The 114,319-nt window shown below is 44.5% G+C and overlaps 2 protein-coding genes and 2 long non-coding RNA genes across 5 annotated transcripts; 2 read left to right on the top strand and 2 right to left on the bottom strand.

Annotated features, from left to right (window-relative positions):
* Positions 1-6,252: 6,252 nt before the first annotated feature.
* Positions 6,253-38,411, top strand: GPI (glucose-6-phosphate isomerase). The gene is made up of 18 exons (XM_081203383.1): positions 6,253-6,477; positions 16,755-16,845; positions 17,937-18,005; positions 20,789-20,908; positions 22,016-22,099; positions 22,186-22,332; positions 24,188-24,259; positions 27,036-27,080; positions 27,985-28,038; positions 30,294-30,354; positions 30,806-30,849; positions 31,580-31,732; positions 32,422-32,551; positions 33,752-33,828; positions 35,404-35,532; positions 36,708-36,783; positions 36,885-36,951; positions 37,851-38,411. Exons 1-18 carry the CDS (start codon positions 6,359-6,361, stop codon positions 37,972-37,974), a joined length of 1,662 nt encoding a protein of 553 aa, XP_081059509.1. The 5' UTR covers positions 6,253-6,358; the 3' UTR covers positions 37,975-38,411.
* On the bottom strand, positions 20,927-45,045 carry LOC308592140. The gene is made up of 3 exons (XR_014010393.1): positions 44,614-45,045; positions 26,451-26,634; positions 20,927-21,002 (listed from the first exon to the last, which is right to left on the bottom strand). It is a non-coding gene; the product is annotated as an uncharacterized lncRNA (long non-coding RNA).
* A 5,394-nt stretch (positions 45,046-50,439) lies between these two features.
* On the bottom strand, positions 50,440-107,191 carry WTIP (WT1 interacting protein). Of its 2 annotated transcripts, XM_081203382.1 has the most exons (8): positions 105,606-107,191; positions 85,489-85,590; positions 71,484-71,551; positions 59,565-59,627; positions 58,857-58,987; positions 57,218-57,269; positions 55,706-55,774; positions 50,440-55,088 (listed from the first exon to the last, which is right to left on the bottom strand). In XM_081203382.1, the coding sequence occupies exons 1-8, from the start codon at positions 106,726-106,728 to the stop codon at positions 54,936-54,938; spliced, it is 1,761 nt and encodes a 586-aa protein (XP_081059508.1). In that variant the 5' UTR covers positions 106,729-107,191; the 3' UTR covers positions 50,440-54,935. The 2 variants fall into 2 exon arrangements, 1 of the variants encoding a protein (XP_081059508.1); XR_014010385.1 differs by lacking the exon at positions 50,440-55,088 and having other exon boundaries at positions 71,480-71,551.
* On the top strand, positions 68,426-76,308 carry LOC308592141. The gene is made up of 4 exons (XR_014010394.1): positions 68,426-70,103; positions 72,755-72,815; positions 73,342-73,442; positions 75,983-76,308. It is a non-coding gene; the product is annotated as an uncharacterized lncRNA (long non-coding RNA).
* Positions 107,192-114,319: the final 7,128 nt, after the last annotated feature.

The raw sequence follows: 114,319 nt of genomic DNA, 5'->3' as shown, positions 1-114,319 counted from the left end.
GCATATCAACAACTCACAAATTCACACACTTTGCATGGAAACACACCAAACTCTCACACTCCTGCCCTCTCATGCACTCAAATGCAGACACACACACATAGCTCTCTCTCTTGCATGTGCACGCTCTCGCCACCTGTGAAGTATGCAATCGGTTAAGAGTAAAATACATATTTTCTCCCTGCTCGCTGCCTCCAATCACATTGCTGCAATGAGAAGGTACACACCTGCTAAAGATACTTGCTACCAAATGGTGGACTTAATTAGAGACCCAGCAAGACAATTAAATAATTCAGCATTGCAAAGGGGCCACATGTGCCTTGCATGCAAAAGGCCCTGGGTTCAATCCCGCGGGCAGCATCCCCTGGTGGGGTTGTGAATGTTCCCTGCCTGAAACTCTGGAGAGCTTCTGCCAGTCAGTGTAGACATGGCTGGGCTAGATGGACCAGTGGTCTGACTCAGTATACGGCAGCTTCCTGTGTTCCTAACACAATCACACATTGTTGCTGTACAATCTCTATGCCTGTTAGAAATATGGTGGTGGTAATTCAGTGCATTATGTCTAGGGTGGTACTTTGATTGTGGTGGTCTGAATCCCAAGTGACCTTCCTTCCTTCCCATGTTAGCCAGATCAGGGTGCAGACATGGGATGTATTTGTACTAAAGAAGAAAAATGTCCTGAACACATGTATTGTTCTCACTTTGTAAGACACGGTGATTCAGATGTTTCGAGTCTTGGTTATTTTGCTGGTTTCCATCATGAAACCATTAGCAGAAAGGAAGTCTTTTGCAAAACCACAAAAATGCAGTTTCCAACCTGATGTGTCTGGGAAAGTAATTTGCATGAGTTTTGAACTTCAGGAGGAGCCAAGTGCATTCTGTTTGGCTGACTGAGACATGGTTGCATTTTATTAAATGCCAGCAGCGGTCTTGATGCTGTTTGGGACGTGACAGGAGCATGGAAAACTCGTGGCCCCAAATATGCCACTTGAGAGAGACAGTGCTTCCTGGACCCAATACAAGAGCATCGTTGCCCCACCTCGCACTCCCTTGCTGCATCAAAATGATGTTCCCAGTAAGCCTCTACTTATCACACTCCTCCTAAGTTCAGGAAGCCCTTTCTCCATTCCCCTCGGCCAGAGAGAGAGGAGAGAGGCTTTGTTGGTGGCATGTGAGTCCTGGAAATGTTAGGCCCATGGGTGTGGCCAAGCGGGGCAGGGAGGGGCAGCTGCCCCCCAAACAATAAAAATGCATAGCTAACTGAGGTTCTGCTCCCCACTTGCTACACCCATGGTTAGGCCCCAAGAGTGCATGCTGTTTGTCTGGCCTCTCTATGGCACTTCTTAATTGCCACTTTGGCAGAGAACTGTAGCTCAGTGGTAGAGCCCGTTTTGCATGCAGAATGTCCTGGGTTCAATTCCCATCGTCTCCAGGTAGGAGCTGTCTGAAAACCCTAGAGAACTACTGCCAGTATGGAGCTAGCTGAACCAAGGTCAGAAGCTAGATAAAGCAGCTTCTGATGTTCCTATGATGTGTTCTTTTATCCTTGGGGGCTTTTAATGTACCGACTTAGAGAAGCCTTCCACTACCTGGTGCCTCCATCATCCCCAGCCAACATGGCCATTGTCTCGTTGCATATGTGTTTGCCGTTTGGGCCCTGATACCCAGTTAGTTTGCTGTTAGGAAACAGTACAAGTGTGGCTGCCAGTACCCCAGCCTCCTGGTGCTCATCTTGCAAATCGTTTGGGACCAGGTTATTAGGAGGACCCTCAGCAGAGCTGGCCTGTCCACGAGGCAGGATGAGACACTCACCTCAGGAAACAGATTTGCCTGTTGTCGCACACCTCCTACTCCCTGGGCTGCTTTGGGCAGTGTGTGTGCAGGCAGGTGGTGGACGGTGGCATTTTCAGTTTGGCCTAGGGTGGTGCAATGTCCTAGCCCAGCCCTGACCCTCAGCCAGACCTAGAGGCCTCAAGGCCTTCCCCAACCCCATAATGACTCTTTGAGAGTAACAAAAGGCAAGAGGCAGATTCTGATCTATGCTGGGATGGGCTATGGCAGCTCCAAGGTCTTGCAGAGCATAATAATGTCAATGGGCATATGTTAGACCTGGTTGCCTCAAAGCCATTAGGCGCCCACATGCAGCCCATGGCCCTTCATAGACTCCAGTAACACCCCCCCCCAAATCATTATTAGTATTATTAATTATTTTCTAATCAGACTTGAGTTACAACTACTGTATATTGTTTTAATTGTGGAAATTAAAAATCTTACCTGTTTAGCCACCTGTGTGCTGAAACCTGTACAGAACATAAAACTGAATATTTATTCAGAAGGCTTACACCATTAGACAGGCTGCATTGTCTGCATTAGACAGACAAGATTATGATATGCGGAGAACATGTACAAAACAGAATTTGCACGTTGGAGTTTTTTTGTATTGATACAAAGTCTGCACTGGCATCTGCTGGCCAAAACAGAATGTTGCATGCAGCAAATTCTGCACCTGTAAAATCCTCGCACCAACCACGTCATGCAATGTTGCTACCCTGATGTCACTTAATAATAGTAAAAATGGTATACATAGAGAGGGAGGGAGGGGGAAAATACTACCCATTATGTGTGCAGCTGTGGCATGCATTATGCTTATTTCCCCCATTTTTTTATTGAAGTAAAGCAAATAAAACCCTGATGTCACTTAATCACAGTAAAATTGCAGGGGGGATGGGGGGAGTCGGCGTCCCTGCACTGTGAGTCTCATGTTTGTAAAATAAATTAGTTTTTTTTAAAAAAAATGCTTCTTTTTAATGGCTCGACAAATTATTGTTTTTAAAATGCCCCCCCATTACTGCTAAAGCCACTTTCTTCTTCTTCTTCCTCCTCCTCCTCGGTATTTTCATAAAATAGCTTTGATTCCACGTATCACATACCTGACTGGCAATGAAGGGCTGCATTCAATTAAAATTAATGGACCTAGGTTAGTCATGCTCATTCACTTATCTACTCATGAATCGGACTAGCTACAGCCCAATAGGTGGAATTCAGTGTCCTGCTAATACAGTACCACCATCCCATCAGCACAAGCATTTCTGCTTGCCAAATGGATCAATCTCTCCCCGTGCCACAAACTGTTCTGGGAGTTTTCAGTACACCCCACCTCCACCACTGCAGCCATTGGAGGGCGCAGGAGAAGAAGGCAGAAAGCCCCATTGTGCCAGAATGACTTGTTGCCCTGGCTCCCACTAGCATAACTGTTTAGTTGATTCCTGCCCTCTGAGCAGTCTATATTCCAGACTGAAGTTACTGTTGTGAAATCATCTTATCAAATGCAAAGAGAGATCCCTCATTGGGGAGGTAGCTACAATCGCTCTCTGCATGCTCACGCCATTTACTTATGAGGCTCATAATTCTGAATCATGTCTCAATTTTAACTCCTTAGGGCACAATATTGCCGGCACCCTTACACGAATAAAATAAATAAACACCTGTTCTACCATAATTCAAAAGTATTTGACATCTATGATCATTTTACAATAATCTTTGAATTTTCATTCATGTTGGGCCTTTAAATAAAGTTTGTTTTTGGATCAAGGGGAGTGTTTTCTTTTTACTTCTCTCTGTATAGTTAATTAGAAACAAAAAAGTGCTGTTTAATAATACAGTGGTACCTCGGGTTACATACGCTTCAGGTTACAGACTCCACTAACCCAGAAATATTACCTTGGGTTAAGAACTTTGCTTCAGGATGAGAACAGAAATCGTGCAGCGACAGTGCAACGGCAGCAGGAGGCCTCATTAGCTAAAGTGGTGCTTCAGGTTAAGAACAGTTTCAGGTTAAGAACGGACCTCCGGAACGAATTAAGTACTTAACCTGAGGTACCACTGTATTCTGGTAAAAAGGAAAAATAAAGAAAAGGCTTGTTAGTAATGAACTCATTCTTATGCATTTAGCTCTGTCATTTTTTTTTACATAGTCACATTTATTTAGGAAAACAAATAGGGACCCCCAAAAGAGTTGTGCAGAAGGCCCCATGGGCCATAAATCTGTCGCTGTTTTAGTGGGAATCTAAAGATTACAAGCCTTTCTTTTGCTTCATTCTGAGTCAAGCCACCACCTAGGTAAATCTGGGACCTCATTGTGGATACCCAGGTTACCCACACATGAGATGTAGCAAACAGCAGTATGTATTGGAATAAAGAAACAAAAATAACAGCACACATATACCATGATGTTCAAAACTCCCCACTACCTCCTAATGTCTAGATGTGTAAATGCAAGTCCACATCCTCTGGTCTTCACTCACAGGTAACTCCAGGAGACAGTCCTTTACTTGGATAAGCACACTTTGCTTTACAGTACAGTGGTACCTTGGGTTAAGTAATTAATTCGTTCTGGAGGTCCGTACTTAACCTGAAACTGTGCTTAACCTGAAGCACCACTTTAGCTAATGGGCCTCCTGCTGCTGCTGCACTGCCGGAGCACAATTTCTGTTCTCATCCTGAAGCAAAGTTCTTAAACCGAGGTACTATTTCTGGGTTAGTGGAGTCTGTAACCTGAAGTGTATGTAACCTGAAGTGTATGTAATTTGAGGTACCACTGGTACTTGCCAAGATACAAGAATTGAGGGTGTTGCAGTAAAGCAGATCCAGCAGGTGGCAGCAAACAGGTTTCCATGACACTTGATTTTCACAGTTTGTCATAAGAACTTGAGAAGAGTCCTGCTGAATGAGACCAAAGGGTCCTGTTTTAACAGTGGCCAACCAGATGCTTATGGGAAACGCACAAGCGGGACCTGAGAGCAACTCCACCAGGCCGGTGGGATCCATGTGTGCATGTGTGTGTATTCAGCAATACAGTATGTCATTGATGCAATAATAGTGCATTAGTGATGGATTTATACTGGACTGTCCACACATCATTCTGTTTATTAGTTGTCCTGCAATGCTTCCCTATGTTCCCATCTGGAGGAACACTCTTGCACTGCAGCACAAAAAAGTAAAAAATATGGAACATTTGTGGCACTAACTTATTATTATTAATGTCATTTCTTTACCACTTTATATTTTTTAGGAAAAAAATAATCTCAAGGCAGTTCACAATCTACATTAAAACTTCAAATAAAACAATCCAGAATAAAACATTACTGAAGAAAGTCAAATCTAAACATTCAAAGCAAGCTAATTAACAGGAAACTAAAATACTATCTTAAAGATTTCAAATTAAAACATTACAAAGGAGGTCAACTGCAAAGGGGGTCAACTACAGAATGCACATCTAAGATAGTAAAGTGTACAACAAGCTTATCTTAAACATTTCAAGAGAAAATATTACTAAATGAAGTCAAATATAAAATGCACATTTAAAACAGCATAATTAGCAAGAGAACAAAATATTATAATAAAAATAGAACATCTCTGCTGCTGTTGCTGCCAATCCTGCCAATGGTGGTTTATGGCGGCCGGCGGCTGTGGAAGCTCAGGCTTGATGACCTGGGTCTGCACTAAGAGACAGCCAAGGTGGTCTCTGACCTCTTCAGCAGCCTGTCAGGGCCCCACCCTACCAGGACAGGGGGGAAAGGGCCAGTAAGGCCGGGAGCATGTTTTTCGGGAGTCACAGCCTGGAAAATGCAGAATTTCAGCAGGAAATTTCAGGGCATGCACTGATTGGAAACGAAGGCGTGTGCCCACCCTGAAACCTTTCCCTAGTAGGAAGCGATCTCTAGTTCCTCTTTACTTAATACCTAGGAACCTGTGTGTTTTGTTGAAGACTGGAGCAGATTTGGCTAGGGGTGGGTGGGTGCGTAGCTGTAGAATGTGACTGTATGTATTTTTGTGTGCGTATTTTTGGAGCAACTCCTGCAGAGATGCCACCAGGCTGGTGGTCAAGCTTCCCCCTGCCCACCTGCTCCAACTACCCTGAGAATCACTGTTATTTTATTTAATATATATATGCGCTGCTCTTCAGACAAAACATCAGAGTGGTTTACAACACTTGTACCTAAAAACCATACGTTAAAAAGTTAAAATCAGAAATCAGCCACTGGGGAAGGATGTCTTCTGGACTGCCAGCGACTCGCCCCTTCCCCGTGGAGGCAGGCAGGCAGGTGGAGTTGCCCGGGTGGGCACTCCATCAGAGACGCGCCCGGCAGCCTCCTCTTCTCCCGAAGGCGGGGCCTCCTCGGCCGGCTCGCCACGGGGCGGAGCCTGCTGGGCAGGGGGCCGGTCCGCCCGCCCTCCGCGCCTCCTGCTCAAAAGCGCCTGCTCCGCCCGCCTCGCCTCCTCCTGCTCCGCCTCCGCTTCCCTCTCCGTGCCCGCATCTCCCGCTCGCTAAGCCGCCACCGCCGCTCCGCCACTCGGCATCATGGCTCTCTCCGCCGACGCCGCCTTCCAGAAACTGGCCGCCTGGCACAAGGCCCACGGCGCCCAGCTCGTCCTCCGACAGCTCTTCCAGGCCGACCCGGAGCGCTTCAGCAAGTTCAGGTCGGTCCCGCGAACGCGCACGCGGCGGGGCCCGACGGGCGGGCTGCTGCTGCTCCTCTCTGGCCGCGCCGGGACTTGTCTCTCGACGGCCATCGCGGGGCAGGGGCACCTGCGATGGCCGGGCAGCTCCGCCTGCGAAGCGGCGGCTTGCAAGCGGGCCCCGAGTCGCAGGACGCGCTGCAAAAGCAGCTCCGGGCTCGCCTGATCTTCTGTAGCCCCGAGGCAGGACGGGCGCGCCGTCGGGGCCGCTCCGGTGGCCGCCCGCCTGCTTGCCCTTGACTCCTCCTTGCAACGCGCTACGTGCGGACAGGCACAGCCGCGGCTGCCGGCAGAGCGAGAGGGGCATTGTGGGCCGTTCGCGCGGGAGGCTTCTCTTGCTGAGTCACGGCGAGCCGCCTCGCCTCTTCCTCCACCAACCCCGGGGAGGCCAGGCCTAGGGGGGCACTGCCCCACCGACCTCGGCTAGCCCCCCACCCACCTGCTTGCCCGGTTGCCTTTTTGCTTACTTAACAACCAGCCATAGGGCTGGCTTTGCCTGCCCCATTACTCCGCCTCAGAGGCGCCCGAATGGAGCTGAGCAAAGAGCAGGTTGGGGACAGAGTCTAGAATCGTTAAGTATTGGCACTTGATGCTGGTCTCCCTAACTCCTGCCCCACTGCTCCAACCCCCATTATAATGCACGGAGGGGAAGTGGGGAACGGGACGTGTCATTCATTGCCCGTCGTCTGTGCTATAGCTTGACTCGTGCAACAGATTCATTCAGCATCTCAAACGGCTCTCTGCTCTGCACGTGGACCTTTCGGATCTTTCTCACCTGCTCCAGATTGTTGCTCAGAATTGGGCTCCTCCACCTTTTCCATACTGAGGAGCCAGGAGCTGGAATGATGATGGATGACATTGAAGGGAAGTGGGGCTGGGGAAGCGATGAGCATTGCCATAAAAAAATAATTCCAGGTTACAGCTATTATTTTGTCCAGCTCTCAATAATAAAAGACAGCTAAGAAATTTGGTTCTAAACAAATTGTGACAAATCACCTTAAGATTTTTTGGTGTGGCTCTGAAAGAATCCACTTTGTGATTTAGTAATTACTCGAAACTTAAGATCCTGCAGCACCAGATTTTGCAGGTTGGTATGGAAAGAATAGAAACTGATTGGTGAACTACTTGGCTTCATTTCAAATTGTTATGTGTTTGACTTATGGGCAAAGTAAGTCACCCCCCCCCCCCTTGAGCAATCAAGTCTTAGTCAGAAAAAGGCCTTCAGCCAGATAACCTCCTCTAGATCTTTTGGACTGCAACTCCCATCGGCCCCAGCCAGGACACCTATTTGATACCAGTGCTGATGTGGGTTGTAGTCCAAAACAGTTGGAAAGGGCGCCAGGTTGGGGAAGGCTGCCGTACTTGCTCTCTGACAATTTACTGAAAAGGGTTGGACTTGGGACCTTTTGCATAGGAAGCATGGGCTCTCCATTGCTGAGCTGTGGCTGGTGTAACAGAAGACGGCTGCAGCACACAACCAAGGTTGCTTCACAATTTGTCCACAAATGAAGCCCAAGCTAGGAGACTGATTCTGTCATGTGCAAAATAAATGCAAAGGGAAACTTAGCAATTGGGGTTTTTTTGGAGTTGGGGAGTGGGTTGAAAACCAGAGTCAGTTGCATTGCCATAGTTTCCAAGCAACTAGAATTATTTCTAGTTTCCATTTCCTCTTTAAAAACAGGGAGCAAATTCTTGTCCATTGTCACCTTGTTTCAGCTTCTACTCCTTTATATACAGCACAATCCTATCTAAGCAAGCCCCATTACCAGGAAATGTTTTAGGAATGTGGCAGTAATAATGCTACCTGTGTACAAGTGGCAGACCATTAGATGACAATTTGCACATTGTGGAATCTGCCCTAAGTTTAGCCATATGGCTAAGGACAGTGAAATGATCAGTAAATGTTTTCTCTTGAGGTTGAATTTCTGCCTTTATATCTTGAGGACTAGGCGATGATTGTGCTTTAAAATGGAAATTAAGTGGTGTGACTCCTGGTTTCCATCTGATTGCTGCCTATTCCTGACATAGAGCATATATGAGTGCCTCATCTTTCTCTAATGTGGAAATTTTGCCTCCTTATCTGAGGGCACTTCCAGACTCCCTGTATTCAGGTGGGATTCAGTAGCATCCTGGCAAATATCAGGTTGTGGAAATAAAGCTGATTTGGATCTTTTGCACAACAAATAAGGGACTTCTTGCTATAAGAAAAGTGCGGAATGACACTTGTATTAACATTGTCCAGCCTCCTTCAGACAAATCCACAAATGACCCGCATTGTCTAATGCCCCTGCAAATATGGAAGGCAGCTCAATAAACAGGTCATCTGTGACCCCAGTGGCATCCAGAGGTCATGTTCCTTAATTTATAGCATATGGGAGGGGAGCCTGGTGCTCTTTCCCGCTTTCCTTTTCAGCTCTATGTACTTGTATGTGCTTCTGAAGTATCAGCCAAATTTTACTGGATCTGACATTTACCCAGATCCTTTGAAAAAGCAAAGACTGTGTGTGTGCGTGCACACTTTGTTTGTTTAATAATTTTTATTGGAGTTTTCAATGCAAGGTAAAGGTACCCCTGCCCGTACGGGCCAGTCATGACAGACTCTAGGGTTGTGCGCTCATCTCACTCTAGAGGCCGGGAGCCAGCGCTGTCCGCAGACACTTCTGGGTCACGTGGCCAGCGTGACAAGCTGCATCTGGCGAGCCAGCGCAGCACACGGAACGCCGTTTAACAACACAATAAAAGCTATAAAGAATGAAATACAAAGGCAGATTAAAAAGGCAAATAAAATCTGCACATAGAGGAATATTCCCAACCCCAGAGGTTCCATATTTCTTAGACGATTTCTCCACTTCATAAACAAAGAGGAACGAGGCTCAAACATCATGGTGCTAATATACATTGAAGTATAACAGGCAAATAAGCTTTATTTCTTTTTTTATAATTTTTTATTGGTTTTTCACAGTTTTTAAACACAAACAATACACAATACAAACAAACAAACACACAAACAAACATGTATAATTTCATATCCCTTTTTCTTAAACCTTACTTCGCCGACTTCCCCATACCTCCCCTTTCTACATCCCAATTTCCAAAATTATTTCAGCAAATCCTAACACTTAATTTTGTCAAATTTTCCCTTATTCTTTTCTTTTACTTAATCTTTTACAGCTGTAGTCTCCTTTTTTCCCCTTAAAACCACGACATTTTAGCATTCATTGATTTTACAATGTTTCTTAAGATAAACTTTAAATTTCTTCCAGTCTTCATCCGCCGTCTCTTTCCCCTGGTCACGGATTCTGCCAGTCATTAATAAGCTTTATTTCTTTCTACCTCTTGATTTATCGTGACACACATAGTCACAAGTACTATATTAGTAACACCAGTATAGATGGCCCTCCGTGTGTGCACATGCTTTTTGTCTCTCTGCAGAGAGGCTGATCCAGGTGAGGAGGGTGAAAAATGATGGAAGGGTGTGGGGTCAGTGACACTTGCTCAAAAAGCCAAATGTGTCCACAGGCCTAAGAAGGTAGGAGATCCCGGATCTAGATGAAGAGGCCTGATTAAATGAGCCTTTTGCCTCTGAATGGCTAGCTCTATCATGACCTAAGGATGCTTCACACATGACTGGCTGCATGGATATTGCTGTGCTGTTTGAAATTGCATTTACACCATTGCTTGCTTTTCTCCACGTGTGGATGCACTGAAATACATATGTCTGCATTGGTGTCACAGATGTACATATCATGCATGTGATAACTGGTATCATAGGCACCTCCTGCGATTGGCCTTTAATTCCCAGCCTCCATAATATAACGCTTTTGTAACTTAAAGCATCATCACTTCGTCTCTCACACATGAGGCAGCTTTCATATTAAACTTTTGTAAAATCTTAGCAGTAAAATGACTTGCAAATCAATATCTTGGTTACCCTGAGTGTGTTCATAATAAGTTTCATAAGGCTGGAATTTGTTGCAAGAGTTACCTAACAGTTTAAAAAGAAAGACCTTTGGGTAGGTTTTACAGTTGCACCAAAACGTTTGCCTCCTACTGGTCATTAGACAAGGGTAATTTTCTGATCTATACTGTTCTGTGAAACATAGTTTATTACATTCATTTCCCTCTTCTTCTTCTAGGAAGCTTAAGGTGTACAATATAGTTCTCCCCTCCAATCCTTTCAGCAACTCTGTGGAGTAGATTAGGGACTGAGAGTCAGTGACAGACCCAAGGTCACTCAGTGAGCTTCAGGACTTGGCAGGGCTTTGAACTCTAGCCTCCCAGGTAGTCCAGTACTCATAACCACAATCTGGGAATGTGCAATCCCATTCAAGGAAAATTTTGGGAACCACTGAACTGACGCAGTTTACTTAAAAATAATGGAAGGAAATAATTTCTTTTTAATGGCTGGTTGATTTTTCCCAGGCTCACCTATCCAGGGAACCTTTTGTTTAGTGGCCTGACTCCATTCCATTTCGTTCAGAGCACCTGAAGAGCAGATAGCGGGCAGACTGGCCATTATTCCTCCTATTGTAGAGTTCCCTGCAAAGTGAACACGTCTGAGCATCAGATCAATTTTTGATCTCTCATGTGACTGTTCTAAAGAAACAGCCCAACCACCCAGTGCCCCACATTGTTCCCTAATGCCTGCTTAATGGTAGCTAGAACGTTTGATTTCAGATGAGTTTCTTCATCTGTAAAATGGAAATATGGGTGATTTTTTGTGCCTCAGTTTTGCCGAGAGTAAGGAACTGTGATTGGGGTGGAGTCCTGTGGAAATTTTTTGAATCCTCATGAAATATTCTGCTGCAATAAATTGGTAGCAATTTAATGTAACATATTATTCAGCTGACATTTTATGCATGCCATATAACTTCTCTAGGTGCCAAAAGTAGTTAACAAAAATGCTTGATCAGGGACAAAACTCAATAAAGTGGACTTGGTGTTGCCTAAATGTTACACGTCAACAAAGTCGAAAACGTTTATTTTGATTTTTTTGGGGGGGGTTACTTGTAAATATTTTAAGGCAGGGCTAGTCAAAAGTGTAATTTACCTTCATTTAGATCTAAAAAGGAAAAAAAATACTGTCGGAATCTAGTAGCCTGTGATTCTGTGCCTTAAGAACACAAGAAGAGCCCTGGCAGGATCAGGCCAATGGCCCATCTAGTCCAGCATCCCGTTCTCACAGTGGCCACTGAGATGTTGGTGGGAAACTCTCAAGCAGAAGAGCATTCTCCCCTCCTGCAGTTTCCAGCAAGTGGTGTTCAGAAGCATTACTGCCTCTGATTGTGTAGGCAGAGCATGTCCATCAGGTTTACTAGCCCTTGGTAGCCTTCTAGTTGCCACTGGCTTGTTTTCTGCACGGGGTGAGGAGACTATAGCTATTTCCTGCAGACAAGCAGATGGGTGGTGAATTGTAATGGATTTAATCAGGTAACTGTTTGGTACCTGTTGGAAGCTTGAGTGCCAATGTGTATCATTCCATGTTGTAATAAAAAAATTCCTTCCAGTAGCACCTTAAAGACCAACTAAGTTAGTTCTTGGTATGAGCTTTCGTATGCATGCACACTTCTTCAGATACACTGAAACAGAAGTTGCCAGATCCTTCTATATAGTGAGACGGTGGGGAGGGGTATTACTCAGAAGGGTGGTGGGAATGGGATTGGCAGATAGCTGAGATGAGCCTGTTGACGACTCTTAACGACTGTAATAGGTCTTACAGGAAGACCTATTGTAAAGAAGACTGTTGAGTCGTCAACAGGCTCATCTCAGCTATCTGCCAATCTCCCATTCCCACCACCCTTCTGAGTAATACCCCTCCCCACCTTCTCACTATATAGAAGGATCTGGCAACTTCTGTTTTAGTGTATCTGAAGAAGTGTGCATGCACACGAAAGCTCATACCAAGAACTAACTTAGTTGGTCTTTAAGGTGCTACTGGAAGGAATTTTTTTATTTTGCCTATGGCAGACCAACACGGCTACCTATCTGTAACTGATTCCATGTTGTGTGAGTGCTTCATTCTGAGACACCCGTGGAGGCATTTCTCTCTTGCGAATTCTGGGGCCTTGTGTGCAATAATCCTGTTCATTGAAAGGTAGCAGGTGGGTCATGTTCTGCTTCCTGCCCATCCCAGTATTAAGATCACCTGGTTGTCTGGCTGGTTGCCCAGATTCTTGCAAAGACTAGATGGAGCTTTGTCTGGTCTGGAAGGGATCTGTGCTCTTGGGCGAGGTGGGCATTCATGGGATCTCTTAATGCAGATTTGTTATGTTAAAGAGGCTTTGAGTATGCATTCTTCCTTTTCAACTGTCACAACGCATCAGTGCACCGTGGGGATGATAGTAAAAATAGACTCTGCAAGGCTGAAATGAGCCCATCCCTGGAATTATTCTCAACTGCCTCCAGGGTGTGTGGTGTTTTTGGGGAATCAATAAAATGCTGCTGAACATCATGCAAGAAAGCTGGGCTGCTAAAGTGATATTGGTGGTTAGCTGAGCTAGAAACTTGCCTAGAAGCTGGAATAGCTTTATAGGATGCCCTGTCTTCAAGACACCTTCTGCAGCATTTGAGGCTTATATAGAGCAGTTGATACATTCTGGAATAATTGAAAAATAAACCAAAACAGTTTAATCTTCAAACCACACTGAACTGCTATCCCTTCTGGTGACCCATTAGTGCCAGTATAGGGCTTTTGTTTTAAGTCAGCTGCCTTCCCTAACCTGGTGGCCACCAAATGCTCCACATCCCAGCCATGATGGGAATTGTAATCCAAAACATCTGGAGGGCACTAGGTTAGGGAAGGATGGTTTGAGTGATGTCAACCTGCTGGTATTTCACATAATTTGTCACACCACTTAAAGAAACCTCCAAAGCTGTTTGCAACAAGAATAAAACAATAAAATAAGTAAAAATGGAAAAACAGTTACTGTTGAAAAATAATTTAAATCCATGAGAAGCTAAAAGTAGAGTCAAGCACATGTTAACATTCTAAATATCTGGGTAGGCTTGTCTAAACAAAGTGCGAAGCTGCCACACTAAAAGATTGATTTCCTCTTATATTCCACCTGTAGTTTACTTTTCTTAGCTGTGTGGGCATGCAGAACACACACATGCCCTAGGCGTCTCAAAGGCCTTGTTTGATATTCTAGCCTTTCTCTGCTTGCTTAAACTCATTGAAAAGCTAAGTCCCCATGGCCTGCCTTCAGGAAACAGCAACTACTGAAATGGCCTTACTCTTAATGGATACTAGTCTACAGAGAAAGCTTTTGGAGCAGGGACTTCCCAGAGCAACCTTCGTGCAGAGAGTGTGTTATGTTCCCCTGTTCCCAAACCCCATTTGCTCAAAATCAAAAATTTGTTTCTTTCCTATTTTGGACTTGCATTTAGTGGTTCACCAGAGGTAGGCCAGCATGATGGTGCTCTAGTTTTAGACAGAGACCATTTTCAATGTGCTGCTTCTCTTTTTCAGCATAGCAAGGATGTCCTAACAAAACGAAATTAATTGCACTTCCTTTTTCCTACCATCTATCACGGCCTTTCTAAATGGCTGTCATGAACTTTTAGCTGCTGACAGATGTGACCAGCTAAGCCGTCCTTGGGATTAGATACCACTGATTGTGGCTTCTTACATGGCACGCTTTTCTCTACTTTTTAACCATCGTTCGTTGTCTGTGTTGCACTCCTCAGAACAGTTGCAACACTGAAAACTTCACTATTCCACTATATGTTGGCAGTTCAGAATTCATCTTTCCACTGAGTTGATTGATGTCTTATTTTGATTGGCATTGTTTTTATTGTATGGCTTTATGTATTATTGTAAACTGCTTGTTAAAATACAGTTATACAATTTTTATTGTAAACCACATACATGCTATTCTGTGAAATTTTGTGTGTGTGTGTGTGTGTGTGAAAGATAAAAAAATAGACTATCACTTTAGACTGCAGGTGGAAATCATTTTTTAAAAAAAATGCTCTGTGATATGTAAACATTTTACTGTAAAAGCTAGAAAAATATTACAGGTTCCTAAGCACCCTGCTCAAGAGCATCATTTCTTGTACTGGGTCAGACTTACAGTCAGTCTAGCCTAGTCCTGTCAACTGATTGGCAGTAGCTGGCATGACATTCTACTTTTTTAGATAGGAGTGGGCAGAAGGTAGATCTCTGGCTGTTTTGCTATAGGCTTTCTGACTCCCAATTGTTTAGCAGTAGCAACCACAAACCAGTATTCCCCCACCTAAATCAGGCTGTTGACATAAATACGGCTAACCAGGATCAGACTGTTGTGTCGAGCGTCTGAACAAGTTCAGAAAAGGAATTCCTAAGTTCAGAACGTGCTTATTTAATTCTAACAGTGTGCCCTTTTTCATGTGACTCTGGTTGATAGATTTTGAGCGTTTTAATAAATTAGTAAATCCAACTGGCCTGGCATCTGGCTGTGTGTGTGTGTGTGTCTCCAAATGTCTGACATACAGCTTTATTCTAGCAACCTCTGCCACTGCTGCACACAACTCTGAAATAAGTTGTGCAGCTCCATTCATTTCAGTGCAAGCTCTGCAGAACTGAGATGGAGCTAAATAGTGGATTTTGAGCCCCATTAAAAGTAGCATGTGGGAGAAGGGACATGATCCACTGGGAAGCTGAAATAGGGCTTGTGAAAGAGGATGAACAGAAAGTTCTGTTCAGAGTGTGTGTCTAGGGGTGTGTGCCATTTGGACTTTTTTAGCTTGGTGTGGCAGAATCTTTCACTTCTCCTGGGCTCTCTCTGTGTGTGTAGGAAATTCCTGCAGTGGGTTGTGGCCCATATCCGAATGCACCATAAAGGTGTTTCTTACTTTCCCTCAAACTGTGGCGACAAGGGTTCTGGTCAGATCAGGGGAGGCAAAATATACACAAGAACTTGGCCCAAGTCTATGCTTCTGTGGACTCATGGCTGCTGCCTGCGTGACTCATCTCTTTCCACCTGAGTAGCTGCTCTGTATATTCTTGGATGCTGCACTGCAGGATGGGCGCTCAAGCAGAAGGTGCTCTGTCAAGGGAGGCTTCAGAAAACATCTTGGAGGTTCTGCAAAGCCAGCTGTGGAAATAAAACTGGGGCATCCTCTCCCTACCTGTGTTCCTGAATGGCCAGTGTCTTGCTTCCAGCCTGCCCCACTGAGAGTCAACTTTGCGTTTTCTTAATTAGCAATTCCTTCCCACCTCTGTATTGCAGCAATCCAAGGCTAGTGTTAGAATGTGGGGTTGTAGCTGTTGCCATTGGTGTTTTCCTGAGCTCTCTGGCTAGCTTTGAACACTGTAAATCTGCAAATGTGTGTACACACTGTGGGAAGGGCTAACTCTCTTATATTACTCTGAACTCTCCAGCCTCTGATGCAGTACGGGCATGTTTGGGCTGGCTGGCTAGCTAAGCCCACATATTTTGGAGACAGTTGAGGATTAGATTATACAACTCCCAAATAGGATTAGTATGTAAATAAGCAGAAGGGATGAACTCTTCTTTCTCCATGAATTACCTTTGCCTTAAAAATATAAACCCTACTATTCCACATGCTTCCTTCACAAATCATTATTTACATTACTTTATTAATTTATATCAGCCCTTTCTCCCAGTGCAGGGCCCAAGGTAGCTCACAGCATAAATAATAAAAGATGCAACTAAAAACCACACAAAATAAATATTAAAAAGCAATTAAAATCCATATATTCATGCATGTTTCTGTGCTGCGATTAGCATTAGATATGACTCTTCACCTGGGTGGGTGCGTTGATAAAAATAATCTTTTGGGAGGGGCACACACTACAGTTGCAGCTTCAAAGTCCAGAGTTGGACAATACTTTTATTAGGAACAACCGAAGTGTCACGAAATAGTGGCAAGCTTTTGAGTTTTTCGGAACTCTTCTTCAGGGAAGATGTTACAGAAGCAGAAAATGGAGAGAGTAGGAGAAATGAAAAGGTGCAAAAATTATGCTGGAACGAGCAGACTCTGTTGCAAAGTGGAAACTGCAGGTTGATGCCACACTTGATCTTACTCAGAAGCCCAAGAAGTGAGCTGAGGAAGTCTCTTGGTGCTCTTTGCCTTGAATGTTTATCATTCTCTTGTGACCTGGGGCATGTGAATACAAACAAGCAATGTTGGCTAATATCCAGTAAATCTTGTTTTTTAAAGTCACCCATGTGGTGGTGCAGTGTTTCTGAAAATGTTCACATAACATGATGGCTTGCTTTTAATTCTTTTGGCAGCTTGACCTTGAAGAGTGACCATGGGGATATCTTGGTGGACTATTCAAAGAACTTGGTTACAGAGGAAGTGATGAAGATGCTGATAGAACTGGTAATTCACCTTGAATACGAATCCTATTTATTTAGAGCTTCTGGTTACAGAAAGTCCAAAGCTGTTTACAGCATTGAAGCTGATATAGTAATATAATGTATTGAGAAAAACAAAATCTCGTTATTGCCCTAACCAAGAACATTAAAACTGGGTATGCAAATAAATGTTTTTAATAATCAGGGAAAGCGTAGTGCAGCTGGTAGTCTGCCACTTTCAATGTACATGAAGCTTTACAGAACACCTGAAGCAAACCAAGCTCCAGAACAACTGTGGACTCTTGCCCACAAATGTCTGTCAGTACAAGATAGTGTTTGTGAGCAAAGGTGTATTTCCAATTTCACATCATGGCCTTGGTTTGCTGTGGTTTCATAAAGCCCAGGATCTCCCTGCATGCTTACACAGAGCCCAGCTGCCCTGACAACAAATGTAAGGGGCAACCGTCTTGTCCCCGCGCTTGAAAACTGCAGTCCAGTTGGACGGGGGGCTTCACCAAATGTTATACCAAAGCTAATGCCCTCCAAATGCTTAGAATATCTGCTCCCATTAGCCCAGGCTTAACCAGTACTGATGGAAGGTGTAGTTCAAAAACATTTGGAGGGTTCCAGGTTGAAGGTGATTTGAAGCAACCTGGGCAAGCTTCCAGGGGCCACGTGCTAGGGGTGGGCTGGGCCAGGGGTGGGGAGGAATGGCAGAGCAGCGAGTGATTTTACACTTGTATAGACTACTTTGTACACACATTCACACACCCCTTTCTAGCTTCCATTCAAGTAAGCCAAGAGGGCATCCACAGAGTTGGAAGGACATATTCCAGACTTGAACTGGGGGGTGGGAGGAGCTGGGCCAGTAAGTGGTGTGGTTGTGAAAGAATTCAGGGGGCCTGGAGGGCCACATTTAGTCCTGGGGCTGAGGCTCTCCATTCCTGATTTAGAGGATCTTTTAGGAACAGGGAGAAGAATGACATTGTGTGTGTGTAAAAGGAAGCTACTGGCATACTGGAGGGGGTTAGCGAGGGAGGGGGTCATCTCTTAGGTGACTGGTGGATTTGGAAAGCTGATGGTCGTATTTACTAAAACATCAACTTTTACTTTCAGGCAAAATCAAGGGGCGTTGAGAAAGCAAGGGAGCAAATGTTCACTGGAGAAAAGATCAACTTCACTGAGGTATACCTACTTTTTATTTTTGTCTGTGGTTTCCTGCTCAGTAACAGGGAGGAGGTGTTTTCAGCACACAAAGCAGTTACCTTTGGACTTCTTTGGGTTTCAAGCAGCTGTATAGGGTTTCTGGAAAATAGAGTCAGAGAGTGTATGCTTGGGTTTTTGTGGTTTGGGGGGTATAAAGGCAATGATCTGGCCACCATCCTCTAGATATTTTGCTATGTAGTCCAAGGATTAAATATTAGACTGGTTTTCAGTTGCCAGATTCATGAATAAATTGTATAGTTTTTCCAATATATCTGGTTTGTTTTTGTGTTAGTTTTTTTAACTTCACATGAAGCTAAATGTGTGAATAGTCTCATTCTGTCAAAAAGTGTATTGCATCTCTATGGGGACATGCCTCTTCTATGATCTTGAACTGGTTTCATATCTTCTCTCCCCCTTTCTGGGCTAATAGTAGCCTTATAGTTGTTACAGATCAAGCTGACCTGATGTGAACAGGATGTGAAATGAACCAGGAAGTCCCTTATGGATCTCTGTCTTTGCTGATTGACCTTGGAGAAACCTCCTTTCTGACAGTCCCGCCATCACCTCCATGTGGATCTAAAATCCACAATATAATGCAGAGCTTGATAGAAGGATTGCTATCTCAGTAATTCCTGAATCAGCTCTGTATTTTATTGGTTATAATAACCCATAACATGAAGCGTGTTGCATACTGGGCACTAAGTATTATTCTCAACACACATTCTTTGCCACTGCAAAGCAGAAATGCTGCAAGTTTTTGTTGGAATTTTACGATTGCTTCACATTAAATGTTAAGGAACTTCTCTGAGATGTGTCAAGTGTGTAGAAGCCACTTCCTCTTCATGGCAACTGAAGCTCCCCTTCTGTGGTTTTGGTGTTCATTATTTTGGTGCACAATGCTATCTGAAGGATGACCTCTGTTGTGTACCAAGATTACCAGAAGCCCCTTCGCATGTCCATTTGCCCTGTGACACGCAGAACGCAAAAGTGAGGGGCATCCTGCCATTTTCCTCAGTGGCACCCAAGTAGTGCGTGTAATCGGGTGGAAAGAAAGGAGTGTTGCTTTTTGCAACGCTATTGGCCGTTTCTGCTTTTGTTGCTCTTCTGGAGCTGTTGCTGCAACAGAAAATTCCTGTGTTGGTAAATTGTGGTGATGTGTATGTGTTTAGATTTCCTTTTCATGTATTTGTAAGCTGCTGCAGGGACTTCGTGGTTGGGGGTGCAGTATACACATAACAAGTAAATCCTGCACCATCCACACACAGGGAACAGTGCAGGGGGGCTACCCACAGGGCTTGAGTGTAACTTGGTCCTCCGTGCCACTGCTGTGCCAGAGTGCTTTCCAGCATCACTCCTCCTGTCTTCCCTGCCCCCAGGTGGCAGAATAAATTTCTTCCCTAGGCTGGCCCTTAAGAGCATCAGAAGAGCCTGCAGCTGGATCAGGCCAGTGCATCAGAAGAGCCTGCAGCTGGATCAGGCCAGTGGTTCATCTAGCCCAGCATCCTGTGGCTGGATCATCTAGCCAAGCAACCTTGATTTCTTGTGTGTCCCTTCCTGTGGGTAGGGGGCTGCCATCACTTCCTCCCTCTCTGTCTGCTGTTGTTGAACATCAGATTGTTATAAATAAGTTTGTCATCGCTGTTTAGTAATAAGCCCCAGCTTAACGGCCTACCTGTGTTAGGGCAAGCTACTCACTAATTGAACATACATTCAAAGAAGCGGGTTTTGTATTCTAAAACACATACTTCCCAGACTCTGTAGTTTCTTTGAAAAGCAATACAAATAAAGAATTGTAGGAAGTAAACATGCAAGTCTCTGTCATAATTTTTGACCTTTAACAATAATTTCTACAGTCTGTTTCTTGCTCCCGTCATTCGCCAAATTGATTCTTGGCTGTTTAAAAATGTCTGTTTCCCTCACCCCTACTTCTGCCCAGTGAAGCCTTTTTGGAAACCCCAGACTACACTCTAGTCTGTGGCATCTGACCTAGTTGTGGTTGTTACTGCTTATTTTAGTTTTTACACACGCACACACACACACACACACACACACACTATTAAAAAAAGATCATTTATATCACCTGTATATTATTTGCATGTTTTATAGTACTTGATTTTTCATTATTTTACAGTTTTCAACTCCTTACTGTGAAACTGCTTTGAGAGATATAAAACAAGTGAATGCACAAGATGTTTGAGTGGCTGAGTGAAGGACAGGAGGGTCTTCTTGGTTCCAAAGGCAATCAGCAACTAGTGGTCTCATTTCCTTCTCCTGGCTGCTGCAATCTAAATTCCTCTGGTCCTCTTGGCCCAAGCACCTTTTGGTTTAGAAATGAGACTCAATGCCCAACATCCTTTGCCTGAGCGGCTCATATGTGCCACCAAACAGTACTTGTGAAGTTTCTGGAAACTGCAGGAGGGGAGAGTGTCATTGTGCTCAAATCCTGCTTGCAGGTTTTCCAAGGGCATCTGGTTGGCCACTCTGAGAACAGGATGCTGGACTAGATGGGCCACTGGCCTGATCCAGTAGCCAGACTCTTATGGTCATTGCAGAGTTCCCATTCACTGTGGTCTACCGGAAGAAGCAGTACCTAGTGGGTTGTGTCCCAAACTATAGAAGAAAACCAGCAGAAAGAGAACAGAAAATAGTTTGTCTTGCTCCTTCAGATCAGTGCCAATCAGTTCTGCTGAGATTCTTGGTTTTGGTAAGTAATTGTTGCTTGGCACTATCCATAACTGTCTTGTCCTCTCTTCTCGTTTTAGAACCGAGCTGTGCTCCATATTGCTTTGCGGAATCGCTCAAATACTCCAATATTAGTTGATGGCAAAGATGTAGTCCCAGAAGTGAACAAAGTTTTGGAGAAAATGAAGAATTTCTGCCAGGTATCCAAGTATTTGCTGGTTGTGCTCTGTGGATAAGGCAGGTATCATGTCGGCTGTCATGCGGACTAGTAGTCCCTCAGCTGTTTACATATTTCTGTTGGAACAAATCAATGTTCATTGTGTAGCAAAAATATTGTCTTCTATATAACATATATATAGGTATATATACTATATAACAGTGCTCTTCACTCTTGGTTGCCCAGCTGTTTTTGGATCCCAACTCCCATGATCCCTGATCATTGGATGGCCTATGGGAATGATGGGAGCTGTAGTACTGTCCTAAATAGCCCAGTTCTCTCTCTCTGCAAAATATTCCTTGCTGTAGACTCTTTGGCATGCTCTGTATGGTTGAGAGAACAACTTTTTTTATATAGATTCTAGTAATGTAGCAACCCTTCGTCATATACTGTATACACAAAACTCCATAGATTTAAATAACAAAGGTTGTATGAGATCACAGTCCATATAACTGGGCTTCGTATTCAGGATTGTGATCAGCGTTCCTGATCATCTGTTCCCCTCCAGATGTTTTAGACTACAACTCCCGTGAACCCCAGCCAACACTGCTTTGTAGTCCAAAACATCTGGAGGGGACCAAGGTTGGAAAACGCCACTTTAAATAGAATTGGAATGCTCTGCTATTTTTTATTTATTACAGTTACTTATATGCTGCCTTCTAGGGTACAATTCCTTCCAAGGCAGAAAACAAGTAGTATTAAATTTAATTTTTTAACTTTAAACAAACAATATTAACTTATTAAAAAGTCACCCAGCTCCTTCCCACAGGGCAGTTGGTAGATGGCCTGGTAAGTGGGAGAGGAATAACCCAGCTGACGTGGGTTGCAAGATGGTCTTCACCTGTTCCCCTCTTTCCTGGAAATCCTCCCCACTAAACTAAGCAAGTGGTCCACCAAGCAATTGAAATCTAACACCCAGTTCCTCACCATGTGTCCACACAGTAACCCTGTGTGGTAGGTTAGGCTGGGAGGCAATGATTGTCCCATCTTCATGGCTGAGTGGGGATTTAGTCTCCCAGGTCCTAGTCCTACATTCTAACCACTGGAATTACTGGAAAGCACTGTATAAAGGCCATCTTTGTACTTGCAGAAAGTTCGCAGCGGTGACTGGAAAGGCTACACGGGAAAAGCCATCACTGATGTGGTCAACGTTGGCATTGGCGGATCAGATTTGGTGAGCTGTTCTGCTGCGTGACTTCTCTTTGCAAAGGAAGCACTTGGTCTAAATGTTTAGCTGCTCTGACAGCCTTTTGTCTTTAGGGGCCCCTCATGGTGACAGAAGCCCTCAAGCCATATTCCAAGGGCGGTCCTCGTGTTTGGTTTGTCTCCAACATCGACGGTACCCACATGGCCAAAACCTTGGCTGAGCTGAACCCCGAGACTACACTCTTCATCATTGCATCCAAGGTACGTTGCAAGTCCTTTAATCCATCAGCAGCTCATGCTAAGTAGAGGATTAAATATGCAAAGGTGACCTCTCTAGACCAGGCTTACCCCAAGTCTGCCCTAGCATCATATGGCCTGGGGTTGATGGTAATCGTTGTCAAATTGTGGGCACCAGGTTGGGAAGGCTGCTGCACATTGCCTTTGCTCATGCCAGCCTTGGTGACTAGGCAGGGGAGCAGGTTTCCCTTGGTTTATTGAAGTATTTGTTAGTCAGTAGCTTTAGTTAAGCCTACTGGCTTTGGGCTTAGCTGAACTAGGAGAAAAATACAATAGATGATGCACTGATTTTTCAGATGCTTGGCTTTTTATGCAAGCTGTACTTTGCTAGGGTTCCTCAGTATTTTATCTGAGAAACCATAGAGTTGGAAGGGACCCAAAGGGTCATGCAGTCCAACCCCCTGCAATGCAAGAAAAGGCAGGCAAGAGTTTAGGAAGCTTAAGTGGGAAGAGAACTTCAACCTATAGGCTTTGTTTTGTGAATTGGAACTCCCCAGTTCCTCTGAATTTTGTTGTATGTTTATGCAATGGTTTATGTTTAATAATTTTTTTGATGCATTTAATATTGTATTGTGGGTTTTAAGTATTTATGCACACTACCCTGAAATCAGCTTTTGGGTAAAAGTGTGGTATAAGAATTATTGAAAAAGAAATAAATCCAGGTTTCCTGCCTGAATGCTGTTGAGAAGACTAGCATCTCATGGCTCTATTTGCCTGGATGCCTTTAGACAATTGGTTAGGTTTGGAAAGGGATGAATAGCATTTTTTTAAAAAGCTTGCTTTATAAACTAGTCTTTTGTTATATAATGAAAGAATTTTTTGGAGATGGATGGGAGAGGAGGAGGATGTGATGTTGGTCCTTAAAGCTACATTTTAATGGTTGAATAAACTCCAATAGAGCAGGGTGATACTGACGGAACTGCATGACTGGCCATGTCAACGTGTTTCATAAAGAGCGAAATATTTTTTTGCTGATGAGCAAATTGGGACAGTCTGGAAAATCAAGGGGAACAAAGGGCCCCATGTTTAGATCCACAGCAGATCAGTCAGAGCAATTATTGGCTTGAGTGATTTCAAATCTTCCTGCAAGTTTAAAATTAGCAATCAGAAGAAGGGCCCCATCAATCTGAATGTTCTCCAGTGCATGCCCTCTTTGTAATGAATGGGGCTTGCAAAGGTCGTTGTCCTGATGGCTATTACCCAAAGTGTGTGAGAGTTCTAAATGACTTTTAAATTCTCAAAAGGTAGTCATTGGGATTGTGTGTGCTGCAATTTTGAGGGGAAAGTGCAGATGTGATGGAATTCAGCTTCTTGAGAACATTAAGTAAAAAAGGCAAAGAAGTGCACAAGATGGTTTGTGTTGGTACTAGCAAGCTATGTAGCTGGCATTGCTTGGGAATTTGAAGAAACCAAAAAATTGGTAGAGTTTTTAAAGGTTCTGTCCGCCATCTTGTTTCAAAATGGCACCCAATTGGATCCAAACGTAAGATGAAAACCCACTTCTCAATCACAGGAATCATGCTAGATTTGGTTATGATATCTTTATCTGAATGTGGATGGGCGGACAAAAAACTTTTCAAAATACAGATCTAGAAATAATAACGTAGGTAAAGATAATACAAATAATTATATTTTATAAAGAAGTATGTAAGAACTAGAAACTGCTAAAATGTGTGAGCCAAGGCAGCTCTAGGTGTGCAGATGGGAGCACCTTGGACTTTGCCTGTAGTTTCCTCATTGTGCTTTCTGTTCCTTAAAAGTTGCCTAAGTGGCTTGTCTAAGTCTTTAACTGTTTTTCCCCTCTTCTCTTGGTGCACAGACTTTTACCACCCAAGAAACTATTACCAATGCTGAAACAGCCAAAGAGTGGTTCCTAAATGCTGCTAAAGATGTAAGTGAAAGTTCCTTGGTTATGTGCTCAGTTGTGTAAATAAATTAATCTGTAAAGGGGCAAATGACTAATGTAGATATAAAGGTAGCCCGGAAAGAGACAGGAGTCAGCTTCAGTAAACATTTCCTGCCTTGTCCCTTAGAAGCAAATTTTTACTTGTGGTTGGCAAGCCTTCCCCATCTCTAAAACATTTTTGGTGCAAGAGTGCTGGGTTCCGTTTCTGCTGTCTTACTTCCTGCTAGGAACTGCTACATGCTTTCACCCAGGTGGTCATAGAACTGTAGCTGGAATCCTCTACAAAAGTTCCAGCTGAAACTGTAAACTGGGAGCCAGTCTTCAGAATGTGTTTGCCCATCCTTCCTTCCTAGTTGGCATTTAGCTACGGTCCTCTGCACCAATACTAACCACAGTTACCTCCACAGCCATGGTTTGCAAATGCATCTCAAAGCATTGCCTCATAGTCTGGTTTATGAGAGAGCCAGGTGACTGTTGGTGGACATGACTGAATGTGGGGAAGGAATGGAGGGCAGGCAGTTTCCTGTGTCATGAGAAGGGAGCACATGCCCCTCAGGCAGACTCCAGGCCTGCAAATGTTGCAGGGAGAGCCTGTGTTCCATCTGCGCAGGCCTGAGGTGTCTTTAGCAGACTCCTCCCTGGGAAAGTTTTGGAGCAAGTTGGGCTGCAAGGAAACCTGAGAGTAAAGGCAAGCTAGCGAGTGCCCCTTTGATATTTGGCAACTCCCTTGCAGCCTGAAACTAGGTTGTACTTGAGACAGGACTTGGCCTTTTCAAAGGCAGATGCCTGAACTATGAATAAGTTCCCTGAAGTGGAGCCCTGCGTTCTCCAGCAACTTCTAAAAGGATGTGCTGCTTCTTTGCTATAACTATCTTTATCCAGATGGAGGGGCAGAGTTGCCTGTTTAATGGAGTCTAAAAAAGACACTGTGCAGACACTGAACTGCAGAAGAAGCTGGGGTTGAGAGGTTGTTAATTGCTGCATGGTATGGGGCAGTTAAACAGCCTTTTCATACTGGCACATGTTGCTCTTGCAAAATGCCTTCCCACCACCGTACAATTCTAAAAATGATGAAATCGCTAGGAAGAAACCAGGACACCCCCCAAAAAACCCCCAGCTCCAATAGGGTGGAATCTGGAGGGCCATAATCTGGGTTGGAATAATCATCATGGCAAGTAAGGCAGAAAGTTCAGGGCTAGATCCAGCACTTCTGGGGGACTGAAAGCGAGGCAAGCTCAGTGTGCAAGCAGTGGGTACACTACAGTAGGTACACTATAATATTTTTATTTATACTCCTCCCAGTATAAGCATACAAAACACACCAAACCATTTTGTGCTTTTTAAAACAAGTTTCCTGTTTCCTGCTTTGCAGGGGGTTGGACTCGATGGCCCTTGTGGTCTCTTCCAACTCTATGATTCTATGATTCTAAGTGTAACTATCTTCAACCCCTAAACTTGCTTTCTAGAGTGATAGAATACCATATACCACTGTTTAATTGATACAGTACACTGTTTAATGCCCAGGAGGGGATCCTTGGCATTGCTTGATGCTCTGCCACTGTGCCCAACAAGTCTGGTGGTGTTGCTGTTAAATGCCAGGTTGGTTTGATCCAACGCTGTGCTTTTGTAACCGGTGTATGAGCTGCAGCTGGTAAAAAGTACTCCTTGTGCTTATGCCATCACTGCATGGCGGTGAGCTGTAATGTCTTGAGGAGGAAGTTGGTTGTGCTCATTCCACAGACAAATTCATTTCTGCAGCAAGAACAGTTCCCTCCAGGTTTGCTGGAGTACAACCCACCCCCTCCAGCCCCCAGAGGTCAGGAGTGATGGGAGTTGTTGTCCAGAGACTTGGGGAGGGGGTATCATGTTGGGTACCCCTGCTATGTATAAACTGGAGCTCAAGTCTACTTTGTTGGGCAGTTAATAATAATATTTAAAGCAAGCTTAGCTACTCTGGAGAATAGTCAGCAAATGCTGTCCCAAGGGAATACATACCTGAGTTGATGTTTATCGCAGGATATTTATCTTAATTGAATATTTCTTAATTGAGGGAGTGGCTTTCATGTTGTGTTTTCAGAAACATTGACTTTCCTCAGCGTATTGATGTTCCTTGATAAGAAGCTCAGTAATGACTGACATGCTCTCCCTCCCAAAAGGCAGTTTGCCCACCTCCTACCTTATTTCCCTCCTGGCTGCACCTTTGGTGTTGGGAACGCTCTGAAGTGCAAACTCAGTTCATTAGTCCGGCTCTTGGTAACACTTGGCAGCCTGTCTGGCATCCCTTTGGACAAGGCCTATCGCGTAAAGCATAGCAGGAATCCTTTTGTAGGGTACAGGATATCATTGATTCCTGTGACAATCTGTAAAAACAAACGAACAGGCATAAAACCAATTTTTGTGGTAGCAACAGTTTTTAGTATGTTAGGTTTTAACCTCTTCTTTCACCTGGTGGTTTCAGTAACGTTTATTGTGGTAGTGACTTTAGGAATTAAGGACTTCCTTTTTTGAGACTGCTGGCTTTATGATGAGTTAAATTTTGTTGGTGTTTTTAAAACGATGTATGCTTTTGCTGAATAAAGGTTCCATGAAGGTAAAAAAACCCCAAACCTGATAGGATACCTATTTAGCCTTGGGTTGGGGAGGCGGAGCAGCAGTGGTGGTCTCTGAACTTTAGTTATGATTTCCAGGGCTGTCATGGCAGTTCAGAATATATTGATTGTTTTGTTACCCAACAATCTTCCTTCCTTCCTTTTCTTTCAAGCCTGCGGCTGTGGCCAAGCACTTTGCTGCCTTGTCTACCAACGGGGTGAGTATTTCAGTTTATAAGTTTCTGTAGTTTTTTGCCCTTCTAGAACAATTTAATAGCAGTGTTGGGATCAAAGTAATGTGATGCGGAGATCAGTGATGCCAAGTCTCCTGTTGCTTTTGTTGTTTTACAAAACAGCTGTTGCCTTAAAGATGTGGGAACATTTTGATGACTTTAGGTCTTCCCCTCCCGAGTTTGTAGCATATTTGAGGAAATTGCATGGCGGGAAGGAAAGAGTTAACCCCTCCCCTCCATTGCCATTCCTAAATCTCCCATGGCACTTCTGGTTTGGCCCACAGCTGAAAATATATGGTGGAAATAGAAAGCAATACTATTGGAATCTCTTGAAATATTCTACATACTGTGCTTAGTGAATTGATGCTACATGTGCTGGTTCTTAACTTGCCAAAATGGCACTCCTTGCTGAAGCGGGTGGGGTGTCCTAACAACACTCAGCAGCACCCTTAACAAACTACAGCTCCCAGAATTCTTTGGGGGATGTCATTGGCTGTTTAAAGTGGTATAATGCTTTAAGTGTATAGTGTGAATGTGGCCTTATTCTTCCTTCTCTTTAAGAAATACAGCCACAATAATATATTGGTTGCTCTGTCCCTATAGATGTAAATAGTGTTGCTCAGGCTTTTCCAAGAAAGCTCTGCTTTGATAAACATTCCTACTACGGCTTCTCAGCCACTGAATGTGTTTTGAATATGTATTTTCCCAACCCTAACTGGAGATGCCATTGAGGGTTGAACCCTGGGGCCTTCTGTATGCAAAGCAGCTCCGCCATTGAGCCACAGCCCTAGTAATTTTTGCAGGCTTCTCTGCCTAGCACCAATCTGATCTCTAACTGTTGCTTTCTCTATCTCTCTCTCTCTCCCCCCCCAACTTTCCCCCCTTTTAGCCTAAAGTTAAAGACTTTGGAATTGACACTCAGAACATGTTCGAGTTTTGGGACGTAAGTAAAACATGCTATGCAAGTCCATCATTGGACAATAGGACAGTGCTTCTCACTCTTCTAGAATTCAGGCTCCCCACAGACACATTTTCCTCCGGATACACAGGGAATCGTTGCATGCAGCCTACTTCTGCACCCAGGAACCTGTTGTGAGACAGCAAGGCTTCTGAATACCAGTTGCTGGAAGCAACACGGGGTGCTTGGCTCCTGCTTGTGGGCTTCCCAGAAGAGGCGTCCGGTTGACAACTGTGAGAATAGGAAGCTGGACTAAATGGGTTATCTGCCTGATCCAGACAGCTCTTCTTACATTCTTAGTTGTTTTTTTACTAAAACAACAAACCATTAATGCTCAAACATACATTAGCATGTACACAGACAGATACACACCAACGGATCAAAGTCTTCTCCTAAACATCCAGAGCCAGTGTGGTGTAGTGGTTAGGAGCGGTAGACTCGTAATCTGGGGAACCTGGTTCGCTTCCCTGCTCCTCCACATGCAGCTGCTGGGTGACCTTGGGCTAGTCACACTTCTCTGAAGTCTCTCAGCCCCACTCACCTCACAGAGTGTTTGTTTTGGGGAAGGAAGGGAAAGGAGAATGTTAGCCACTTTGAGACTCCTTCGGGTAGTGATAAAGCAGGATATCAAATACAAACTCTTCTTCTTCTTGTGTTAACCAAGTGGGGGAATGAAAGCTTCCATGATTTTGCCCAATCTTTAAAGCCATACAGGTTGGTAGGCATCACTGCCTCAGGACCTGATAATTCCTAGGAACTGTATATGCCTTCCAGGTGTGAACCTCCCTCCTCAGTTTGGGATAGAATTAAAGTCCGTTCCGCAGCAGCAGCGATGTGCTGACCCCCCTCCCCTTTGCTAATATTTGCAGTGCGGGGGAGCTTTGATGAAGGGCAGATTTTGGGGGTCACCACCATGAATACACTGCTGAAAGTCTGGCCTCTTTGGCTCTTTTGCTAAGGAACTTGTCAAAGGTCAGGCTAGGAGGCCTCTGAACACATTTCAGTCTAGACAGCTGCTGGGTAATAGGAGATAGTTTGCTGCTCCCAACTTCTGGACTTCATGAGTTATTATAAGCTGTGACATTTTGCCTGATGGGAGCCTACTGTATATAATCTAGGTCAGTAAAAAGGTCAAATGTCAGCCTTGCTTGAGATCTTGAAAGTGGTGGCAGGGGCTGAACTTCGATCTTTGAGCTTATCATAAACTGCCTGGCAGTGAAGAATCCAAAGTTCATGACCGTCCAAGGATTTGGCTGCACCTTTTCCTTACCTCATCCTCCTGCCATAGAAAGGTGTCCCTTTCCCACTTCCCATGTGCCAGATTCCTCCTTAAGGTGCCCAAGCTCAGGTGGCAAAGCTCTGCCCCAAATGCATACCCTGAGAGGGATGCATACCCTGGCGCTGGGAATGCCCACTTGATCCCTTTCATCTGGCGTCTCATTTTTCTCTAGTTTGGTGGGTCAAACTTCCCCTTATCCCTCTTTTCTAAGTCCTAAGAATCCAAAAGCTAGTGCTCATTCTACTCATAGTAGACCTATTGAAATTTGTTTGCATGACTAACGTGGGTGCATTAATTTCAGTGATCTGCTCTGAGTAGCTACAACCCACAGTATTTTGCTTTAAACATCTGTTTTGTGATTTCTGTTGTAATGGCCACTGGTGACAAACAATAACAGGCACTTTGGAACTCCTTGCCTCTTGATTTGAGGCAGGTGCCATCACTACAGTTTTCGGTGCCTGTTAAAACAACTTTGTTGAGGCAAACCTATGCAGACATTCAGAACTTGCATGTTTTATTTTTATTTTGCTACTTTTTGCATCTTTTGGAAATTTTTAATACCTGTTTTCTATCAATAACTAATGTTTTATTTTATAAAACATTATAATATATTACATCAAGCAGTATATATATTTAAAAATACTTGACTGACTTTTTCTGTAAACTCCTCCCCCCCAAGTGATATAGAGATGTTGTTACAGTGCCTGCTTTTGCCATGGATTCAATCTACAGCCACCTTTGCTCTCCAGACATTTGGGGCTAGAAAATCCCCCATCAGTGATGCTGGCTGTGGGGCTAAAGGAGAGTTGTAGTTCAAAATATCTGGAGAGCACCCAGTTGAAGTGAATTGGGGGTTCTGTGCTGGAGTGCTTTGCAGAGGAGTCCCTGGTGGTTTTTGCCTAGAATACCTTGATCTTCTCAAATGACTTTCCTCTCACCCTACCCTCTTTTCTGTTTGCAGTGGGTTGGTGGCCGTTATTCATTGTGGTCTGCCATTGGCCTCTCCATTGCTCTACATATTGGTACGTATCCAGAGTTCTTGGCATGATATCTTCTACTGCTACTATGCTGGGCTGATACCTTTGGTTTTGGGGGCTTAAAAAAAAAAAGATCAAGTACCTTTTAGAAAGCTAACTATTTTTTTTATTATTAAAAAAATTGAGTGGCTCATAACTTTACAGATAGCTGTTTCTGGTTCTCAAAACTAGAATAGAAATCTAATAAAAATGGGGGCAGGGAGCAGCCTTCTTCTCTTCTTTCCAAGTTGAATGCTGTGTTGACTCAGTAGGGTTAAATTGTACAAGCACGTTGGGTTCGGATCATCAAAATCCAAACCACAAACTGCTTTTGAGTTTGACAAACCTAGCAAGCAAACGAAACAACGAGGAATAGAATTTTGCAGTTGTGTGGTTTGCAAACAGGTGTTTCCACTTAATAATACTGGTGTTTGCTTTTTAAAAAATATCTATTTAGGTTACGATAACTTCGAGAAGCTGCTTGCTGGAGCCCATTGGATGGTGAGTATTTGGTTATTCTTCACAGATGATTGTGTCTGTGTCTCCACCTATTTGGTGACTTTAAACTAGGATTGGACAAAGTCATGGAGGAGAGGGCTATCAGTAGCTACTAGCCAATACTGATATGCTTTGCACCAGAAGCAGTAATGCTTTAGAACACCAGTCACTGGGAACCTCAGGAGGAGAAGAGTGCTGCTCTTGAACTCAGGTCCTTCAAGAGAGCTTTCCATGAAGACCTCAGAATGGCCACTATGAGAACAGGATGCTGGACTAGATGGGTCATCAGCCTGATCAGAAGGGCTCTTCTTACAATTTTAACCTGGTTGTTAGCTGGGGTTATGTAGGGCAAGCAAGAAACATCCCCCCCACCCCCAATTCTTAATCAGTCATCTCTCTGGCTTGGTAGATCACAAGCACTGGTCATACACAGTGAAAATCCATGCAACTCCCATTCACAGTTATAGGAACTGGTAGAAGCACCACTGGCTGAATGGGTTCTTATTTTCCAGTATGTTCAGAGGTTCTAGTATTATCCTCCCCTCTGCCCAGTGCACTGTTGGCTTTCACAAAGTAAAAACGTCTGCTTTCTACTGCTAGAAGCCAGCTCTGCATTGTTCTAAAGAAGCTGGAGTTTCATGAGTATGTTTGACATTGGGTCCAGGATGGCCCAAGTGTGCTGTAGGTTTGGTTTTTAGAACATGGGTGTGTTTTACATCCATTTCCCTAACAGGACAATCACTTCCGCACCACTCCTCTGGAGAAGAACGTGCCTGTGTTGCTGGCAATGCTAGGGGTCTGGTATATCAACTGCTTCGGGACTGAGACCCATGCGCTTCTGCCCTACGACCAGTACATGCACCGCTTTGCAGCATACTTCCAGCAGGTAAGGAGTTGTCGTCCTTGGAGTCATTCCCTTGTGCTCCTTATCGGTTGGTCTGCTCTCTGAATCCAGGCTTGCAATCTTAGGAGCGGAATGAGGATCTGTGAATGCGCATTGGGCACATTGGGTGCAGGGAAGCATCCACGTTAATTGCAGTCTGTGGGTAGTTCCACCAAATAAGAGTTGTGGCTTGCTGGGTCACAGGCTGCCAATGCTGCACGGAGTGCAGGCCACTGTCCAACCCTCCTGGTGGTGCACAATTAGCTGTGTGTGTCTCCTCTGTTCTGGCTAATTCTAGCACTATATATGGTTTCATTGCTGCTGTTTTACTGTATGTCTTTTATTGAAATGAGTTTTATTTCCTGATTTACACTTTTGCAAGTACTGTGTTACCTCAGGTTACATACGCTTCAGGTTACAGACTCCACTAACCCAGAAAAAGTACCTCAGGTTAAGAACTTTGCTTCAGGATGAAAACAGAAATCGTGCTCCGGTGGCGCAGTGGCAGCGGAAGGCCCCATTAGCTAAAGTGGTGCTTCAGGTTAAGAATAGTTTCAGGTTAAGAACAGACCTCCAGAACAAATTAAGTACTTAACCCGAGGTACCACTGTATCTTGGAGACTTCTAAAGTGACTAATAAATTGAATTGGTGGTGATTTATGTATTAAGTTTGAACCTCTGCTGTCATTTAGGGAGACATGGAATCCAATGGGAAATACATCACCAAGAAGGGCACTCGTGTGGATTACAATACTGGGCCAATTGTGTGGGGTGAGCCTGGAACCAATGGGCAGCACGCTTTCTATCAGCTGATCCATCAAGGTATGTTGAAAAGTGGATCCCATATTCTGAGCATTTTAGTAGAGCCAGTTATCCCAGACTTGGAAGGGGCCTTGGAGGCGGTGTCTCATCCAGGAAGGACAATATAGGACGACCAGGCAGGTGCCTGGCCAGGCTGCACCTAATAACTTTCACCAAAGGAGAGCAACCCACATATCCAGACAGCCTATGCCACTGTCAAACAACTTCTTCAGTGTTGTTGAGTTCCATGCCTGCTTTCCATAGTTAAACCTAGCTCAAGGTGGCTTACAACATCAAAAGGTAGGTGTGTGTGTGTGTGTGTACACACACACACACACACACACACACACACACACACACACAGTAGATTATGTAGTCATGATCAATAAATGAAAACATACTCAGCAGGTATACAATTAAACAATCCCCACATGAGTCGTAATAAGGTCTAACAATAAAAATACACAAGTATGAAACATCTCCAAAATTAAATCTTGACCCCCAACAAAAATCTGAGCACCAGCTTCTGTAGTAGGAGCCAGTCAGCCACATACACCCCCCCCCCCGTGGCCAGGTGGTAATAGACCAGTTAAAGCAGGGAGCAGGTCATATAGGACTCCGAGCAAAGATCGTCTTCTCGTGTTCAGCTGAAATCTGCAAATTCCACATATTTAAAATTCATCTGGGTGTTTTTGTTTTTTGGGGTTTTTTTTTGCTTACATCCCACATTTCGTTCAAGAAGCTCAAAGTGTCATGCACAGTTCTCCTCCCTCTCCCTGTATTACCCTCACAACAACCCTGTGAGGTAGGTTAGCCTGAGAGGGGGTTGACTGGCCCAAGGTGATGTAATGAGCTTCACAGCTTATTTGGGGATCGGAACCCTGGTCTCCCAGGTCCTGACCAGACTTTGTAACCTCCACCAGCATACCACATTGGTTCACGTTCTGTCCTTTGGCGTAGCAGAGAGCAAGTTGATGTATCTCAGGCACTTATTAATCTGACCACTGTAATAGTGCTCCAGTTTGATGTGAAGTAAGCATCTGCATGAGCCACTGTCAGTGTGTTACAGCAGCGGAGATGTCAGGTCACTTAAAAATAAAGCAGCAAATTAGAACTAGTTTCCTACGGTTAGCCTTGTCGAACAAGTTTTCTTAATGAAACCTAACTGCATCAAAGTGAGACTCTCATAAAATCTCTTTCTTTTTCTTTCTTTTTTGGTAGGAACTCGTATGATCCCATGTGACTTCCTCATCCCAGTCCAGACGCAGAATCCTATCAGGAAAGGGCTGCATCACAAGGTGAATGGCCAACAACGAATAGCTTGTTTTCAAAGCAGGTTCTTGCATGTGGGAAAACTTGCATACCACAGAGAAAGCAGATCCTTGCAAGAGATTCTTCTTTGGAGATGATTTTATACAAACTCAAGACGTTCCCTTATACAGTAGAACCTCTACTCATGTACGGAATCCGTTCCGGAGGTCCGTTCGTGAGGCGATCTGGGTCGCTGGGAGAAGCGCCGATCTGCGCATGCGCATTTGGTGGCTGTGTCATTCTGCGCATATGCAGACAGTGGCAGCTGCTTCTGCGCATGCACGAACTGTGGCAAACCCAGTATTTGCTTCCGGGTTTGCCGCGGTCGTGAGTCGAATTGTTCACGAATAGAGGCAGTGGTAAGTCAAAGTTCTACTGTACTTAATCAGTTTGTATGTCTGTTGAGCCCAGCCTGGACTCCAGCTCCTCCCTTCACAGGGTTTTGAAGCAAAGCTGTGTATAAAACAAGTACATTGAACAAAATTGCTATTCGGCATAATTCTATGATATGCTACACAAGGTAAAATATATACACATATGTATACATACATACATATGTATATATACATGTGTAGATATTTTACCTTGTGTAGCATAGCTGGCTTGGCTCAGCTACTTGCTTTGATGAGCATTGTAAGAAATGAAGCCCAGTCTCTGGGTTCTGAGATTTCAGCATGTGCTATCAGAAGTGAATAAGTTCCATCTTCCTTGCTTTAAAGGGAGGCAGTGGCTAGCAAAGGGACTTGGCAACAGGCCTCCAGCAAGAGATACATGTTTTTTAGCACACTAGATGTGTCAACCAGCTTACCAGTTCTAGGGTGTGCTATCAATTATTGGTTTTGGGGAAGTGGACGGTGGGGTGGAGTTGGGTGAATAATCACTGTTAAAAAGACAGTTATCCTCATCTGTTCCTTTTTGGATTTCACTTCCTTCGATCATAGTATTTGCAATCCTACCCTAACCATTTGTATTTTAATAGTAACTGAAACTGGCACCTTCCAAAATCTGGCAATTGCCAACCTTGGCACTACCAGTAAATACCCAATTAATAGATTAAAATGAGAATTTAAGTTGAAATCAAGTCAACAGAGCTAGCTCACTTGCCTTTTTTTTAGGTGTTGGCCAATAATTTTGTGGATCTTTGTAAAGCTGGAATCCCAAAATGTGGCAACTTCATTGCATTCCTACCACATGTGCAAGAAGTGCGCCTTCATTTTGCACCCCTCCAACACCATGGAGTATGAATTGGATTGATATTCGCCAAGCATAGAGGAGTAAGATGCCATTTCTGGAATGCTTTCAGTGCAGTTTCCTTAAATGAAGCTGGGATTGCTTTGTAGGGAAATTTTGTCCATGTGGTATTCCAGTCCTTGGCAATAGAAATAAAAATATTAATATGAACAGTTGTGATATGCAAATCTATTTTATTATGTATTAAAAAAGGATGGAGAAAATCAGCAGCAGGGTATCTAAAATATGAAAGCGCAAACCACCTCTCTGTCCTAATCCTGGTCACCACAGAAAATGACACAGGCCTCTCTCTCTCTCTCCTTTCCTGCTAGATCCTTCTGGCCAATTTCCTTGCCCAGACTGAGGCCTTAATGAAAGGGAAGACCACAGACGAAGCTCGTAAAGAGCTGCAGGCTTCTGGGCTGAGCGGGGATGCCCTGGAGAAGATTCTTCCACACAAGGTACCGTTTCAAGCACCTGGGTGGGTCACAGGCATTGCACCATGGTTTGCAACTGGATGGATAAACTGAAGGCCAATCAGGGTGACTCCCCTGTGAGGAAAGGTTGCTGTGTTAGGGGCTTCTTAGAGGAAAGGTGAGCAAGAGGTGGCATGATAGAAGTTGATGAAATTATGGCTACCGTTGAGAAAATGGGTAGAGAAAAGTCCTGTCCCCCAATAACCCCAGAAGTCAAGGCCATCCAGTGAAGCAGAATGTTGGAAGATTCAGGACAGTAAAGAAATAATAATAATAATTTATTTATACTCTGCCCATCTGGCTGGCTTTCCCCAGCCACTCTGGGCAGCTCCCAACAGAATATTAAAAACACGATAAAACATCAAAGATTAAAAACGTCCCTAAAGAAAGGACTTCTTCACACAGCTCAGAGTTAAAGTGTGGAACTTGCTCCCACAGAAGGCAGTGGTGGTCAGCAGCTTGGATGGCTTTAAAAAACAGTTTTGGACAAATTAATAGAAAAGGCAGTCAGTGGCTATTAGCTGTCAGAGGCAGTAATGTTTCTGAATACCAGTTGCTGGAAACCAGAGCAGGGGAGAACACTCTTCTTGCTTGCTGGTTTTCAACAGGCATCTGGTTGGCCACTCTGAGAACAGGATGCTGAACTAAGTGGGGCTTTGGTCTGATCCTGCTGGCTGTTCTAATGTTCTTACGATACTGAGCCACCTACAGGCAAAGACTCACTTGACCCTGCCTGTATAAATTAAATGAAACTTTCATATAAATGAAAGCTTTCACTTAAAAAAAGAAAAGAAACAAATACTGTGGCCTGAACAGTCATCTGTTTTGAAGTGGTATCGAAGTATTTATTGTCTTTAGGGTCTTACAGGGGAAGACAGGTCCCTGCTCCAAGGACACTACAAATCTAAGCCTGTCAGTGACAGCCAGGCACCAAACAAGGGATGAGTATGGGTGCTTGAGCTTTTGCTTTTATGAGCCGGAAGGACCCAAATGTTCAGACACAAGCTTGTTCAAGGGAGGATTTGAAGAAGTGGCACACCCTGTAGCTGTTACGGTTTTTCACTGATGATTTGGCTGTGAAACAATAAGATGCATTATTGACAGGTGTCTGAAGAATAGAGTGTAATAATAAATGTTTATCTCTTGTGTTTCCTTTATAGGTCTTTGAAGGAAACCGCCCAACCAATTCCATTGTGTTTACTAAGCTTAACCCATTCATTCTTGGAGCCTTAATTGGTAAACGTCTTACTCTTGAGTATTTGTATTCATAGGCTGCTTTGTCTTCTATAAGACTCACTACTCATCCTGCCTGTCTTCTTTTCTTTAATCTGTTACAGCGATGTATGAACATAAGATCTTTGTTCAAGGAGTTGTATGGGATATCAACAGTTATGACCAGTGGGGGTAAGTCACTTTCATGTATATGGGGGGAGGGACTTTCCTTGCAAAATGAGTCTCTTTCCTAGGGGTTGGACTCCCACTTAACTTGATGATCAGTCTAGGTCAAACTTGTTTCATAGTGGAAGAATAAGCTATTTGCACCTTGGCCTATTGCTGTAGCAACTTTGCTAAAGGATCAGCAGGTAATGTTCTTGACAGGTTGGACTGATCTTCATTGTCATCAATTGTGTGAGAAGTTTCCCCTTCAGACAACCAAGCTGCACTTAGTTACTGAAAAGCCTCCTGCTTTTTTTGGTTATGCTTTTGTAAATAAAAACACCTAAAAAAGCAAAAGTTAAACATACATAGTTGGAAACATATACTGAAGGGAATACATTATTCCCCTTTATTAAGGGGAATAATCCCACCTTTATTATGAAGAGCCTTGCTGGATCAGGCCAAAGGGGGTTCATCCAGTCTAACATTCTGTTCTCACAGTGGCCACCCAGGCACCTGTGGGAAATGTGCAAGCAGAATTTGAGCCCTTCCTGTGGTTTCCAGCAACTCGCATTCAGGAACATTACTGCCTCCAAATTGAAGGCAAAGCAATATCCATCAAGACATTCTGGATTGCTTCTTCTCAGCCAGTAAAACTGTTCCTGCCAGTGTGGCTCAACAGCTAGCTAGCATGTATTTGGACTGGGAAGACCTCGGATCAATCCTCTGCTCAGCCACAAAGCCTGCCTTGTTCACCTTAGGTTGTACTGCCTACCACCGATTGTGTGGTTGCAGGCCTTGCTGATTTGCACCCATGCTGCCCTAAGCTTCTTGGAGGAAAACCAAGTTATAACCAGTGTCTAAGCCAGGCCTTTGGCCTCTAGCCTAAATCCATCCTTTTCCTTCCCTTTGTATGTAAAAACCAGCGTTGAGCTTGGAAAACAGCTGGCCAAGAAAATTGAGCCAGAACTGGAATCTGATGCGCCGGTGACATCTCACGATTCCTCCACCAACGGGCTGATCAGCTTCATCAAGAAACACCGGGCCTGATCTGAGGGCAGGAGGGCTGCGTGCCGACGACAATCCAACCGCCAAACACCCAGTTCAATGTTGTAGTCTGTGCTTCGTTAACCACTCTTAACTGGAATAGCACTTTTTTACCAGTTCTGGCCTCTCTTCACTTGTTAGCTGTTAACGGTTAGCCTTGTTGCTTTTTTGAGCGTTGTTGCAAACAAAACCTTTTTTAATCTTGTGACACCTGGAAAATGCTGTTTAGTTGCTGTTCGTGGCAGCTGAATTGTAACTGTTGGGTACTGTTCCCCCACCCACTCACTTCCCGCTCCAGCTCCACTCTGTATTGCCTAGATGGAAGCTGCACAACAGGCAGCAGCAAAAAAACCCTTTGCCTGCACTGTATCTTGTGAAGCTGGTGCCATTGTGAGACACCCCACCCCAACTTGTACAAGATTATACCACAGTTAACTAAACATGGCTGCTTTGTGTTTTTCTCCTTTTATTTTGAGGTGTGAATGTGGTGTCTGAGCACTTAATGGTTTTGTTGGCTCTTTCCCATGATATAGTTAACCTTTTGGTTTCATCCTGAGCTGAATATATACATGATACATATATGAAGGTTCTCATACACACAGCCATCAGTAGTCTTTAACCTTCGTGAAATTGTCTAATCCTCTTTTTAAAGCCAAGCAGATTTGTGGGAGCACACTATGCACTGTTCTGAATCTTCCAGCATCAGCCCCAGGTAGCAGGACTAACAGCTATGAATGATGGGAGCTGTAGTTCAAATCATCTCAAGGGTACCAGGTTGGAGAAAGCTGGCTTCTGGGCCCCTACCTCTTCCTTTTTGTAGCTTCTCAAAATGACTTGAGCCACATCTAAGTTGCTTTTCTTCCAGAATAGCTGCTTGAAAAGCTCTTTCTCCGTTTGACACGCTCCATTCCCCTATCATGAATTAATTGCAGAGAAGAGAGCTGGAGATTAAGGGGTGCGTTATACAAACACCGCAGCTCAAGGATGGTGAGGCAGTTTTACTGCTCAATACAAACAGATGTACAAAGCTCATTTAAACACTTGGTTCAGTCAGACAAGTGGTTTTGCAGGCATTCAGTGTGGTGAAGCTTGAACAAAGATCCACCTGGAGGCTGTTAAATTGAGAGTCCTTCCAACCTATACAACAATAGGTTTAAAATTTCAAATGCTCTTTATGGCATATGCTTTTGTGGACTAGAGCCCACTTCAGATGCATGAAAGAAAAATGTAGAGGCTTTTGGTTCAAAGCCCAAGGAGCCAGCACAAAACATTAAAACCAAAATCTCAATGCAGGACCATTTAAAATAGCAATTAAAATTATCGACAAAAATTGATTGGTGACATCAACTTTGTAGGGAAAAGAGCACCTAGCCCTCCATATGTTGCTGAACTAAAACGCCCAACATCTGACCATTCATGCTTGCTGGAGCTGAGGTCCATTGTGTTCAGTGCAACTTACTCCCAGGTAAGGGTATATAGGGTTGTACCCTAAATCCGGACTAGAATGGTAAGCAAATAAAAGAATATTGCTTGAAGTGACTGCTAAGGAACAAAGGGCAAAACTGAACCAGCCCTTCCACTCAAAAATCTCATTTTGTACTTCCTAAGCGATATTGATGTTCCCTTTCTATGAAGGATGATTTATGCCCATGACCTAGTACCTTAACAGGACTTTAAAGTGGTCAGTTTAAGTTTAACAGCCTTGGTGGTCCTCAATGCCATCCCCAAATGAAATTAAAACATTCCTCTTTGGCACCTTTCAGTACATAACATGTGCACAATAAAAGGTCAGAAAAATCTTTCTGGCTATCCCAGCTGTGCTGCATCTGCACCATTAAAGTCTCCCTGCCCCAAATTTTCATCTAAGATAAGCATTATAGCTGCCCACTGGCACTGTGAAAATAAAAGTATGTGCGAAGGCTAGATGCAATTTCTGTGTGTGTAAGGGTTGCTTATGTGTTAGTTAATTTGGAAGCCCTTTGAAGAATTCTACAAAGGGATCAAAGACAAATGATTAGAAAGATTTCAGCGAACTGAAGAAAGATCGGACCAGATCAAAGGGAGCAGCTGACAGTTGTTGGCTTGCCATGACTGAGCCTGATTCAGTGGCTTGTTTTATACCTCCTGACTTGTATATTCCTGATAGTCCTAAAACAGCATCGTTTACCGTACTATAGGAGTATATGCTGCTAACTTACGAAAATATGTGTTTGCTCATTCGATTTCGCTATCAATGAAACAACGATGGATATTATGGAGGAAAAGCTAATTCTGAGTTACAGATAAGAACATAAGAAATGCCTTGCTGGATCAGATGGCCAATGGCCTTCCTTGTTTTAGAAAAAGCTCAACAACTTTGACCTGAACCCCCCAAAAGGGGTAGATCACTGCCAGTTTTTAATTCTGTGAGTAGATCGCAGACTCTTGGGAGTTAGCCGCCCCTGGCCTATCTGGTTTAGCATCCTGGCCTCACACTGACCAATGAGGTGGCTGTGGGAAACCAACAAGAAGGATTCAGGTACAAGTGCCCTCCCCTTCCCGTGGTTTCCAGCAACTGGTATAAGCATTACTGCATTTGACCATGGAGGCAGAAAATAGCCATCTTTGCTAGTAGCCATTGAAAGCCATTTGTCAATGAAGTTATCCAGTCCCCTTTTAAAGCCATTTAAAAGTGGCCATCACTGAATACAGAGGCCCAAGGGGAAGTAGGAGTTTTTAGCCTCAAATTAATGTCAGTTCTGATATATATATATATATATATATATATATGCAGGTTTTGTTGTCTTCGGGTGTCTTCCCGTGTAAGAGTTGGGGTGTCTAGGCGACGTTTCGACGAGGTCTCACTCGTCATCTTCAGGCTGGTGCTTTCGGCTTCTTGTTACTGGAACAGAGCAGGATCTCAGTGTTTGAGTTCCTATAAATACGTCGCCTAGACACCCCAACTCTTACACGGGAAGACACCCGAAGACAACAAAACCTGCATTCCTGTACCCGTGAAAATCTACGAAAGCATATATATATATATATATATATATATATATATATATATATATATATGGAAAAGGCATAATCAGGCAATCACATTTCGCTTCATTCCTATACATTATGCCCTGCTCTCAAATTTATAGACATTTCCACTGAATTGGCTTATATGTAAAGTAGTAATACCCTAGAACAAAGGCCACCTTTCCCAACTTAGCACCCGGTAGCTGTTTTGGACTACAACTTCTATCAGCTTCAGCCAACGTGGCCATGCTTGCTTGGGCTGATGGGAGTTGTAGTTTACAGCATCTGGAGGGCTGGGCTGCTGTAGTCTTTAGTTATTAGTCTTCCCTTACCTGTATATAAAATTGGAGCATCGTAGGATTGTTGAAATTTCCCTGAAGAATGTGAACTACAGTGGTACCTCGGGTTACATACGCTTCAGGTTACAGACTCCGCTAACCCAGAAATAATACCTCAGGTTAAGAACTTTGCTTCAGGACGAGAACAGAAATCATACAGTGGCAGCGGGAGGCCCCATTAGCTAAAGTGGTGCTTCAGGTTAAGAACAGTTTCAGGTTAAGAACAGACCTCCAGAACGAATTAAGTTCTTAACCCGAGGTACCACTGTACAACAAATGTTTTGTACTACAAATAAATTGAATCGTCATTATTTTTAATTATTAAACAAAAACTACTTGGATAATAACTTGGCTAGCACACAGGCATGCTCTGGGACTTTGCAAGCAATTCTGGGGCATAGAATTTGGGTAATTGGCTACTTTCTCTGTGGCGGCCCCTAAGCTGTGAAGCCCCCTCCCCACAGAGGTGCACCCAGCACCTTCATTATACAGCTTCTGGTACGAACCTCTTTACCCTGGCTTTTGACACTTGTTTTTAGGACCCATCTTATTTTTATGGTTGTAAGGTGTTTTAAACCATTTTGAATATGGTGTTTTAATACTATAAACCCCCCACCCAAGACCTTAGGCTGAAGGGAAGGCAATAAACAAACAAACCAGGGCTATCGACTGTCTGGCTCCGAAGCGCCCTCTCCGATTGCATGGAGCCCGGACAGCCCCGTGGTTTTCTTCGGAGCTGAGGGCGATGAAACAATCGCTGAGACGGCTAGAGCGTCGGTGGCAGAAAACTCACTCCGAATCTGACCGGACACAGGTTAGAGCTCAACGTCGAGCCTACCAAGTGGCGATAGCGACGGCGAAGAAGACTTTCTTCACCGCCTCTATTGCATCTGCAGAAAATAGTAGCAGGAGACTCTTTCAGGTGGTCCGCAATTTAACGGAACCACCTTTACCACCGGGGCCTTGTAAAGACCCCAAGATCTCCTGCAACGATTTTGCAAAGTTTTTTGCAGATAAAATCACTCATATTCGGAAGGAGGTAGACACCACCGTGGGAGCAGGGCTGGGGCGGGAGAGTGCTGGAGCTCTGTCTGGTCAAGTTGCATGGAATCAATTTCAATCCGTTACCCCCGAGGATGTGGACAGGCTGCTTGGACGCGTGAAACCAACCACCTGTCTCCTTGATCCTTGCCCATCCTGGCTAATAAAAGCAAGCCGGGAAGGGCTGGGCGATGGGCTCTGCGGGGTGGTGAATGCTTCCCTCTGTGAGGGAACATTCCCAGATCCGCTGAAAGAGGCGGTCATTAAACCGCTTCTTAAAAAACCATCTTTATACCCGGCCAGTATGGCCAACTATCGCCCAGTCTCAAATCTTCCATTCTTGGGCAAGGTGATTGAGCGTGTGGTTGCTGAACAACTCCAGGCACGCCTGGAGGATGCGGACCATTTGGATCCCTTCCAATCAGGGTTCAGGCCTCATCATGGGACTGAAACTGCCTTGGTCGCACTGGTTGATGATCTCCGGCGAGCTAGGGACAAAGGTGAGAGTTGTTTCCTGGTTCTGCTGGATCTCTCAGCGGCCTTTGATACAATCGACCATAACATCCTTCTGGACCGTCTAGAGGGGTTGGGAGCTGGGGGCACTGTTATACAGTGGTTTCGCTCCTTCCTCCTGGGCCGTGTTCAGAAAGTGGTGGTGGGGGATGAGTGTTCAGACCCTTGGGCCCTCACTTGTGGGGTGCCTCAGGGTTCCGTCCTCTCCCCCATGCTTTTTAACATCTATATGAAGCCGCTGGGAGAGATCATCAGGGGGTTTGGACTGGGTGTCCATCAATATGCAGATGATACCCAGCTCTACCTTTCTTTCAAATCAGAACCAGTGAAGGCGGTGAAGGTCCTGTGTGAGTGCCTGGAGGCGGTTGGAGGATGGATGGCGGCTAATGGATTGAAGTTGAATCCTGACAAGACAGAAGTACTGTTTTTGGGGGACAGGGCGCGGGCTGGTGTGGAGGACTCCCTGGTCCTGAATAGGGTAACTGTGCCCCTGAAGGACCAGGTGCGTAGCCTGGGAGTCATTTTGGACTCACAGCTGTCCATGGAGGCGCAGGTCAATTCTGTATCCAGGGCAGCTGTCTACCAACTCCACCTGGTACGCAGGCTGAGACCCTACCTGCCCGCGGACTGTCTGGCCAGAGTGGTGCATGCTCTAGTTATCTCCCGCTTGGACTACTGCAATGCGCTCTACGTGGGGCTACCTTTGAAGGTGACTCGGAAACTACAGCTAATCCAGAATGCGGCAGCTAGACTGGTGACTGGGGGCGGCCGCCGAGACCACATAACACCGGTCTTGAAAGACCTACATTGGCTCCCAGTACGTTTCCGAGCACAATTCAAAGTGCTGGTGTTGACCTTTAAAGCCCTAAACGGCTTCGGCCCAGTATACCTGAAGGAACGTCTCCACCCCCATCGTTCTGCCCGGACACTGAGGTCCAGCGCCGAGGGCCTTCTGGCGGTTCCCTCATTGCGAGAAGCGAAGCTACAGGGAACCAGGCAGAGGGCCTTTTCGGTGGTGGCGCCCGCCCTGTGGAATGCCCTCCCATCGGATGTCAAGGTGATGGACAACTACCTGACATTCAGAAGACATCTTAAGGCGGCCCTATTCAGGGAAGCTTTTAATGTATGATATTTTAGTGTTTTTTGGTTTCTGTGGAAGCCGCCCAGAGTGGCTGGGGAAACCCAGCCAGATGGGCGGGGTACAAATAATAAATTATTATTATTATTATTATTATTATTATTATTATAAACAAGCAAACGAGACGACAGTGGGCATGCATCTATAGGACACGGAGTTGTACAGTTTTTGGTCCGTTACAGAGAAGGTTCTTTAACATCCCTAGTTGGCCAGCCATCCCCCTTTCTGCTGAGAAGAAAAATATAGTCCCACAGAACCCAAAACACGGGGTAAAAACCACATGAAGGTCCTCGATTAATTGTGGCCTGCCCTTGGTGGCATGGGTGACTGCAGGGTGACTGCAGGCCATGAGGCTAAGTGATACGATTGCCTCAGGTGGCAGATCCATGGAGCAGAAGATCTGGCCTCCAAGGAATGCATTTGCTGCTGCTGCGAGTGTGATGGCTGCTGCACACTCCTTGAAGGCCAGATTTGCTGCCTCCTCGGCTCCCCCCCCACAATGCCTCCTCTACAGAAGCCTCTTGACGAATAGAAGGCGCTGCTGGTCTTCCACTCCCAGGGAGGAAATGGGGGCTTTCCTTTGGGTCCCCTGGGTTCTGCACCTACCTGGTTTGATTCAGAGCAGGCCTGTTTCCTTCTGAGTCCCACTTCAATCGTCAGGTAAAGTTGCTTTGATTTCCTTCCCCCACCTCTCCGATGCAAATCCTTATTCTCCCATTGTTCCCTGGCTGGGTGGTTCACCTCAGGTGGCAAAACGTCTTGGGCCAGCCCTGAGCAACTGTATGTGGCCAGTGTTCTGCAGTCATCTCAGTGGGCCAAGAACAGTACAGCCTACAGCAGGGGTCAGCAACCTTTTTCAGCCGTGGGCTGTGAGGGGCCGGACTATATTTTGAAAAATAAAAATGAATGAATTCCTATGCCCCACAAATAATCCAGAGGTGCATTTTAAATAAAAGCACACATTCTACTCATGTAAAAATACCAGGCAGGCCCCACAAATACCTCAGAGATGCATTTTAAATAAAAGCACACATTCTACTCCTGAACTGTCCGCGGGCCGGATTGAGAAGGTGATTGGGCCGCATCTGGCCCACGGGCCTTAGGTTGCCTACCCCTGGCCTACAGGACAGACTTGCTTAATAGCTACACAAGGCCACTGCCTGCCACAAGGAGGAGCATTCCAAGGGGGAAAGCGTTAAATGCAGAAGGGAGATAGAGCTGCAGGATGTATCTGCTGCATGGGAGTTAACTGATCGTTCCAGTAGGGGTCACCCAGAGACAGTGAAGAAAAGGACTGGGAGACTGACGGATGCCACAAGCATAGGGAAGAGGCGACCGCAAGGCAAACTGCTGGGCTGCCTTTCGTTGGGGCAGAGCAAGCTATCAAGAAACATGAGAACATAAGACCAGTGGCCCATCTAGGCCAGCGTTCTCTTCTCACAGCAGCTGACCAGATGCCCACAAGAAGCTTGCAAGTACATGAGTGCAAGGAGCATTTGTCCTTCCTGTGGTTTTTAGAAACTGATATTCAGAAGCATTACTGCCTCCAGCTGTGCAGGCAGAGCATAGCAATCATGGCTCCTATATAGCCTCCACAAATTTGTCTAATCCTCTTTTAAAGCCATTCAAGGTTGGTAGCCATCGCTGCCTACTGTGGGAGAGAGTTCTGTAGTTTAGCTATGCCCTGCGTGAGGAAGGACTTTATCTGTCCTGAATCTTCCAACATTCAGCTTCATCAGACAGCTGGCCAGCTAACAATGGAATCCAATGATTTTAACCCCTGCTGGATCCAGGAATTTAGAAGGGACTCAGGCATACAGCCTAACCCCCCACCCTCAACTCGCAACAATACGTTGTACAAGACAGTGTTCATTATTTGGAACCAACAAGGCACTGAAGTTATTTTCAGAGACAAAGTAATAGCTGAAGCTACCACATACTTCTATTTTTTTAAATAGGAGTATCATTGAAATTAAATTACTTGAAATTAATTAATCTATTAAACCTTCATAAATATGTATATGCATAATCAATCATTTAGGAGGGGGGATTTATTTGATTTTAATATGATGCAGCCACACAATATAGGAGGCAGATGCAAGGCTGTCCTTTCTTTGGAAGCAAGATGGAAGAAGTGCTCTAAGATGGCCCCTGTGGTCTTTGTATGTAAATAGGTATGCTGACCTCTGTCAGGAGGAGGACAGAGGGAACATGCCCTGCTATTTCCCCATGATCTCTCAGCAGCATTTGGTACCATTAACCATCGTATTCTACTGGAGTGGATGTTTGGGGTGAGTGACACTGTTTGCAATAGTTCCAGTCCCACTCTGATTGTTCTTTTCCGAGGGTTGTGCTTGGGGAGTTTTGTTCAGCCACCTGGAGCCTTCAATGTGGGGCTCCCTTTGAAGACGACAAACAGCATCACACACAGCAAGAACTCTGTGGTCAGATTGTTGATCAGGGAGGATGGTCCAAACACTTAAGTCCAATTCAAAGCAGTGGTATTCACTTGTAAAGCCATATGCGGCTCAGATCCCCAATACCTCAGAAACTTGCGGAATAATAATATGAATAATAATAATAAATTTTATTTATATCCCGCCCTCCCCAGCCGAAGCTGGGCTCAGAGCAGCTAACATCAAATGAATAACACATTAACATAATATCAGACAATCAATTAAAATACATCCTCAAATCAGGATCAGAATAAAATCCAATCAGATGGCAACCCGCAGATTAGGGTTCAGGACCTTAAATGCTCACCAGGCCCAACTGTTTGTGCTGAACTTATATGGGCCTGTGAGAAAAATTGGTAGGCCACTTTCATGCAAGTTCTTATGAAAGGGGAGAGGGAGTCAGACTGAACCCCAACCAAAGGCCTGGCAGAACAGCTCCATCTTGCAGGCCCTGCGGAAAGATGTCAAGTCCTGCAGGGCCCTTGTCTCTTGTGACAGAGCGTTCCACCAGATTGGAGCCACTGGCTCTAGTTGAGGCCAGCCTACCCTCTCTGTGGCCTGGGACCTTCAGGATGTTTTTGTTTGAAGACCGTAAGTTCCTCTGTGGGACATACCAGGAGAGGTGGTCCCATAGGTACGAGGGTCCTAGGCCGTATAGGGCTTTAAAGGTAAGAGAAGAGAAGAACAGAAGAAACAAGCAGCTAAAGAATGAGAAAGGGTTAGTGAGAAAGAAGATGGTGGCAAAACCTCCCAGGTCTCAAGAGTAGGAGTTTGATGGAATGCACCACACAATAAATAAGAGATCCAGCCATCTTATTCTTAATAGAAGCTTCTAGAACCATGTGCTTTACTGCTTCCTTAGGGACCCGCATTTTTTCCCCTACAGCCAAGAAACCTCAGATCGCCGAGGCAGGGCTTAAAGCAAAAAGGTTATTAGAGTAAACTACCATATAATTAAGATAATTGTGAACAATAACATCATTCAAGAAGAAGGTGGGTTGGGTTACCACAGACGACTCATCATGCCGTCTGTCAATGTTGGAAAGAAAGAGAGACACGCATTCAGCAGGCAAGTCCAGGCAGCAGCTCTCAATGCTGGGCAGCATGTGAGGCATAGAAGGTTGGGCACAGGATGCTGCCAGGTAAGATCAAACAACTGGTGGCCGGGGGGGGGGGAGGGGAGCCTTGCAAACACAAATTTGTCACAGTGGGGCAGATAGTATCAGCTCCTCATGACTCGAATACAGTGGTACCTCGGGTTAAGTACTTAATTTGTTCCGGAGGTCCGTCCTTAACCTGAAACTGTTCTTAACCTGAAGCACCACTTTAGCTAATGGGGCCTCCTGCTGCTGCCGCGCCGCCTGAGCACGATTTCTGTTCTCATCCTGAAGCAAAGTTCTTAATCCAAGGTACTATTTCTGGGTTAGCAGAGTCTGTAACTTGAAGCGTATGTAACCTGAAGTGTATGTAACCCGAGGTACCACTGTACCACCTTCCTTATCTAAGGCCCTTGGTATGATTTGGGCTGCAACATCCATCAACTTGGCAAAGGCAGGGCTGGTGGTTCTGCTAAGAGATCCTAGTGGAGGAGATTCTGAAGGTGTTTGAGGACAGGGATTTGAAAAGTCACCGAACAAATGTATGCCACAACAGCAGCAAGAATACTTATTGCAAAGTACTGGAAGACACAAGATCTACCCACCCTGGAAGAATGGCAGATGAAGGTGATGGACTACATGGAACTGGCGGAAATGACTGGCAGAATCCGAGACCAGGGAGAAGAGACGGCGGAAGAAGATTGGAAGAAATTTAAAGACTATCTACAGAAATATTGTAAAATTGATGAATGTTAGAATGATGTTGGATAGAAATTAAGTGGTTTTCAGCTGTAATATTATAAGGGAATATGAAAAATGGATTATTTAGGTAAAAACTTAATGTCATAATATTTTAAAATTAAAGACTAGGATAAACAAAGAGGGTAGGGATTTGCTGAACCAACAAACCAAATTGGAATACAAAAAAGGGAGGCGTGAGGAGGTCCGGGAAATAAGCTAATGAAAAATAAGTAATGGAAAGATGGAGTTGATTTTAACCATTTTTTTTATTTTGTATTTTTTTTCTTTTTTTCATTTTTTTTCTGTAATACTTTGAAAATCTTAATAAATATCTTATAAAAATAATAATAATAAAAAGTCACCGAACAAGACCACTTGTTACTGCTCTTACCTTGCCTTTCCAGAGGGAAAGTCTCTCACAATCCTGTTAGGGTGCTCCTGTACGCTGGGTGTAGGTAACAGAAGATACCTGCGACACTGGATTCTGCAGGAAAGAAAATGAAATCAGGATATATTATTTTGAAGTGCAAACAAAAAGAACCTGATCTAAACTTTGCTTCAAATTCTAAAAAGACAAGTGTCGCTGAAGTGAACCAGAAGCACTTGGTTTGCCACAGCTGCTGTGCATTTCAAGACTTCTCACTGGATTGTGTCCTAAGTCTTGCAGAATATCCCAGCCGGCATTGTAAGCAGCATTTAAATGGAATCTTTAACCTTACCTGCATCCTTTTTATCGGTCCAAAAATATCTGGAGCATCCATTTGTGAACCCTGGGCTGTTAACGGATCGTGTTGTTTGATTAGGAGACACTTCATTGTTCCTGAGTTTTTGCCAAAAGAAAAAGAAGGGGGAAAACACCTTTTGGGCCAATTAGTGTGAAGTCTTTGCTTGTTTAAGGCATCTCCAGGAGTTGTTTTTCCTGCTTCACATTCCTCCTTTTGCTCCTTGGCTACTTTTAAAAGCAGCTGAGCAATTGCTGCATTTCCAAACACAAAGAACAATAGCACTTCATGCACCGCAAAGGCCATTGGAGCAAATATTGATCAGGGGGCTTGAATGCCAGAAAAGCTTTTGCAGAAGGGGCACACCCAATATTGCTAGGAGAAAAAAAAGATGAAAAGTCTAGCTGATCACCTGCTGATCTGGAGATTCCAGTCTCTTATAAATGAGGGCGTCTTTTCTAAAGCCAGAAAAATAAATCCTCTTTCTTCACCACCTCTACATGACTAGCAATGATCTCATTTCCTCTCTCCCCCACCGATATTTGCAGAGGTGGGTCAAAATAATACCACCCACAGAGATGCATCACTTTGATAATAAAGGTAAAAGGGAGGATTTAGGGATAAGCTGCTGCTGCTTTTAGTAGATTTTAAACCATGACTACCAGATTTTTTTTTTTTTTAAGTCCCAGGTTTCCACAGAACACTTTGATGTATGCAGGAAAGTCAAAGCAGTATAACTAGCTTAGCAGTTTAAGCTCTGAATCCGTTCAGATAATGAATTCTGGATTTAACTTTTATTTTATTTTTTAAGAATACTTGATAGACTTCTGTCTTTAGGTGCGTAACACCACACCTTAAAAATGGGCCTCGTTACAATTTTGTCTCCTGTGGGGTGAACCTCTCTTCTTCCCAACTTTCAAAAAGCAGTTGCCAGCAGTAAAATTGCTGATTCAATCATCCCAGGAAGGAAGCTGGAGAACTGAGATAAATAGTGGTAACAAGAGATGAAGCTGCAGATCTTTTTGACAAATTAAAAATTAGCAAATCACCAGGTCCAGGTGGCATCTACCAGAAAGTTCTTAAAAGAACACAAGATGTGAAAATGCTGATCTTCTAACACAAATATAAAATTTCTCTCTAAGATCAGCTTACATAAGTGAGGACTGGAAAGTGGACACTGTAACCCTTAAAAAAACCACAAACCACTGGCACATTTAAAAGTGTACAAAGGACAGCTGTTGGAGGGGTGTGTGTGGATTTGTGGCTGAGAAAAGGCTTGTACCATCTTTTCTGCTTTTAAAAAAATAAAAGTTAAATGACAAAATAAAAAGGTGTTGGAGCAGCATGGCATGAAACACGCAGTTTGTTCCCATAACCAATCAATTCCTTCTAGGTAACACACTATAAAATCAGAAGTAACTACAAAATGTCTTTATTGGAAAAAAAGCAGATTATAACATCTAAGGTTAAATGAAATTCTGACTTTTAATATTAAAATAACTTAGGATGATAGCAAGCAGCTTCTTTAGATAAATAAATCTACATTTCCCAACTTTAATTCTTCAACAATCAAGGAAACCAAATGACAAGACAAAAACCCGGCAAGTCAATCTATGTACTAACTAAAAGGCCGAAGGTTTTAGAATGATATATACAAACAAGGTTAAACTAACATATTTGCAGCATGTAAACTAGACACGATATACAAATTGGGCATTTAATATATTTCCTACAAAATAAAAATCAACATTGGTCCAAGTTCTTGGAAAAAAAACTATATTCTTTTAAAGAAAATGAAAATAATTCTCAAGAAAAAAACTTAATTTAAGTCAAATTATATACTCTAGTTATGGCATTAGTTGCATGATGAATCACAAACTTTCCTCAGGGCATGAGAAAGCAGCTTTTGTGTGCTTTCTTCGAGCTTTGGTTTAAATTCTTGGACTTCTTGAAATTCTGAATTTCAGAATGTGCACCCTCTATTTTTAAGCAATTCTCTTTTCATTCAAATTCAAAACTACTTTGGTCTTTCCTTTGGAACCTTATAATTTTAAGGGATATGGTGGAACTTCCAAGTAGGCTGTTCTTTTGCATTTTCCAACAAGAGAGAAATGTGGAAGGCAAAATTCCTGCTTTTTTCATTAATGCAAAGACTAAGCAATGAAACTGAAAGTAGAAAGAATAGGAAAAATCACCAATAAATATTATGGCACAAATGAAAGAAGTGTTCCATCCCTGTTAAATAAGAATTCTCTCGAAGCAAACATAAAAAGCTGCCTCAAACTCTTTGTCCCTCTAATCCAGCCTTCTGGTGCCCTCCAGATGTTGGACCATAACTCCTATCTGAAGGGCACCAGGTTGGCAAAGGCTATTCTAGTTCAGTGTTGCTTCCTGACTGGCAGGAATTCTCCAGAGACACACAGAGACACAGGCCTTTTGCATCACTTGCTACCTGTTCCTTTAAACTGGAGAAGTCTGGGACTGCCTGCACACTGAGCTATGCGCACCCCCCAAAAAAAACAACTTGAAGGGAGTTTCTTTTTATACTTTCCAAGGAAAAGAGGTAAAACGTTTCACTCTAATTTCAGTGCACACCATTTCAGAGTCGCTGTGGGAAGCTTTCTGGATGCTTTCTTCTTAACAAAAAATAATTAAGGAAATCTAAACAAGCTCTGTTTTTCAAAACGGAAAGAAAAAAGTTGGCAAGACACAGCCCACTGAGCCGTGATCAAATTCCGCTTTCTGTGGAAAAACAGTTTATGGAAAATGACTGCATTCTGGACAGGGCAAACTTGGTCTTGCTAGAAATAAAAAGGTTCAGCATCTATATAACAATACGGAACTGCGTAAAAAAAAAAAAAAAGACCTGAAACATTTTTAACAAGTGAAATTAAATACTCCATTCCAAAGGATGTCAGTTTAGAACAGTAAAAACAGTAGTGTATGTACATAGTGTGGATGTTGTGCTATTCACTGAAAATTAAGGCAGGAATATGAAAAAGGTTTGCCACTAATGGTCAAGGCACTGGGTAATACAAACCTCCCTGACTTGGCGGCCTTCAGATGTTCTGGACTGCAACTCCCATTGTGGTTATAGGGTGGGAAGAGAGGAAGACAGTTAAACTTAAATGATGGAAGGAGGTTGGTTTTAGGTGGACTGGCCCCAATCCAGAGAATCACAGGAGAAAAGCATGCACAATGTTGAGCGTTCAGCAGGGATAACCAACACAAATGCTGTTGGACTACAATTCACACCAGCTCAGGTTAGTATGGCCAATGTTCAGGGATGATGAGAGTTGCAGTCCAACAGCATCTGAAGGTACTTCAATGGCTACCTCTGATGTTCTGAGAAACAAAGCATGCTGTACAAGGGATCCAAATACGACGAGCATCCATCACTCCAGGTTGTGGCATGTACTAGACTCCACACCCCATGAAACAAGCTGGGCCCACTGGATCAACACCAAGAGGGCCCAAGCATTATCCTGCATCAGTTCAAAAAGGTGGCATTTCTTCCTTGCTGGAGAGAGAACAGGTATATTTTTAATCCATTATATTTTATAATATAAAAAGGGGGCAAAATCTCAAAACTGTTCCTTTGCCATTTATTTTCCCCCTGTATAATTCCAGCAAAACAGTTTGGCAACCTTCCTTGACTGATGCCTTTTAGGTTTTGTGGACTAGAACTTCCATCAACTCCAGCCAGAGCAGACGTGGTGTGTGAAGCCTGCTTTGAGGGATTTGGTTTGGTTTGCTTTCAAAGTATAACACTGATGTTCTGTTGGCTGTTGTGGCTGACAGCTTGAAAACGAAAGGATCACATTCTTAGTTTTGCTGAAATTACTGGAGCATACAGCTGTTTACAGCAGACAGAAATCTGGCCCCCGCATGTAAAACTTAAAACCAGTTAAAACATGCTTAAGGTCGATAAAGTCTTATGAGTCTACAGAGTTCTGGGTGTTTTGTAGGAGCTCAGGCAAAACAGGAAAATATGCACATTTCAAGGAACTCTTTGTGTTTGTTATTAAGTATCGTTTTTACTTCCGCTTGGCCTCCAAGGACATCTCCAAGTAGGTCTGCACATCATAAAATTGTCTCTGGAGAGGCGATGGGTAAAGACTTTCAAGGTGGATTTGGTGAAAATGAAAATTTCAGCGTGCCACTGGCAAATCTATCAGTGACTCCCATCTTCTGCCACCCTGTTTTCCAGGGTGATTGGTTCTTGTTACTGAACTGTCCAAACAAGCTGCTCTTGCCAGACATTCTAGGCGATTACACGATGTTTAAATGGCCTTTATTAAATGTGGCATGACCCCCACTTCAGCCTGAAAAAAACAGTCGGGTGGGGTGAGGGGAGAGATGGAGCAAATGCCCCTCAGGGCCTCCTTGGAAAACTGCTATGTGTTTGTCAAGGGCCACTTGTTTCCTAATAACCTGAAATCAGTTTGAAAATGCTGGGGATTCAATCATTAATAATTTGACCTCCAGAGTTGAGCTTCTCAAGAGGCAAGCTGTAAAAATCCAGCATGGAGCAAACCAAATGTAAAAGGACCTCTCTGGAAAAAGCATGTCTGCCACCTGCAACTGAAACCACAACATAAATCTGCTGCCCTTAAAAACACACACACACAACAAAGGCAACATATAATCTAGTACAATTGCAAAACAAGTAGAATTTTGCATAGTCAGGAGGACTGAAGTTATTAGCTGAAATTGGTGTAAAAGCCTAAGAGACTGACCAAAACAAAAACAAAAAACACACACCAGAGTTTGAGGACCTGGGAAACCATCCCTAGTGGCTGTTTTATCTGCCACTAGTAAGCAGGCAGTGATGTCCAGAGTGCCAGGGCCAAGTCACTGTGAGGAAAGACATGTTAAAACAGGAGACTCTCATTCCTTGGTTGCCTCATATTAGGCTCGAATGAGCAAGGGAGCATCACAAGGCAGGGCGGGAACATCTCAGCTCTTAGGCAGCCTTTCAGGTTTCTGCATCCCAACACACCAGCCTTCCTCCCGGACATTTTAGACTACAGCTCCCATTAGTCCCTGCCAGCACACCAATAGTACTATTATAAGCAACTATGCCCATAACTATATAGCTGCCTGCCAGCTCAAGGAGGCTATGAGGTCTCAACCTGCCCTGGAGTCTTGGACTATGTTGTAACTGGATCCGGCCTGCATCCCTAAACTGGTAAAACTCCAGAACTCCCACACAAGGGATCCCAAACATCTAAGAAACCCCCTGCAAAAATGCTTGTTGCATCGATGATTCCTCAGTGGGTTCAGTTCATATAATATTCTACAAAGAGCTTCTTCCACATCTCTCTTGTTGGCACTGTATGAAAGCACCATGGGCTAAGACAATGAATTTCTCCCCCACAGAACAACTTCTTTCTCTTAAGTCATGTTAAGAGCATGACCATAACTAAAAAACAAAACAAAACCCAATCCTCTCCTGCAACAACCACCCAGACCCTCATATTGTGAGGTCATTTCTCAACACGCCTCAAGCCAAGATGCAATGAGACCCAGCATAAAAATGTAGCATTTATCCGCTTTCTCCTGCAGCACTGCTGCAAGCGGTTAAGATTCTTGCAGGGACCCAAACTACAATGGGACAAAACTATGACGAACAGATGGCCCTGCCTAGCATAGCACAGAAAACAACACTTCTCGCTGCACTTTTACAGTTACATCCACGTGGTGCATCATTTTTCAAGTACCCAGTGTCTTGGGAGGAATTATTTAGGCGCACACTCTGAGAGGCGCACCTCTCTTTTCAGTCTCAGAAGCAATAAATAAACTTGGCTGCTTTGTCTCTTAAAAGAAGAACTGACAAGTCATCTGTGGAAATCTTCTCCCGCCAACAACGGCCTCCCTCCTGGTTGCAATTTGATGGGGCGCGAAACACCTCAGAGTTCTGTAATGTGCATTGGGTATCCAGGGGGAGGGTGGGGTGGCACTGTCATACTGAGGCGCCTGATGTGACAACCATGGCAAAGCAAGTGCCCCTCTAAAGGATAACAACGGCGGCCTTCTTCGTCATTGAGCTGGAGTCCACAGTCCTAAGAGGAACAAGAGTATGCACATGTTAGACAGCTGGGGAAAACTAATGAAAAGAATCACATTTAGGCAGCCCTCACCAACCTGGTGGCCCTCCAGGTGTTTTGGACTACAACTCCCAACAGCGCTTGCTGGCTTGTGGCATGGATACTTGAGGGGATGCTTCTCCCACATCAACCATGCACCAAGCTCTATCTCATAGTCCCTTCTCCAGATTCTCCTGCCACCCAAAGGGTGGAAGCAGTGCACATAGCCTTTTCAGTGGTGGCTCCCAGCTTCTGGAACTCTCTCCAGGGAAGCTCACCTGGCCCTATCTTAATGTTTAAGTGACTGGCAAAGCTGCCCATTTCGTTTCCTCAGCCTTTTATCCTTTGATGAATTTTTTGCTGCTGCTTCCAGTGCTGCATTTTACTGCTGTAAAGTGTTTTCCTGATATAGATTGCTGTTTGATTGTGTTTTAGGAGCTATTGTAAAGCACCCTGACATGTTTTCTAATCAAAATACTGTAAAAATAAAATGGCGGGCGGGTAAGGCACAAGCGCCAAGTTGGAGAAGGCTGGCTTAGACCAAGGCCAAAGAGCCTGCCTTACTCAAGCACCGGAGAAGCGCCAAGGTTTACCTCACAATGGTAACACTCCACATGGTAATCCCTGTCCATCGACACCACCCGGATGGTCTCCTCGGAACCCTGATTTGAGGAAGATAACAAGTAAGGTATGGCAACATTCTATAGTTTCCCCCTCAATGGAAATAGGCCCTCAGGGAATCCCCTCCCCATTTTTATTTTTTATTTTTGCAACTTAACAAGAAAATGTCTCTCTACTTCACCCACTCTTTGCTTCATTTGGGGAGGGGGTTTCTGGAGGCTGGCTCTAGTGGAAGCAGAATTGTTCCATTTTATTCCATTCTTCTGTCAGGCAAGGATAATTCCTTGCAAAATACAGTGTACAACTTAAGGCTGAGGTGCAGATTCCCCCCCCCCCCCCGCAGAATTAGAGCTTTGTTGGGGCACTCAAGAGGGAAGAAGGGAGGGGCCCATACACCTGAAAGGTTGTAAAGAAAATGGGACCTACAGCTACACACATCTGGACAGGAGCAAATATAATAATAATAATAATAATAATAATAATAATAATAATAATAATAATAATAATAATAATAATAATAATAATAATAATAATATATTTATACCCCGCCCATCTGGCTGAGTTTCCCCAGCCACTCTGGGCGGCTCCCAATCAGTACAGTACAGCGTCTTGGGGTGAGTGGGGAGAGGAGCTCTGTGCCATGCAGATATTTTATCTGCTGGTCTAGGGAAAGGTTATCATACTGCTTCACAAGTCTCACCTAAGAGAACCACCTAACAGTTTGTGTCCAGTACGTTGCTGCCTCTTCGCCAATGACCCAGGAGTGGCTTTTAGAGAAAAATGGAACGGATGTTGATGTGGTTGACTGCTAGCCAGGTGCACTTACTTAGGCTGCACACATTTACTGGTACCCAGGAAAGCATGTCAGGACCTTGTAGTCAACACATTCGACATCACCAACAATAAGCACTTCTGTTCAGCACATTGTAATGAACCACGTAATAAACAAAAAGAAACTCAACCAATACTCTCTGGCTGTCAGTTGTAGCTGGGGGCTTTTTGCTTCAGACAATTTGATATGCTTATGGACAATTTGATAAATCTCATGGAGGAAGAGGGCGCCTTTTTTGTTTAAAGAACAGACCCCTGCCAAACAGTTCCAAAGTCAGCCTGAGTTGAGATGTGGTTAGAACATCAGGTCTGTAAACAACGTATTTTCTTTGCAGTCCAGAAGGGAGCAGTTCCACCTTAAAAGGCTGTATAATCTCTGCCGTGAACAGGCAGATGGATTTTACTAGAAACCTTGCTAACCTACCTTTGAGTGAGTCAGAGAAGGGGATGTGGAAGAACCTGCATTTGAGACAACCACATGTCGCTTGCTTCAAAGTAGCCCTAGAATGATCTCATCATCTTCATTGTGTGTGTGCAAGCATCTTAATTCTATGTCAGCAAAGTTCAAACAACACTTTTAAAGTGTCGCCTTCTTGCTAAATTTAAAGAGACATAGGGAAGGCTGCAAAGTATATGCAAATGGAATACCATACCTGTGCTGGTAAAATGGGCTGGTTACAGGAAGCACATTTTGGTGCAAAAACCCTAGAATGAAAAGAGAAAGTATGTCACACTCTTGTTTAATAAAGAAAGTAAAATAAATATAAGAGAAGGGTGGGAGAATATGACAGCATTTTAACTAGAGCTAAAGTTTGGGGTCCCTATAGCAGAAGTCTTGCTCAAGCAGTCTTCTCTTTTGGCTCAAGTCCCAAATACCTGGTTGAGGAGGCACCCTTTCCCTTATTAGTAAATTCACAATGTATCATCACTAAGAGCAAGCAGAATTTCTCAACCTGTAAGCAGGTGTTGGCCCCGCCAGATGTTGTTGAAGTACAACTCCCATCAGCCCCTGCAAGCATGGCCAATGGGCAAGGTTGTCGTTCAGTAACACCTGGAGGGTCAGAGGTTCCCCACACCTGTTTCAGGGGCTGGCATTCTGAACTTTTATGAGGTACTGGGTTCAATAGTTTAAACTGGCCTCCCCCAACCAAGATGCTTTTGACTACAACACCCATCAGCCCCAGCACTGTATGGCCATACTAGCTGGGGCTGATGAGAGTTACACTCTAAAACATCTGGAGGACTCCAACTTAGAGTAGGCTGGCTAGGAACGTAACAGACCGCTGGATCAGGCTGTTTTTGGAGTGGTCAACCAGGACCCAGCCACCAGTAGCCTTAACCTCCATTAATTGGCCAGTCCTCTTTTAAAAGCTATTCAAGTTGATGGCCATCACTGCATTTTTAGGGAATAGGGGTGGGATTTCATAATTTAACTACGTATTATATGAGCCAATGTTTCATTTTATGTTTCCCGAGTCTTCCAACACTCTGCTTCGTTGGGCATTCTCAAAAGTTCTAGTGTTGTGTGTGAGAGAGAAAAACTTTTCTCTAACCACTTTCTCTACACCACACATAATATTATACACCTCTAGCATGCCTTCTCTTACGTGGCTTTTCTCTAAACTAAGAAGCCCCAAATATTTTAATTAATGCACACACATTGGAAGAGGTAGGGAAACCTTTGGTTTGGAAGGGGTAAACTTGGCTCACCTGTTGTTTGGCAGTTTCCCCCAAACCACACAAAACCTGCCCCGCAACTGACATTGCATGTGTTCTTTCTGAGCAGAGACTGAAAGGAGATTGTACAAAGCCCCCCAGGGAGCCCCAATTTTGGAGGTCTGATGCATCAAGCCCTTCAAAGACCACTGATGCTTTGCCTCCTCTTTGGCACTGTAAAAAAGCCCTTTAAAACTGGAGCAGCCAGATGCTATTGGACTACAACTCCCATCATCCCTGGCCACTGGGCCATGGTGTCTGTGGTGGATGGGCATTGTAGTCCAATAACATCTGGAGGATATCATGTTGGCTCTCCCTAATTGAAAAGGGTGCACTCAAAGCTCAGGACACCTCCTTGTCTAATGCCAGCTGGAATGTGCAAAATTATTGCAAGGCTTCTCTCCCTTCGCCCCATTTACTCTCTGGTATTTGAATTCGATTTAACACTGGATGATGCTTTCTTCTCGGTGCCGTTTTGCAATACCTGAAAGCAACAACCAGCCCTTCCTCATCTCATGCACAGTCCGTCCCCCCTCTTCCTCGTCCCCCCCAACATACAAGGTTCTGCGTTCTCACGTGTGATAGTCTTTCACACAGTAAATATTGTTCTCCACATCTACAGTGAAGGGGACGCCATCTAGACATTCATTGCAGACCACACAGCGGAAACAGCCAGGATGGTAAGACTTCCCCAAGGCCTGCAAAATCTGGAAAAGAAACAAAGACAGCCCCAAAATCAATTCTCATCCCCTTGGAGGTATATTACCTACACAACAGCTACTACAAAATGGGTTGGCATTTGGGGGAAGAGCAGCAACACAGTGGTGAAACATCTGCTTAGTATGCAGAAGATCCTAGGTTCAGTCCCTGACATTACCAGGTAGAGCTGGTGGTGTTCCCTGTCTAACTAAGTCACTGCCAGCCAGTGTTGGCAATACTGAGTTAGACCAATGGTCTGATTCAGTATAAAGGCAGCTTGCTGTGTTGTTCCCCTGCTTTCACTGAGCTCTTCACAGTGACCCCAAGGTCTCTGTTCTAGTCAGTTACTGCAAGCTAGGACTCCATCACTTAATATGTGAAGTCTCTCCTCTCACCGCCTCCGCAAAAATCCCAACAACATGAAGGCACCTTACTCTATCTTGAAATATTGTTGGCATTTCAGAAAGGAAAGGAAACTTCTTAAGGTGTGTGTACATGTTTGGGTGGAGCGGAAGTAAAAGAGGGGAATAGAAACCATCACCCCCCACCTAATATATTGCACATTTTAGAAGCCTCTCCTCTTACCATTTCCATTATGAGGTGTCCACAAATGAAGCACTTGTCTGCAGTTTGCTGAAAACCTGAATACTGTTCAAGAAAGAAAGGGAGAGAAAAGGAAAGATGGTTACTTGCTTCCTTCCTCTCTCTTGCTTGTTTTGTTTTACCTCCCAAAGCTTCCCACTCCAACAATAAGGTAAGCCGGCCAAATCTTGAAGGGCAACTGCCAATCTGGAAACATGGACGCAAAAGAAGAAGAAGAAGAGTTTGGATTTGATATCCTGCTTTATCACTACCCGAAGGAGTCTCAAAGCGGCTAACATTTTCCTTTCCCTCCCCCCCCCCCACAACAAACACTCTGGGGCTGAGAGACTTCAGAGAAGTGTGACTAGCCCAAGGTCACCCAGCAGCTGCATGTGGAGGAGCGGAGTCACGAACCCGGTTCACCAGATTACGAGTCTACTGCTCTTAACCACTACACCACACTGGCTCTAAACACTCTAAAGCCTTCTAAACACTCATCTTCAGGGGGAGAATAATTATTCTGAGATTCTGCAAGCTGAAACTGACCCTTAATGCAGAATTATGATATTGAAAAAGCAAGTTTTTGGTGACTTTTGCTCAGGGGGTTTCTTTGAAAACACACAGGAGGTAAATCCAAAGGTAGCTGATATAGCTTGGAAATGAAGAAGAGATGGGCAGCAACACTTTTACAATAACAGATTATACATAATAAATACATTGCACGCAAAAAGAAGAAGGATAGACTGACAGTAACATATAATGAACTAATAAAACTGAGCACCCTTGAGTTAAGTTCAGCAGAGTAAAATGGTGGTGGTGAAACAAAAACAGTGGCTGGTCTAACTGTACCTAATAACTGTTTATGGTTGCATCCCTGCCATGGCCGTTGTTCCAGGGCAGATTTCACAATCAGATTATCATTAGACAGACAGACAGACAGACAGACAGACAGACAGACAGACAGATAATAGTTGTAAGTGTATGTTCTCAAATCTTTTTGAGAAAAAGGAATGAGAAAGATTTTAAAAAGAGATGAACAGCCCAACAGGAAGCTTGCAGGAGATACAGAATGTTGACTTTTGGCCAAGGGATTGGCTTGCTGATGTCTCTGACAACTTACAGTAAGCATCTTGGAGGAGGAAGAGGAAGAGTATCAGGTCCCTGGTATTTTTCTTTTTATTAACCCCCCCCCCCTTATGTCACTTAATAATGTTTCCAGCTAAGGGAAAGAGGGTGGGATTAACCATTTTTGCTTTTGCACTCCCACAATTTTACAATAGCAAGTACCAGGTATGTTGAGTGGCAGGTAGCAAAGCCTGATCCCTCTTGCCACATAGTGCAGGAAGGCCTTGAGGTGGAGAAGAAAACAGGGGCCCCTTTCCTTCCCTTGAACACTCTCCCCATCTTTGGAAGGCTTGTCTGGCATCATCAGGCTCCTTTCCAGGCTGCCTGGAACCCCAAACAGGAGTACTTCCCATATGGGGAGAGGATATGTTTTGTTGCAATTGAAATGGTGGAGTTTAGTTGCAGAAAATGAGAGAGGCTAGTTAAAGACGAGAGGTCACGTTTTCTCAGCCTCCCTCAAAATGTAAACATACATTTGTAAGCAGAGTGTGCCAGACAAGTTCTTTGAACACCAAAATGACCGACCCACCACAACCTCTGTGAAATTCCAGCCAGCTAATCTTTAAACACTTATTTGCTAGGGGATGGACTTTACCTCACCTTCCTTTCAGTCCAATGTAAATATAATGCCACACGACTGCCCTCTTCTCCCATGCAAAAGGGGTGCTCCACTATTGGCACAACACTACCCTTTCAACAATGCAGTGGTCTGACTTAAGCCACTGCTTAGTTCAGCATTTGATTATTTGAACCAATTTGGGGTGTGGGTGTTGAAGTGTATCCTGTAGATAAGACATGGAACACAGTACAAGGGCAGGAAAAGAGGTGAACCTGTCTAGACCACATCAAATGGCCTTGAAAGCATGGTGGAGGCAGGGGTGTGAGGCCAAGCGTCCAGTCAGTGTGGATACAGAGGTGTGTGGGTCTAGGTGCTTGCATGCACACACTAACACATACAAAAATGCAGGAGGTGAATGCAAAAGAAAAGCAGCTACTTTAAAATAAACTACAACAAGCTGGATTTCAATAAACAAATTCACTTAAAGCCCCCACAAATCTTTTAAAAATTGCAGCAAATCAAAATTGCTTTTGACCTAAAGCTGATTTTGGATCCAATATTCTACAAGGGTTTTCAAGGGAATAATTATTCCTTATTATCCATTTTTATTCTTTATTACTCTGTTGCTTCTCTGCACTGTATTCTGTGCCATTTTGTTTTTTTGCACACGCTGCACCAGGCTAAACATGCCCAACGCCCTCACCTATTTCTGAAACCAAGACTTATGAGGAATGGTTGAAGGAGTTGGGTATGTTCAGCCTGGAAAAGAGGAAACTGAGAGGAGATATTCCAGCCATCTTCAAATATCTAAAGGGCTGTCACATGGAAGATCAAGCAAGGTTGTTTTCTCCTGCTCTGGAGGCTAGAACCCAAACCAATGACAAGAAAGGAGATTCTGAATAAACATCAGGAAGAACTTTATGACAATAAGAGCTATTCAACAGTGAAGCAGACTCTATTGGGAGGTGGTTGACTCTCCTTCCTTGGAGGTTTTTAAGCAGAGGCTGGATGACCATCTGTCATGGATGCTTTAGCTGAGATTCCTGCATTACAGGGGGCTGGATTCTACAATTCCATGAACTAATCCCAAATTATGTTATCAAAAGTAAATTAAGCAAGTAGTTTTGAATGCCTGCTTGCTTATTCTAGATACATAACTGTGGCTGTAACTCTTATATATGCAGCCTTGTTATGGAGAATGGATTTAAAAACAAAGACAGATCTTGACCAGATCTATTTAGTCTTACATGCTAAAATGGATGTAGTCCTCTTCCTACCGAGGAACCTGGGAGTGTTTGGCCTCATGACATCTTTGCAAGTTAGCCAGGGAAGCTGTTCTTTTTGAAAAGTGCGCTAGAATTCAAGACTGCAGTGAGCAGGGATTTAACTCAAATCCAATATCCGGGGTGGGAAGAGCATGCCTGGCAGCTGTGGGGTGCCTACCGGCAGGTGAGGCCCAACAGACTTTCCCATAGCCCAGCATGAACTGAGTACCCAGGGTGCTCTGGGGCCTTCAGCAGATGAGTCCATTGAAAAGGTTTCCCTGAAAAATTGAAAGCAATAATGCACAGCTGTCCTACACTTTTAAGGAATCATCAAGATCTTCTCTGCTGTCTTCCCTTCTTGCTTTACTCTCCTCCTTTTATCCCACCAGGAAAATGAAGCACTAGCCTCCAGAAGGCATAGGCTTCTGGCTATAGTGGTGACCATCTGGCCAGCATGTTTCATGAGGCCATGACCTCAGGGCTGAAGAGGAACAGGTGGGAAGGGCAGACGGCAAAGGATTATCAATGGTGTAAGCCTAGCTAATTCTCCAGGCCTGTCACTGTGAATTTAACTGAACCATCTGGCTGTCATTTGATAAGAAAGGCAAAGGACCATTTATTGATTAATAGGGGACAGAACTCCTGAAGAATCGAATGGCCTTGGAGGCAGGTTGAAATCATTTATGGTCCCTGGATGGCCATAAATTATGCTATTTAGTGGAGAAAAGAGGGAAGCTGATACAAAATCTATTTTCTATGTGACTAAACCAATTGCATTAAGCCCATATTTTGTGTTTAATAGAATAATTGAGTTTGTAAAAGGAGGGGGAAGGGGGGGGAAAAGTTGTTTGTAAGAGATGATTTTCCCACTTAAGAAAATAGCCACAAATTCAACAACTGCTTTGGGATTTTCTGCCGCGTTCTGGATTTAACACCTATCTCCCTGCTGTATACCCATTTAGTGGCCAGAAGAAGGCTCAGCTGTCAGAGCTGACTGGAAGGACACCTCCAATCAAACAAACTCTGAATAGCCTAGCATAAGGGGGGGGGCGCTTTGGATTGCTGTGTTAGGCTGTAAGCCACTCAGGCAACAATGTTACTGAGCAACATTATACAAATCTGATGGATGGATGGATGGATGGATGGATTTCCTATCACTGTTTTGAAATTTAGCCCTGAATATATACGTACTAATTTTGAACACACTGTATTTTAAACAGACTAAAAAGAATCTGATAGAGTTTATACGTGAAATGAACACAGGGCATCTAATCGTCTAATATTAAAACAGACTCAATAAAATACACAGAAGACATACTCCTTCCCTCTACATTTTGAGAATGAATTGTTTATGGGTGTTTTGTTTTTGTTTTTTAAATTGAATTATTCATGTATTAAACGTTGCTTCAAAGGGGAGAACACAATCTCTTCTTTTTCTCTTTCTTTCTGTAAAGCATACATAGGAAAATTTGTGATTGGTGATGTATATACTGCATTGTTGTGTATTGTTGTATAATATATATTGGAGTGGGTTGTGTAAGTTAATGTTGATTGTTGGATAAAATTTATTTTAAAAACAAAACAAAGGAGAGAACACAATCATGGATTTTCATACATTTAGTAAAGAACAGAAAAGGCAGAGGCTAGAAAGGGAAGTATCTTAACCTCAGGATTTCCTCTGAGAAAATGCTCTAGAACACCTTTTCAGTTCATTATCATGCAACCTTTCTACCTCCTTGCCTGGGGTTCTAGATCAGCCCCCACCCCAACCAGGTGCCCTGTAGATATTCTGAACTGCAACTCCCTAGGCCAGAACTACCAATTTGGACTACAACTGCCTACAGCTCCAGCCGGAATAGCCGTGATGCTGAAGTTGATGGGAGGAGTAGTTCAAAAGAGCTGGAGGGCACCAGGCTGGGGAAGATGATCTAGACCAGGGGTCAGCAAACTTTTTCAGCAGGGGGCTGGTCCACTGTCTCTCAGACCTTGTGGGGGGCCAGACTATATTTGGGGACATGACAAATTCCTATGCCCCACAAATAACACAGAGGTGCATTTTAAATAAAAGGACACATTCTACTCATGTAAAAACACACTGACCATCCGTGGGCCAGTTTGAGAAGACGATTGGGCCAGCTCCAGCTCCCGGGCCTTAGTTTGTCTACCCATGATCTAGAGACCTAAGCCTAAAATGCTCTCCCTCACTCTGTGTGTGATGGCTTGTATAAACCCACCCAACCCCAAACATATCCCACGTCTATGAATTGTGAAGTGAAATGCAGAGTGCAAACAATAAACCCTTCTGAGGCTCCTGACGCAGCATAACCACTATTTATTTGAATGGCTTTGTCAGCATTTAAAAGACCTTTGACAAAACCCATAATGACACCACCACACACCTAGCCTGGGATAATGATTCAGATAATGCAGGCTTGCACATGCAAAGTGCTTTACAATTCAGAACTTCTCACAAGAAAACCCCATGACTGTCTCACTGTTGAGCAGAAATCTCCAACGAGACTTTGCTCCAGAGAATACAGAGAGGCAGCATCCCCTCAGCCAGCTTACATTTATCAGCATTTCACCCTGTGTTTGGACCTCAATTTTATAAAGGATTGTTTGGTCCAATGTGCAAAAAGCTCTGCTAAAATAATCACAGCTTTGAGTATAAATCCTTCATCATAAAGAGAAACAACTCCCATCTTTTTCAGGCCAGTCTACCTTTTCCTTCATGTGTTTTCTGCATTCTTACAACCAGTGCCCTGCATCATTACTTTTCCCCACTTGGACTTAAAAAAAATTATACTGATTTAACACTGCACAAGTCATTGGCAAGCTCCTCTGTGACTGGAAATTCCCCCTTTATGATTTTTTAAAAAACCCTTTGATAGGCAGACCTCCCAGTTTTGCCCAGAGGCTAAAGGAACTGAAAATCTAAAAACTGACTACATGGCTGGCTGCTCTCCTGTTATCTACTCCAGCCACAGGGTGCCTCCCCATCTGATCTCTTGCAGTTTCATTTCTTTTGCTTTTCTTTTTGCAGATGAGCTCACTTCTCTTTCTCCTTAACACTGTTTTACACCCTATGAGGCATTCTTGTTAAATGGGACATGTAAAAATAAAATGAAAATTAAGTAGTCCCAAAGAAGGGGAAAGAATACGTAGAATCTTAAGAGTTGGAAGGGATCCCAAGGGTCATCTAGTCCAACCCCAATGCAATGCAGGAATCTCAGCTAAAGCATTCATGACAGACGGCCATCCAACCTCTGTTAAAAACCTCCAAGGAAGGAGAGTCCACCACCTCTTGTGGGAGTCTGTTCCACTGCCAAACAGCTCTTACTGTCAGAAAGTTTTTCCGAATGTTTAGTCAGAATCTCTTTTCTTGCAGCATAAAGCCATTGGTTCAAGTCCTACCCTCTGGAGCAGGAGAAAATAAGCATGCTCCCTGCTACATGTGACAGCCCATAAGTTACGGTATTTGAAAAGGGCTATCATATATATCACCTCTCAGTTTCTGCTTCTACAGGCTAAACATACACAAATCCCTCAGCCATTTCTCATAAGGCTTGGTTTCCAGACCCTTGATCATCTTGGCTGCCCTCCTCTGCACATGTTCCAGCTTGTCAACATCCTTCTTAAACTATGGTGCCCAGAACTGGATATAGTATTCCAGGTGTGGTCTGACCAAGGTAGAAGAGAGTGCTACTATTACAGTGGTACCTCGGGTTAAGTATTTAATTCGTTCCGGAGGTCTGTTCTTAACCTGAAACCCAAGGTACTATTTCTGGGTTAGCGGAGTCTGTAACCTGAAGCGTATGTAACCTGAAGCGTATGTAACCCGAGGTACCACTGTACTTCCCTTGATCTGGACACTATACAGTGGTACCTCAGGTTACGTACGCTTCAGGTTACAGACTCCACTAACCCAGAAATAGTACCTTGGGTTAAGACTTTGCTTCAGGATGAGAACAGAAATCATGCTCTGGCGGCGCGGCAGCAGCAGGAGGCCCCATTAGCTAAAGTGGTGCTCCAGGTTAAGAACAGTTTCAGGTTAAGAACGGACCTCCGGAACGAATTAAGTATTTAACCCGAGGTACCACTGTACTTCTGTTGATGCAGCCTAGAATAGCATTAGCTTTTTTTGCTGCTGCATCACACTGCTGACTCATGTTAAGCTTGTGGCCCACCAAGACCCCTAGATCCTTTTCACATGTACTGCTAGTAAGCCAGGTGTCCCCCATCCTAATTTGTGCACCTGGTTCTTCCTGCCTAAGTGCAGAACCTTACATTTGTCCCTACTGAAATTCATTTTGTTAGCTTGCGCCCAGTTCTTCAATCTGTTAAGGTCATTTTGAATTCTGATTCTGTCTTCTATGGCATTAGCTACCCCTCCCAGTTTGGTGTCATCTGTAAATTTGATAAGCATCCCATCAATTCCTTCAGTCATTTATAAAGACGTTAAACAACAACGGGCCCAGGACAGGATCCTGCAGCACCCCACTTGTCACTTTTTTCCAGGATGACGAGGAACCATTAATGAGTTCTCTTTGGGTTCCGTCAGTCAACCAGCTACAAATCCACTTGACATTTACCTCGTTCAACCCACATTTTACCAGCATCCTTGTGAGAATATCATGGGGGACTTTGTCAAAAGCCTTACTGAAATCAAGATACACTATGTCCACAGCATTTCCCTGAACCACCAAGTTTGTAATTCCATCAAAAAAAAAGAAATCAGATTGGTCTGGAATGACTTATTTTTGAGAAACCTATGCTGGGTTTTAGTAATCACAGCATCATTTGCTAAATGCTCACAGACCGACAGTTGAATTATCTGTTCTAGGACCTTCCCTGGTATCGATGTCAAGCTCACCGGTCGGTAGTTACCTGGGTCTTCCTTTTTCCCTTTTTTGAAGATGGGGACAACATTTGTCCACCTCCAATCTGTAGGGACCTCACCTGTTCTCCAAGAATTCTCAAAGATAATAGACAAAGTCTCTGAAATTACATCCACAAGCTCCTTTAGTACCCTTGGATGCTGCTCATCAGGCCCTGGAGATTTGAATCCATTTAAAGTAGCTAGGTGTTCCCTTACTACCTCTTTTCCTATCTTGGGCTGCAGCTCCCACCTTACGTCATTTATTCTGTTATCACCAGGTTGGGCAGGCTTCCTCAAACTTGGCCCTCCAGATGTTTTGAGACTACAATTCCCATCATCCCTGACCACTGGTCCTGCTAGCTAGCGATCATGGGAGTAGTAGGCCAAAAACATCTGGAGGGCCGAGTTTGAGGAAGCCTGAGATTGGGCATCACTTTCCTTTTGGGTGAAGACAGAGAAGGTGTTGAGTAGTTCCGCCTTTTCTCTGTCACCCAACAGCATTTAACATAATGTTGAATTACGTATTTCTGTGGCCAACAGGTAAAGTTGGACCTGATCTGTGCACTGTATATTCAGAAAGCCGCAACCTCAACAAGCATGTTCTTTCCTGCATACACTAGAACTTTAAAAGGAATGTTGACGTATGTAAGGATGAAGAGTAGAGGTTTTTGCATGAGTTTGTGTTTTGTATTGTTTTAAATGCATCAGCTACCTTTCTGGATTTTAATTGCTTTTGATATATTTATTGTCTTGAAACAATTGATTAATGATGATGATGATTTTAAGGGGGTGTGGCTGCTATTTGCCTGTAGCTCCTTACCATAACTCCTAAAATAACTATAAGAGAATTGACATCACACGGAGGAGCCAGGAAAGTAGCGAACTGCTGGTGTGGAATTTAGCTATAGGTGTTCTTACCATGAAGACTGACACTGAGCTGGATGGATGGCATGAATTGTTCAGTTGCTTATGAAGCTAAGTGTTTTGCAGTCCAACTTCTGTGAGGGAAGGGAAAGTTGCCAGTTTGACTGCGGCTAAAACCTCACACAAGGGCAGGCTAAGACCAGGAATTACTCCCATGATGTAGAGATGCCAAGACGCAGCAGGCCCCTGAGACAAGGGGGCAGGCCTGTGGGATGGGGTGAGAATCCAAGTACACTTGCCCCGAACCTCAGAAGGCTAAGATGGCTGGGAGAAGGTGGCCCAAAGGGGCCAGCTGCTTTTTTGTTTTGAGTTTATAACTTTATTCTAACAAGACCCAGGCCTCAGACAAGCTCTGCACGGGCCTGCAAGGAGGTCACAGAGCAAGGAGTGGACTTGTGTTGAGGAAAAGGGCAGGAGGCCAAAGGGTACTTAGGCAAGAAGTGGCATAAGAAAGAGCAGGCTCTAAAGAAACCACACAGCACTTAAGGTTTAAAAAGGGCTGTTTCTTATGGAGGTTGGGAGAAAGAGACAGGTGTGCTATGGAGGCTCATCCAAAACAGGATGATGCAAGGAAGAGGTGGCTAAGTTTAGATTTGAGCCTTTTATTTAGGACGGGGGGGGGGGGCTGTCTATTCTCTGGTCCATTTCAAAAAAGTTGTCTGGTGGTCAGGTGTGTATTTTGTCATCAAATGACAGCTCTATGAAAAAGTAGACAATGTGGGCTGCACAGCCACTAAGCACACTGAATCCGGCACAGCTGGGATGTGACTTACAAAAAGCCAAAGAGGTATGTTAGCATACTAGCATACTTCCTCCAAGAGCTGGAGTGGACGCTGCTTGTTGAATTTTGCTGCACTTCTTATACTTCCTGGACAGGGATATATTTACTTTATTATTATTGCACCGGTATCCCATCTTTTCTCCAAAGATCTCTAGGCAGCAAACACACTTCTCCCTCTCTCCATTTTATCCTCACAACAACAACCCTGTGAGGCAGGTTAGGTTAATGGCTGGCCCAAAGTGACCCAGTGGGCTTCACAGCTGGAGGGGAATTTGAACCCTGGTTTCCCAGGTCCTACTCATGAGCTACTTAACACTACCTGAAGCCATGCCAAAAAAAATTATTTTGTTTTTGAGACTTCAACCAATGTGGCCCCAGGTATTTCCTGACTCTTCTCTAGAACCATGAAGAAAACTGTTAAGAAAGCTGCTTAAAAACAAAGTACTGCAATATATGAGACTCCAAGGATACCAAAGCATACTACAGAAGAATCTACATAGTAACAGAGAACTCAGTTCACCAAATGCTGATCCACAGGCAGCCAAAATATACAGAAGAAGGAATGTATCAATAGGCTTTGGGGAACTCCAATTTTGCCAGACATACAACTTTAGGAGAGGGAAAAAACAATGAGACACCCACCATTGGGTGGGGAATGGGAGTGGCCTGGAAAGGGACGCGGCTGGCACCCTGAAGTCCATGCTGCAACATTCTGTTGCAGGTCCCACTTGTGATGGACCAATGGCAAGAGAGTTTATTGAAGCTCCAATTCTGCAGATATTTCCAATCTCACAGCTTCCAAGTCCAACTTATAATTGGCTGACTACATCTCTCAGACTGTACTGACAACTTAAAATGTAAATGAGATGCAGCTTTTATTCCTAGCATCATGAAAGCCTGGTAAGGAGCTCTAGTCCTCCAGCTCCTGCCATGGACCTCACTGCCAGACACTCTGTCTGCTTCAGTGCAGTGTGGAAAACATCTCCTCAATCTTTTGCCAGTATCAACAGTGAGTTATTTGGCTTTTCTTTAACCTGGTATTTAAAGGCAAGTGGGTGGAGAGCACCCAAGTTGTTCTTGATTAAAAATAGCAAGCCATATTTCCTTTGCCTCTAATTACGCTGCAATTTATCGACAAAATGGAGGAAGAATGTCTAGTTGGGATTATTTATGAGAGCAAAAGGCAGATGGGATTCTTTTCCCTCTCTAATGAAAGAATGGTTCCCTTGCTGAATGCCAGGCCTGGTCCAACTGCCTAAGCAGCCACAACAGGCAATAGCAGCCACGTTCATATGTAACACTAAGCTAATGACTTGTTCCACATTCAACGAAACAGCAGTTTCTTTTAGCAAAGCACGGCTTGTTTTCCATCGGCCTGCTCTTCACTGCCCACCTGATATCTCAAACACCTTTGCAGCACCCTAATAGCCATCACCCGTTCCCATCCTAAAGATGGAAGCAGGATGAGGGTGACATGCAGTCATAGACTGTTTGCAGATGCCAAAGCCAAGAAGCAAGACAAACAATCTTTGTGCTCCAAGTTATCTGTTTGTTTCTGCATTAATAATCCACCAGAAGGCCAAGAGTTACAAGGGACACAAGCACAATTCAGTCCAAAAGAGCAGCAGCAATTATTATAAACACAAAATCCATTAATGGTTGTACAACACACATCTCCTAAAAGGTGATTGGTCTTATTTACCATGCAGTTGATTCAGCCCATGTTCTCTGACAGGAGAAGGATAATATTCACTAATCATGTGGTCTACAAAGAGAATAGGGCTGGTGCCGGAGGGTGGCAAGGCTGGGAATTTCCCAGGGCCCCCCAAGACCAGCAGAGGCCCCACTGCTCTCCCATTCCCACTTTGCAAAATAGTATTCAAGAAGATCAGGTGCAGCCTTACGAGAATAATCTGCCCGCCTCTCATCTTGCACTGACGGCATAGTGCCTGAGGGCCCCCAAAATGCAGAAACCCAGAATGAAACGGAGGGAGAAGACATTCCAAGGGAGAGGTTGTTGGACTTGCCCAAGGTCAGGATGGCAGATGTGGGGATGTTGCATCATCGCTGAGAGCAGCCTACTCGCAAGATTCTGGAATCCTTGTCATTATTGTTTGCTTTTCTGTATACACCATAATTGCTACTTAAATAAAACGGTTACTCATCTGTCAATCTGCAAATTTTCCTTTGCTTGTGCTAAGCTCCCCACCGTTGGGGATCACAGTGATGACGGACAAACGGAAGTTTCACAGGCCTCCCCTTTTGTTATGACTGGCACCCACCCTCCTAACCACAGATGTCTGAGCTGAGGGCTGCCATATTTTGTCATTTCCCTCCCCTGCTCCCCCACTGCCAAAAAAGACACAGAAAGCCCTAAAATCTTACTTACTAGGAAGTCTTCTTCACAGTAGACTTTTCCATTGACGTTGTAGAAGGCTTTCCCTCGTAATCTTCTTCCTGTTAAAAAGATTGCACAGTCAGAGCCATAATACCCCAACTTAGAAGTTGTTAAAAATAAGGAACAGAAATGGAGATGAGTGACAATTTTATGGATGACATTCTCTACAGTATCTTAGGAAGAAAGCCCCAATTAGTGCAACTGCAGAGATAATTTATTCAATGTCGTTGCTTCAGTGGTACCCATGGGGCACTTCCATTCATCTAGGGCAGGGCTCCCCAACATTTTAGGGGCCAGGAGCACATTTTGACATCGAAGAAACATTTGTGAGCACAACAAAGTACACATTTCACAGAAAAGAAATGGGAAATGCTCAGACCTCCCACCACCACCACCAAAGAAAAAGAAAAACCAGGCAAAACCATTCATATACATATTACAAATAAAACCCCCGGGGGGGCAGGCCCCTCCCCACCTCCAAAACAACATTTCCAATCTAACATGCAAAACACTCACTCAATTTTAGAAATAAAAATTGAGGTGCAGCAGGGGCCCTTGGCAGGTAACAAGCTCTTGAAGGCATTGGGATGACCACGGGGGTCACATTAGGAACCACAGATCTAGGAAATGATTAATGCATTAGTGAATGAGCCTCTTCACTCACCCCCTTATTGCAGAGTCACACAGAGATATCGCTCAGTGTGAACACATCCTTGAAAGATACAGTGGTACCTCAGGTTACATGCGCTTCAGGTTACAGACTCCACTAACCCCAAAATTGTACCTCAGGTTAAGAACTTTGCTTCAGGATGAGAACAGAAATCGTGCTCTGGTGGCGCGGCGGCAGCAGAACGCCCCATTAGCTAAAGTGGTGCTTCAGGTTAAGAACAGTTTCAGGTTAAGAATGGACCTCCAGAACGAATTAAGTACTTAACCCGAGGTACCACTGTATTGGTGTTATTAGTAGTGATGATGCGGGGCTTCTGCATTTTCCCACAGAAATGTTTTGCATTTCTCAAAAAAATGTGTTGTTTTGCAAAACGACTTAAGAGCATAATGAATACAATCCGAGCCAAACTCTGCTTTTTTCAAAGATGTAAAACATGACACTTTCAAAATGAGTGCCCCTACAAAGGGTTGGTAAAGATTTTGAACATTTGAAAAATTCCAGATGAATACAACTGTGATATCAAAATATGCAGAAAGGGTCAACATACAGGGGACCTTGGTCTCCATCTATGCTTTCTTTTCATCTTTCTCAGGTATTGGAGAGACACTTCAGTAATCTGAAAATGCTAATGATCAATACAACATAACACGAAGGTAAGACCTTCCAAGGACACTTCTGTTCACGTGCCTCGGAGATAGGCTTGTTTTTTTATTAGTTGTTTTGTAAATTTTTGTTGCTGGATTAAAATAATAATAATCTCAAAACAAACAACAGAAGCCGTGGATGTGTAAACTAAAACCCAAAATGCACATAATCTAAAACATTATAATCTATGCAACTGCTCCTGAGCCTGAACTTTAGAAAGACACAGAAAAGCTTCTGGGCCTGCAACTGCCCCCTTTCTCCAACACCCACCACAAGGAAGGGAGGCAGGAAAGGAGGGCTCCCCCCCCCCTTTCTTGAGATGACACAGAAGCCCTAATTTTGCATCCAAGTGCAACAGCTTCCAAAAGCCTTTTGTTGTCATCTTGTACTCTGCAATCCTCTGCCAACTATCACAGAAGCCGCTGGAATTTGGGCTACATCAAAGACTATTTTCAGGGGCAGGGGGGAGAAGGGAGATGGAAGGGCTGGCTTTGGCATCCCTCTCACTCACTTAAAAATGGCTCCTTTTCCCAGGCTCTGCCATGCCCTTCAGCACGAACAGCTTGTACTAGCTTGTTCAGAATCTACACCCAATGGAGGCCAGCAGTGAGCAAGAGCTAACCTGCAAGTCAATGGTAAAAGAAAGAAAGAAATTTTGGGGTAGGATGGGGGAGTAACCTGTTCTGTTCTGTTTTTTAATGCACAAAGGTGACATGCTTGTATCAGGCATTAATTAACTTGGAAGAACCACGGACACCCCAGATTTTCTTTTCACAATCAAGAGATAATTCAGACATTTGTCAGATGCATGGGCTTTGGCACAGGGAGTAAATTAAACTTCTGATGAGTAAATTAAACTTCTCAGTGTTTGCATCCTCTCCCACCGTTGACATTAGGGTTCAAACAGCTCCTTGGAGCCAGGGACCCATCTTTGTACACTTATGCCAGCCTTCCCCAACCTGATACCCTCCAGATGTTTTGGACTACAACTGCCTAGCTAGGGGTGGTTGCCAGGAGCCCCATGGAGACATCCTGGTGGGATTGGTCAGAAGCGGAGGAAGAATGGGGCAAGGATGTAGAAGGAGATTCTCCCTTCTTTCAGCTTCAATTTACTGAAACTCACACTCACACATTCTGGATTAAAAAAAAAGAAGAACCCAGTCAGAATCTCTGAATGAACATTCTCCCTTGATGAGAAAGTGAAGGAAGGGGAATCAACCCAGCCCTTGCCAACCTGCCACCGTCCAGATGTTCCAAAACATCTGGAGGGCACCAGGTTGGCAAATTCTGTCTCAGCCAATCCTTTTGCCTAAAAGGAATTCATGCAGTTGACTAAAATTAAGGCATCTAATAAACAAGACAGAACAGGTATTTCTGCCGGTGGATTTTTACTTTAAAACTTTAGGAATTGAAGCTGAAGACACCTATTCCATTCACTGTACAGTTAGCTACATGGTGGCAATAAAAAGAATTTTAATCCATAACAGAAGATGCAAAATAGGTATTTGCTGGTGTCCATGATTAAGGGGTCTGGAAATCTCCAAGGCCATATCAGTATAGTGGAGCAGGAAGTATGCAGTCTCTTTAGGAAATTGGCAGGTTCTTTACGCTCTCAGCCTACAAAGCAAGTTTCTAACCCACATGGGATTCAGAGAAAAATCTGAGAATGTAAGTTGTTTTTTTGCTGATAAAAAACCATGCACAACTGAAAACAGATAATTTTTGTGGTCAGGCTTTCTAAATACATGCCCTGGGTTCCTAGACCATCCTGCCCTGATTCCATTCCCCTCACTTTTCCATAATCTTCAATACTTTTCTGAGTGTCTTCCAGGAAATCCCCACTAAACTCCTACACCTGGGGGGGAAAGAAAAATGGCCCTCCATAGAAGGCTGCTAGGGCAATTCATCTGCAAACTGCATGAAGCACACAGATATGAAGTACATTAACACAGATTTTCTCAATTTGCATGAGACGCCCGAGATGGTAGGATGGTGAGTACTTCGTACTGTCCTAAAGCCTCCAGGTGTCAAATTCAGTTTTATAAAAGATGTTCAGCAGGTTGGTCTCAATACTTGAAGTAGCCCTGGAATCAAAAGAGTCCACAAAAGAGTCCACAAGAGTCTTATCATAGGTGAGCAAGTATTTATAAGTGTATCTTCAAAGATCTCAAAACAATTCCTTGTCACAATACACTGCCTGCCGGTATCAGAGCCTAAATCTGTCAGGAATTCTGTGAAAGTGGTAATTTTCACCAGGAATTTCTACAACTGCAGAATTGCCTCTTTATAAAGCAGATACCACAAACCTGCAGCAGTTTCCTGGCAAGGGATATAGTGTCACAACATGAAATACATTTTCCCTTACTCTTTGCAGCAGGATTTTCTTCAGACCCTCACCTCAGGAGTATTTCCCTAACACAAGGCTTCCTTCCTTCCTTCCTCCTCTTGTGGTTTTACCTGGATAGAACCCTCTGGCACAGCAACCTGGTTGGACTAGTTTTCAGAAATGCCCAGGATGTGGCTCTCCATTTCACACCTGCCCATGCACTTGGAGAACAATAGCTCATTTTGCAATGCCAGGCTGCAAAATTCCATTCAAGACTGGCACAAGCAAAGAGGGATCCTTATAGAACTATTAAGAAGTGCTTTAAAAATGCATTCAGTGTGCTGTTAAATCATGAGTTGCTCATCACATACAACAGCTTATTAAGAGGCAAAAATGTGTAATTATCAGGCATGGGACTAAGGTTATAGCTGCCCCGTTGGGGGCTCAAGAGTTTATCATCTGGAAGGTTAGAAGCATTCATCAGTTGTTGAACAACCAAGGGACCTACATTCCAAATCACATCTGCAGCAACAAAGCAGTCCCACTCTCCTTTCACCAAGATGCAGTTCAGTAGTAAATGCAAAAACATCTGAAGGGCCCCAGCTTTAGGATGACTTAGGGTACCCCTAGTGTGGTGTACTGGTTAAAGTGTCAAACTAGGACCTGGGAGCCCAGGGTTAAATCCCCACTCAGCTATGAATCTCACTGGTAGTCTGGTAGCAACACCTCAACACCTTCCACATGCATCAGGAGGATTTTGGGAATCACATGGCAGGGCAGAATTTCAAAAAAAAAAGATATGCTCTCCCAAGCCCACATTCCCAACATGTTCACACTCTTTTGTTTCAGCGACGTCTACACTGGCTTGGTAATGTTCACAGAATCGAAGATGGCAGGATCCCCAAGGAAATGCTCCACAGGGAACACCAGGCCCATTGGTAGAACAACTCCGTGATACAAAGATGCCTGCAAACATGACATGAAGGCTGGCAATATCAACCCCGCCATGTGAGAATCCCTTGCAGACAACCGCAGGGCTTGAAAACAGTCAAGCTGTGTATCTATAGCAGTGAGCAGTTATAGAGGAATGATCGCTGGGAGGAACACAGATGGAAGAATTTCCATGGTGCATCTGAAGCAGCACAACTGGTCACCTTCATTTGCCCCAGCTGCAACAAAACATGTCTCTCCCACATCAATCTCTACAGGCACAGCAACCTTTGACTTCATCTCCAAAGGTGTAATCCTCCATTGTCTCCCAAGACAGATGGATGCCAACCAAGAATTTTAGTTTCTGTTGACTCTTCCTCTCCTCCTCCCAACTTTCTAGATCCAAACATGGAAGTAGTGGGATGAGGGAATCAAACTCCATTCTCCTTCCAAAATAAGTGTATTTGCTTGCAATCCCATGAATTTTAAGGGTGTCTGAGTAAGCCTTTTAGGATGCAGACAGAATTCAAAGTATTTCAGTAATGGTTCATATAGGGAGGATAGTCCCAGCATTCTTTGCTCCTTTAACCTCAGGAATAACATTTTTTGAGTGTGGGAAAGAAAAGTAAGAGGATTCTCGTGTTGCCTCTGGTCCTCCAGGGTGAGCCCAGACAGGAAACTGTGGCCCTAACAGGCTTCATAAGATGACTAAGGAAATTCCATGCCCTACACAAAGAATCAAACCAACTTCATTCCACATTTGAGACTTCTTTAGGGAACCTTTCAAGCATCTCTCCAGATCTGGAAGGCCGAGGAGACCTCCTTTGGGTGGCTTCACAGGGCAGGAAGATAAATCAGGAGTTGCTACTCTCTAGCATATTTACACAACCACCACATGTTAATCAGGGTTCCCTCTACCTCGTGGCACTTCCAGCATAAATTAGACCTTTTTAAAAATAAATTTTCACTAATTTGCTGGGTGTCAAGTACCACCAGTACATCATCTTTTGTAGGTTTTCCTTAATAAGATAACAGGCAGAGAAATTCATGGTTTCCCCCCATAATTTTTCCAATGAGGACAATTCTATGTTGTAACCAATATCTATGGCCCATTTTGTCATTGACACCTTTACCATCTCATCTTTGGTCTCCCACTCCAGTAGCAGTTAATAAATTTTCAAGATTAATTTATCACCCTTTCCTATTGCAATTTTTTCAAATTCTGAACTCATTTCCGCAAATACCTTTTCCTTATTGTCTCTTTTATATTACTCGTTCACCTTAAAGTACTAAAATCAATCTACAGTATGATTCAAAATCTCTTCTCTCTCATCCTCTAAACCCTGTAAGGTGGCCCACTTCTCATCCATGCTCAACCTTTTCACTGAAACCACCTCAGCTGGTGATATCCATCTTGGGGTTTTTCTCTCTAAAAGATCTTTGTGTCTCTGCCAAACCATGTATGTACTTCTACTTATGACATGGTTTTGGAAACCTTTGGGCACCCTTGATTTGTCATAATGCAGATATGCATGCCATCCAAAGCATAGATCAAAACGTTCTAAGTCTAAAATGTTGGTATCTCTTAGCTCCATCCATTCTTTCATCCAGTAGATGCACGCTGCCTCATAATAAAGTCGGAGGTCTGGAAGGGCAAAACTCCCTCTTTCTCTTATGTCTGTCAGATTTTTATACTTAATTCGGGGTTTGCTTGCTTGCTTGCTTGCTTAAAAAACTGTTAGCCCTGGCTTAGGTGGTCATTAGAGAACTGGGGTTTCATTGCAGGAAGCAAAATACCTCAGAACATCACTGTGTATCATTTCAGCCCATAAGGATTAGAAACTTGCTTATTACAATGAAAGCAGAGATTCTTCAGAAGCTGAATTCTGCACCTATAATTTCATTGTATTGCTGGGCTCCTGCGGAATGGCAGCACACACAATGCCCTGTTGAGATGCCTTGCCTACTGAGCCTTGAGCTGAGCAGATTCGTAGAACAGATGGCAGTTCAAAACATCTGAAGCAGGGGTCGGCAAGGTTTACCTCGCCTGGGCCAGTTCACTCCAGCAGAGATCTCTCCGTGGGCTGGATTGCGGACACACCCGTGATTTCTGGCATCTGCGCCTGCACAGATGTGATTTCTGGTGCTGCGGAAGCGAGTCCCCACGCTGCACTGGTTTGGCGCAGCGTGTGGTAACTTGTTGAGTGGGCGGCTCGGTTCGGGGGTGGCTCGTGGGCCAGTTAAATGACCCCCATGGGCCTTAGGATGCCTACCCCTGATCTGAAGAGCAACAGGTTGGCAGAGGCTGTTCTAGAATATGCAGGGATTCCAGGGAAAGGTGGAAAAGCTCCAAAAGGTAAGGAAGTTTGAAAGCTAAGCTCTAGCTGAAGGAACCAGTCAACAGGGAGGTCTGCCCTACAACCAAGATATCTGCAGGAAGCAAGCCTCCTTGTACATATTCAACTCCCCACCCCCGCCAGCCCTTAAAAACAAAACAAAAAACATTCCCAGTACCAGAAACAAAGGTTGAGAGAGAATTAATTCTGTGCCAAAATTCCTCTCAAAATGAGATACTGCACCTTGGCAGGAGTTGCTATTCACACGTTGCATCAGTGTTGGAAACCCAAATCACTAAATGGGTACCACAAGACTGGCTGCACCAATTTATATTCTCCATAGTGGGATCCCAAACACAGAATCCCTTTTGCGCCTGCACTCCCTTTTGACTTGGAGGAATGCAGGATCAGATCCCGAAACATACATTTTCTGTTATGCTAAGGTTCCTGTGGCTCCACTCCAGAGAGAACAAACATACCTTTATTTTTTTCTAAAAAGGAATTGTAGTTTCAACTAACAGGCCAGAAAAAGCTGAAAAGACCTTTTGTTATGGAGGGCAAAAATGTCTGGAGTATAAATTGTACAAACACTCACATTTTCTGGACTAAAACTGATTGAATTCTAGTCCGCCCAGCCAATGCATCAAAAGACACTGAAATATTTTAGAATTCTTTGCTGCTGCCTAATAAAGATGGAACTGGAGGCAAAGTCGCTATTTAAAAACAAAATGAAATAAAGCTCCAAGAGCAGCTGAATCCCAGGAATAATTTTGCAAAGACTGGGAACAATCCACCAACAGTTTTTCCCTCATAAGCCCCACAAATGGAGGGGCGTAACACACGTAACTCTCTTTCCTTTCAAACAGACCCTATTGCAGTAGAAGGAGTGTCTCCAATATTTGCACGAGATCCTTTAAAGAAAGACTAACACAGAAAATGGGGCAATACAAAACAAAAATCTCACAGCGCTATTTTTCAGGGAGCTTGCATATATTTAGTTACTAAAACTATTAGGATGCAAATCTCAAAATGTGCAAGCCTTCACTTAGCCAATAAATACAGAAACTGGCATACATTGTCCTTGCATAATAAAAGGCTCGCTGGTAAAATAGCAGGAGCTCTACGTAAATAAGCAACATTCTTCTTGGCTGAGGTCACTGACTCACTCTATTCTACTTCACCCCAGTCTGGAATCTGACAATTTAAGTATGGGAGAGGGAGGCACTGCCACTCTTCAGCCCCCTCCCCGTACAGACACACACAGACACAGACACAGGCACACACACACACACACACACACACACACACAGAGAGATTTCCTTTTAAATGCACAGTTTTAAATTTTAAAGAGAGGCATCCCATGACAGTAGACAGACACAAATATTTTAATTAAGGATATGAAAGGCTTGTGAAATTATCCTAAAAGGACAAAGGAAATGCCACTCACAATTCAGAGTTTAGGAAAATGTGTCCATGTTGTGTATGTGTAGATAGGTACCTCAAATGGTACTATATTTACTGTATATTTTATCTATATTCATGAGACAAAGTACGACCAGTTAGAATTTCTTTTAGAAATCCGTTGGCTGCATTGCACACTATCAACAAGCACAGGGGCTGTATGTCGGCAACAGAATATGGCCTTGGGCCCAAGTTTAGCTTCTTGGGAAACTCAGCTATTATTTATTTTTATTGTTATTTTAAGAAAAGCATGTTTTTAGATCTTGGACCTCTGAAAATGCACTTGAAAGTATTTGAGCAGGACGAGGAGGCTGAATATGAGTGCTTTGAATAGGAAACATTTTCTGAGCACATACAGGGCAGGATTCTGCCCAAAATGTATTTACAGTGGTACCTTGGTTTACAACCATAATCCGTTCTGGACGTCTGTTTGTAAACCAAAACAGGTTAAACCCAAGGCACGCTTTCGCCAATGGGGCATCCAAAATGTTTTTGTTCGTATTCCAAAAAAGAAAAAAGAAAAAAAGGGGGGTTGTAATCCAAAAGAAGTTTGCAAACTGGGACACGCACTTCTGGGTTTGACGTGTTTGTAATCCAAAATGTATGCAAACCAGACTGTTTGCAAACCAAGGTACCACTGTATTAATTAGAAAATGTACAGAATATTCCAAGGTGACCTTCCAGATACAATAAAATCAGTTAATGAATATCTATAAAACATAACTAAAAGCATCAGTAAAGCATCAGTAGATATTGGTTGGCTTAAATAAAAGTTCATGATGAGAAGTCCTGCCTAAATAGTAAAGGTAAAGGGACCCCTGACCATTAGGTCCAGTTGCGGATGACTCTGGGGTTGTGGCGCTCATCTCGCTTTACTGGCCGAGGGAGCCGCCGCATGGAAATGCCGTTTACCTTCCAAGAAGAAGGGAGGGATGGTTCCTGACAAATCTCTACAGGCAGCAAGTTCCACAGGGCAGCAGAGACTGTTACTCTAAGGACTCAGTCCCTAGTGAAGGCCAACTGAACCCCAAGGGCCAAAGTGCCCCATCAGAGGATCTCCGGGATTGAGGTGGAGGATGGAATGCAACAGAATACAGAGCAATTGCACTGAGAGGCTGTCATGTCCAACAGACCTCAAACAACAGTTGCATCCCTCCCACTTCTATGGTAACTCTTAAACTGCACTTTCAGCAAACACTGGAAACTACAGTGGTACCTCTGGTTGCGAACGGGATCCATTCCGGAGGACCGCTTCTGCACATGCACACCGAAACCCAGAAAAATATTTCCGGGTTAGCTGCGTTCATATCCCGAAGTTTACGTATCCAGAGGGATATGTAAGCAGAGGTACGATTGTAACTGCTAATCCTACTATTGGAGCATAGTGGAGCTACTTGTTCAGTTCATTTGGAGTGCCAGTGATGCTCCAAAGGCCTAGCTAGTCCCACATGAACTGAGTGGGCATCCTGAAGCCTCGAAAACATGCAGGGATGGCATGACAGAAACTTGGGGTTCCTCAGCCCAATTATATATGGAAAACATCCCTTAGAAAGTTATGGGAGGGGGGAGGCAAAATCACTGTTTTAAGATATTTCTCTTATTAAAATTCTTTTTTTATATACTGAATTTATACCCCACCCTTCCTCCCCAAGGAGTCCAGGGTAGCAAACAGATACACAGTTTAAAAACAAAAGGAAAGTGGTGGTGCTTTTACAATCATGTCTCTGCTAACAAGCTTTCTGTTGAAATTCTCTCTCTCTCTCTCTCTCTCTCTCTCTCTCTCTCTCTCTTTCTTTCTTTCTTATTGATTGAATTTATATATCGCCCTATACCCGGAGGTCTCATGGCAGCTCACAGAAAAGATCACAATATATAAAATAACAATAACCCAATAACACCTCCCCAAAAGAGCCACATTTTAAAAGAGTATAGGATGTCAATCAGATCAACCAAAGGCCTGGTTTAAAAAGTTAACATTTTTGCCTGGCGCCTAAAGGTGTATAATGAATGTTCTTAAGGAGACTGTGGCCCTCTGAAACATTAAGCCAGAAATAACCATTTGTTCCATTTTGTGATTTCAAGAATGAACAGAAGTAAAAACACTGCTATGCAGAGCTCAGGCCAAAAGCCAGGGTCAAGGAGTGCTCTTTCAGAGGTCCCCATGGGCAAGTCCATGCTGCTAACTTTGGGCTAACTCATGGAGAAGGCGGAAGGGTGGCTGTTTGAGCAGGCCTTGCGCCAAGCCAGCCTCTCAGATCAGCCACTCAGCTGCAGCCATGTCCCAGCATCGGTTCCAGTTCCCACAACCGCTTGACATAATGTGGGATTATTTTTTTAAAGCATCCTAGGAATGTTAAAAATATATGATCAAGGCAGTGGGAAGTGGGAGGTCATGCTAGGCGGGAGGGGGGCAATCCCTTGGGTAATTTTTGTATTTTCCATCTACCCTTTCATTAATAGTTAACACAGCATTGCTGGATGTGGAGAGAGAGAAGGGCCACAAATCACACACAAGCAGACCCTATGCCAGGGCATTATAAACAAAAAGTTCTGTAGCTATCCAGTAACAAATAAATATAGTAGTAAGTTTCATATGACTGCCCATCGACAAACATTCCTTGGGGGGCTCGCAAATATTATGGTATCAAAAATGAAACACAATAGTTAAAATCAATAAAAAACAATAAAAGACAGCAAAATATTTCCTTCTAACAGAGACAGCAGAAACTGATTACAATCTTCTGTTGAAATGCAGTCATAACACTTCAAGGTTAATTTTACTACAAAACCCTGCAGCAAGAAAAAACAGAATTCAGCCACCTGGTTGCTCAGGACCTTTAAAAATGTAGTAATTTATGTCCTCTCCTTCCACCATGGAGCTTAGGGTGGTGTTCATGGCTCTCCCTATGCCCTCTCATTTTATCCTCCTAACAACCCTGTGAGGCAGGCTAGGCTAAAAGGGTGGCTGGCCCATGATCACCTAGCGGGTTTCATGACAGACCAGGGGGATTTGAACTCAAGTCTCCCCAGTCCAAATCCCATACTCTAATCAAAACACAACACTAGCACAAACGTCTTAGGCAAACCGTTGGTCTACTATTGGCTTCTGCCAACCGTTCAGGTATCTGAAAACTCACCCCTTTCCTTATTTTTCTTTCCTCTAGGAGGAATGTGTGTCATTCTTTTGGCTTTTCCACATACTATATATAGAACTTCCAATAACATTTTGATTAAGTCCCTTACCAAATATACACTAGTAAGTCCAGTGCTCATGGAATGTGCAGATGTCCTACAACTCCCATCAGCCGCAGCATCATATGGTCATGGTGACTGGGGCTAATGGAAGTTCTAGTTCAAAACAGCTGGAGCGCACCAGGTTCACAAAGCCACACTGATCAAAACTAGGGAGATGTGTATGGTGGAAGCAATGTGCACAGGTGGCCTCAATTTATTAATTCGTTTATTCGTCCACTCACTCACTCATTAGGCATTTATCCATGCACCATGACAACTGCTCTCTGGCTAATGAAAAAACATGCTTTAAAAAGTTAAAAATCACAAAATCCATGCACAGTGGTACCTCGGTTTAAGAACAGCCCTGTTTACGTACTATTCGGTATACAAACTCTGCAAAACCGGAAGTAGTGTTCCAGTTAGCGAACTTTACCTCGGTCTATGAACGGAAGCTGAACAGTAGAAGGGCAGGCCTCATTAGGGAAAGCGCGCCTCAGTTTAAGAACGGCTTTGGTTTAAGAACGGACTTCCGGAATGGATTAAGTTTGTAAATCGAGGTACCACTGTAAAACTGTATCAACAAGACGAGGGGGAGGATGGATTTTTAATTGTAAAAAACTTCTTTAAATCTTTTTACCAAACAACCCCCCCAACAAATTCTCATAAATAAAATTCTTTTTTAGAAGCACTAACACTAAAACATCTGCTTTATTTTATGCCATTTGATTTTGTTGCTTATATGCTGTTTTATTGCATGCCACTCTGAAATTGTTTTTCCCATAAAAAGGGATAGAAATATAATAAATACACACATACATACAGTGGTGCCCCGCAAGATGAAATTAATTCGTTCCGCAATTTTTGTCGTCTAGCGAATTTTTCGTCTTGCGAAGCACGAAATCCCATAGGAATGCATTGAAAATCAATTAATGCGTTCCTATGGTCAAAAAAAGTCGAAACAAAGCCAAATTTGGTACAACAACAGTTTATTAACTGCTCTTTAAAGTCACACATACTGTAAAGAGCAGTTCAAAAATTGAAGGGAAAATAAATTAACTTTATAAACAAAACATGTCTTTGTTTTTAGACAAAGGAAACAAAGCCGCGAGACGTTTTCGTCTTGCGAAGCAAGCCCATAGGGAAATTTCGTCTTGCGAGGCAAATCGAAAACGGGAAAACCTTTCATCTAGCGAGTTTTTTGTCTTGCGAGGCATTCGTCTTGCGAGGTACCACTGTACATACAGTCATTTTAAATCAGAGAAGTCTACAAACCATGACAAGCAGCCATGCAAGTCCTACAAAGTTATACAACCATACTAGCAACCACCCAGCAAAATGCAACAGATTTAAAAAACAGAGTTTAAAAGGCCCATGAAAATAATAATAATAAAAATTTCCTTGTGTCAAAGAGTCATTAAAATAGGTGCTGGGACAACCCCTCTGCAGAAGGTACTCCAAAACTGAGAGGCTGCTCCTGAGAAGGCCCTTATCACCTTAAATATTCTCCAGTATCTGTGCAGGTAGATCTCATCTTAGGTTGATTTTATATGCGTGATCACAGCTTTATGCCGATAACAGGAAAATAAATATATGGGATAGAAGAACAGGGAAACCCGCTGGAAGGGTCATCTGAGATCTCACAAAATCTCACAAGACCTCGTTGGAGCCTTACAGGACCTTCGAGAGTCCTCATGCAACTCAGAGGTGGTTTTAGGGTAGCATGATTGGTTCAGTCGCACTGAATGCTGCACTGTAGGGGGTGCTACAACAATGCTGTAGCATGGAGCACGAGAAAGGGTCGGGAGCAGGGAGAGAGCCAAATTTTAAGGTGTCTCAGAGCACTGCTGAAATTTGAGAGCCCAAAGTCTGCTACTGCACACCATTCCCAGTTCCTGGTAAGCAAGGAGGGCAGTTTAAAAAAGCTCCCCATCTTGCATGGGGCGCAAGGCCTGCTCAATGCAGGCTTTAGACACATAGAGTTCCAGGAGTCATTCGGGCTTTGCACAATTTTGCTTATATACAGAATAGCCAGGAATGTAACCCCTGCATGTAATGAGACCTGCCCAGACACTTTTGAAGCATAGCAATAAAAATGAAGCATCACTTTCCAGCTGAAATTTGACCGCCACAGGTATTCTGCTCTACAGTGGGTTAAGTAGAGCACCAGTTGCCTCACTTCTGGTGAGTCACAGCATCACTACTTTTGCAGTCCATTATAACCTGCGGATTCCCCAAGTATTTCAAATTTTCGCCTTCATTTTACACATTTAGACCTTCAATTCATCAAAATGCCATGCACGCAGTGAAGGCACCCCAAGGGGCAGGCCTCAAAATCCAACAGGGACACAAGTTAAGGCATTTTTTTGCAAGAGGCCATAAAAGCACGCGACTTACCACAAGAGCAGCATGTAAAGCAGTTGGTGTGGTAGAGGTTCCCCATGGCCTGACAAGCCTGGCTGGCCCCGTATACCCCCTTTCCGCACTTGATACAAATGCCTATGGAGAAGAGAGAGAAGGAAAATTAGAACTCAGTAGAAATCCAGCTAACAGCTGCAAACGCCTAACCAGCAGGCACTACCAACCCATGAAGCCAGTTGTTCTTATTGCTCAATAGGTGCCAGGAGTTATGTATTTAATTGCATTTTGATCCCACCTTTTTGCTCCAAGGAGCTCAAGGTGGTCAACATGGTTCTCCCCCTCCTCATTTAATCCCCACAACAACCCTTTGAGGTAGGTTAAGCTAAGAGGCAGTGACCCAAGGCCCAAGGTCACCTAGGGTGCTTCATGGCCAAGTAGGGATTTGAAACCCCGTTTCTCCCAGGTCCCAGTCCGACACTATCCACTACATGAGTGCTCTCCAACTTTGGGTCCCCACAAGCTGTTGGACTACAACTCCTATCATTCCCAGCCAGTTTAGCCAGTGGTCAGAGATTATGGGAGTTGTAGTCCAACAACATATGGGGACCCAACACTGCACTATCCCACACAGGCTCTCAGTCATGTATTTCAGCATGGAAAGTTGCAACTATTAAGTGCTAGAAACTGCTCCCCCCCTTTGTTCCTTAAGAAGAAAAGAAAAGTCAACACAACACACACTAAAGCTAAATTTCCAAAAATTGAATTCTGAGAGGGGTAGCCAATGCCACTAAACAGAATCAGGATTCTAGATGATCTTAAGAGATTGGAGAACTGGGCCCCAACTAACAAAATGAATTGCAATACGGACGAATGTAAGAATAAGATGGGGGACACCTCGCATGCCAGCAGTAAATGTGAAAAGGATCCAGAGGTTTAGTAGACCACAAGCTTAACGTGAGTCAACCATGTGATGCAGCAGCAAAAAAAGGCCAATGCTATTTTAGGCTACATCAACAGAAGTATAGTGTCCAGATCAAGAAATAATAGTACCACTCTCTTCTACCTTGGTCAGACCACACCTGGAATACTGTGTCCAATTCTGGGTGCCACAATTTAAGAAGGATGTTGACAATGGCTTCAAGTTACACAATAGGAGATTCTGACATCAGGAAGACCTTTCTGCTGGGAAGAGATGTTCTGACAGTGGACCCATGAGAGGTGGTGGACCCTACTTTCTTGGAGTTTTTAAAGCAAAGGTTGGATGGCCATCTGGCATATATAATCTAGTTGCAGGGGGCTGGAGTCCCTTACAATTCTATGATTCATGGCTCAGCCTATCTGCTCAAAACAGAACTTGCACGCCACAGACATGGGGGAGTAGGGCTGAGGCAGAGCTGTGTCATTTTGCAACACCATCTATCTATGTATGGAGCGTTTCAGGCTAACATAAACAAAGACATACTGGCCCTATCTTGAGATTCCAACTGTAGGAGAGGCCACTGGCAGAATTAGCAGATGCAGCAAAGAGGGCTTGGTCTTCATTTCAGCTGAGGTGGAGGGGCAAAGGTGTAGTCAGCCAAAAGAAGGATGGAAGAGGTGGCTTTGAAGAAAGGCTGGAAGAACATGGATGTCCTGGGAGAAGTTCTAGGCGTAAGAGACACCAAGGGAGAGTCAGAATATTGAAGGAGAGGAGGGCTTTTGTAGGAGTATAAGGTAGAAATATTGGGGAAAGCATGACTGGGAAAAGCTACCAAGACACTGGTTGGTTCTGTTCCTTTCTGTAGGGGTGGTGGGCTTATTAGAAACAACCCATCCCAAGAAGCCAATTGAATCCAACAGATTCCCAAGAGCCCTTAGGGAGTTTCCATCAGGTATGGCGTCAGCAGCCCTAGCCATTCTGTGGGAGGTGAAAGACTTGTGCAGTTGACACCATTGCTCCTAAGTGGACTCTTGTTATAAAGAGAGTAATTGACAGTTGACTGCAATACAAGTTGAATGTTCATAAACTCAGTAAACTGCAGTTGAAACCCACTTTACAGCTTGGCACATGCAACTGGCACATATACTGATACATACAGGAGCTTTTGCTGTTGTGTTTCTCTGCATTGTGGAGTGTCCTTCCCCAACCCTGGAAGGACGAATGGTGATGAGTCTAAAGGGATTCCACCATCAAGTAAAAATAATCTTCTTGTTCCATGAAGTTGGGAGTAAAATAGTAAAAGCACCCTGTGGTTTTAGTATTCCTATGTTGCTGTTGTTGGTAGTTTATCTGGCTGGTTACACCATTGTGGTGTATTTGAAGTACAGTGGTACCTCTGGTTACGTACTTAATTCATTCCGGAGGTCCGTTCTTAACCTGAAACACCACTTTAGCTAATGGGGCCTCCCACTGCTGCCGCGCCACTGTGCGATTTCTGTTCTCATCCTGAAGCAAAGTTCTTAACCCGAGGTACTATTTCTGGGTTAGCGGAGTCTGTAACCTGAAGCGTCTGTAACCTGAAGCATCTGTAACCCGAGCTACCACTGTATTGCTAGAAACTGCCCCACTCTACAATTTTAGAAAATAATAATACTACATTACACATGTCTACCATCATGCCTAAAGACCCAGGTAGCAATAGTAGCAATGGAAATGAGATCTTCCAAAAGGAGGTGTTTATAATTCCCAAAGAGGAATATGCAATACATACTGTGTAGAACAGCCCAGGAAATGTCACCATACAATTACACTGGAGCACAGTAGTGTACAAGCAGCACTGCTCAATGCTGCCTCAGCTGAAGTTTTTGCCCTATTAACTAAGTTTATTTTTGGCCATGCAAACAGCTCTTTTAGAGTCCTCTGGCACCTCGCTGCCGCCATCTGCACTCTTTCAGAATCTGAGCACATCAGTGACTGACTGACTGACTGCTGCTGACATTTCAAGCCAGGAGAAACAACCCCTTTGATTCTCCTGTTCTCATTCCAAAGATGGCAGAAGTCCATTTCCTTGCCTTTTGAGAGCTCATTCACAAACACAGCTAGATGCTGCCCATCCTTTTGCAAATTCATTGACAGTGCTCTCTCTCCTGGGAAACACTGTGGTATGAGGATCTGTTGCCCATTACCCCTGCTTCCAAAGCCGTTAGTCCAACGGGAGCAGATCACTGGCAATTTCAATTCATTTCACCAAAAAACACAGCACTGAACAGCTGCCAGGTTGAAAATTATGTAGTTTAAGCAAGGTGTATTATAAATAATATAACAGGGATCTACTGCCCACCCTGCTGCACACCCTCCCTAAGTGATCAGGTGGAGGTAATCTCAAATGTGGTATTAGAAAACCCTCTCATGGTGGTTATTGTAGAACTTGTATATTCACACTGATTCATGTTATAGGCTTTAACAACAGCAGCAGCAGTGTTCCAGCTTTTTAGTTGTGGGCAGCATTTCATACTGTAAACAGAGGCAGTCTTTGGAATAAGGCACAACCATAGACCAAACATTATTTGTGTCAGTTCAACAACTATACAGAAGGATCTTTTACTACTAAATCAATTAAGGGTGCATTCAGATGTGGGGAATATTGCATTAGTTTTTTCTGATGATAATGCTCTGCACTTCTGTCGTCCTGTTTACAAATGTTCCTCTCACACTGCAGTACCTATTGTGATATGAAACTGGGACTGTTCAACTAGTATGCCAGCATGTCACATTGAATTTCACCACACCAGTGGGTGTGGTATGAAACAATAATGAACACCACTGGAAAACGTCACCCTCTCTCATCCCTTCCACACATGCACGCTTCTTCTGTTCACCCATGAAAACAGCAGGAAAAAACTGTATGCTGGTATACCACCTCAAATTTCACTATTTTACTCCCATGATTTTCAGGGTTAAGAGGACTGCAATTTGTTATTTTCTGGAATCAAATAACATGGAAATGAACATGTGCAACATCCTGTTAGTTCAAATATAATGTGGAAACCTAAGAGTTAGGGAAACTTTGGGGAAATTGAACAACAGTCTATCAGAGGAATAAAACAAGGTTGCCTAATGACAATTATCCTGTTTAATAATTATATAAATGACATAGTCCATATACTGGAAACAGAGGATGTGGGCTCACCTGTTACATACGGCAGAAAGGTTTAGAATTTAATGTATGCAGATAAACTAGTGTTAATATCTCTTACCTGGTTAGGTGTGAAGAAACTACTTAAGAAAGATTATAGTATATTACAAAGAAGATAATTATATTGAATCCAAAATAATGTTATTTGGACACTGCTCACCAAAACATAGATGAGCACACAATAGAACAAGTTTATATGTGCAAGAATTTGGGTATTCCCTTTGAAGAGAATTTATACAGTACTGGAAAGCACACTGGGAGTCTAGCCAAGCAAGTGAGTGGAGCAATACAAAGGTTTCCCTCCACCCCCCACCCAACACAAAAGAGTAAGAGAAGTCAACCCCTGCTTTGAAAACATTTCAAGCCAAGGTGATTTCCCAACTGCTGTAGGGCTCAGAGATGGGGCGGGGGAATAAAATGTGGATTAAACTACTAGAAATAGAACAGATTTTTTTTAAAACGAAGACTGTTAGGTCCCTCACCTCCCAGAATGCCAGCCTCTGTCCCTTGGCCATAGATGGACTGGGCTACCACTGAATTAGGGACAGAAGTGGCACTATTGAAATCTCATAAGCATATATACCTCTCATCAGAAGAATGGGACATCATCTTTCAAGCAATATGGGAAGTCAATGTGAAATTATTCTAAATCTATTACAAAAGCGTAATCTGCCAGAATCATTTAGGCTCACTTAGACAAAAAAAGAACCAGGGAACAGGTTTTTACAACTTAGAATTAATTCAGAAACCGTCTGGCCCTGTTAAGAGCTTTTGAACTTAAACAGAGAAAGGTCTTAACTTATTTTGCATGAATAACCCTTATAGAAAATTGGTTATTTTGTCTCTCCTCCTCTGCCTCCCCACTCCCCAACCCACTTCCCACACTGTCAAGATAAAGAAAGTAAAATCCTTGTGGCTGGGACCTGCCCTTTTTAAAAAGTCTACAATATACTGTATAACACCACATACAGTTATATAAATAAAATGTTTATTGATAATTTAAATAGGACTCTGAGTCTTAACATACTTAACAGAAATAAAATGCAGAGCATGCATACATATTAAGCCGGCACTAACTTTGCTTCAGGAGCAATCTAAGTTTCTTCTTCTGAATAACACAACACTGCATTCCTGACAGAGATAAAGGGACGGTGAGCAGATAAAACACTGAAAGACTTGGGGACCCAGTAGCTTCTCATGGGTGACCCAGATTTGGGGAAACTGGGAATTTCTGGGGATGAGCCATTAAAATTCTTCCTTAAATCTCAGGACTATAGGCCACAATCCTCCATTCCACTGAGCATTGCGGCAGTTAAAGGAAAGGATGGTACTTCATAGTGCAGTACAGTTCAAACTGAGGTAGAAGCCGATGTTCTCAGGCTGTATGTGATTGATCATACTACTCAAGAACAAGTACATCTTTGCTTGTAACTGGGTTGTAAGGTAAAGAAGGTAAAGCACCCCTGGACTGTTAAGTCCAATCAAAGGCGACTATGGGGTGCAGCGCTCATCTCGCTTCAGGCTGAGGGAGCCGGAGTTTGTCCACGGACAGATTTCCAGGTCATGTGGCCAGCATGACTAAACCGGTTCTGGCGCAACAAAACACTGTGATGGAAGACAGAGCACAAGGAAACGCCATTTGCCTTCCTGCCACAGCGGTACCTATTTATCTACTTGCACTGGTATGCTTTCGAACTGCTAGATTGGCAAAAGGGAGGACAGAGCAATGGGAGCTCACCCCGTTGTGTAGATTCAAACTGCCAACTTTCTGATCAGCAAGCCAAAGAGGATCAGTGGTTTAGACCGCAGTGCCACCCAGTCCCAATAGCTGGGTTGTAGCTTATGCTAACTGAAGTTAGAGAAGACTCGGTTAAATTAACAGACTCGAGTTAATAATGTCCATTAATTTCCATGAGTCACAGGCTAGAAAAGGCCCTAAGAATGTCCACCATTCCATCAGCACAAGCACCACAAAAAACCATTACTCAAGGGAGTCTAAAGAGGCCAGATCTAAAACAGGTCTAAAGAAATATAGAGAGGACACTAACCAGATAATGAACCTCCCCACCCAATTCATATTTCCTCACTGATGCCTCTTGCTCTTCCCCATAGGAATGAAATAAAATCATCCACACACTGGCTCAGGGACTGGAGGCAACATATCTCTCCACTAACTTTATATGCATGAATGGGCAAAATGTCTAGAAGTTGTGGGTGCCAAGGGCACATTCCAGCAAAGGAAAAGGCACTTGAGGGAGTTGCACAGCAAGGCCTTGGGGGGGGTGTAGCCTAGGGAGTGTCCCAAGGGCCAGATTGGAGGGCCTCATTTAGCCTGCAGGCTATGGGCCCCATTCTCATGACATAAGAGGTATCCTGCTGAATCAGGCCAAAAGGCCTATCTAGCACAGCACATCCTTTCTCCAGCAGTGGCCATTGAGATGCCTGTGAAAAGCCCACGTTGGGCATGACTAAGGCAGCTGCCATCTTGTTTGAGGCCATCATATGGTAAGCAGGTACAGGGCCTCTAGCTGAATGCAAGGGCCTGATTGAGCCATCATAGCAAATAGCCACTAACACACACACACCCTGCATAAATTCACAGAAAAACCACCCATGTTGCTAGTCCTCACCACATAAGAAGAGCCTTCTGGATCAGGCCAGCATCCTATTCCTACAGTGTCCAACAAGATGCCTGTTGAAAACCTGCAAGCAGGACCTGACTTTGAGAGCCCTCTCCTCTCCTGTGACTTCCAGCAACTTGTACTCTCTCTGAAGTGTTACTACTGCCTCTGATTACCATGGAGGCAGAGCATAGCCGTCCTGGCTAGTAGCAGCTATTGATGGTGGCCTTACATTGCATGAATTTGTCCAATTTCGTTTTACAACTATCCAAGTTGGTAGTACATTTCACATACAGTGGTACTCACTTCTGTAACTGCAAGAATGTCACTTCATCCCACATTGCTTGGCTCGGTAGTGAAGGCATGAACAGCCTCCACTGGTTTTGTGTTAGGGGCAATGTCAAAGCTCCTTCTGTGCTACTTGCCCCGGACAAGACTAGACACTTGATAATGCAGTTGGAAAGTCATAAACATGAATGGAACAAATCCAGCAACTCATAGGATTTCTGAAAGTCACAGCTGATGGGGATGGAACAGCTGCCTGGCAGAGAATCACACCATGCTGGTGGTCTTACCAAACTTACACTCACCCACCCAGGTTGGTCAACTTTACCCTCATCAACCCCCACAAAAGCTCAAAGCAGATAATCATGCTCCACCAAACTGCAAAGAAGTTATAGTTAGAACAGCACACCAGGGATCACGATCTAAACCAGCTTTGGAGCCTCTAATTCTGGCACAAGCTACTTCCCTTCCCAACTCCATTCTCAATGTGTAATTTGAGATTATGACACCCTGAGTGGACACAGAACCCTCCCTCATTCATGAGAGCACAGACAGCTTGGGGAAACTCTGAGCAGAGCTGCATAGATGCTGGCCCAAGTCTGGTTTCTGTATTTTGGGACTACAACATCCCATGGTCTCAATATCGAACTATTTCAGCAAATGAAAGTTCCTACTTCTTTAACCCTCAATGAGTTATCATAAAACACTTGCTTGCTCTGTGATGGTGGCGGGGGGGGGGGCTGTATCAACTTTGTAGTAGTGAAATATTTGGTATTTGCAGATGTTTGTGTACTTTTAAGCTATGTTCCTATGGTATGGGGATTAACAGCAGGACAGCAAAAGTGGACACTGTGAGCCCTTACGGTTGCCAAGAGACTTGTGCTTCAAGCCTGGAAGGATAAATATCCACCACCAATGGTTTGAGCACCTCACCAACCTTGCTACATTTCAGTGTATAAACACTAATTTCATGTGCATATACTGTTTGGACATCCAAAGTGCTTATACCTTAACATGTATCATTTCAGGTGGCTATTGCATTATCAGTGTTAACTGACACTGTGTAGGATGTTTTTCCTGTCTTTTTTAAAATCTTTGTTTGTCCCCCTCCTTTGTTAAATTTGACACTACAGATATGTAAGCAAGCTACTCACTCAAACAAGGCATGCCCAATGCACAGAGACCACAATTAGTTTACAGCTGCCCATCATCATATATTCTATGGGGAGGCTGCATGTTACCATCTACTGATGACAAACATGCCCCACGGCTCCTTTGCTAGGGTGGGGGTCTGAGCCCAGATTTCTTGGGCAGACTCCTCATATTAGATCAGCTCCCACATAAATTTAACCATTCTAAAATCCTTTGACAGCTGTTCTGCTTCCTGGAATAGGGTTCCAACTGGGTTACACCCCATGTATTTTCCTCTGCTTCACACTGTTCCCAGGAGACAGAGATGTTTCCTGGCTCCAGCAAGTCAAGGAAAGCAAACCACTTAGGTTTTTTATTTTTCAAAAATAAAATAAAAAAACCTCAACAACAACCCTGACACAGTCAGATGATCTTCTTGGGAGATGCCCTCCTCCTGTTTCCTTGTAGACAGTCCAAATGTTTGAAACATCCCAAGTTATGTTATTCTTCAGATAAAGGATATTTCAAGACACAAAGAAAACACAGTAGCTTTGGCTGATTGCTAAATGAAACCACATGACTGTTGGGATAGGGCTGGGCTTAGCGGTTTGGTGTTTTTTTAAAAAAATGTCCTGATGGGTTAGAGCATCTTTTCCCAGTGTTTGCTGGCTCTCACTACCAATTCCATTACTGGATGCATTCTAACAGAATTCATTTTTATTTTTTTATTAAAAAAGATGGAATGAGACATCAGCAGGAAGAAAGCACTCCAGTAGGAGAAGCCAGATCTGCCACACCACATGCACATTGTAGGTTTGAGCCAGTCCACCACAGACATGGCACTTGCACACAGAGGAATCCCATAGGGCACAGCAGGCCTGCATTCAGCACACCAGGCCATGACTAAGCCTGCATGCCTGCCATTCCTTGTAACAGGAGCAGCCTGGTGTTCTACGTACTCATACCCAGGGGAGTGGTAGGGCTGTACTATTGCTTATGGCAGCCTTCCCCAACCTGGTGCCCTTCGGATGCTGAAATCAACAACTCTCTCCATCCCTGCCCATTGGCCATGATGGGGGCTAATGGGAGTTGAAGTCCAAAACCTCAGGACAGGTGGCTGGAAGGCTGCTTTATGAAGATCCTCTCATGTGCAAGGCCAGCACGGAGAGTGGGACCAGATCCAAGTCTTGTATCTTGAAAGGTCTGGGATATTACCTCCCCTAAGTAGGCCAACACCCAGTATTTAACATAGCATATTGAATTAATTCAACCGAAGTACTGACAGCAGCTCAGGATCAATGGGAATGCCTTCTCCAGACCAGACCAGTCTCTGCTCTGCATAAGAGGCCTTGTTAACATGGCCTGAAGATACCCACCTCATAGTGGAGCAGAGTAGGGCATTCTCCATAGTGACACCTACCTTCAGTATAGCCCCCTAAAACAGGTTTGCAGACCACATTATGAAAACGTGATGAAAGACTGTAGCTCCACAGCAGAGCACACACTTTGCACACAGATAATCCAGTTTAATCCCCAGCATCTCCATTTTAAATTCTCAAGCAGGCAGAGCATGAGAAAGCCCCCAAGGCTTTAGAGAGGTGCTGCCAGTCAGAGTGGGCGAGTCTGATCTAGATGGATTATTAGACTAATTCCCCATAAGACAACTTTTGGATGTTTATACAGGTACGGGATAGTGTAAGATGTGATAAGTTAACTCTGCCTTAAACCTTTAAACTCAATGTGCAGCAGCTGTGAAAAAGGCAAACTCCAAGCTAGAGATCATTAGGAAAGGAATGGGGGGGACGGACTGCCAATGTCAAATTTATGGTTCAATAGCATTTAGATTATTGTGTGGAGTTCTGGATACCAAACCTCAACATGGATATTGCAGAGTTGGAAAAGGTTAAGAAATGAGCAAGTAGAATGATTAAGGGGATGCAGTGATTTTCTTCATAGGGAAGAAAGGTTGCAGCATTTGGGGACTTCTTAATTTAGAAAAAAGGAGAGTAACAGATGAGGTTATAGTCGTTTATAAAATTAGGCATGGCACGAAGAAAGTGGACAGAGAAATGTTTTTCTCCCTCTCTCATAATGCTAGAATTTGTGGATACCCAATGAAGCTGGATGTTGGAAGATTCAGGACAGACAAAAGGAAGCACCTCTTCTTCACACAGTGCATAGTTAAACTTTGGAATTTGCTTCTACAGGATTAGATAAATTCATGGAGGAGTGTGCTATCAACGGCTGCTAGCCATGATGGCTATGCTGGGTATCCAGAGGCAGAGGCAGTAACGGCTCTGAATCCATTGCTGGAAGAAAGCCCAGGAGGAGTGAGTGTTCATATGCTCAGGTCCTGCTTGCCTGCTTCCTACAGGCATTTGGGTGGCCACTGTGAGAACAGGATACTTGGATCAGGTGGGCCTAGAGGGCAGATTCTCATTTTCCTACGAACAGTCCGGCTGCTCAGGACTGGCTACCGCAGACAATTCAACCAAGGTCAGATCCCCACAAAAAATACTTTCTTCAACAAAAGCAGCCTTTGCTTTAAAAAGTAACCAAAATCTTGTGTTAGCAGATAGGAAACTGGAACAATTAGACCAGTGAGGCTGACTGAGGGTACTGGCTGGCAGATGGGAGCAGCAGGTTGGTCAAGACAGGTTTACTTTCACCCCTGGGTCTGCAGTTTTACGACTGCACTGATATATGTAAGCTGCTTCAAGGTTACCTGTGATATAAGGCTGTATTCAAAAAGCCCTAAATAAATAAATGAAAATAATTAAGTAAATGCTTCCATGGATCTGCACTTAATTTATTTCTCTCCAGTACTACGATTTGTTTTGGAAGATCACAACGACAGCATCATTTGCACCATCAGGTCAACATTTTCCTCCACAAAACTGGCACGCGAAGCAGCAAGATGAAAACCATCCCAGCAATTTCCTCCCTTGGGAAAGGAAAGGATAGCTGGTGCCAAGATACTCTTCCAGACACAGAATGAATACCAGCAGCATCCCACAAAACTCAGAATGCTACCAGAATGCTTTTATAATTCTTATTTAACAGTGTTTGTATATTGCTTGATTGCAGAATTAGCTGCATGGCTTCCACAAAACACAGTAATTGGAAACACTGAAATCTCTGGAGATGGACCTACAGGGAAGATGAGTCAACATGCCAAGGCTGGCAAGATATATTCTTGTGATACACGCAGCCAGCCGAGACACAGCCAGTAACAGACAGTTAGCAAAGCCCAGCCCTTAGATTGACAAGCTCTGCTCTGAGTTACCAGCCATGAAACCAAAAGCCTGCCAGAGTCATTGTTTTCTAGCCAGCTAAGCAAGATCTACCTGGGGCAAGGAGTGTGGCTGCCAGTCTCTCTCCCATTGCCGATTTTGCACCAGTCATTCTTCAGAGTTAACCAAGAGTTCACACTTTGCAAGCCACAGAACCACTCTGTGACCCATCACTGCAGCCAATAACATTTAATTTCCTAGTTCACGAAGGCAGTAAGCCAGAGTTTGGGCTGTACCACTTCTGATTGCAAGTGGAGACTTACATAGTGGAATGTTCCCCCAAATACCTATTTAAAGCCCTTTCATCTGGAAGACTAGCATGCCAGGAGAACCCATTATCCTTGACATGCTATCTTTACATGTGCAAGAGTTTCTCCTCTCCATCATGAAAGGCCACACTTACAAGACACAGACTGAGCCCTACAGTAAACATTAGGAACACTAGACCCCTCACCCATTTTCTTACCTCCTGCCTTCTCAGAACTAGGCAGGAAGAAGGGAGGAAGTACAGTTGCTTATTGCTGACATATACATCCAAGGAAATATTTGACTATTTTACTTAGAGACACCTAGGGCAAATGGGTATAGAAAGCCTACATGTGTCCTTCATGCAACTGATGAAAAGCCAAAACCCAAGCAGGTTTATACTGCAGCTTTAAAGCTATAGCAGTCTGATTAAGGTGGAGGCAATTATGAGAACAGGTTCTCCCTGCCCTGGGAAAATGGCATTCAATCTACTTAGCTCCAGGGCATACTTTCCACAGATACTTGTTTGCCATGAAGTCCTGCACTCTCTAAAAATCAGCCACCATCAAACCTGGTGCTCTGGTTTTAGACTACAACTCCCATCAGCATGGCTGTGCTGCCATCAACCCCAGCTGTTGCTTCTTCACACTTGTTTATTAATGTTTATTATTCCGTTTATTGCCTTCTAAACCACCATCTCAAGGCAATTTACATATAAAACAATTAAGAATAGGTAGAAACACAAAAACAAGGAATGCATGCTCTTGAATGCCCTCACTGCCCCCATGTGAACTTGGGTTACAGCCTAAACTAGAATACCAAGCAATCTCCTTTAACTGCAGCAATATAGGGGAAGATGTGATGGGCACGCAGGGGGGCTTGGCATTTGGCCAATTATAAAGGATTTGGTCAACTGACCAGTCATAGGGTCATAGAATCACACAATCTAGTCCAACCCCCTGCAATGCAGGAATATGCAGCTGTCCCAAACGGGGATTCAACCTGCAACCCTGGCATTATCAGCACCACGCTCTAACCAACTGAGTTATCCAGCTGATCATATATTTTTAAAACTATTACCCATATGTGTGGCGGGGGAGGAGTATTTTAATCACCAACAAAGCTTGGCACCCATGTTCACCACAAAAGCAACCAATCTTGTGAAACAATGAAAATTAAAGTTGCTTCTAATAGTCCCATTACATTTTATAACATTGTTAAAATATTACGTGAAGGAACATTTGATTTCCTAATTCTCGTGAAGGTGGTAAAACCTGTGTCTGTGCTGTACCACCTCAGGCAGCAAGTGGGGTGGGGGGAGAACCACAAGATGGAATGCTCCTCCAAATAGTATTTAAAATCCTTTCATATGGAAGACTAGCATGCCAGGGAGGAAAATTCTATTTTACCTGCTAATTTGGTGTGTGTGGGGGGGGGTAGGTAGGTGTTTTCCTTTCCTGCAGGGCAGCCCTCCCAACACACAAGCCCCTACCTACATTCTGAAATGGTACACAGCCAAGACAACAGATGGAGGCCCTTGATGAGCCCTAGGCTTCCATCCACCTCCCCATAGTCTGCCTCCTCAGAAATGATGTGGGGAAAGGGTAGGGAGAGCAGCTTACCTCACAAATGGTACCACTGTGAAGTACAAGAGACGCACGCTACCACCTACAAGGTGGCATTCTAGGTTTCATGGGCCATTTAGTCAAATAATTAAGGGGCCAATTGATGCTGTCATTCAGGGAATTCTGTCTGCTCTCAACTGATATGCGCACTGAGGAATCCCTGACAGAGTGAAGGGCCATCTTGACTTCCCAGAAAGGAGAATTCCATATACGAGTCCTGTCATCAGGGACCACAGCAGAAAAGCACCCCTGGCTTTCCAATCAGTTCCTCAGAAACTAACCCATCAGGTGACCTCAAAGAACAATCTTCTAAGGGCAGCCCCACACAGAAGTACAGCCAAAACAAATTTAATAACATTTAGAAAGCAACGCAAATAGCATACCAACTAGAGCTAAAACTTGAGAGAGCCACATTCAATTTCCCAGTCAGTCACAAAGTTCACTGGGTGACCTTAGCTCTCAGCCTATCCTACCTCACAGGACTGTTGCGAGGATATACTTGGAGGGATATCTTTTGAGTTCCTTGGAGAGAAGGGAAGGCATTTGCTATGAACAAATCAATGTAATACAGTTCCCCTTAGCCTGGCAGGACAATTCAGAAAAAGTTACCGCAGATTGCCTCAGCAGAGTCTGACAAGATTTGCAGTTCAGATCCTCAGGCTGGCATCAAATTGGCAAAGGGTGGTCTACAATTCTGAAAGGTGCTGAGAGGTTCAATGCTCCAGCCTCTGAGCCATTCCTGGCATCAAGGTAACTAAAGCCATTTCAGTCCCAAAACTGGATTGGATGGCAGACTGAAATGGGTCAACAGAATTGGCATCACACCAAAAATCCTGAACTGGAGTCAACAGTCCATACACAATGCCCCAAAATGGATAATGGCTGATCTTTTCTGCCCATTTGAAAGGAAGGGAGGGAGATCAGCTGAATGAATGAATAACATTAAGATTTTTTTTCCAATGGAGTGGGAACTAGAAAGGACTTGTTTTTTTAAAGCAGAGGATGAACTTCAGCTTTCAAACTAGATGGCGGAACTTCCTTGCTTATGGAGGTGAGAGAGGTTGGAGGAGGCCCAGGGCATGGCTGGTTGTCTTTAGTTGGCTGCACTAAGATTTGTTTGTGGGGGGAGGGGATTGTTGGGTCAAATTAGCCATACTGATTTCAGTGTTCAAAACTCCCATTGTGCTAGGTGCATTTTGCGACAGGGAATTTCATTAGCATGAGTAATTTCTGAGCTCTGGACGCAGTACTGGACCTAAGATTTCAGATTAAAACTGCAGAGCGGAAGGAAAGGAGGACCTTTTTCTGCCTCCCCGCTTACATCTACTCTCTGAAGACTGGAGAAAAGACCCCCTTAAGAATATTAGGGGGGTGGGCAGGGGAAGGACTAGAACATGTGAAAAATGAACATAACATTTTAGCTCATTCATTTTCAGCTTTGTATTCTTGTTATTAAAAAAAGTGTGCCTAGACATTCCGTTGTTGCGCCAATAACCTAGATTTAAGGTGTCATTTGGCTCCTGGCTTTCATATCTCAGTTTCTAACACTGATTGATTTGTATGCTGTTGGTGGGTTCTTGCTGTTGTCCTGTTGGGATACGTATGTAATACTGTAAAGGGGAGCCGTACCAGGATGAAGGCATCCTCTTCTATTTGTCCCTGACCTCTTTGCCAGTTCTGACCTGGCCAGCCTAACAAGCTGGAACTGGCAAGGACTGAGTTTGTACACATGGGTCAGCCATGCACTTCCCTCCAAGAACCTTAGGCTTGCACAAGTTGAAAAGAATCTGTAAGAGCCAGCAGGAAGCTGCAGGAGGCAGCACATAAACTGGCTCTCTCAGCACAGAATCCAGCAACACAGGGTGAAAATCTTTCCACTCCTATATTTTTCCATAAGAAACAAAATCCATTTTTTAAGAACACCTGTTTCATACAATTAGTAACATAGTGACCACATCACAGTAATCCTTGGTAGTCTTGCTATACCAGGACCACAAAACCATGCCATACTCCCAGAGAGCTGCTCCCAGCCAAGAACAAACTTTGACTACAGCTCGTGGTTAAGGAGGAAAGAGCTTAACCATGATCCCGGGTTTGGACAACACACTAAGCCAAATTTTGGCTTAGCTGCTCCCTGCACCTAAACTATACAACAAGATGCCCTCCACAGCTGGTATTCAGAGGGAGACTCTTCCACAGAAGATGCAACATCTCATTTCACCGCATGAACCACATTAAGAGATGCAAGCAGGCCTATACTTCCAGTATCTGCAAATACTTCTCTTTCTGCAGTGAAAAAACCTTCCAACCCAAGCCCCGATCTACCCAATTCCTGGCTGAAAGACCTTGCATGACTTCTCATGTTGCACAAGTCTAGGCAGCCCCATCACTTGCCATGGAGTAGCTAATCTAGCCTCTGGCCCCCCGGGCCACGACAGTCTTCTCTTGCTTGGTTGCTTTCCTCATCGAAAGAGGGAGAGAGGGAGAGCTCTACAGATTTTGCAGCCATACCTTAGGCTAACCTTCCTCATTCTGGTGCCCTCCAGATATTAAAAGACTACCAGTTCCCCTCAGACATGCCTTAATGGCTGGGAATGACGGGAGTTTGCAGTCCAAAGCTATCATTCCATCAGGCTGCCTCAGTGGTGGAGATGGGAAGCTGTTTCATGAGACACCTCCTACCCTTGAACTGTGCCAGCCGGTCGCTGTAAGAACAACTGCTTTAGAAATGTTGCCTGAGTTTGATTCCCTCCCCTCTTCCTCCTTGTGTGTTGTTTTCTTTTTCAATTGTAAGCTTCAAGGCAAGGACTGTCTTACTTTTACTGACTGTATATAAGCCACTCCAGAAGCCTCTTTTTCTGCTGAAGAGGGGGAGACAAATGGTCTAAGTCAATGAATCATAACACCTGGAGGGCACTAGGTTGGGGAAGCTTGCATTATGCCCCTTTAGCACTGTGAACGGCAGGGCATGAAATCTTCATTCAAGAGCTGCAGGACATGGAGAAACACAGCTTCAAATCTCTTATGCTTCAGCGCTTGGGAGGCGGAGGGACTGCCAGCAATTGCACCAGGACCCATGCCAGCAGGGGGGTAGACTCTGAGGTTATATGAAAAGAGAGAGAGGCAGGTCTCTAAGCCCTCCTAGAAGGAAAGTAAGGAAGCAAAGTGGGCATATACCCTTCTAAACAATTTCTGTGAGTTGAGGTGAGCTAGGCTGACTTCTCCCACCTGCCAGTGAGCGCCGTCAGAGCTGTAACTGATAGAGGAGTTGTTTGGACACCACATTCTTGTATCCCTAGGGTTCCAAAGATGTGCTTTTCTCTCCTGTAGTGTACAGGCAACTCTCAGTTTGTAGCATTCAATGCACGCATCACCGTGCATGCCGTGTCTGGCACCTGAAGAGAGCAGAACGGGGTGGGCTTAAATGCAGTCTGCAGATGTGCACAATGAGCCGAGACGTAACCCCCCTGTAAATGTGTGTGTGTGTTGCCTGTACTTTTTTACTCTGCTAATGTCACATTTTCTAATCCTTAGATTCTCTCTTCATTTGCCCTCCTTTTCTTCTTAGGAACCAGGATGCCTCTTTCCTGTGGTGGGTTTATCTGAGATCAGGTACACCGTATAAATCTGTTTCTGCAAATAATACTACACAGTACATGCAGGTGAATGTTAAAAAATCTCCCTGCCCCCCCCCCTTTAAAGCAAAATGTAAAAACTTCACCAAGAGGCTTAGACAAGCCTCTTTCGCCATAGGACCTAAGCTCCAGGCACTCATGAAGAATTCACTGTGTAGTTAGCTTACAGTACAAAATCCACCTCAAATGCCCCAAGCCTCACCTTGCTTCAGGTTAGGGACCCTTCACTTAGCAGAGCAGCAGTGGCACAGGCAACCAGACCAGGCAGGCATGAAGCCCTGCAACTTTTCAGCCAGCATGCCCCTTATAGCACAGGCCAAAAGTGGCTCCTGCACAGCTCACACAGCAGTGCAGCAGGTTAGGGACAAAGCACTGCCACCAATTTCACAGCAGGGGCAGCAATATCATTGCCTAGAACACCATTTGCCAATCCCCTGCCCGGCACATAAGTAAGCTTTTTGCACGTGAGAAAGAAAACCACCAACTAAGCTAAGCAAAAGAAGAGGAATGCACGGCCAAAGGCCCAACCATCACTTTTACTTTGAAAAGTTTCAATATGACCAACCAGAACATTATAATAGTGAGCAAGCTTCTGAGCCAACCAGAGTTCTTCGGCAGAGTTCTGAAAGTTAAGCAGCGGTCAGAGGGGAGATTTTGTTTGGTGTTGAATCCAGAATGCCTCACTGCATTGGTCACAAGTTCATTTCTTCCATCTCGCTCAAAAATTTGGGGGTGGCCCAGGAGAGGGCATTCTTTGAAGCAACCTTTAGATTGTGGAATTCCCTGTTGTTTAGTCGTGTCCAACTCTTCGTGACCCCATGGACCAGAGCACGCCAGGCACTCCTGTCTTCCACTGCCTCCCGCAGTTTGGTCAAACTCATGCTGGTAGCTTCGAGAACACTGTCCAACCATCTCGTCCTCTGTCGTCCCCTTCTCCTTGTGCCCTCAATCTTTCCCAACATCAGGGTCTTTTCCAGGGAGTCTTCTTTTCTCATGAGGTGTCCTTCCAATGAGCACACAGGGCTGATTTCCTGAAGAATGGATAGGTTTGATCTTCTTGCAGTCCATGGGACTCTCAAGAGTCTCCTCCAGCACCAGAATTCAAAAGCATCCATTCTTCGGCAATCAGCCTTCTTTATGGTCCAGCTCTCACTTCCATACATCACTACTGGGAAAACCATAGCTTTAACTATACGGACCTTTGTTGGCAAGGTGATGTCTCTGCTTTTTAAGATGCTGTCTAGGTTTGTCATCGCTTTTCTCCCAAGAAGCAGGCGTCTTTTAATTTTGTGACTGCTGTCACCATCTGCAGTGATCATGGAACCCAAGAAAGTAAAATCTCTCACTGCCTCCATTTCTTCCCCTTCTATTTGCCAGGAGGTGATGGCAGATAGCTTTATATAGCTATTTATATTATTATATAGCTTTCAGCAAATGCTGAAGATGCACTTCTTTAACCCTGACCTTTGACACCTGAAATGTGTGCTTCCAGGAGTCGGACCCTATTCTTGAGAATGTAGCATGTTTTATGTGCTTTTAATTCTGAATTTTAAATTGTTGCAACCCCCGCACCCCATGACTCACTGGTGAAGGGCAGGTAACAAATTTAGGATACTTCTACTACCCCTACCATTACCACCAATAATAATTTATGCTGTGGCTATGGGGGTTGTCATGCAGAGTTCCCACTCCTTGGAAATGACCACTATACCCCTGAATCCACTAAATGTGGTTTTACACAAATCCCCTCTCCATCTGGCCACAGAAGGACTTGAAGCCTGGTGACCTTTGGAGATGACAGGAGCACCTCTTTTGAAAAATCCCTTATCACACAGCCTTGCAAATAAATCATGGGTGCTCCTAGCCCTCAACTTATTAACTTATTTACTTGTAGCCGGTTGTTAGCCTTTGCAGACCTACTCTTGTATGTTTATGCCTCAACAGCTCCAAAAAGGGAGGGGGGGGGACAACAAATTCTCATCCAGCTAACAAAAGATCTGCTTGCTAGTTGCCCAAAGACAAGCATGCAAGTAGATATTTGCACCCCTGATTGTAGCTTCAGTCTCTGTTCAGCAAAACACAAACGTGAAACATTTCAAATAAGAAAATAAAGTCAGCAACCCTGAAGAAAGTCAGTGGAATGCAACAGTCATTTCTTCTGGCACCTAAGAATTAAGGAAGAGGAATTTCTGCAGCCCTTGCAAGATTTGCCTGGGCAAGAACAAGGCACACAAGGATGCGGGTAGTCAGAAATGGGAGCAACATGTTCCAAACATTTTCTAAGCACTAAGCTTGCATTTGCTTACTCTCACCTTCTGCTATCCTCCTCTCTTCTCTTCTCTTCTCTCCCCCACACCAGCTGCATCAAAGCCTAGACTGTAAGCACCATGGGGCAGGGAACAAACACAGCTGATGATACTATGACCCCAAACTGATTCATTTGACTTAATGTGAAATTAAGAAACATGCTTGCAGCCACACGCTCTCAATGAGAATTACCATGACTAGACATGGCTGGGATTGCGCGACAGAAGCCGCCCTCAGGAGGCACCCACTTATTATTTTAATTGAAGAGGATTTGAGTGAATTGCAAATGAGTCTAGCAAGACCCTATGCTGCATTTACACCCCCACGCACAAAAGCAAATTTAAAAAATGAGCACACTTTAGAGCACCAGCTTTGTATGCAGAAGGTTCAGGGTTCAAGTCCTGGGATCTCCAGCTGTGGTTGGTAAAAATTCCTTGTCTGGAAAACCCTGGAGGATCAATACTGAATTTGATGGACCAAAGACAGAAGCCATCTAGGCCTACCGGTGTGGTGTAGTGGTTAATGTGTTGGAATACTAAGCCCTGGCAGACCAGGGTTCAAATGCCCACTCAGCCATGAAGCTCCCTGGGTGACTTTGGGCCAGTCACTGCCTCTCATTCTAACATACCTCACAGGACTGTTGTGGGAATTAAACGTTAAGAAATAAGCAGAAGGCGCCAGGTTCAGTCCTCAGGTAGGGCTGGGAGAGACTTCCTGCCTGAACCCCTGAAGAGATGCTGCCAGTCTGTGTTGGCAGCACAGGCTCCATACAGGAACATGGCCTAATAACTTCCTAAAGCTGTAACTCTTTGGAGAGCCTCTTGTCTGCTTCCTCTTGAATGCCACCGTCGCAAGAAGACCCCCCCCCGCAGTCCTGTCCCGCAAAGGCACTTACCGAAGTACTCCTTTTTCATGTGCATCTCCAGCTCCTTCTCCAGCTCCAACGTGAGCGCCTCCAGCCTCCGCTCCACCTGGCTGGGCCCGCTCTCCCTCGACGGCGTCACCTGGTAGGGGAGCCGGAACTTAGAGACGGCCGCCGCGCCTTTGGCGGTCGGCGAACCGTAGGTCAGCGAGGAGACGGCGGCGTCGGAGCCCCCGAGGGCAACCGGCGGCGCCTGGGCGTGCAGCCTCGGGTAGGCATCCGCCGCCGCCTGCTCAGCCAGCAACAGAAGGCCCTCCTCGGGCAGGAGCGAGGCCCGCGGCGACGACATCTGGAACTCCGGGTAGGCGCCCATCGAGCCCCGGGAGCTGCGCGAGCTGTGGCTGGAGATGCTGGAGCGCGGGCTGGCCAGAGCCGCCGCGATGGCCCCCGACGCCATGGCCGCCGCTGTAGCCGGCCCGGATCCGTGGCGCCCAGCCGCTGAGGCTGCCACCTCCAGCTCGACGGCGCCGGCCAAGGAGGAGCGCGGGCTGATGTGCCGCTGGTCGTAGCCCATGCTGATGCCGCTGGTGCGGTTGCTGCTCGGCTTGCTTCCGCTGCCACCCCCGCCGCCGTCGGAAGAGCTGGTCAGGCTGGCGCGCGGGCTGGAGTGCTTGCTCGTGTCGCTGGCCGTGCTGGCGTAGCTGGAGCGCGGGCTCAGCACCGAAGACGCCTCGACGGCCCCGGCTACCAAGCTGCCCCGCGGGCTGGCCAACGGGCCGCCGCCACCGTAGCACGTCGAGGCCCGCGGGCTGGCTCCCCCGCCGCCGCCTCCTTTGCCGCGCGGGTAGCCTTCGGCCGAGTAGCGCTTGTAGCAAGGCAGCGCTACCTCGGAGCGCGGACACGAGCCGTCCTCGGCGCCGCCGTTGAGGGAGCGCAGCGGGAGGCACGACGACTGAGGAGCCTCTGTCGACGGGTACGGCGGCGGCGGGCCCAGCGTGGTGCAGCCGCCGCCGCCGTTCAGCTGCTTTTTGGCCCGCCCGTCCAGCTCCGACGGCGGCTGGTCGTCTCTCCTGCGGCGGCCGAGCCCCTCGTCGTAGAGCGCCAGCTCCGCCATCAACTTGCTGGCTCTCCCCAAGCCCTCCTCGTACCTCTCCATGCCGGCGGGAGGAGGAGGAGGAGAGGCGTCGCCGCCGCCGCCCTCGCGCGCTCCAGACGGCAAAGTTTAGCAGAAGCCGCCGCGGCCCGACGCCCGGTGCCGCCTCGCAAGCGCTGCCTCCGGCTACAAGAGAGTCACCTCCCGGGCATCCCGCCCCGAGGCTCTCACCACGAACCGAGGCTCGCCAGGCAGGCAGAGCGGCCGGCGGGCCGGCGGGTGGGTGGGGGGCGGGAGGGAGAGGCGGCGTTGTCGGGGAAGCGTCCCCGCCCGCCTGCGCGAAGTTTGCTGGGGCCAGTCAATGGCGCGCTCGGCGGAGGAATTTGCACTTCGAGGCTGCCCGGCTGGCTGACTGGCCGGCCTCCTCCTCCTCGGCTCGGCTCTCCCCCGCCCGGCTGGGCTCCAAGATCCGGGGCGGGAGGGCCCGAGGCAGCGCCGGGCTGCTCCTTTGTGCGGCGAGGGAGGGAGGGACTTCTTTGTGTGGGGCAGGAATGCGAGGAGGAGGAGGAGGAAGGAGACGGGGCGCTGCGTCCCTCTGGAATGTAGTTAATGCCGAAGCCAAACAATGACTTTAACCAAGTCAGCCCCCGAGGGGGGGGGGGACGCCGGGCGGGAGGAGCCGCTGCTGGAGGAGCTGCCCCCCCCCGCATTCCCTTCATGTGACTGCGCTCCTCTAGCAGGGAGGGAGGACGCTTAAAAGCAGGGGGGATTCTTTGTGCTGCACGCTCACACCTTGGGAAAGGCCCTACTACTCACTCTTCCATGCTCCCGGATGCTGCCTCGCCAGAGCCCATTGAATGCCGCTCCCCCCCCCCACGGCATGGGACAAGGCCTTTCCCACCCACCCCTGACTGTGTGCCCTGTGCCAAGAGGACCCATGGAAAAGCCAGAGAGGGAATGGTGAGGGGGCTTCCAAGCACACTGGCCCGCTTCTGCCAGCCATTCCCTCCATCACTTGTGCTGACCTGCAAGGCCACGCCTGGCCTACCAAAGTCCCCTTCCCCATCCAGGTCTTCAGAAGGTGTGTCTCATGGTTTCCTTTTTTACTGCTTTGAGCATCTGCCAGGAATCCCTCTCTCATTGCATCCACAGTCCTAGATGGCAGCAAGTTATCCTCACACAAGTTAGGGCCCACGGGGAGGCTCCGTTTGTGAGAACAGCAACCTTCCCAGTTCACACAGATACATCCTTTTCTTTATCTGTGCTGAGTTGTATGTCCTTGATCAGTAGCGGCTGGATGCGTGAACTAGGTCCGCAGAAAAGCATTGAGTGTACACAGTGCTGTTTTTCTAGAAAAAGGTGCAGGAATTTACCCTTGTTGTCTTATCATGGCAATGGTGCCCACCTGAGAGGGGCCGGAACTGAGTTCTGGCTGGAAAAAAAGCCTTGAGTACGGGAGGCAAAATGTAAGTTCCATTTCTGGTGCTCAATCTGGTAGGACACATTCCTCCACAAGACTGTGCTGCGTCCTGCAGGCACATGAACCACCCTCCACGTGGAGCTAGCAGTTCCTGTGAGCAGCACCTCATAAGAACAAAAAAAGAGAGTCTGCTAGGTCAGGCCAATATTCTGTTCTCACAGGGACCAACTGGATGCCCCAGTAGGAAACCAGCAAGCAGGGTTCAAACACAAGAGCCCTCTCCCCTCCTGTGGCCTCCAGCAACTGGCATTCAGAAGAGGAGGAGGAGTTTGGATTTGATATCCTGCTTTATCACTACCCTAAGGAATCTCAAAGCAGCTAACATTCTCCTTTCCTTCCTCCCTCACAGCAAGCGCTCTGTGAGGTGAGTGGGGCTGAGAGACTTCAAAGAAGTGTGACTGGCCCAAGGTCACCCAGCAGCTGCATGTGGAGGAGTGGAGACACGAACCCGGTTCACCAGATTACGAGACTACCGCTCTTAACCACTACACCACACTGGCTCTCTGCTACCTCTGACAGAGCACAGCTATTGCAGCTAGTAATCAATAGCTCTCTCCTCCATTAATTTGTCTGATCCTCTTTTAAAACCACGCAGGTTGGTGGCCATCATTGTCTCCTGTGGGAGCAAGTTCCATTGTTTAACTATGTGCTACATGAAGAAGCAGCTGTTGCGAGTTGCAGATGTAAGAGGAGCCCAGCAGGTGGATGGGTCTGCCTGGTCCAGCATCTTGGTCTCACAGTGGCCAACCAGATGCTCGCAAAGGGAAACCCACAGCCGTGTCACACTCCCACACCAGCCCCTAGGAGCCCCAGGATTGTGTGAACTGAGCCAGCGGGGCTGCAACCCATAGGGCTGCCTCTTCTAGAACCCGGCCGTGCTCACGAGCCCCTGGACCCAATCCAGGTCCCTGTTGTGGCATGTTCCTGCTGGGCTGACCCATGTCTTAGTCATGCTTACAATACTTCAGTGGGTCTACTCTAAGCATGACTAAGGCAGGGCCCATCTCTCCGAATTTAAAAGGTTTAATTCCCAGATAAATGTGGGCCTGGTTTATTTCTACTGAGCTTTTTTGTTTTTTCACTAGGCCTAGGAAAAAGAGGTGCCAGAACTCAGAATGGTGATGGCACCCACCTGAGAGGAGAACCTATTTGCAGCCCCCTCTACCCAGATAGATGTCCTTTTGCCAGTTGAGTCCAATGTTCTCACATCATATGCATATTTACTTGGCAATAAGCACTTGCCTGAAACCTCTTGAATTGATGGGCAGAATGTGGAGGGTAGTGGTTGGGGGATCTGGTTAAAGAGAGTACTTGCAAACTTTTGTTGAAGAAAAATAACAAAACTGTTTATTATAGGAAGTACATAACTTAGATAGGAAAGTTTCTGGTTCCAAGCCAGCTAACAAAGCTGAACAAAGGCAGCCAGCCATGCTGGCCTGTTTGTTGTCAGGAGGATAGATTCAGGTTCAAGGTCAGATAAGTGAGGGGGGACATTGGAGAGGATGCAACTTTAGAATGTCAGTCTTAAGATCAAAGATCTAAGGTCAAATATACAGAGACAGTTTAGGAATCTGGAGGTCTCCCACTCTGTTTTAGCCCCATGTGAACCCCTTTTTTGCTGAGTTGCAAAAGACTTTTTTGCTGAGTTGCATAAATCCCCCAATGTTGCTGAAATTGATACAGATATTATATAGTTTTTAGGTTGGAATCCTAAAAACTGAGCTCGGTGGGGCTTTGTTCTGAATGGATGTACCTAAGATAGTGCTGTTACAGTACAAGCCTATACATGTCTATTCAGAAGTAAGTCCTGTGGAGCTAATTGAGACTTATTCCCAGCCTACTTGGCTATAAGATTACAGCCTAAGGATTGCAGCCGCTTTGTTATTTTGAGAGCTTTAAAAGAATGTTATTGTTTTATAATTTCATTGTTTAAGTCGTCTCAGGGTATTAGTTTCAGGCAGTGAAAGGCATTTAATTATATTACTTTTTAAATTTGTATGTTATTGCTGTTAGTTCCCTTGAGTTCTGTTTGCTGGAAAGACAGGATAAGAATATAACAAAAAAAAAGTGATATGTATTAGTAATTAATTTGCCTCCTCTTAATGCAAATAATAAACTCTGTTTGTAAGTTCCAATTCTCTTGGAAATAATACATTATTTTGAAGCAGTAAATGCCAAAAGGTAAGCATAGATTGTTGAAAAGTCTGGTCCCAAGCCCAGACTGGAGCACCTGGATTCTTCTTCTGAACCCAAACTGCAGGGGGTTTTGCTTATGGAATTGTGAAGAAAGTGACTGCACCCCTTCCCCCCACCTGCGCTCAGAGCAAGATATTGCACAAATGGTGCCATTTGGTTGCTGGCTGCTCAGCTGCCTGCACACGGTGTAGCCAGACCAACCCCTGTACCAGGCCAATAACATTTTATCCTGTTATCATTCTTAATTAAACATTGAATGCGAGTTTGCTCTTGAAGAGCACAGCTTAAAACCTCTCAGAGGTCACAAACAAATGTCAAGGACCCAGTGGAGAAAGATGTTGGATGAAGAGTCCTGCTCTTTTACCCTCATGTGTCTTACTCAGGAAGTGTGAGACTACAGAACCCAAAATATTATAGCGCCCAGTCGATCTTTCCCATCCTGCCATGTATAAGAACACATTTTATTTCCTGCAGGACTCATAGGCAAGGGTTGCTGTTGTTAATGCAATGGAAGCCTTGGTCTCTTGCTGAAACGATAGAAGACTAGTGGAGTTCTGAAAATTATGATTGCTTCAGTAAATACAGATTTTTTTATAATTTTAAAGGTCTGGACAAAGTGGGTCATTTTAAGAAGCAGAAACAGCAAAGTTCAGAAAGGCCAGTCGAATGTGGAAAGAAGGTGGTGTTGAACAGTTTAGTCTCCAGCCTTCGGCAACCTGGTGCCCTCCAAGATGTGTTGGACCACAATACCCACCCACCCCCAGTCAGTGCTGGGGACAGCCTTGAAGGGATTGTGGCCCTTGAGCTAAAGAAGATTGCCCAGCGCTGCTCTGGAGGTACAGCTGGCTCCCTTGTTTAATTTTAGGGCATGGCATGAAGACATCCCTTCTTGCAAGATATACTCAAGAGCATTTTTATTCCTTCAGGCTACTTTAAACCACACCAGCTGTAGCAGCCCTGTTTTTCAGCTCCTGGCACTAGATGCTAATATAGAATTATATTGATCTATTTATTGCTTTGGAATAAACTTTGGAACTCAGATATCAGCAGCACTACATATTTTTTTCTTTTGTGGACCAAGAGGAACTTCAATATTTAGTAAAAGAAATGTGACTTCACACATTCAGGCAGATCCAATAAAGCCCTCTTCTGGAAGACAAGGGTATAGTTCATCTTCCAAAGGACATTTAATTTGCTTGATCCTATACAGCTACAATTCTGCCTGCCTTCTCCTTAACTGCTTTGGAGCATGTTCTAGCAGAAGAGGGAGAGGGAAGGGGCTGTGTTTAGAGGACTGGCAGAGCCCGCTCCTCAAAGGTCACTACTGCACAGCAGACACTTTCTGCTTTCGGAAGCCATTGAGACTTTTGTGACACCAATTCCACTCTCATGGCATCTCTTTTACATCTCTAGCAACTGGCAACTTGACTCATTCTGAACTCACCAACCCACTCAACCATAGTTCACTGTTATTTCCACTGAATATGACATTTTATATAGGTGTTGCTTCATCACCTATTAGTTCTCAACCCACACCAGAAGGAGGCATTCAGAAAGCCTTGGGTTTCTCTGTGATGACTCTAAAGCTCAGAAAAGATAGGCAAGGATATTGGGATGGACCGATTTAAACTAACAAGCAGAGGCAATCAGGAATACCTTCCACATAAGCCCAGCAGTGAAATGGATGGCAGTTGTGCAGGCCAGGTGACCCACCAAACACAACCCACCCTTCATGTGTCCTCCTTGTTTTGCGCTGCCTAGGTATACAACAAAACTGAAGTTTCATCCTTCTGTAGATGAGCTGCATTAAAACTTGGTGGTTACAATGTTTGTTGGCCTGATATAATACAATCACCATTCTCCCCATTGGTTAACACCACAAGCCAAAAAACCCTTTGTCTAAGCCTCTTTTTAAGCCATCCAAGTTGGTCCTGTGGGAGTGAGTTCCATAGTTCAACTATGTACTGTGTGAAGAGGTACTTAAAAAATCCAAAAACTGTCCTGAATGTGGAATGCATCTTGGGAATGAGTTACTTATGCACTCAGCTTTCATCTGGCACTCACAATCTAAGGCAACACAGCCTGGATTCACTGTTCATTCATTCTCTCTCTCTCTCTCTCTCTCTCTCTCTCTCTCTCTCGTGTGTGTGTGAACCAGCCGATTATACAAAGGTAGCATTTCTATTTTTTGCTCCACGCACTTTTGTCTCTTGTCTTGCCCACCACTTGCATGTGATCCACTGGAAAGTTGCTCAAAAGAAACTGTAGCCCTTGTGGGACTGAATGGGTCCTAACCCTTCCCTGCCCCAAAGCTTCAAACCAAGATCCCAGGAAACTGATGAGTCTTCTCGAGTCCCTTATCCTCTTGGACAATCTCCACGGAGCAGATGCAAAACTGACATAGGTCTGAAAAATATACAAGCCATTTTGTTTTGCTGACCCCGCAGCGATAACTGGCATACCATTTTTCACTTCCCACCAGCCATCAATGCAATTTAAATTCTTACCATTCCTTCAATATTTGAATACTGATAGAGCTAAGCGCCAACCACACAAAGAGGCAAAAGATACAGCTATGATTGATGCTTCATAAATACCTCTGATTAGATAAGAGAGAGACAAAAAGCATCCCTTGGGATTTAGGGAGCTCTTAGTGCTGTTTATGTAGGAAAACAAATACAGAAAAGCAGCTTCACATTCCAGCATCCCAAAATAAAGAAAATCACTCCAGACAGTTGTTTTTAAGCATCTGACAGATCTTCGATCGGATCAAGTTTTTAAATAATTAATTCTGACAAGAATAGTAGGTGCTGCTGTCCAGCTGACGTCTTCTGGTTCACTACAAAAGTTCTGCTTTTGCTTAGATGAAGTGCAGATAATTGATCACTCCACCCAAATAAACTAGTCTCTTGTCCATCATTGAGTGTGAATCTGTTCCTGCACCAAGTGGCTGACAGAGTTACTAAAGTCCAGAGAACTCCATGGGAGACACTTAGGCAACCTGTCTGACCTTGTGTTCTAGGAAGACAGAGTGGAGTCGGCTTTTTATACATCAAAATAATAATAATATCTATGCCAGGGGTCAGCAAACCTTTTCAGCAGGGGGCCGGTCCACTGTCCCTCAGACCATGTGGGGAGCCGGACTATATTTTGGAAAAAAACAACAACAACGAATTCCTATGCCCCACAAATAACCCAGAGATGCATTTTAAATAAAGCACACATTGTACTCATGTAAAAACATCAGGCAGGCCCCACAAATAACCCAGAGATGCATTTTAAATAAAAGGACACATTCTACTCATGTAAAAACACACTGATTCCCAGACCGTCCTTGGGCCGGATTTAGAAGGCGATTGGGCCGGATCCGGCCCCCAGGCCTTACTTTGCCTACCCGTGATCTATGCTGATGAAAGACCCCATCTGCTGCAAGGATTACTTTGGGAAAGTTTTGGTGCAATTAGAAGAGCTACATTACTTATTGTTTTTATTACATTTGTATTCCACCTTTTTTGTAAAGCTCAACATACACAGCCCTCCCCATTTTATCCTCACCACCCTGTAAAGTAGGTTAGGCTGAGAAACAGTAACTGGCCCCAAGCCACCCAGTGAATTTTGATGGCTGAGTGGGGATGTGATCCCTGGTCTCCCAAGTCCTTGTCTGACAGCCTGACCCCACACTGGCTCACATTGCACTTGCGCTTTGTGGGACCCCTCTGAGCAGAGACTAGGGTGCCTGTTGTTAGGAGAGGTGGGCATTTTCAGCTTCAACACAGTTCTGGTTCAAGTGTTCTGCTTTACTTCTTGAAGTGGCAGCCACTCACTTATAGAAGCAAAAGGGACCATTTTACAATGCTACTGGGGGGTGGGGCACACACACCTGGTGGCAAGGTCTCAAACTACAGCCTTTTTTTTTTTTTTGCCCCACTTGATATTTGCATTGGAAGGTAAACTTCCATTAGCGGGTTGAGACTTCCA

This window comes from Podarcis bocagei (assembly GCF_964188305.1).
Source record: "Podarcis bocagei genome assembly, chromosome: 7".
Taxonomy (NCBI): Eukaryota; Metazoa; Chordata; class Lepidosauria; order Squamata; family Lacertidae; genus Podarcis; species Podarcis bocagei.
This window is presented reverse-complemented; position numbering and strand designations above follow the sequence as displayed.

What these genes read in the sequence shown, in the direction of transcription:
- GPI (XM_081203383.1), top strand. Translation starts at nt 6,359, where the DNA reads ATGGCTCTCTCCGCCGACGCCGCCTTCCAGAAACTGGCCGCCTGGCAC. An exon ending in TCCTAAATGCTGCTAAAGAT is followed by an intron (nt 24,260 to 27,035) that starts GTAAGTGAAAGT and finishes TTTTCTTTCAAG; the next exon opens with CCTGCGGCTGTGGCCAAGCA. An exon ending in TTGCTGGAGCCCATTGGATG is followed by an intron (nt 30,850 to 31,579) that starts GTGAGTATTTGG and finishes TTTCCCTAACAG; the next exon opens with GACAATCACTTCCGCACCAC.
- WTIP (XM_081203382.1), bottom strand. Translation starts at nt 106,728, where the DNA reads ATGGAGAGGTACGAGGAGGGCTTGGGGAGAGCCAGCAAGTTGATGGCG. An exon ending in AGCCCATTTTACCAGCACAG is followed by an intron (nt 55,775 to 57,217) that starts GTATGGTATTCC and finishes TCCTCAAATCAG; the next exon opens with GGTTCCGAGGAGACCATCCG. An exon ending in TGGAGTGTTACCATTGTGAG is followed by an intron (nt 55,089 to 55,705) that starts GTAAACCTTGGC and finishes TGTTCCTCTTAG; the next exon opens with GACTGTGGACTCCAGCTCAA.